This window comes from Carcharhinus amblyrhynchos, chromosome 34 (assembly GCF_965287045.1).
Source record: "Carcharhinus amblyrhynchos chromosome 34, sCarAmb.v2.hapA, whole genome shotgun sequence".
NCBI lineage: Eukaryota > Metazoa > Chordata > Chondrichthyes > Carcharhiniformes > Carcharhinidae > Carcharhinus > Carcharhinus amblyrhynchos.
This window is the reverse complement of record NC_137357.1, coordinates 8822665-8966843: the sequence shown is the minus strand read 5'-3', so window position 1 is coordinate 8966843 and position 144179 is coordinate 8822665. Positions and strand designations below refer to the sequence as shown.

General features: G+C 43.3%; 2 protein-coding genes and 1 long non-coding RNA gene across 3 annotated transcripts; 2 read left to right on the top strand and 1 right to left on the bottom strand.

Annotated features, from left to right (window-relative positions):
• Nucleotides 1–32079: 32079 nt before the first annotated feature.
• LOC145361381 (uncharacterized) lies at nt 32080–34390 on the bottom strand. Its single transcript, XR_013889825.1, has 2 exons — nt 34213–34390; nt 32080–33742 (listed from the first exon to the last, which is right to left on the bottom strand). It is a non-coding gene; the product is annotated as an uncharacterized LOC145361381 (long non-coding RNA).
• Nucleotides 34391–37531: 3141 nt separating this feature from the next.
• On the top strand, nt 37532–70775 carry LOC145361327 (golgin subfamily A member 7-like). Its single transcript, XM_080216986.1, has 6 exons — nt 37532–37604; nt 50327–50452; nt 52704–52856; nt 56420–56521; nt 63006–63070; nt 66438–70775. Exons 1-5 carry the CDS (start codon nt 37596–37598, stop codon nt 63051–63053), a joined length of 438 nt encoding a protein of 145 aa, XP_080073112.1. The 5' UTR covers nt 37532–37595; the 3' UTR covers nt 63054–63070; nt 66438–70775.
• Nucleotides 70776–132477: 61702 nt separating this feature from the next.
• Nucleotides 132478–135819, top strand: LOC145361395 (uncharacterized). The gene is made up of 2 exons (XM_080217103.1): nt 132478–132622; nt 134918–135819. Exons 1-2 carry the CDS (start codon nt 132478–132480, stop codon nt 135817–135819), a joined length of 1047 nt encoding a protein of 348 aa, XP_080073229.1.
• Nucleotides 135820–144179: the final 8360 nt, after the last annotated feature.

Below are 144179 nucleotides of genomic sequence, written 5' to 3'. Positions count from 1 at the left end.
CATCTTGCAGATCTTGGTTCTCTTGGCTCTCTCTCTCTCTTTCTCTGCATCCCTTCCCCCCGCCGTTCCTACCAAAGTCGACTCTTGTTGGATTGTAGCCTTTGGCTTTTCACCCAACCATCCTGGCACGGTGGCACGGGGAGCGGGGGAGGAGGGCGGGGGGATTGCCACGATAGCACAGTGGTTAGCACTGCTGGTTCACAACGCCAGGGGCCTGAATTCAATTCCTGGCCTAGGTCACTATCTGTGTGGAGTTTACACATTCTCCCCGGGTCTGTGGGTTTCCTCCAGGTGCTCGAGTTTCCTCCCACATTCTGAAAGGCGTGCTGGTTAGGCGGATTGGCAATGTTAAACTGTGTCAGAGGGACTCGCGAGGTTAAATATCTGGGGATAGAGAATAAGTTGATGGGCCATATGGCCTCCTTCTGCAGGATTCTGAGATTCAAAGTTGGTTGGCTTGCTCATTGATGATTTTCACTTTGGCATTGGGAGTTCATGTCATTTTCTGGGCTCCTCATATCCCTCTGTACTGCACCCAGAGTGTCAGCCTACACTTTGTGCTCAAGTCTCTGGAGTGGGATGAAGGCAGAACCTTGCAGGCTCAGGGGTGAATGCAATGGCTGACACTGGAGCATGAAGCTGGCGTTTTTGCCCTCAGCTTAATTATCTGAATTGTGATACCTGCATCAGACCCACTGTATTACGAGATGAGAAACGAGTGCAAAACAAAGACTCAGTCCCCTACTTTTCTTCTTCAATCGTCATTTCACCAAGGCATAGGCCACACGGCATTGTTTACTGCAGCTTGTAATGCAGCCGACTCAATTCACTCACCTGGTCTGCAGAATGCCAGAGTAATTAGGTGAGTGCTTATGAAAGGGCAAAGATGGATGAGGTTTGGAGTGGAGTGAACAGTAGTAACAACTGTCAATGAAAAATGTGTGCGTAATGGCTAAAGCCGGCCTGTCCGTCTAACCTCAATTGGCTGTAACAAAATACACTGACTTCTGTCTGCACTGCTCAGAAAATTGCGTGCAGGATCCTTAAACTAACAGCCTGACTGACAGCTCAAAAGAGCCTCTTTGCCTTTCAGTCACAATGAAGACAGTCAGGACTAGAGTTATGGATAGAGATACACAAAACACTGAATCTGCATTGAATCAACACTCAGATAACATAATAGCAGCCCAGATCAATCAGCGCTTATGGAATTGATACGTGTTACTTGGTTCAAATTGGCTTCCTTCCATTAGCACCATTCTTGCAAGCACTCCTTTGGCAATGTTAACAAAGTTCTGCAAAAATAAGAAAGTGGAGGACTCTCATATGTATAAATAAAATGTGTATGTATGTCTGCATATATAATATATACCTTTTCTCTTTTGCATTGTTAAAACAGCCAGATCCTTGTCTGTAACAGCAGAACCTGTATGTGTGAGAACATGTTGCAAATAAAGGACATGTGCTGAGATCCCTGTTGGATTCCATATTCCAATCGGCCAACTCTGCAGAATAACACGCAGCAGCACTGAATCACCAAGGGTTTTATGAATTGGTATCCACTTGGAGCAGTTCATTTCTGATGTACCCCTGAAGGTTTCTGTGGAAAAAGTAATGGAGAGGTACCTTGTGCTCCAAGTTTGTTAGGTCACTTAAATTATACTTGCAATGGAATGCTCATACTTTATTGAAGTAAGATTTATGGCAGTGACACTCATATCCAGTCAGTCAGGAGACCCAGAGAACAGTCTTATTCTCTTTGGAGTCTGCTTATGATTTAACATTCCTAGATTGTGAGATTTTCAGTAAAAATTGGCTTTATTTCAACCAGTGGGTATTGCAAGTCAGCCTGGAATACTGTCATTTACTATTACCATATTACTTTGTAACTCTGTTCTTGGACTGGTTCATCCAACTTGTTAAGGCTCAGTTTGACTCAGTCATTTTTTTAAAAAATTCATTCGTGGGACACGGGTGTCACTGGCTGGCCAGCATGTATTGGCCAACCTGAGTTGTCCTTGTACAGATGAGTGGCTTGCTAAGCCATTTCAGTGGACCGTTGAGAGTCAACCACATTGCTGTAGCCCTGGAGTCACATGTAGGCCAAACCAGGTAAGGACGGTAGATTTCCTTCCCTAAAGGACATTAGTGAACCAGATGGGTTTTTCCTACAATCCACAATGGTTTCATGGTCATCAGTAGATCCTTAACTTATTATTGAATTCAAGTTCCAACATCTGCTGTGGTAAGATTCAAACCCAGGTCGCCAGAGCATTAGCTGAATTGCTTGCTGGATTAATAGTCTAGTAGTATTATCGCTAGACTATCACGTCCTCCTATTGTGTTGGGAAGACTTCTTTCTCCACTTTTGGAACTGGGAGCCCAAAGGCAGTGTATTTGGAATGTGGTTTTAAGGTGGATTCGGCAGAATAGTCACTGATGACCGTACACAGTTCATCATTTCGAGTTCTAAATTTATCTCAAATCCTGGAAGCTTTTATGTCCAGAGCACCTGTTCTGATTTCCTCTGCGTGTGGCTTGCTTTAAGAAGAGGAGAGAGAGTCGTAAAATTTAAAGTTAAAGTACTTATGTCACAAGTATGCTTACATCAACACTGCAGTGAAGTTACTGTGAAAATCCCCGAGTCGCCACACTCTGGCGCATGTTCAGGTACACTGAGGGGGAATTTAGCATGGCAAATTAACCTAACCTGCATGTCTTTCGAACTGTGGGAGGAAACTGGAGCACGGGAGGAAACCCACACAGACATGGGGAGAATGTGCAAAGTCACGCAGGCAGTGACCGAACTGGGAATCGAACCCGAGTCCCTGGCATTGTGAGGCAGCAATGCTAACCACTGTGTCACAGTGCAACTCAGACCTGCTTACCCTTTCCTGGATTGATCACATTGCCATATCTTTACATTGCCAGACTCAGCTTGCAAGCTGCTGAAGGGCAGTCACTGAACATAATGTCACAGAGAAACAACTGAATCTGCACAAAGGTGGGAAGTTTACCTTTGGTGTTGTTGTCAGAAGATCAACCATTAATTTCAATGGGACAAAACACGAGTTCATTCCGCTCACAGGATATCTGCAAGATTCTACCACTCTGAGTTCAAGTCCCATTACTGATTTCACATCAATGCAAGGCTGCAGGAGTGTTGTGCTGTCAAAGCAGTTGTTGCCTTTCCGATGATACCTCAAACTACCTGGCTAATCAGGTTAGGGTAGAAGACCCTGTGGCACTTCTCAAAGAGGTTAAGTATTTGTCTGAGCTTCAAAAAAATCCTCTTCAATCGCAGGCAACGAAAACAGTCAAACTACAGGCGTTCATCTCATGTGTTATTTGTTATACCTTGCTGTGTGAAAACTGGCTCTAATATTAAAAAAAATCATAGAATCTCTACAGTGCAGAAGAAGGCCAAGTCTGCGCTGACCACAATCCCACCCCGGTCTCACTGCCACAACCCCATGTATTTTACTTCAGGCTCGTCCCCCTGACACTAAGAGGCAATTTAGCATAGCCAATCCACCTAACCCACACATCTTTTGATTGTGGGAGGAAACTGGAGCACCTGGAGGAAACCCACGCAGACACACGGTAAACATGCAGACTCTGCAAACTTCACACAGACGGTGATCCAAGCCGGAAATTGAACCCAGGTCCCTGGCACTGTGAGGCAGCAGTACTAACCACTGTGCCACCGTGCCTGACTTTAATGATGTGGACGTCTTAGAATACGAGCTCCTAGATTAAGGCAGGAATAGCCTGTCCAATCAGGGAACCCTGTATGTGTACGTAATGTGGAGTGTCAGTGTTACTGGGTCTCTGGGTTTGTACTCTGTACGAGGAAGTGCCTGTCTGAATGTGGCTTACCATGTAAACAAATCTAAATTTGCTGAAGGGATATCGGCCCCGGAGGAGTTACTTCATTGGTGATGAGGTAAGGACGATCCAGAAGGAACTCACTCACAACAGTTGACTTAAATTGGGGTAAGGCATTCTTGTGCATCATGCCTTTGTCTGGAAGACTAGGCTCATTCAACCCTGCTGCCGAGGACCTGGCCCAACATGTGGAATGCATGCGTCACTTTTTTCAGGCAAATGATAATATTAGCAGACAACAAACAATTGGTGATTCCCCTGACTGCCTGTGGCACTACAGCATTTGGAGTTTAACTTCCCCTGAGGCATCGGATGCTAAAACCTTTCAAGAATTGACTGAACCACTTAGAGAAGACTACGACCCCCAAGCCACCTCTAATTCTGAGATGTTATCATTTTTACTCAGCAGTCTGAGGGAATCTATTACGGGTTTCCTAACCAGGTTAAGACAACTGGCAGAAGCATGTGAATCTGGTTCAACCCTTGATGAGATACTTAGAGACCATCTGGTATGTGGGATTAATAATGTAACTACTCAAAAAACACCTATTAGCTGAAGCTCAACTGGAAGCCCCTTCAGAATTCTGCCCAGTAGTGCATTGTGGTTGATATCTATATGCAGAGTTGAAACAGCAAAGGAGCCTGACAAGACCTTGGTATCCAGGAGAGTTCACACCCTGGAAGGTCCACCTACATCAGATTTAAAACAGTTAAATTGTTTAGCAATGTCCAAATCAGATGCAATCAAGGAAAATCTACGGTTAAGTGGGCATCCAGCATGAATGGAGCTCAACACCAGTGTGGCCATATCAATGGTCAGAGAATCAGTGTTCCATAAAATTCATTCTGGATACCAACCCTTAACTTTACCCAAGGCTGAGGGCGGCATGGCGGCACAGTAGTTAGCACTGCTACCTCACAGCGTCAGGGACCCAGGTTTAATTCTGGCCTCGGGTCTCTATTTGTGTGGAGTTGGCACTTTCTCCCCGTGGCTGCAAGGGTTTCCTCTGGATGCTTGGGTTTCATCCACAATCCAAAGATGTGTAAGTTAGGTCAATTGGCCATGCTAATGCTCATATCAGGGGGATAGCAAGGTAAATGTGTGGAGTTATGGGAAGAGGGCTTGGGTGGGATTGTGGTTGGGGTAGACTTGATGGGCCGCATGGCCTCTTTCTGTACTGGAGGGATTCTACAATTCTAAGGCCGAGAACCTATAAAGGGGAATCTATGTGAATTCTGGGTACAACCTCTTGTCCCTGGCAGCTGTTTTAGTTACCAATGATTGAAGTGGAGGTCTCAGGGCCAAGTGTAATGGGACAAAATTGACTGTGAGAGATCCACCCAGATTGGCTCAACATTTTTCAGCGAGAGAATGGCCATCTGAGTGAAGTCCTGCTTAAATGCCCTGACATTTTCCAGGAACGTCTAGGGAGCCAAGGCGACATTACATGTTGACCAGGAAGCAATTGCGCAATTTTGCAAGGCCGGCCCAGTACCATTTGCTTTATGGGAAAAAGTTGAAGCAGAAATCCGAAGACTGGAACATGAAAGGATCAGCAAACTAGTCCAATTTGTGGAATGGGCAGTTTTGTTACATGCAGTCAGTTTGTCTGTTAGGAATACAGATGCTGGAAAGAAGTATAATTACTCATATTAGCCATTGTTAATTTAGCAGAATGCTTAATAAAATTTGTTCACATCTTTGGGGTATTTTGTTGAATAGTGATGAAATAGATAGATATACAGGGTCATATGGTCATGTGATACCAGAAATTGGAGGAGCTAGGTTTGTAGCTGAGAAAAAGAGCTTTCTGAGTTCAATTGTTAGAGGAGGCTGATTAAATATAGAAGTTGACAAGCAGTTCCCTCCACAAAATCTCTTTAGAAGCTCCAAAGCTGTTAACAAAGGTTAAAGCAAGTATGCCTGGATTTGCCTATTTTAATGTGGGTTTAATTCTATAAGAGAAATATTGCTTAATTGGAACTGAATAGTAATAAGTTAGAAGCTGCGAGTTAACTATTTTAAAGTGGGGTTTAAATCCATAAGAGAAATATTGCTTAGTTGGCACTGACTAGTAATAAATTAGAAGTTAAGAGTAGTTCTTTTTCATGTCTAAAGCTTGCTCAACGATTAAGAGTTAAACTGTTTCATTTTGTTAGAGGTATATGTAAACTCTGTTATGAATAAAGCTTGTTTTGATTAAAGAGAAATTCCTAATTTGTCGGTGGAATCACTCCTGAGGTGAAGTGCCCTTTCCTTGTGTTCATGCCAAAACAAAAAAAACTGTTGGAGGTCTTGTCTGGCTTCACCGAACACTAAGCATGTGCCAAAGTGCTATGTAAACACAGGTTCTTTCTCATATAAAAACTATAGAGTAATTCTTGTCCAACTTTCCCGAAATTTCATTACATTAGGGTTAATTCTGCTGACAATGCAGAACAGACCATATTGCTTTGAATACTAATTATGAACCTCTTCCAATCTCTACTTTCTCAGGAGGCTGAGGAAATTCAACATATCTGCCGTGACTCACACAAGATCCACCACAGAAAGCATCCTTTCCAGATGTATCACACCTTGGTATGCCTCCTGCGCTGACCAAGACCGCATGAAACCACAAAGGGTCATGGATGTAGCCCATGTCCATCACTCAAACCATCCTCCTATCCAATGATTCTGTCTACACTTCCCGCTGCCTCACCTAAGAAAAGCAGCCAGCATAATCGAGGACCCCATGTACCCTGGACATTCTCTCTTCCACCTTCTTCTGTCAGGAAAAAGATACAAAAGTCTAAGAACATGTACCAACTGCAGTTTCTTCCCTGCTGCCATCAGACTTTTGGATGGACCTACCTTGCACTAAATTCATCTTTCTCTCCACCCTATCTGTAAGTTGATGAGCGGTCATACAACACCAGGTTATAGTCCAACAGGTTTATTTGAAATCACAATCTTTTGGAGCACCGCTCCTTTGTCAGGTAAAGTGTATCTGTAACTGCAGCACTATATTCTGCACCCTCAATATTCCTCCTCCCCTGGGTACTCTATGAACGGGAGAGTGGGGGTCAATGGGTGCTATTCGGATTGGCGGTTGGTGACTAGTGGGGTGCCCCAGGGGTCGGTGCTGGGGCCTCAGCTATTTACCATTTATTTAGATGATCTGGAGGAGGGAACCGAGTGCAGGGTGTCGAAATTTGCTGATGACACCAAGATTGGGGGAAAGGCAAATTGTGCGGAGGGTGTGGAGAGTCTGCAGAAGGATCTAGATAGGCTGGGCGAATGGGCCAGGAAATGGCAAATGGAATTTAATGTTGGCAAGTGTGAGGTGGTCCACTTTGGTAGGAAGAATGGTAGGAAGGACTATTACTTACGTGGCGAAAAACTGCAGCAGGCGACGGTGCAGACGGACCTCGGGGTCCTTGTGCATGAGTCGCAAAAACCCAGCTTGCAGGTGCAGCAGGTGGTCAGGAAGGCGAATGGGATGCTGGCCTTCATAGCGAGGGGGATTGAATATAAAAGTAGGGAGGTCTTGCTGCAGCTGTATAGGGCATTGGTGAGGCCGCAGCTGGAGTACTGTGTGCAGTTTTGGGCGCCGCACCTGCGCAAAGATATTTTGGCCCTGGAGGGAGTGCAGAGGAGGTTTACTAGGCTGATACCGGAGTTGAGGGGATTGAGCTATGAGGAGAGGCTGAATAAACTAGGCTTGTACTCGTTAGAGTTTAGAAGAATGAGGGGAGATCTCATTGAGACGTATAAGATGATGAATGGGATGGATAGGATAGAGGTGGAGAGACTCTTCCCGCTCAAAAAAGACAGTAGGACTAGGGGGCACAGCCTCAAGATAAAGGGGAGGCGGTTTAGAACGGAGTTGAGGAGGAACTTCTTCACTCAAAGGGTGGTGAATCTCTGGAATTCTCTGCCCGTTGAAGTGGTGGAGGCTGCCTCGCTAAATATTTTAAGAAGCGGGTTGATGGGTTCTTGATAAGAGAGGGGATTAAGGGTTATGGGGAGAGGGCGGGAAAGTGGAACTGAGCCACAACAGATCAGCCATGATCTTATTGAATGGCGGGGCAGGCTCGAAGGGCTAGATGGCCTACTCCTGCTCCTATTTCTTATGTTCTTATATTCTTATGTATGCTTTGTGCAGCACGCAAGAAACAATACTTTTCATTGTATCCCTTTACATGAGACAATAATAAATCAAATCAAAACAAACTGTCTCCGTTTTGGCCAATCAGAATAAAAATAGGGCTCAACAGACTGGCGTCTTAAACTAGAATTGTCACCATGGATTTAAGGGAATGAAAAGGTTATAATTTGGGATGGGGAGGAAGGCATTCTTTATACACGCTATTATATTGCAGCATTAAAACGTTGATACTGAACACAATGAAACGTCAAGGGCCACTGGATTATTATAAGATTTGGGAGGGAAGGACCTCTTTGACACCTCTCCCCTAGGGATTGAAATTCTTGTTCAACGCTTAACATGGGGGCATCAGATTCCTGTCTGTGCTACTTTAATGAAGTTGTTAGCCCATTTAAAATAAACTTTGCCATAACGGGGCACAGAGGAATTGGACTCAAGCAAGTCAGCCAGTGAAGTGAAAGGAGTATGAAAAGAATTCCGACTGCCAGATGGAATGACAATAGGGGTGAAATGTTTTAATGAAAACCAGGGAGAATGAGCGTATTTCTTTGTAATTAAAACCTGCTAACCAAACGACAGTCTCAGAAATCGCATTTCCACTTGGTACATTCCTGCGATTTCACCAGCGGCTCATTAATTAGAAGTCAGACAAACCCACATTTTCCCTTTGGTCGAAAGATGAATTTGCCCCCTGTGCCGCTGTGGAGGTTATTTGCCAAAAAGTGAGCAAAAGGGCTGAAACTTTAGAGAAAGTCACTCATGGATCTGACAGGCAGAAAGATGTTACAGTCATAAATTTAACTGGGGAACCCGTTGAAAAGAAAGTAGCTTTGAAAGACAAAATGTTACAAATCTTGTGGGAGACTCCAACACATTCCTGATTTGACCACGAATGATACATTTAGTTGTGTGCTCCATTTTTGCCAATAATCAGGGCCTGTGAATGATGTTTGTGATATATTTGGACAAGGTTGTACTTGTGTGAGATTTCACTATCTGTGAATTAAAGGTGACCCCTCTATTTGAAGCACATTTGCTTCAATGTTTCCAAGTCCACGTTGGTGGTGAAGAGGCTCACCCATAGTCAATGCCTGCAGTACAAGACTAGGGGCAGGTGGGAGGATAGGGGGTGGGGGGCGCGGGGAAGAGAAGGGGAAGTGGGGGAGGACGGCAGTGGTGATACACTGCTGGTGGCCTGAAACACCAAGGGGATAATCATCCCACTAACGCATTAGTGTATCAAAGTTGCAGGGTATTGCAGCATCATCTCAATCCTTTTCAACGTTTTCCTCACCTGCCTTCACTCCACTCTGAGGTCAAGAGTGGGGTCAATTAGTTGATGACTGCAGCATCTAGCTCCATTCACAATTCTCCTCAGAGCAGGATTAGGATAATGCTGGAGCTTGACAAGTGTCAAAACACAGTTGTGCCACGTACAGAGAATCACGTACAGTGCAGAAGGAGGCCATTTGGCCTATTGAGTCTGCACCGACCACAATCCCACTCAGGTTCTATCTCCCTAACCCTGACACAGAGGAAACAGTCAAACGTCCGTGCTGCCTGGAAACAGACCTGGACCCTCAATGTCCCACCAAGGTTGGCTCAGGCAAAAGGGCATGGACACGAGCAGGCCACCTCAGCTGTGGATCCTGGAGATGCACCTGGACATAGTGGGAGGGTCAGGAAGATAAAGAAATCGGAGATACTGAATGAGCATTGATGAATATAGGCACCAGTGTAAAGCAGTCACCATTTTGTTATTATAGTTCACTTTGTTCACCCACAGAGCCTCCACCCTGTCTGTTCATGGTACCAAGCTTGGGGGAACCACCGTGCTCACCCGATGCCTCATCCCTGTGAAGTGTGAGAATGGCAGTACCATGCGCCTCCAACCCCCTTGCCAGCCCCCACTAAGGAAGGGCACTCCCTCAGCTGGGGCCCAGGAAGGAGGACACAGGGAGCACTGCTTGCATACCAACATTCACAACTCCTTTAAAGCAAGGAGTGCCCCAACGTGAAGAGGAAGTAAGGCCTACAAGTGATCCCACGTGACCTCTGTCCCCAGAGTGGCGACTCTGGGGCCCTCGCTAACAGTGTCAGTGACCTATGTCCCCCACGTGCTCTCTTGTGCCCCCTGAGCAGTGCACACCACAGAGGGTTCTGGCTGCCTGCTCACCTCCAATATCCCCCTCAGAGGTGAAGGCAACTGGTTCACCCTGAGGCCGAGCTGTTGTATATAGTGCTGGCGTGACGAGGGGGAGTGCCAGATAGGACGCTCACTCATGACACGTTCATGAATTAAAATGAACTTCCTGGGGTCCCAAGGTTGTCTCACACCACTCCACCAGCGAGGTGTCAGAAAGACCAGAACTCGGGAGCACGACTCCCAATTTCTGGATTTTGAACGCACGCTGCTATTCCTGCAGATGGAGAGTGCGGGCTCAAAATCATCTCCTGGTTATTCTGTTATAATTGGCTGTCCTCTTGATGCCTCAGAGGCATTCATCCCCTGTCTATATGGTTGCAGCCACGGAACCAGTCAACATTCAGCACAGCAGGAGACAACAGTTTGTTCGATGGGGCCCTGTGCCACTGGGTGGAGAGTCCACCCCTCCAGCACATTGCAATCCACATCATCCACTGTGGTGATTCACTGAAGTTATTCTGTTGCGGGATTGTTCGAAAGTGTGCCCACTCCCCCAGTGGCTGAAGGCAGGGTGCAGATGAAAAGGATCAGGCTTTCTTAATGTAATCTTCACTGATTGCAGCCTCAGAACCACAGTGTTGGGCTTCCAATGGCCTCTTGTGCCTCTGGGTCAGCAAAATAAATTACTTGCGTCCAGCTACTTGTATCTAACCCTCATTGCTTCTGCTGGGAGGAAGGGTGAGACTGGGATGAGTCTCCACCATGGTGATCTGGGGCAGCACGGCGGCACAGTGGTTAGCACTGCTGCCTCACGGTGCCAGGGACCAGGGTTTGATTCCCGGCTCGGGTCACTGTCAGTGTGGAGTTTGCACGTTCTCCCTGTGTCTGTGTGGGTTTCCTCCGAGTGCTCCGGTTTCCTCCCACAGTCCGAAAGACGTGCTAGTTACTTGCTAAATTCTCCCTCGGTGAACCCAAACAGGCGCCAGAGTGTGGTGACTAGGGGGTTTTCACAATAATTTCATTGCAATGTTAATGTGAGCCCATATGAGACACAGATCAGTGACACAAATAAATAAACTTTAGTTTACTCTTCGACCATCACCGTCTGCTTCTCGGTGAAAAATAACCAGGTGTCAGAGAGTTTCTGGCATTGGTGCAGCCTGGCAAGAGTCAGACTAGGGGGGTGAGTAAAATTCAACATCTCGTGACTGGATGGCACTGAAGGGCAGTGACAGATCAGCCGTCCTTTACATACCCGGCCTGCTTTGCTTTTTGTTGCAGTGCAGCGAGTGAAAATTCCCACGAGGTACATCAGGGGGCAGAGGGGGATCCGAAATCAGCTACTGGCAATTTTATAGCTCTCAGTCAGAGCCAGATTTTAATTCCAGTCAGTAAAACAAATAGAAGTTCTCCACTCTGGAATGTGCACAGAATGCTGCATCCGAGAGAGGAAAAAAAGGTTAAGCATTTCCATATTAAAGTACTGTGGTGAGCAAAAAAATCTCTGGGAATAATTTAATAAGAGCATGCCATTTCCTTAATATGAGATCTGTGCTCCAGAAGAATTCCGGAGACTTTCACAACATATGCCATAATTATGCATTAAATGTGAAAATGTAGCCGATTCCAAGGAAAACATTAGAACCTTATGAAAATAATAGTAAATCCTCTGATTAATCCCAGAATAATATCTTAATACAATTATTATAATACTACGTTTAAGTTAATTCGTGGCCCATGGTGACATCAGTTCTGTGGAGCATATATATGTTCAGCCTTTGATTAATATCTTGTGGATTGCGGAAATTGCCGGAAATGTCATTGCTGTCATTATTATTTTTATTTTTCGTATCCCTGCATGTGGTGAAGTTGAGTAACACTGGTACGAAGCAGCTTGGCTAAGATATGTACCGTTTGATTCCTGACTTAGTTTGCTTCCCTCGAAAAAATACCGTAGCTTGTAGTATTTTTTTGTGAAAAAAAGCGTACATTTCAGTAAGAAAAGATTGCAATGGAATTCTCAGCACTGCTGCCTCACAGCGCCAGGGACCCGGGTTTGATTCCCAGCTTGGGTCACTGTCTGTGTGAGTCTGCACGTTCTCCCCGTGTCTGCGTGTGTTTCCTCTGGGTGCTTCGGTTTTCTCCCACAGTCTGAAAGACGTGCTGGTTGGGTGCACTGGCCGTGCTAAATTCTCCCTCGGTGTACCCGAACAGGCGCCGGAGTGTGGCGACGTGGGGATTTTCACAACAACTTCATTGCAGTGTTAATGTAAGCCAACTGATAATGTCTCAACCATTATGGTTTGAAATGAGTGCCATTCATGTTGAGGTTGTGGTATCTGGGTAGCCTCAGTAGACCCAGTGACTCTGCTAGCAAAGTCGGTTTATCAAATGCAAATGGCAAACCTGAGACTCAATTTGAAATTGGCCAAACAGTCCCGGGTTGTCTTTTAGAAGCTCCCTACGCATAACGAGAGGTGACATTCCAAAAACTGCGAGGATTATCTCATTCTTGAGAAAAAGCCCAGTTTAAAAATAAAAAAAATGCTTAATGATAATGTTTTAAAAATATATACGGTGGTGAGGTTTTTCAATGCCAGAGGAACTTCACAAGGCGCATTCCAGAAGGAGCAGTGAGGTGGCTTCTTGGTCCACCACAGTTGCTTCAAGGGCAGCATGTGGTTAGGCTGAGACTCAAGGTGTACATGATGGATACAATAGGAAAGGCCCTTCTCATCACCAGTCAAAGTATGTCTTGGTGCTTGTTTGAGAGTTCTGGCACCAAGCTAAATGATTGATGCTTTTAATGGTTCTCTACTGTCTCACCCAAGGGGTTATTCTTCTTGTGAGAGCCTTGATTGTGAGTCTTTCTCCCTGCACAGGCATTTGTGTAGATTGCCAGCAAGAATTCTGGGACAGAAAGAAAGAACTTACTTTCTTGTAGCGCCTATCCAAACCTCAGGCTATCTCTAATTGCTTCACAGGCAAAGTACTTTTGAAGTGTAATAATTCTTCTAATCACAAACTCCTTGGGGGAATCTTACACAGGACTGTATCTTGAGTTGGACTTTGCCAAGAACATTCACATCTTGTCCAGTAAATACAAAATCTGGCAACCACTGTTGATTACAGTTCAACTTGCAATTCCTTGGATAATGGAACAGTTCAAGGCCACAAGCAAGAAAACTGAGGTCATCGTTAGGCTTGAGCAGATGAGTAGCAAGTAAGATTTGTGCCACACGAACGAAGCAGCAGTAACTATCTCCAATAAAAGGGAGTGCTAATCTCCTCCCCTTTGCACTCAATGGCAGTTCTGTCACCAAATCCACCCTTCACCAATCTCCCAGTGGTCACCATTAACCATAATCTAAATTAAATAAGTCACATAAAAGTTGTGACAACTGCAAGTCAGAGGCTGGGTAATCTGTACCATATGACTCAACTCCTGACTCCCCAGAGAGCCCCACCATCTCTGAGACACAAGTCAGGAGCGTGTTGGATTACTCATCACTTGCCTGGGGGAGCGCAGCTGCAACAACTTAAAAAGCTCGACACCAACCAGGACAAGCAGGCCGCTTGATTGGCGGCCAAACCACCGTCATTAAACTTCGACAGCGACCGCGAAGGAAACACAGTGACTGTGGTGTATGGTATCTACAGGATGCATTGCAACAATTCGGCAAGGCCCCTTCAGCATTACCTTCACAAACCATGGGGCGGGATTCTACGGCCTTGCTCGTTCCAAGATCGTAAACCTCCGCCTGAGATCAACGGACCTTCCCGTAGCCCATCCCTCGCCCACTCCAATTCCCGTGGCGGGTAGGGAGGTAAAATTTCCAGCATGGTCTCTACTACCTGATTTGACTTGATTTGATTTATTATTGTCACGTGTATTAGTAAACAGTGAAAAGTATTGTTTCTTGCATGCGATACAGACAGGGCATATTGTTCATTGAAAAGGGAAGAAGAGAGTGCAGAATGCAATGTTATAGTCATAGCTAGGGTGGAGAGAAAGATCAACTTAATGCGAGGTCAGTCCATTCAGAAGTCTGATGGCAGCAGAGAAATTGTTCTTGAGTCGTTGGGTACGTGACATCAGATTTTTGTATCTTTTTCCGATGGGAGAAGGTGGATGAGAGAAAGTCCAGGGTGTGTGGAGTCCTTAATTATGCTGGCTGCTTTTCTGAGGCAGCAGGAAATATAGACAGAGTAGGATGGGAGTATGGCTTGTGTGATGGACTGGACTTTATTCACGACGTTTTGTAGTGTCTTGTAGTCTTGGACAGAGCAGGACATCAAGCTGTGATACAACCAATAGAATCCTTTCTATGGTGCGTCTGTAAAAGTTGATGAAGTCATAGTTGACATGCCAAATTTCCCTAATCTTCTAAGAAAGTAATTGTGTTGGTGGGCTTTCTTACCTCTAGTTATTGGTGATCTGGACATCTAAAAACCTGAAGCTCTTGACTATTTCTACTTCATCCCCATTGATGTAGACAGGGGTATGTTCTCCATAGACCTTTCTGTCTATGTAAACCGGGAGTTAATGGATTCACTTTTAGTCATCCCTTTGTGGAAGGGACATAAAGTTTGTCAACATGGAGATTAATGTCAAGAAGCTGCATCTGATTCAACACATCTTATTTTGCATTATTTCTGCAACTTCGTATCTCAAAATGGGGGCTTACAATATCTCTATGGGGAGAGGCATGGGGGTAGAGTGACAGCAATCCCTCAAAGGCCTGAGTTCTCCATCTCTCATTCTTCATTCTGACACAGAGCTCTCATAGCAACCGCAGAACAAATTTTTCTCAAGTGACATTTGTCGGAGAGCAAAATTATGACCTACTAAATACATTTGGAGGAGCACTTTTCTGTGAATCTCACATCGGTGCATCACAATGGATTTTAGGAAAGTTTGACGGGCTGGATGAATTCCAGCAGTGTCTGTGGAATATGAGAGGCAAGATTTACCTGATAATTCTGTCACCCGAATTTCTAAATTCAGTTTCATGTTGCTTGTGTCAGCTCATTACTGAAACATTAGAACCACTTCGTTGTGCATTATCATCAGAAGAGATTAGCTTTTATCTGCTATTTGATTATATCTCTCTTGTACATCCAAAGACACCTCAGACACAATGAGTTGCTTTGAAGTGCAGAGATGATTATATGAGCATATCATTATATGATTATATGGAATAGCAAACAGCAATGTCATGAGTGATTAATTCTATGTTTGTGGTGTTGCTTGTTCGGGGGAGGAATGTTGTCCGGGAGAACTTTGCATTTTCTTGAGTAGCACCAAGATCTTTATCAATTGCAGTAATGTAGATTTAACCTTTTCAGCACGATTCCGTGTCTCGACAATCAACGTGAACATTACAGGTTTATGCTGAAGGTCTTCAGTATTTCCAGTTTATCAATTCCAAAATACACTTTATTCATAAGATATGCAACAGTACATTGTGGGTATTAGCTATGAGGAGAGATTGAATAAACTGGGACTGTTCTCCTTGGAAAGATGGAGGCTGAGGGGGCAATGTGACAGAAGTTAATAAAATTATGAGGGGCACAGAAAAGCTGAATAGTTGGAAGCTTTTTACCTGGGCAGAAATGACAATCACAAGGGGCTACAAGTTCAAGGTAAGGGAAGATGGTGGGGGCCTGGAATGCACTGTCAAGTGAGGTGGTTGAGGCAGATACATTAATGACATTTAGGACTTAACTGGATAGACACATGAACAGGCAGATAGAGGGATACAAGAGGTTGGACTCGGTCGGACAACATGATCAACGCAGGATTGGTGGGCTGAAGGGCCTGTTCCTGTGCTTTACTGTTCTTTGTTCTTTGTTCCTTTATTACAACAGATAAACATAAATACTAGGACAAACCAGGGCAGGACTTACACAGTTAACAGTATGGCCCTGGGGACTGCTCTTGAACAGAGAGATCTCGGGGTGCAGGGACATAGTTCCTTGAAAGTGGCGTCACAGGTAGACAGGGTGGTGAAAAAGGCATTTGGCACACATGCCTTCATCAGTCAGAGCATTGAGTACAGAAGTTGCGACATTATGCCACAACTGTATAAGACATTGGTAAAGCCACATTTAGAGTACTGTGTACAATTCTGGTCACCCTGTTATAGGAAGGATTTTATTAAACTTGAGATGGTGCAAAAAGATGTACAAGGATGTTATTAGGACTGGATGTTTCGAATTGTAAGGAGAGGTTGGATAGGCTGGGACTTTCTTCCCCAGTGCGTAGAAAAATGAGGGGTGATTTTGTAGAAGCTTAGAAAATCACCAGGGGCATAGATAAGGTAAATAGTCAAGGTCTTTTCCCCAGGGTAGGGGAATCAAAAACTAGAGGGTATAGGTTTAAGGTGAGAGAGGAAAGATTTAAAAGGAACCTGAGGGGCAACTTTTTCACACAGAGGGCAGTGCATATATGGAGTGAACTGCTAGAGCAGTGTAGTGATGGGTACAACTACAACATTTAACAGACAGGTACATGGATGGGAAAGGTTCAGAGGGATATGGGCCAAGCGTAGACCAATGGGATGAGTTCAGTTCAGGAAACCTGGTTGGGCATGGATGAATTGGGCCGAAGGGCCTGTTTCCGTGCTGCATATCTCTATGACTCTATGATCTGATGCAGGTGGATGGGGCCCCATGTTGAACAGTTCAGGCAGCGATTCAACCTCACTCAGGCAATGCAGTACTGGTCCAGCTCCCATGCTGAAGTTATGGAGCATGGGTAACTCCCTCAGCTTTCAGACTTGAGACAAAAATATTTTCAACTCAGTTGTTAGAAGGGAAGTGAAATAGCTGAGGGAGAGGTGAGGGGGATACTGAGGCATGTTTCCCTGGGTTTTTAGGGAGATGTCTTTGGTCACTAATGGATCTGAAGATTCGGCATGGTCCTCCTTGAGCCCAGGTCCTCAGGCACCTTGTCGCAGTGGCCAATTTATTCATTTCAATAGGTTTGTATCTGTCTCTGTCAACCATGTTGCTCAGATATCTAATCTGCATGCCCGAATACTCCAACTTGGGTCACTCTTGTTATTCATCCCTTCAGTAAAACCACTCATGGTTTTGGAAGAACTTATACTGCGGTTAAAAGTTAGAATTAATCTTAGGGAATAGGGTCAGCTTATTCCAGGGCCAACTGAATTATGCTTGAAGATAAGTGTTTATGTTGAGGTGGGGCAGTGCCTAATTGAGACAAAGAAAGAGAATGAAGGAACTATCTGAAAGGCCATAAGTTAGGAGAGGAGAATGTGCAACGAGACCTGGGTGTCCTTGTGCCACAGTCATTGAAGGTAAGCACGCAGGTGCAGCAGGCAGTGAAAAAGCAAATGTTATGTTGGCCTTCATAATGAGAGGATTCGGCTACAGGAATAGGGACATCATGATGCAATTTTACAGGACCTCAGTGAGGCTACACCTGGAATATTGTGTGCCCTTTTGGTCTCTTTATCTGAGGAAGGATGTTCTTGTTCTAGAGGGCCTGCAGTGAAGGTTCCCCATATGGCAGGACTAATATATGAGCAGAGATTGAGTTGGTTAGGACTGTATTCACACTGGAGTTCAGAAGAATGAGAGGGGATCTCATAGAAAAAGAAACTCATAAAATTCTAACAGGACTCGACAGAGTAGATGCAAGAAGGATGTTCTAGATGGTGGGGGTGTCCAGAACCAGGGATCACGGTCTGAAGTTACAGGCTCGACTGTTTAGGACAAAGATGAGCAGAAATGTCTTCACCCAGAGAGTGGTCAGCCCATGGAATTCACTCCCACCAGAAAGCAATTGTGACCAAAACATTGTTTGTTTCCAAGAAGCAATTAGATATTGCACTTGAGGTGAAGGCTATCAAAGGATATGGGAGAGGTGGGATCAGGTTATTGATCTGGATGATCAGCTCTGATCGTGATGAATGGCAGAGCTGTCTTGAAGGGTCAAGTGGTCTCCTCCTGCTCCTATTTTCTTTGTTTTTTCTGTTAACCTGTTGTGCATGAATTGCAAATCTGCAGTCAAAATACTTCAGAAGTAATCTATTGGCCACAGAGGATTTTTGGATGTGCTGAGATGCTGCATGAATTCAGATTGTTCCTTTCAGAACAAATTCTTTGTTAACTACTCTGTCTGTGTGTGTGGCTCTGGGCAGAGAGGTCTACTTGTGATGAAATTTGCAAGTTGCTTGTCGGCAGATAGCTGGTGAGGAGATTGTTTCTCTGTAGCTGCATAATATAGATTAATCGAGCTGTCAACCACATATCATGGATACTGATTAATCTTTCCTTTCTCCTTCTGAGAGAAAAATGAGCTACAACTTTCTTCAATTTGGTCATGGCTGATCAACAAATTCAATATCCTGATTTCCCCGCTTCCCCCCATATCCCTTGATCCCTTTAGCCCCACTAGCTATATCTAATTCCTTCTTGAAATAAGACAACATTTTAGCCTCAACTATGGTTGTGAATTCCACACATTCACTGCCCTCTGTGTGAAGAAATTTCTCCTTACTTCATTTCTGAAATGTTTATCCATTATGATCCTTACTTCTGGACTTCCCCACCATTGGAAACACTCTTTCACCATTTAAGATCATGAGAATCCCTCCAGTGTAGAAGGAGGCCATTCAGCTCATCGAGTCTGCACGGATTCTCTGACAGAGCATCTTACCCAAGCCCAACCCACTCGCCCTATCCCTATAACCCCACTCATGCACCCCACTAACCCTCCACATCTTGGGATACGAAGGGGAAATTGAGCATGGCCAATCCATCTAACCTGCACATCTTTAGACACTAAAGAGCAATTTAGCATGGCCAATCTAAATGGCACCTAACCTGCATATCTTTGGACTGTGAGAGGAAATCCATGCAGACGTAGGGAAGAATGTGCAAACTCCACACAGATAAGCTGGAATCCAACAAGTGTCCTTGGCACTGTGTGACAGCAGTGCTAACCACTGTGCCCCCGTGCCACCTCTGAACAATTTAACTGAACAATTATTTGGAGGGAGGGGATTTCTGGGGAGAATTTGTCTTGTTTTGCCAGAAAATGGGCTGATAGTGAGGTCAAAGAAAGATGGTGGATTGAACACTTGACTCGCTGCTGGTTCTCCATACATTCCAGAGGTTCGGCAGATCTCAACATAGGTGACCAAATTGTCCACCAGAAGCAGATAAATGATTAAAAAATACAAATCGAGGTCCCATCACACAGTTAGAAGCTCACCGCCATTTTCACCTCCACTTACATTGTTGTAGCCAGTTTCGTAACCTGTCCACAAATTAGGGTGAAAAGAAATGGTCTTCTGCCAAGCTTCCTTGCATTGGTCATTTCAGAAACTCCTTCAAACACCATTCAACATGCAAAGAAAAATAGTGTAAAAACCCAGTAATTTCAGGTGTCAAAATTAATGTTCTTTGCCCCAATTTAATAGCTAACAGTGTTCACAATGAGGAATTAATTGTAAGTTAATAAATGACTAACACCAAGTTGCAGGACCACAGTTCAACCTGTGCTTGTGCAACATTATAAACCAAGAAATGATGAATATTATTAACTTTACAGATTGTATTGTCAGTTTGTTTACCTTTGTAAATGAAACTTACTGGTTTGTATTTTGTTTTATTGGTAGGCACTCTGACTGCAATGGGTACCCTGTGGCCTCAAAGGAAGGGGAAGAGAGGTTGTAGCTGGCTGATTTGAAACAGACAGGTTTCTTCAGTGTTCCGCACCGGGTAAACTTGTGTCAACCTCAACCTTCTCCAACCAAGAGGAGGAAAGATCAGGCTGAGTAGCCACTCCGATTCCGATCCAGGGAAGGCACTTGGTAGGAACTATGTACACTTGGAAATAAAGGTAAGGAAGAGCTTACTCTTGTAGAATCACAATTTAAAGTTTATTTATTAACACTGCAATGAAGTTGCTGTGAAAATCCCCCATTGGCCACACTCTGGCACCTGTTCGGCTATACTGAGGCAGAATTTAGCATGGCCAATACACCTAACCCACACATCCTTTGGACAGTGGGAGGAAACCGCAGCAGCCGGAGGAAACCCACGCAGACTTGGGGAGAACGTGCAAACTCCGCACAGTCACCCAAACCGGGAATCGAACCCAGGTCCTTGGGGTTGAGGCGGCAGTGCTAACCATTGTGCCACCACACTTCCCCCATTCACATTATCAGTGCGTGCTGAAGCGGTCACACCCAGTGATTTGCTTTCAGAATTTTGTTGCGAAGACAACTGCAGCGAACAATTTTCACACAGCAAGATCCCAGAAACAGTAAACAGATGTTATATCAAACAAAGGAGAGATGCTGGTCTCAAAATCTATCTTTCTAAGATTCCTGACCTGGAATGAGATAGAGAAGAGCCTTCTCTTGGTAAGAGGGGTTCAGGGCAGGGCGGTTCTTCATGTCTGTGGGGCACAGGGGAGGTTGAGGGGGGAGACAGTGCTTTGAATGCATTGTGCTTTCAGATACAGAATTGTTTGTTTTATTCTTTTTATAACCCCTGGCCTCATCTGCTAATTTACTGATAGATTTGTATTCTCAATCCCTTCCTCTCCCTGTCTATTGTTCATTTCCCATAATCTTGCCTTTTATTTGCCTTGTCTCTGCTCTTTGATCTGTCATATCTTCCCAAATTAGACCTCTTTCCCCCACTATTTAGTTTAAAACCTTTTCTACTTCCCTAGGCTCACAAGAATACCAGTACCAGCATGGTTCCAGTGTAGACCATCCCAACTGTACAGATCCTACTTTCCCCAGGACTGGTTCCAGATCCCCACGAACCACCTCTCCCACAGCAGTCTTCGAACCACATCTTCACCTCCCTAATCTGATTTGTCCTGTGCCAATTTGCACATGGCTCAGGTGACAATCCAGACCTTTGAAATTCTGCTTCATAATTTGGTGCCAAGTTTCTCATTACTGATTACTCCTCTGAGATTTGATTTGCTCAGCCAATAACATCTGCTGTGGCCATGACAGAGGTCTTTTGGATGTGATGTTAACCAATGCCCATGTCGACCTGTTTCAGTGGGTGTAAATGATCTAGCCCACGGCACTATTTTAAATTGAATTGATTTATTATTGTCACATGTATTGGGATACAGTGAAAAATATTGTTTCTTGCGAGCTGTTAGAGACAAAGCATGCCATTCATCAAGTACATAGGGGAGGTAAAGGATAGGGTGCATAATGTTACAGTTACCAATAGGCAGAAGTGAAAGATCAGCTTAATGTTGATTGGACCATTCTAAAGTCTGATGGCAAGAATGGGACAGAACTGTTCTTGCGTCAGTTGGCACATGTTTTCACAGCTTTGTATCTTTTTCCCGATGAAAGAAGGTGGGGGAGAATATGTCAGGGGTGTGTGGGGTCCTTGATTATGCTGGCTGCTTTTCCAAGGAAAGGCAGTGGGAAGTGTAGACAGAATCAATGGATGGGAGGCTGATTTGTGTAATGGACTGGGATACATTCACAACCCTTTGTAGTTTCTTGTGGTGTTGGATGGAGCAGGAGTCATATCAAGCTGTGATACATCCGGAAAGGATGCTTTCTATGGTGCGTCTGTAAAAATTGATGAGAGTCTTTGTGGACATGCTAAAATTCTTTCCAAAGTAAAGAACAGGAGAGTTATCATCTGTATTCTGGAAAGTACTTGTCCCTCACACAACCGCAGAAAAACAGGTCCTCTTGCCATTAGCATGTTGCTGATTGTGGAAGTTGTCTATTCATAAATTAGTTATCACATTTCCTACATTAGAGCAGTGACCATTCAAAAAAAACAGTACTTTATTGACTTTGAGGTCCATTTGGTTCTGAAAACTGTTAAATAAATGAACATCTTTCTTTCTTTCTTTATAAATGGCTAACAATAGCAACGCTGTGGGTGCAGGGAGCTGTAGCATTTTTTTGAAAGGTGCCTCACCACCACCTTCTCAAGGGTAACTACAGATGGGCAATAAACATTGGCCTTGCCAGCCAGGCTTGCATCGCATGAGAGAATGTAAAGACAAGCAGCAGAAGCATCAGCAAACATCATTCATTTGAAATTCCAAGCATTGCCAATGTTAGTAATTCCAGAGAAGTGATCTCATTCTGATGCCCAGGTGATAAACTGCAAAGATTTATCATCCATCAAAACCCTAAAGTCAGATTACTACCTCAGCAGCAGTTGTTTGCAGTGACCTGCATTAAGAAGCTTCAGGGTGGTTTTGCTGTGTTTTCATTTTCGGAGCCGGTGGCAGTTGTCAGGAGATGTATCCAATTGATGTACATGACACCCACACACATGTTTAACAATCACTACAGTGATAATCTGCTGTTGATTACGGGGACAATCCACGCTGAAGTCTCCCCAGACAGATACCTACAGAAAGCATATAAATTTGTAATCCAAATGTCTTCCTTTTTACTCTAATATTCATAAATTACAGGGGTTTGTAGTCATCACTTGTCAATCTTTGACAGAAATGCAATCCTATAAGAAAAAGCTGTCTTCACAACTCTTGAAACAGGATCTAGAAATGCTTTTGAGCAGTGGGAGAGATGTTGCAATTCATCCCTGTGGTCCTGGGGAAGGACAGATAATTATCAAGGGTTGCTGTCCATTGAGCCTTGCTGAACGTTGGGAGATCATAGAATCCCTATGATGTAGAAGGAGGCCATTCAGCCCATAGAGCTTGCATCAATCCCACCCAGGCCCTATCCTCATAATCCCCTTGTAATTACCCTGCTAATCCCCTTGACACTGAGGGGCAATTTTGCTTGGCCTATCCATCTTTCTGACTGTGGGAGGAAACTGGAGCACCTGGATGAAACCCACGCAGACATGGGGAGTGCGTGCAAACTCTGCACAGACACAGTCCGAGGCCAGAATTGAAACTATGTCCCTGGCGCTGTGAGCAATGCTAACCACTGTGCCACCGTGGTGCCTAATAGGATGGAATAGGATTTAGTTGTAATGTGTCCTGTGGTTGAATAGCCTCCGACTTTCGTCATACCCTTAATTGATTCTCCATTGCAGAACATTTTCATAGATGATGGACACCCTCAAGTGCCTCATTTGTAATGTTATAGTATGCTACAGTATGCAAAAAGGCTATTAAGCCCGATCTTAAGTTGGCTGCTTTTCCAAAGCAGCAGGAAGAGTAGACAGAGTCATTGCATGGGAGACTGGTTTGTGTGATGGATTGGGCTATACTTATGACCTTTTGTAGTTTTTTGTGGTCTTGGAAAGAGCAGGAGCCATGCCAAGCTGTGATCCAACCAGAAAGAATGCTTTCTATAATGCATCTGTAAAAGTTGGTGAGAGTCGTAGCTGACATGCCAAATTTCCTTCCAACATTTCCTGAGAAAGTCGAGGTGTTGGTGGGCTTTCTAAACTATAATGTTGGCATGGGGGGATCAGGACAAGTTGTTGGTGATCTGGACACCTAAAAGTTTGAAGCTCTCGACCATTTCTACATGGTCCATGTTGATGTAGACAGGGCCATGTTCTCCACTACGCTTTTGAAGTTGATGACAATCTCCTTCATTCTGTTGACTTGGAGAGTGAGATTATTGTTGCTGCACCAGTTCACCGGATTCTCTATCTCATCCCTGTATTCTGTCTCATCATTGTTTGAGATCCGACCCACTATAGTGGTGTCAACAGCAAGCTTGAAAATCGAGTTGGAGGGGAATTTGGCCGCACAGTCATGGGTGTATAAGGAGTACAGTAGGGGACTGAGGACGCAGCTTTGTGGGGCACTGGTGTTGAGAATGATTGTGGAGGAGGTGTTGTTACCTCAACTTACTGGTTGTGGTCTGTGAGTTAGGAAGTTCAGGATCCAATAGCAGAGGAGGATCACAGAGATCCTCGAAGTTCAGGATCCAGTAGCAGAGGAGGATCACAGCCCAGGCCATGGAGTTTGGAGATGTATAATGGTGTTGAAGGCACACTGTACAGATTCTACTCTATTATATTCTAAGTGTCTTGCTGCACTTCTGATCAATGGTGATTAAATTGACACAAATATTGTGCACAGATGGGCAGGAAAGCACACACCTACTTGTTTCCCTCATGTGTTTCCAAAGTGTCAACAGAACAGTGTTATCCCAAACTGTTTACTCCCACTGACGCACTTCCTAGGCAGCTTGATCTTTGACCCCTCTCGATATCCTTGGCACCAACAGAAATCACAAGGTCAGGAAGTTCAAGAGTGAGCTACGATGATTTGTTGATTATCAAAATAAATCGTTGGCAAAATACCTGACAAGGGTCAACCCATATTCACGGAATCAGATTCCTGAATTTAAAGGAAGTTTCCAGAGACCATGTGAAAGAGACAAAAGAGGAAGGATGAAGATAAAAAGCACCCAGATATCCTGGATTATTTTACACTCACAATCAAAGAACATATCAAAGAGCTGGGAGATTACAGGTTAACAGTTAGAAAATGACCTAAGATCATTTTGAAGTTAAGATCAGATATTAGTGGTGATTATGTTCAAAGATTTCTAACCTCACCGTCCATGAGTCAGGGGATATGCTGCTTTATAAAAGGACCGTTACATCCATTATTAAGGCTTGCCTTTGTGAAAGAAGAGGTATTGATATTTCACATTGTTCTGGTTTTTATTTCCACTGACATTTTCCGACATAATTCAATTGGTAGCACTCTCACCTCTGAATCAAAGGTCAATGATGCACAGGGATGGCAGCGTCATTGTAATCCAGAAACCCAGGGCGATGCTCTGGGGTCCCAGGTTCAAATCCCACCACTGCAGATGGACAAAAGTGAATTCGATAAAAATCTGAAATTATAAGTCTACTGATGACCATGAAACCATTGAGAATTATTGTGAAAACCCTTCTGGTTCACTATGGTTCTTTAGGGAAGGAAATCTGCTGTCCTTATCAGGTGTTGCCTACATGTGATTCCAGATCCACAGCAATGTGTTTTATTCATTCATGGGACATGAGTGATGCTGGCTGGCCAGCATTTATTGTCTATCCCTAGTTGACCGAGGGAGCTTGAGAGTCAACCACGTTGCTGAGGCTCTGGAGTCTCATGCAGGCCTGACCAGGGAAGGACAGGAGATTTTCTTCCTTGTAGGACATTGGAGAACCAGATGGGTTTTCCCTTACAATCGAGAACGGTTTCATGGTCATCAGTAGATTCTCGATTCCAGATTTTTTTCATTGAATTCAAATTCCGCCATCTACCATGGCAGGATTCAAACCTGGGTCCCCAGAACATTAGCTGAGTTTCTGCTTGAGTAGTCCCACAATAATACCACTATGCCATCACCTCCCCTCTAATGTGGCTGACTCTTAACTGCCCCTTGGAGGGCAATGAGGGATAGGCAATTAATGCTGGCCCAGTCAATAATACCCATGCCCCATGAACGAATTAAAAAACAAATTTCAAAAAATTGCACACATAATCCAGGTTGATTCTCCAGTGATGTCCTGAGTACAGCCCAGTCATAAGTACAGCTTTTGGAAAACTTAAACCGAGGCCATATCCTCTCATGTATTGTAAAAGATCCCCTGGCACTACTTTGAAGTAGAACAGTGGAGTTATTCCTGGTGTCCTTGACAATATTTGTCCCTCCCTTCATGAAAACAGATGATTTGATTATTATCATATTGCTGTTTTGAAGGAGCTTGCTGTGTGCAAACTGACTGTTGTACTTCCTGCATTGCAACAATGGCTGCATTTCAGAACTATCTCATTGGCTGTAAAGTTTGGGATGTCCTGAGGTCATTCCTTTCAGTCAATGCAAGTAAAAGGCAAGAGAGATATAAAATTGGTTGCTGATTCACTAGTACCCACTTTACATGGTTGCACGGAGTTAAAATCTACTCCACAGTGGGACAGTTTCATCTTTTTAAGATATATATATGGTCATCTACCCTAAATGATTTTTGATGTGGCTTTATGTTAAAATGTTTCTTGGATTGAACTGATTGATTTATTATTGTCACATGTATTGGGATGAAGTGAAAAGTACAGTTTCTTGCAAGCTATACAGACAAAACATACGGCACATAAAGTAAATAGGGAAGAAGGAAGGGAGAGGGTACAGGATATAGTGTTGCAATTACCAATAGGGTGAGGAAAAAGATCAGCTTAATACGTGATAGAACCAGTCTGATGGCAGCAGGGAAGAAGCTATATTTGAGTCAGTTGGCACATGACCTCAGACTTTTGCGTCTTTTTCAAATGTTGTTTAGATAATTGCTCCTGCAAAGTGCTTTGCATTGCATTGTTATAGGTGCTATGTAATTGTCACTTGTTGTTGCCTCAAAGAAGAAATTCTGTTCCCTCCCATGCCCCCCACTCCCCAGTTACTGTTTATATGCTAGCCCCACTGATAAGTGAACCGTTTTGACTGTGCAGATGTGAGTAACAGATTTAAATGATCAGATGCGAAGCATAATTTTTTTTTGGTTAAACTGAGATGTGTGGCAACCTCAACTCTTTTTTGAAAAAGATCTAAAAATATAGATAGGCACAGAAAAGCAGACAGTGAGACACATGTTTTCCAGCTATGGTCTCACGGGAGCCGTGGGAACTGTTGAGTCCTGACTACCAGGGTCAGTCAAGCCCTTAGTCACTTGGTGAATAGACAGTGGGGGCATGGGTCAGCGAGGCTTTTTTCTCTGCCGTGAGGATGGCTTCTCTGAATTGTACAAGTGCAAGAAGTCCTTAGTGCTGCTGGAAAAGTGGGTTGATTCTTTACAGCGGAGAATAATAATTATAAATAACCCAAAGGCCGATGGGAGAGTTTTCACAATGAATTATGATGCTATTTGAAACCATCAATGCTCCTTTGTCAGCTCTGACAACTATCAGTCAATGAGCTCTTTATTTTCACAGTGTCTAACCAACAACTTCTCCCATTTATAAGTCTCTTCAGAAGGGGGCGGCACGGTGGCACAGCGGTTAGCAATGCTGCCTCACGGCACTGGGGACCTGGGTTCAATTCCTGGTTTGGGTCACTGTCTGCGTGGAGTCTGCACGTTCTCCTTGTGTCTGCATGGGTTTCCACCAGGGTGCTCCGGTTTCCTCCCACAGTCCAAAAGACATGCTGTTTAGGTGCCTTGGCTGTGCTAAATTCTCCCTCCATGTACCCAAGCAGGTGCCTGGAACGCACTGCCAGAGAAGGTGGTGTATGCAGGCACATTAGTAACATTTAAGAGGCATCTGAATGGGTACATGAATCGTGAAGGGATAGAGGGATACAGAGCAAAAAAGGGCAGAAGTTTTTTTTTAGTTAGGGCATCATGATCGACACAGGCTTGGAGGGGTCTAAGGCTTGTATCTGTGCTGGATTTTTCTTTGTTGTTTGTTCTTTGTCATTATGGGCAGCACAGCACTGCTGCCTCACAGTGCCAGAGACCCAGGTTTGATTCTGGCCTTGGGTGACTGTCTGCACATTCTCACCTTGCCTGCATATGTTGCCTCTGCGTGCTCCAGCTTCTTCCCACACTCGAAAGATATCCAGGGTGGGTGGATTAGCCATGGTAAATGTGCGGGGTTACGGGGATGGGGGGTGGTGGTGGGCCTGAGTAGGATGCTCTGTCAGAGAATCAGTACAGCCTCGATGAGCTGACAGGCCTGCTTCTGCACCGTAGAAATTCTACAATGAGTTCCTCTGCATGTTGTTTTCTTGTTTGTTCTTTTATGGAATGTGGGCACCTCTGGCAAGACCAGCATTTTTTTGCCCATCCCTATTAGTCCTTGAACTGATCGGCTTAACAGAGACAACCACATTCCCGTGGGTCCGGTAAAGGCTGTGTATTTCCTTCCCTGAAAGACCAGATGGGCTTTTTCTGGCACTCGATGATGGTTTCATAGTCACTATCAGTGACACCAGCTTTTAATTCCAGATTTACTCATTGAATTTAAACTCCACCAGATTCCAGTGCACAGATCATAGAGAGTCATCGAGGTTTCCAGCATGGAAACAGGTCCTTTTGCCTAACTTGTCCATACAGCCCATTTTTTTAACCACTAAACTAGTCCCAGTTGTTCGCATTTGGCCCATCTTATCCATGCAATCATCTGAATGCTTTTTAAAGACAAAATTCCACTACCACATCTGGCAGCTTGTTCCAAACACTCACCACCTTCTGTGTGAAAAAATTGCCCCTCTGGACACTTTTGTATCTCTCCCCTCTCATCTTAAACCCATGTCCTCTTTGGGAAAAGATCTATCTTTGGGAAATGATGTTGACTGTCTAACTGATCTTTGACCCTCATTATTTTATAGACCTCTATAAGATCACCCCTCAGTCTCTACGCTCCAAAGAAAAAAGTCACAGTCTATCCAGCCTTTCCTTCTAACTCAAACCATCAAGTCCCCCTGGTTCTGGATTAAGGCCACTGCACCACCATCTTCCTGTGGGTTTATAGAGGACCACACAGGACTACAAGGAGTAAGTGTCCTTACTGCCTTAAACTTGAAATTGCAGATTGTACCCACCCCCACCATGCCAGCACCATCCTCCAATAGGCTCGGGAAGTTGAAATTAAGGCCACAAAATCTTAATTTAAATGTATTTTTTGCACATTTTAATTCATAGAGGGTTTTGTTGAAATAAATAAAGAGGAACCGTTTCCAATTGGTGAATATTCTCTGATCAGCAGGTACAGATTGTTGGAGATTTAAGATGGCACAGTGGTTAGCATTGCTGCGTCATAGTGCAGGGGACCCAGGTTCAATCCAGCTTCGGGTCACTGACTGTGGGGGTCTGCATGTTCTCCCCATATCTGCGTAGGTTTCCTCCGGTGCTCCGGTTTCCTTCCAAGCTCCAAAGGTGTGAGGGTCAGGTTGATTGAGCGTGCTGAATTGTCCCTTCGTGTCGCGGAATTAGTAGGGTGGAGCTATGGGGCTAGGGCCTGGGTAGGATTGTTGTCGTTGCAGTCTTGATGGACCAAAAGGACTCCTTCTGCATTGCATGTGTAGTAGGGAATAAGTTAATGAACTTAGTAATACTTGAGGGAATGAAAAAAAAATCCAGTAGTCTAGATGCAGCCTGTTTATAGTCTAGATGCATATATTTCATATATTTCAGATAAATGTAACTTTGTTTTTGTGTGCCCAGGCTGCTCAGTGCCCTTGCTGTTGTACACAAGTTTCAGGTGAGCCAGACAGGGAGATAGCAGCTGCTCTTGCTATTGTACACAAGTTTTATGATAAGCCTGCTTAGAAATGTAGTTGACCCAGCTTGTAGTTATGTTGTGTCTTTAATTTTGTGGACTTTCGCCTAATATAGTAGAGCCTGCATGTCCTAAATATATTTTAGATATATATTCATTATATATTGCTTATGTGTCATGTATTAACATATTATACATATACATATGTTGTACAACTTATGAGCATAGGTTGTTATACCGGCCCGTTAATTTTAACTTGGCTTGTCAGCCTGTACGTTAGCTAAGGGCTAATCACACACGGCAATTGCAGCCTTGAGATAACCATGAAGAAATGCCGAGGCACCAAGTTCCCATTGATGGAGGACAACCTGCAGCCTGGGAACCTGCTGAGAATGAGAAGATGCGTACTTGACTTGGGGGATATAAATATATGCTCTCAACTTGTGTTCGGGGAGATGCCTGGGGAACTGCTGTTAGGTGCCAGGTGCAATTCATCTCAGAGGTATCTTTACCTACAACACATGGATTCTATGATTCTATGAGGTTGGCAAAAGAACCAGAGGCATCGTGATGAAAAGTTGAAGGGCCAAATAATCTCGTTCTGTGCTGTACTATTCTATAACTCCATGATTTTAAAGTTTGTAGATTTACCCCGGACTGAAGGAGAGCCCCTTCCAAATTCCATGAAATTCAAGCAGGATAAAGAAGTGTTTAAAAAGACAGAGCCACAAACAGGACTTGAGTTGTGTCAGAGCAGGGCTCAAAGGTCACATCCTGAACATCCCTGATTTATCTTCCATGTCATGTTGGAAATGCTACATGTTTTGGAGTCCAGAATTGTGAAATAGCCCTGTTATCCCATGCAGTATCAGAACGACTTACCCTTTCCATGAGCACAAATGAACTATCTGTTATTATTTATCTATGAGAATCTAGTGGGACTGCCTCCCATCCATCATCGGTGTCTGCTCCCACCAGGAGTGAAAGCCTCCCTGGAGGATATGCTGCTTTCTAACAATAGGGTTATTATGTCAGGTCACATGCAATGCATTATCAGAAGTACTGGTTCATGGTGACTGAACAAGACATTTGTAGTTTTGTTACATCCACCCAGGAATTTGTATTCGTGGCTCGGGATCAAATACCATGAATTTTAAGTTGTCCCACAAAAGCTTTAATCTGATGTAAGTGAATACTCATATAGGCTTCTTTATGTATTTAGAAAAATGTAGATTTGTGTAACGCCTGTTATGAGCTGAGGACATCCAAAAGAGCTTTACAGTCAAAGAGGTTATTTTTTTCCAGTGTTGTTGTTGAATCATTACAGCACAAAATGAGGCCATTCAGCCCATTGTGCCTGTGCCAGCTTTTGATTAATTAGTCCCACTCCCTTGCTTCTTCCCCATGGCAAGTGTAAGAATTCATCCGACACCAGTTTCACATCGCCAACACCCTTTACTCTATGCCGCAGGAAAGGGCTACAAAAGGGAGGTGGGGGGGGGGTGGGGAACGGGGAGAGAGACATGGTGGCGCAATGGTTAGCACTGCTGTCTGACAGCGCTAGGGACCCGGGTTCAATTCCAGCCTCGAGTTGCTGTCTGTTTGGAGTTTGCACTTTCTCCCAGTGTCTATGTGGGTTTCCCCCAGGTGCTCCAGTTTCCTCCCACAGTCCAACGATCTGTGTGTTCGGTTGATTGGCCAAGCTAAATTGACCTTTCATGTCGGGGGGGTTAGCAGGGTAAATAAATGGGGGTTACAGGAATAGGTGGGTGGGATTGTGGTTGGTACGGACTCAGTGGGCCGAATGGCCTCTTTCTGTACTGTAGGGACTCTATGATTTTATTACTATGGCTTACAGTTAGATAGTCTTCATCTTGGCGCCTATAGCCACAGGCCAGCTAGAGGAACAGGTTTAAATACTCCTGCTGACCGCTTCCCATTGGGTGAGTCTCTGCTTGCTCAGTAAGGCAGCTCATACTCTGCAAAGCCATGCGGAGATCTATTGGTGATCTGTGGTGGCTTTCAGGGCCACCATAACAGTAAGTATGATTCTGTTGTAATGCAAGAACAATATTCGGGATTCTCCCAAAGTCAAACTAAGCACCCAGCGGGCAGGAAAACAGGACAATTTCCTGCCAGTTTTTTTGGGTGTACTTACCTGAATGAATCTCCGACACTCTGTGCAATGCGGGCTGTCTGAGAGAGATTTGCGCTGAAAAGTGGCGGGCGGTGCCTCACTCCACCCGAGAGGCCAGCAGCATAGTGCTGAGCAGGCCACTGGGCATGCACCAATCTGTCAGTGCAGAGATCGGGGCATGTGCATGGCCCCCCCCACCAGAGCCGGCCTCCTGATCACTGGCCTCCCCAGTGCTCCCGAAACACCCCAGTTGCTGGCCTACTGGACCGCTCCCGCTGATCGTTGGCCTCCCCCCACACCCCCACCACCCACTTTCACCTAACCCAGCCTCCATCTCCCCCAGTGTTCAAGGTTAGGAATGAGAGAGACAAATGTTGAACATCGGTTGTGGTTTAGAACAGATAAAACGCAAAGTGGAAGAAAGTCTTGAGTAGCAGAGACAAGAAAGAATGGAACACTTGAATTGGGTGATCAACAGAAGTGAGAAGAAATATGTTCCTCAAAAAACCAAAACCAGGAAGGTAATAATGTGACACCAGCGATGGATCATGAATGAGAGCGAAAGGAAACAACAAATAAGTTAAAGTTTATTTATTTGTGTTACAAGAAGGTTGACATTAACACTGCAGTGAAGTTACTGTGAAAATCCCCCAGTCACCACACTCCTGTTCAGGTACTCTGAGGGAGAATTTAACATGGCCAATGCACCTAACCAGCGCATCTTTCGGACTGTCGGAGGAATCCAGAGCACCCGGAGGAAACCCATGCAGACACGGGGAGAATGTGCAGACTCCACACAGATAGTGACCCAAGCCAGGAATAGAAGCCGGGTCTCTGGAGCTGTGAGGCAGCAGTGCTAACCACTGTGCCACCGTAAAGTGGTTGGATACTAAACCAGCAGGAGACAAAAAGGAGTAAAAAGAATCCAGGAGAACATAAAGAAAAATATCAAAAAGGCAAAAAGAAATTACAAAGCAAAATTATCAAAGAAGGAAAAAGAAATATGTTGAACAGATGCATAAATAAAAAGATGAAAAGTAACAGAGGGATGAGTGAGATAAACTCATGAGTAATGACAGAAATTTGAAGAACTACTTCAGTTTTTATTGAAGTCAATCGAATGGATGTTTAATTAAAGGACAGGCTTGAAAGTATACAATTGGGATAGAAAGGGAAATGATTGACAAATCAGTAAGATGAAGATAGTTAGATAAGAAAGATTAGGGTGTGCAATGTTAGGGAACAAATTGTTATTGGATTGTACATTGGTTAAAAGCTGAAGTAGAGAGTCAGGGTAAATAGCAGTTGTTTGGGGTACAATTCTCCCATCCCACCCATGGTGGGGCATGGTGGTGGGCAGAAGCAGAGAATCTGGTGCGAACCAGAAAGACGGAAACCCACTGACATAAAGTCGCATTGCAGTCCTCCCAGTGATGGGTCGGACTGCCCATGGCTGGTGGGGTGAGTGTCTCTTAACATTCAGTTGCATCACATGAATGCTCACTTCAGCAGCTGTCCTTCAATATCCCATCAGGTCATCCAATCGTGGACCAGTCCAGCGGGAAATTATGTCGCTTTGAAACCCAATTGATAAATATTGGCCTGCACAAGGAGGCCTTCAGTTCTCAAGAGACTTTGAGCCAAGTGCAACAAAAGCCATCAAACCCACCAGCTGATGGGTGGTTGGAGGAATCAGCTGCTGGCCTGCCAGGAGATTTGGAGGGTAACTTGCTTGGGAATAATTAAAGAGGTTCCAAGAGCAGAATCTGGCCTGCCAAATCCCACCATTACAGCCAGCAGGAAAGGCGTTTCTGGAATCACCCACCATTTGGTTGCAAAGATGGAGAATTCACCTTTGGATTGGAGGAAGGGAGAAATCAGTATCAGTGCCGGGAACACTGTTGTTCATTACTAATCTGGATTTAGGAGCAAGTAACTCAAATTAAATGTTGCAGATAATTCTGAACAGGAGGATATAGCCGTTGCCGAGGAAGAGTGCAGCAACTCATAGGGAGATATCAGAGAACTTGCAGACTGAGAAATTAAATGACAAATCAACTTTAACATAGATAAACGTGAGGTGATGCACTTTGGTAGGAGAACAGAAACAGTGGCCGGGTTTCTCCGACATTGTCCGTGCTGGGGTTTTCCAATCCCGCTGCTGTGAATGGAGATTTGGCTGAGTGCCAAATTCTCAGTTCTTGCTGGCAGTTGTGGCTTCTGTCCACCATCTGCACCTTAGAAAATAGAAAACTGAATGTTGGGGTAAAAGCAAAGACATACAGGTGAACAGACCATTAAAAGTGGCTTTTCGGGTCAGCAGAGCCATAAAAACAACACTGGGATGTATTTCCAGTGAGAGAGAATTCAAAAGTAGTGTAATTATGTTAAACTTGGATTAGAGCATGGGATTATGTGTGGTTTTAGTGCCCAGACATGATGTTAAGGTACAAGATTAGAAATCCCAAGGTACATTACAGAGTCAGAGTTGACCCCAACAATTTGTTATTTTTCACATTAATATGATGTTTTACTCCGGGCATGATTATACAGATATACTGGGAATCTTTTACCAAAACAAACTTTATTTAACAACAGAGTTAACTATATCAAATGAAATACCTTAACACTTGAAAAATTAGGCATACAATTTTTAACTGTCAATCTATCTCTATATAAGTTCCAAATCAAGTAACATTCCGCTTACAGATTTAAACCCATCTTCAAAATCACTTAGCAAAACACTGGCTTATGTGCTTGTACTTAGATTAACAGTCCGAGAGCTCTGAGAGGTGTTTTCAGACAGAGAGAACCAGAGCTGCCTCCTAGCAGTCCAGGCTTGTTTTTTTAAAAGTGAAAGAGAAACTGGATAACTTCCCTGCATGCTTACCTCCTCCCATTAGCACATGACTCGGTCCTTGTCAATTGACTCTACCCTGTAACGCCAAGGGGAAAAACCAAATGCATTAACTCATTGGCTAAAATAAGTTATTATCCTACAATCTCAGCATGGATCTGCATGTTCTTCAGACAAATTGATTCCTTGCAATAAAACACTGCCTGTCACAAGAAATATGATGTAAACATATTTCTTAAAAGCACAGTATCATCACAATCGAAAGGATGCAAAAACATTGCAAAAAACAGATGAGCAATTTCCAAGGATTATACCCAGAGATGGAAGCCATCAGGAAAATTGAAAAGCCTGTTGTTTTTTCGATTAGAAAAAAATAGAAGGTTTAGAGGAGACTTGACAGAGGTCTTTGAAATCATGAATGTGTTTAATGGGACATGTGGAGAGAAAATGTCCACTTGTGGGAGACGTGGGGGCCATAAATAGATAAAGTTTAAAGCTTATTTTTTGCTGTCACAAGTCAGCTTACATTAACACTGCAATGAAGTTCCTGTGAAAATCCCCTCGTTGCCACAGTCCGACACCTGTTTGGGCACACTGAGAGAGAATTTAGCATGGCCATTGCACCTAACCATCATGTCTTTCGGACTCTGGGAGGAAATCGGAGCACCAGGAGGAAACCGACGCAGACAAGGGGAGAATGTGCAGATTCTGCTCAGACAACGACGCAAGCTAGGAATTGAACCCCTGTTCCTGGCCATGTTGTGGGTATGCCGGCGTTGGACTGGCGTAAACACAGTAAAAAGTCTGACAACACCAGGTTTTAGTCCAACCTATTTATTTGATAATATACTCGCAAGCTTTCGAGGGGTTACCCTCTTCGTCAGGTGAATGGAGAGTTCTGGCCTCAGACAGAGCATATAAAGCACAGACAGTTTAGAGATTACTGATTAAAATGCGAATCCTTACACCTAACCTGCTGTTCAAGACCTGAAGTGGCTGATAATGTGAGTGGTAGGAGCACTGATCACAGTTTAAAGAGATGTGTATTGTCTCCAGACAGTACAGTAAGTGAGGTTTTGCAAACCCAGGCAAGTCACGGGGGTTACAGATAGTGCGACATGAACCCAAGAGGCAGCAGTGCTAACCACTGTATCACTACTAATAAATTCAGCAAGGAAATATGGAGATCTTTATTTACTCAAAGAGCAATTGGAATGTGGAACTCGCTATCATATGGAGCAATGGAACAGAAAGATATGCTGAAAAGTTGAGATGAAGTAGATGGAGTAGCACTAGGTTTGTGTGGGCTAGAAGCACCAGCTTGACTAGTTGAGCCAAATGGCCTGGTTCTGGCTGCATTTCTAATAGGCAAAAATAAAACAGCTTGGACCAGTGTTCTTATTTCCCTGTTTTTTTTTATTCTGGGAAATCCTGTGTTTCAAAGTTTATTTATTCATGTCGGCCTACATTAACACTGCAATGAAGTTACTGTTAAAATCCCTGAGTCACCACACTCTGGCACCTGTTTGGGTACACTGAGGGAGAATTGAGCATCTAACCAGCACGTCTTTCGGACTGTGGGAGGAAATCGGAGCACCCGGAGGGAACCAACGCAGACTATGACCAAAGCTGGGAATTGAAATCGGTTCCCTGCCACTGTGAGGCAGCAGTGCTTATTACTGTGTCACTGTGAAGGCTGAACATCTTGAAACAATTCATGTTCATAAATAATAAACATTTACAATAGCACAAATTATATCTGTGACAAGATGCTAAAAAGTTTGTAATGTTTTAAATTATACGATCAAATTAAATACTAAATTAAATGATATACATTTTCTAAATTACTATTTCCTGGGTTGAGATAAGAGGTTTCTTTGTTTCCACTCCAAACTACTTTCCTGATGTAATAAATACAGAAACATAGAACTAAAATAACTTTAAATCTAAACTGTGGTTAGCACTGCTACTTCACAGCGCCAGGGACCCGGGTTTGATTCCCGGCTTGGGTGTCTGTCTGTGTGGTGTCTGCACATTCTCCCCGTGTCTGTGTGAGTTTCCTCTGGGTGCTCCGGTTTCCTCCCACAGTCCAAAAGACACACTGGTTAGGTGCATTGGCTGCGCTAAATTCTCCCTCAGTGTAGCTAAAAGGTGCCAGAGTGTGGCGACAAGTCGATTTTCACAGTAACTTCATTGCAGTGTTAATGTAAGCCGACTTGTGACAGCCATAAATAAACTTTAAACTTTGAAAAAAAGTGTAACAAAATAGGTTGTATAACAATTTAAATGCATATGTAAATTCTGAATAATGTAAAGAAACACGACATGGTGGCGCAGTGCTTAGCACTGCTGCCTCACAGCTTTAGGGATCAGGGTTTGATTCCCGGCTTGGGTCACTGTCCCATGTGGAATCTGCATCTTCTCCCCATGTCTGTGTTGGTTTCCTCCAGGTGCTCCGGTTTGCTCCCACAGTCTGAAAGACGTGGTGGTTAGGTGCATTGTCGATGTTAAGTTCTCCCTTAATGTACCAGAACAGGTGTCAGAGTGTGGCGACGAGGGGATTTTCACAGTAACGTTACAGCAGTGTTAATGTAAGCCTACTTGTCACACTAATAAATATGCTTAATATTTTTTAAAAAAACACAGGTTATATAACAATTTAAGGGTGTATATTAATCTGAACAATGTAAAGAAACACACTGGGCACAGTACCAGGGACCTGGAGTTAATTCTGGCCATGGCTCACTGCGTGGGTTTTTTCCCATAGTCCAAAGATCTGCGGGTTAGGTGGATTGGCTGTGCTAAATTGACCCTAATGTCAGTGGGATTAGCAGAGTAAATGAGAGTTACGGGAATTGTAGTCGGTATAGACTCGATGAGCTGAATGCCTTTCTTCTGCACTGTAGGATTCTGATATGGGATGTATAACAAGGTGAAGGTGGATATAAATTTGAACAATGTAAAAAAATAGGATATATAACAATTTAAAGGTGTATATAAATCTGAACAATGTCAAGAAACAAGATCTTTAACAATCTAAAGGTGTATGTAATCCTGAAAAATGCAAAGAAACAGGGTATGTAACAATTTAAAGGTGTATGCAATGTTAATTGTGAAAGACTATTTGAGGTGGCAATGCTGTTCTGGGAGACACTTTGGAGGGCGGCCCTTTTGTTCCAGGCGGAACCTTGAGCCTGGGATCCAGCAACCCGGAAGCAAGGCGGCGGCTCAAGATGGCGGAGGTAAGGGAAGAGGAGAGTGGGGCCATGGCAGCTCGGCGGCTGTGGGGAGAGCGGAAAGGGAATGCGGGTGTTGGCGGTTCGGCGAGGGGGGACGGGCGGGTTGCGGAGGGTTCCGCAGTTGCTCGAGGGCCAAGGATATAGGCTGTCCACCCTGGCTTCCCTCTCCTTCCCCGGGGCAGGAGTAGCTGGGTGTCCCCGGGAAACCGCTCCGCCCTTCGCTCCCAGACCCTGATGGTGAATTTCAGCCGCCCTCTGAAACGCTAATCACGAAAAAAAACCACGAAATAATCAGACTCCTTTGGATGAGACTTTAAACACAAAAAAAACCTAACGTTATTTCGACTAAGAACAGCCATCTCAAGAACAACTTCTCTGCTGCCATCAGACTTTTTGATTTGATTTATTACTGCTACATGTACTGAGATACAGTGAAAAGTATTGTCGTGTGCTAAACAGACAAGGTATGCTGTAAGTAGGGGAGGAGAAACGGAGAGTATGCAGGATGTAGTGTGACAGACATAGCTCAGGTGTAGAGAAAGATCAGCTTAATATAAGGCAGGTCCGTTCAGAAGTCTGATAGTGGTGGTACAGTGGTTAGCACAGCTGCCTCATCGGACCAGGGTTCAATTCCTGGCTTGGGTCGCTGCCTGTACGGAGTCAGCGTGTTCTCCTTGAGTCTGCATGGGTTTCCTCTGGGTGCTCTGGTTTCCTCCCACAGTCTGCAAGATGTGCTGGTTAGGTACATTGGCCATGCTAAGTTCTCCCTCAGTGTATCTAAACAGGTGCCGAGTGGTGACTGGGGGATTTTCACTAACTTCATTGCATTGATCATGTAAGCCTACTTGTGACATTAATATTTAAAATCTTTAAGAAGCTGTTCTTGAGCATGACCACACATTAAGCAGAACTTTCTCTGTATTTTAGCTATAACTAAGACTACATTCTGCACCCTCTCCTTTCCTTCTCTGTGCTCTGAATGATACGTTTTGTCTGTATAGCTTGCAAGAAACAATACTTTTCACTGCATCCCAATACATGTGACAAATCAATTTAGTTTATTCCCCACTGCACCCTGAGTCCTAGACTATATTCATCCCTCTCTCAACCAACATTACTTTGAAAAGAAATGATCACAAAGCTGGCTGCTTGTGTTTCCTGAAATACCCCCATGGCTGTCCTTTTGACAGCACTTTATGGGCTGTGAGCTCTTCTTTTGCAAGTGCCCTGGGGCTGTGAAAGTTGCCACATAAATGCAAATCTCCCTTCTCTTTTTTTAAAATCATTGACTTCCCCCTTGTTTGCAGTCATTTTACAAGGTTTAAGTTCAAAACAAATAGGTGTAGTAGAAGGAAGAGGAGACGAGGAAGTTTCACTGTATTGATCAGTGTTATGATCTTTCACCTGATTTTACATAAAACTGTGTTCACTGTCAGAGGGGGGGGGTCTCGTGTTGCTAATATTGAATTCAGCACTTATATGTGGGAAGGAGATTTTTTTCCCTCTCTTCCACTTTTATGTGTGATATATTTGGCAAATGAAATGATGTGTGTCACAATGTTTTACATCTGAGGATACTGGACTTCATGTTGGAAGTTGTACTTTTAAAAATGGTGATTGTTCTTTTAATTAATTGGACTTGTGTACTGTTAGCACAACTGCTCTCTGAGCTCCTCCTTTGAGTGATGCATTAATTGTTCCTTGATCCTTGAGTACAAATCTGATACACCCCGTTTTGAAGAGTGCCTGTTATAACTGGCAGTTGAAGCCCACATTGCAATCTGCCTACGGAATGTGAGATTGCAACTGTCCTGCCCAATAATTTTGTTCCCTTTTCCCTCCTCAGCCTCCAGTCACTGCCAAACCGACAACACCCAATCTCTTAAGGAAGAGATTTGCACTTGGACATGCTTTAATTGTGCTGGCAGCATATACATCTTACGATATTGTTTTTGGACAAAAATTGAAAAGCTTTTTAATTGTGTTGCTGATTCGTTGCATTTGTTGAAGATGTGGTTGTCAGCAAATATATGGCTATTCTCAGAAGTTGCCATGATGCTAAAGCTTCTGTGACAGAGGATTGATTGTTTTCTTTATGTGGGAGACAGTTACATCTTGGAAGATAAATGAGTGGTTTAGCTGATCTCCTGTTTCTTATCATCTGAAAATATGATTTTACAATCGTGCCAATGCTTCTAAATTCCCCTACCCTTCACATTGCTCTTAAGACTCTTTATGTATGCTGTTTGCACCTTCAGACGTGTGGACTTTTTCTGTATTATGTTCACCTCACCATGTTTTTTGGTGCTGTGAATGTCAGCAGTTTGTTGTTTTGCAAGACTCTTGCAAAATGATGCTTGTAAAAATATTTTGTCAGATTTGCAAGATGTTACAGCGTGTAACTGTTGGGCCATTGTTTAGTTATGGAACAGTTGATTGCATTCTGCCTTACAGTGCCTGCGACTGTTGAACAGGGTAAATTCTGAACTTTCACTGTGGATTTATTTTTGTTGTCCACTAAGTTCTGTGACATGATGATGGAAATGAGTTGTTTCACCCTCCAACCGTCTGAGCTCACTGCATCCCTCCATGTTGTCCACTTGCACAATCTCTTTTTCATCACTTGATTCACTCTTGGTGCCTGTGATTTCAGCTCGCTCCAGTTTCATCCTACACCCCAAAAACATGCTCTTAGGCTGATTGTGTTAACAACTTGTCCCTGATTTCGACCTCCTTTAATCTGGCACACTTAAAATTCTGTAAATTTGCACCCCTTTATTGTGGACTCCAAGAGGCGTAGGTGAAAGAAAGATTGGAATGAGGTGCTCACTGAATGTTAAAATGGGCGGTGTGGGCTTGTAGGACTGAAGGGCCTGTTTCCTGTGCTGTTTTGTTGTTCTTTGTCCTTCAGCTCTGCAATTGCCTGGTTAGGTGTATTGACGCGAACAGGCACCAGAATGTGGCAACTTGGGGAATTTCACAGTAACTTCACTGCAGTGTTAATGTAGGCCTTACTTGTAATCAATAAATAAACTTCATCTCTTCCTTTAGGGCAACCCCTAAAATCCACTGTCTCCATCAAGCTTTTGGTCATCTGTCCTAATATCTCGTTCTGTGGCTTGCTCTCAAAGTTGGTTTGACATTTTTGTGGAGCATCAGGTGCTCTGACGGAGAGTCATCTAGACTCAACATTGGGCTGTATTCTCCACAGATCCTGTCAGACCTTCTGAGATTTTCCAGCATTTTCTGTTGTTGTGTGTGTGTGTTTTACTATGCTCAAATCGGTATAAAAGCTATTATTGATTTTGTATAAGCTCTGTTGTCTCTCCTTCAATACATCATGAAAATCTGGTACTACCTCAAAACATCTGATATAATTTCAGTTTATTTCAACAGAAGATTTAATCAAGAGCTCTTGAAATGAAGTCTCGGTTCCACCCCCAAATTCCATTCAGTTGAATAAAGGAGGAAATGTGCTTTGAAGTCGCAACGTTTTGTTGAAGTTATCCTGATAAATGGCCTGTTTAACTTTCCATCATCTGATGTCATTTTGAACCACTGTCAGTCCATGATGCTTTGGTGCTTACACTTGTGTGCTGCATGAGATGTCAAGTGCCCTTTCTCTCAACTTATGCCACAGCCACATTTCCTTCCTTGTACTTCACAGTTGGTGCAGTAAGAAAAACCTGGTTCAAAGCCTCGTTTGTTTCATAAAGCTTGCTTTTTGGTAGATTTTAGGAAGTGAGTCAGTCTCTTGTGTTCCGTGGACAATGACAAATTGTTTCAAATTTCATTGTGAAATGGAGTGATGTCATCTGACAGGCTTGATGGCCTATCAGCCTTCTCTTATTAAAATTAAACACCTGAAGAGCGAGCTTTGGACCAATTTAATCTGCTGAGTCACCAAGCGTTCTGATACAAGTTCAGTTTCAGCCTTCGTGACTGTGGAGTCTGTACATTCTCCCGGTGTCTGTGAGGGTTTCCGCCGCCTGCTCTGGTTTCCTACCATAGTCCAAAGATATGTGGGTTAAGTTGCTGGGTCATGCTGAATTAGCCCTTAGTGTCAGGGGATTGCCAGGGTAAGTATGTGGGGTTAAGGGGATACGGCCTGGGTGGGATTGTTGTTGGTGCAGGCTCGATGAGCTGAATGGCCTCATTCTGTACTGTAGAAATTCTAGGTGCACCTTGAACCACTTTTTATTGCATATTGAGATGCAGTTGAGTGCCAAGATAAAGCAAGATGTCTCAAAATAGTTTGGAACATACAATCACTTTTTTTTGTCGGAACTAAAGCAGCCATTTTGTGCCCAGTTTTACAGAGTGAAGGAGAAAAATGACCTTGTTCAGAAATACATGTTGGCTAGGGGACATTGAGCTCTCCTTTGTTCCTCTTTGGGTAGTGCCAAGGGATCTTATTCGGTTTACTGAACAGGCAGGCAATATCTTGATTCAAGGTGAGGAGAAATTTCTTCACTCAGGCTGGTGAATGTGTGGAATTCACTATCCCAGAATGTAGTTGAGGCCAAAACATTGTCTGATTTCAAGAAGAAATTAGATTTCGCCCTTGGGGCTAAAAGGATCAAAGGATATGTTGGGGGAAGGGATCAGGATATTGAAATCGATCCGTCGTGATCAAATGAATGGAGCCGAATGGCCTACTCCTGCTTCTAGTTTCAATGTTTCTCATAATTCACTTGCAGGATTGGAATTCCAATAATGCCAAATTCACTTAATATTGCACTGGAGTGTTCACTAGATTGTGTTGAAGTTGGTAGTGGGGTTTGAACCCACAAGCTTTGGATCGGAGTGCAGATATTTTTGACTGGTCTTTCTGGAGGTTTGCTGTGGTTTAAGGTGCTGCTGCTTGTTGGGATCTCGTTGGGGATACTTTCTTCTCCTTGATAGCAGGAATCCACCTCGGATTACGATAGCAGCTGCTGGCTAAAGCTTGGTTGTAGGTTGACTTGACTTTTAGTGGGGTACTTGATGGAGCAAGGAGGAAATACAATGGCTTGAAGTTTGTAAGGAGGGGAGGGATTGGAAAAGGTGGGGGGGGCGGCGGCAATGTATTGTCAAGAGCGAACCGGTTGGAGGAAGTTCTGCAGAAGGATTTGTCATCAGTGTGAACCACTATTGTGAAAAGCAAATAGAAAAACCCAGGCATGCAGTTGCTAAAAGGTTACATGATTTTAAGTTGTGGTTTTTTGACTTCAGTATGTTTGAAGAAGAGTGCTTTTTCCCTGTCTCCTGATTCCTTTGCTGCATGATCACCACGGACAGTGACGGTTCGGAAGAAAACACTGTTGATGAAAGTGAAATTATTCTTCACAGTTGTCTGGTATCTTTCTGTTGAGGAAATACCACAATATGTCCACAGAATGCATGACCATGTATAAAGCACTCTCCACCACTCATCCCAACCCCCTTTCCCTTTCAGCATTCCCAAGAACCTATTCCTTCTGCAACATCCACACCAATCCCTTCTCTTCCTACGCACCTTCATGCAAGCACAGGAGATGCAACACGTACCATTTTATCTCTGATCTTGCCACCCTTCGGGGCCCCAAAATGTTCCTTCAGGTAAAACAGCGACTTAGCTGGTGTTTCTGTTTACTATATTAGCTGCTCACACTACAGTCAGCTCGACATGAGGGAGACACATTCAGATTTGTAGTACGCCTCTGTTCATTCCACCAATGTGACCTTGAATTTCTGGCTACTTGCCATTTAAATTTGCTGCCCCACTCCTTCGCTGACCTCTACCTCCTACACTGTTCATTGTTTGATGTAAGCTGCAGCAGCGCCTCACCTTTCTGGATGCACTTCTGGCCTTCTGATTCATTGAGTTCAGCAATTCAGGTCATAACTCGTGCTCCCGTTTGTCTGGACAACACCCTTTGCTTTGATTTGATTTATTGTCACATGTATTGGGATAAAGTGAAAAGTATTGTTTCTTGCGCGCGATGCAGCCAAAACACGTTGTTCATAGAGTACATAGAGGAGAAGAAAAGGAGAAAGGGTGCAGAAGAGATTTAAAAAGCGCATTATTAGGGAGAAAAGAGTTAGAGTTCAGTTTTAGGAGCATAGAACGAGATTACAAAGTCGAATTAGACGGCATGCTAGGGACAGCTTGCAAGAAGTTGCCTCACTCCAGTGCCATCTCAAAGTCATTGATTCTGTAGTTCCGGTTTAAAGATTTGTTTTTCTTTGCTTGCCTCAGCGCTGTCTCATTTGGCCTTGTGGTATTGTTTCCTTTGTCATTCAATTTCCTCGGATTGATGGATGGGTGGCATGGTGGCACAGTAGTTAGTACTGCTGCTTCACAGTGCCAAGGACCCAGGTTCGATTCATGGCTTAGGTCACTGTCGGTGTGGAGTTTGCACATTTTCCCTGTGCCTGCGTGGCTTTCTTCCACATGCTTTGGTTGCCTCCAAAGATATGCGGGTTCGGTGGATTGGCCATGCTAAGTTTCCCCTTAGTGTCAGGGGGACAAGCTTGAGTCAATGCGTAGGGTTATGAGGATTGTGGTTGGTGTGGACTTGATGGACTGAATGTCCTCTTACTACGTTGTAGGATTCTATGATTGTAGATGTAGTCTTCTGTACTTTGCATCCCCACCCATTTTCCCTGCTTCTGAAATTGCTTAAATCCTGATTTATTTCCTGTTCTGGTGCAAAGTCATCTGTTTGTCTTCCAATAGATGCTGCCCGATCTGCTGAGCATTTTCTGTTTATATTTCAAGATAAAGTATCTATGACACTATAGTATGAAAATGGGTACAACAAGAATACCCCCCTCCCCCGCCCGCCACTAATCTCTCTTGATGGTGGAGCGCTTGTTTTGGCGCTGAGGTAAGATAGTCACGCTGGTCGATTCAGTGCTCCTGCCTTTTCGGAAAAATAAAGCAAAGAAATATTTGTATTGGCTTGAACTCTCAGGATGTTGAATTTGCCAAAAGGCAATGTGTGATCAAGCTGCACAGAATGGAAGGCCCCAGGCGTGATTCTTATCTTGAGCTAAAGCAGGGCAACATATGGAATGGAACAGTCAAGAGTTCAAAGAGCAAGCTAGGAGTAACCAGGCTGCAGATGTCAAATGGGCGCACCATTGTCTGAGATGCCATTCCCATTCCATTATATTTCAACGGTCTGCTCTCACATTCCTGTGGTTGCCAGAGTGCACATCTGGCTTTGGACTCTCATCGTGGCAAGAAGCACAAAAATTATCTGGAAGAGTGATGATGTTGTTTTCATGCTAACATTGTGCAACCTGTATAATGTGGGTGTCTCATCCAAAGTCTGCATATAGCTGCACAAAGCAGGCCAGTTGAAACTGGAGTTGTTCAATTGGCTGTGCAACAGAGCCAGCCTAGCCTCACCCTGCTGCGTTCTTTCTTCTTGCCTGGTCATTTCTATCAGTTGAAACTGATTATCAGTTGAGGGTTTTGTACTTGAAAGCCCAGGCAACATAATATTTTTAAAAAATCAGTACATGTATTTAATTTTCATTCTCTTGTTCGAGTACTTAGTGTTTTTGGAGGGGGTTGAGGAGGCTGGTGGATATTGTCAGGGTATCACCAGTGCTCAGATATTAATTTAATGGCAGAGATTGGCTGTGATTGTAAAATTGAGCCAATAAGATTGGCTGGGAATGCCTGAGGCTGCAGGCCGCAGCCAGGAGGGGGGATTGTGTATCCGGGTCTGAGGAATGGGGTTGAAGGGCTAGGTTATTGGGAGATTGTGACCGGACGTGTCGTCGTTTGATTATTGGATGTGGGAGATGGGTGGAGAAGCAGATACGCTGATCCAGCAGGTAAAAACAAAAATAGTTAGATTAAAGATGCTCGCTTTCCTTGCGCTGTCAGGTTTACTGAGGACCATGGAACCTGATCGGCTTGGATGAAATTTAAAATGGAGGCCCAACCCAAGGCATGCAGCCTCATTAAGTTTGAAGTTCATTTATCAGTGTCACAAGTAGGCTTACATTCACAGTAACTTCATTGCACTGTCGAAGTCCCCTGGTTGCCACACTCCGGCGCCTGTTCAGGTACACTGAGGGAGAATTTAGCATGGCCAATGCACCTAACAAGCCCGTGTTTCAGACTGGGAGGAAACTGGAGCACCTGGATGAAACGCACGCAGACACGGGGAGAATGTGCAGACTCCACGCAAACAGTGACCCGAGGCTGGGAATCGAACATGAGACCCTGACACTGTGAGGCAGCAGTGCTAACCCACTGTGCCACCATGCCACCCCATCATAATATTTTGATGACCAAAATGCTCTACCCTTCTATTAAACTGGAAGTGGGTAGGTTAGGATCGAATTGAAATTTTCTTGAGCATTTCACATCTGCCTGACAACATACCCTTTTTTGTTTGAGGATTAAAATCCTCTCCAACCCACTGCCCCTAAAAGTGTCAACAGGTGACTCCATTGTATTTCTCCATGTGAAGATTTGATTGAATGTGGCTTTGTTTAAGGAAGTGTCAAAGAAATCAGGCTGCATTATGCAATTCACACAAGCATTTAGTTTTATTTACTGAGAAACGAATAGAATTGCTGGAGGATATATGACTTCATGGTTCTTTCCTAATGCATCGTTGTGCTGATAAGGAATGAGCTTGTAGTGTGTCAGGTCATGCTGCTGGTTTCTATTTCATATGCTTTCGATATACTCAACTTACACCAGCCAATATCTGGTGACTTTCAGCTCTTGTGACGTTCATATCATATTCCTGTGATAGGAAATTAATTTTCCTTTGATTTGATTGTGATTTATTGTTGTCACGTGTATTAACACACAGTGAAAAGTATTGTTTCTTGAGCACCAAACAGACAAAGCATACCGTTCATAGAGAAAGAAGGGAGAGAGTGCAGAATGTATGTTACAGTCATAGCTAGGTTGTAGAGAAACATCAAGGTAAGTCCATTCAAGTCTGACAGCAGCAGGGAAGAAGCTCTTCTTGAGGCAGTTGGTATGTGATCTGACTTTTGCATCTTTTCCTGAAGGAAGAAGTTGGAAGAGACAATGTCTGGGGTGCATGGGGCCCTTAATGCTGGCTGCTTTGCCAAGTCAGTGGGAAGTGTAGACAGAGTGAATAGATGGGAGGCTGGTTCGCGTGATGGATTGGGCTACATTCACGACCTTGTGGGCATTTGTTAGAGAATAGTTGACCACATCACACGATACTCGCCTTTATTAGCACTTTATTGCAACAGCAGCAATTAGACTGGATTGAATGGTGAACTCTCTGGTGTATGTTTCGGTCCTTGCCCCTGGGGTATTCCTGTTGGGTTATGGTCTCACAGGAATAGTCAACCTGGTGATACTTTGCCAGGTGAGTTATTTGTCTTCTAACCAATTCTGCTGTTGGCGATCTATCTTTCCATAAACTCTTTGCAACTAAATGTGCTTTTTCTTTCACTTGTGTCGACTTAAGTGTTTAACAACCTTCTAATTGATTGTTTTTCTTTAAGATTAGGCTCTTGGGATTTCTGTTTTTCTGAAACTTCACATTCAGTTCTCTCAGCCAGTGTTCCAATTTGATTAACTTTCACACAGTATGCAATTGTATTCAGGGCAGAACTCCCTATTTAATATATGTAAGGGAAACATTGCGCACTATTTTCTGTCTGGGGCGAGAGCCCTATAGCAGGGAGCCAGCCTCTCGGAAGCCTTTTGTATCTTCACAAATCAAATGGTCCCAAAGGGACAGAAGATACACAATTGTTGCTAGACCTGCATGTTCAATTTCCATGTGCTCAATCTTTCTCTCTCAGATCACTGACTGCATTGACTTTGTCTTTGAGAACTCAAGACTGCCATGCATCTGGGATTTTATTTTGCAAGGTGCAGCATTTGGCAGTAAACTTATAAAACTAAAATGTTGCAAAGGTGGCAGAGTGGTTAGCACTGCTGACTCACAGCTTCAAGGACCCGGGTTTGATTCCTGGCTTGGGACACTGTCTGTGCGGAGTCTGCATGCTCCTTCTATATCTGTGTGGGTTTCCTCTCGATGCTCTAGTTTCCTACCACAGTCCTGAAGATGTGCTGATTAGATGCGTTGGCCATGCTAAATTCTCCCCCAGTGTACCCAAACAGGTGCCGGAGTGTGGCGACTAGGGGATTTTCACAGTATGTTTGTTGCAGCATTAATGTCAGCCAACTTGTGACAATAATATAAACTTTAAAAAAAATTATGAAATGAGTCGTTCTTGTGGTTCAAATGTTGTTTCAACTCACTCTACGTTTGAGTGAATTGATGGGCTGAAAATCTTGTCCCTTTGGCTGTAAGAATCTATTGTGTGACAATAGACGCAAAACAATTTCAAGTGGGTGCAAGTTGACCTCACAGCTGGTGATGATTTCACGCAAAGTATGGATGTACTTAAAATACTGCGGTTGTGAAGTGGTCAGTTAAAACATTTTGGTTTTGGACCATAATGGCAATGTGCTTGCTGTTAAATCTGCACGTGAAAACTGGACATGAGTTCTGTATTCACAGTATGAAGTTGTTCATGAAGGCCCTGCCTCCTCAACCATGCCCCTCGCCTGAGGTGAAGTGATCATAGAAACCCTACAGTGCAGAAGGAGGCCATTCAGTCCATTGAATCTGCACCGAGCACAATCCCACCCAGGTTCTATCCCCGTAACCCCACGTATTTATTTCGCTAATCCCCTGACACTAGGGTCAATTTATCATGGCCAATTAACATCTTTGGACTGTGGGAGGAAACCAGAACACCCGGAGGAAACCCACGATTTAACATAGAACATAGAACACTACAGCACAAACAGGCCCTTCGGCCCACGAGTTGCGCCGATCACATCAATACCTACCAACCTACAGACCTATCTATAACCCTCAATCTCATTAAACCCCATATACTCATCCAGAAGTCTTTTAAAAGACCCCAGCGAGTTTGCCTCCACCACCACTGACGGCAGCTGATTCCATTCACTCACCACCCTCTGAGTGAAAAACTTACCCCTAACATCACTTCTGAACTTCCCTCCTTGCACCTTAAATCTGTGTCCTCTCGTAGCAACCATTTCAACCCGGGGAAATAGCCTCTGAGAGTCCACCCTATCTATTCCTCTCAACATTTTGTAAACTTCTATCAGGTCGCCTCTCAACCTTCGTCTCTCCAGGGAAAAGAGTCCCAGCTCCCTCAACCTAACTTCATAAGGCATGTCTCCCAGTCCAGGCAACATCCTTGTAAATCTCCTCTGTACCCTCTCAATAGCTTCTACATCTTTCCTATAGTGAGGCGACCAGAACTGCGCACAATACTCCAAATGAGGCCTGACAAGGGTCTTATAAAGTTGCAGCATTACCTCCCGACTCCTAAACTCAATCCCTCGATTAATGAAGGCCAGTACACCATACGCCTTCTTGACCACCTCCTCCACCTGCGAGGCCGATTTAAGAGTCCTGTGGACCCGGACCCCAAGATCCTTCTGCTCCTCAACACTACTCAGACTTCTGCCCTTGATAGTGTACTCTGGTTAAAATCATTGCCAGTCAAAGGAGAGACCTGGAACTATGACGACTTTAACTTTAAACCTTGTACTTGGTGACCACAGACATTCAGCCCCTTTGTCCTGCCTATTTGAAGAAAAACACTGAAATTTACCCCATCTTTACACTAAATTCTGTATGTCTGAATGCAGTTTGGCAGATGATTGTGATCACCAACACCTGAAAATTTCAATGTTTTGTACAAATGATAATTTAGATGTAAACTGTGAATACAAAATATTCAAGTATACAAATATTTCTTACAAGCGTTGCATGTGTGTACTTTGTGCTATCGTATATGTTACATCTTCTTGGAAGTTCATCTTTTAGTCATAATATCTTTTGGCCCATTCAGCCTGTACTGACAACAATCCCACCTAGGCCCTAGCCACATAACCCCATATATTTACCCTACTCACACTCTTTTTGCAAGTGGCAATTTGTCGTGGTCAATTCGCACATCTTTGGACTATGGGAGGAAACCGGAGCACCTGGAGGAAACCCACGCTGACATGGGGAGAATCTGCAGACTCCACACAGTCATCTGAGGCTGGAATTCAATCGGGTCCTTGAGGCTGTGAGGTCGTGGTGCTACCAAACATGCCACCTTTAGTCGCAAAATGTACTGATGGAATTACCTTCCATTTGGTTTGCCTTTTTCTCGTCCATCCACTTCCACCAACTGGAGAAAAAGCTGTTTATTTCATGTTTCTTCCTTTTTTAGGCGGCACAATATGTGCTTGTGACCATCTTAGTCATCATTAGGTTACCAAGCCTGCCATACTTCACTGCCATCCCCAACTCCAGTCACTTGCAAAGTTCTGGGTATCTATTTGGTGCTGGGGAAAGATCATCCTTATCTCTGTTTCCGAAATATGTTATCGAGAACGATACCTGGCATTATACCTGGGTTTTACCTGGGTTTTATACCTGGGTTTTTGATAAGAGAAGGGATTAAGGGTTATGGGGAGAGGGCGGGAAAGTGGAACTGAGCCACGACAGATCAGCCATGATCTTATTGAATGGCGGGGCAGGCTCGAAGGGCCAGATGGCCTACTCCTGCTCCTATTTCTTATGTTCTTATGTTCTTATTATAATCACTTCTTTTGCTGAAGCGCTGTAAAATTGTTGTCAGTAACTTCTAATATTTTAGATGTGACTAATATTTGGAGTTTTCTTTTGATGTTTCCTGCTTTGTAGACACATTGCTTGCAAGACCTGAGGCAGAACACAGCATTGGCATCTAAAGTCTTCATACAGAGAGACTACTCGAGTGGGACTGTGTGCCAGTTTCAGACGAAATTCCCTTCTGAGTTGGAGACCAGGGTAAGATGGAATGACACTATTGTTTGATAACAGAACAATGTTTAGGAATAGGTTAAAGCCAATTGCCACATTAAATCCTGCACCTGTTAATGTATCAACCCCACACCTTTGCTTTCATCGTATTGCTTCTCTGCCCGTTTTTTTTTACATTGTGCGTCGTAGCTGTGTTTCCTGCCAACTTGTCCTGCAAGCTCATGTTCTTGATTCTGCCTCAATATTTCTCTCTTAGTCAGTCTTCGCTGGCAAATCAATTGTGAGTGAGATGTCTATTTCAAGTTCCTCACTTTTTACTTTGGACTAAATATTTTGCTCCTTCATGCCTGCCGAGTGCACAGGCTGAAAACCATCTTAATTTAGCAGAAAGATGGATAGTAGAAAGTGCTGAATCACCAGGAGTGGACACTTTTTGGTATTTTAATCTGCTATGTATGGTTTGCCCTGTGTGGCTCCAAACATGTTTGCTTTTCCCCTCAAATGCACAGTTACAACGGATTTGGCTTTGAAATGTCTTAGTATCACTGCTCAGTATGAGCTTTGGCAGGGTCCATGCAACCAGTCTTTAATGAGTGACAATGTAACTGTAAATGTGGTATAGCTGACAAATGCAACAGATTATTTGTTTAAAGGGCCATTGTCTTTCAGTTGATTGGTCCTTGATTACTGGAAATTTACTACAGTAATAAGCCATTTAAGCTGACAATATCTGTTATGGGAAATTTTCCTGTAGATCGACCCTGCTTGTTTAAGGTGACTGAATCTTGTCCATCCATTCGAGAGGCGGGTTGCTGACTCTTCAATCTTATGCGTAACTTGACTTTGATGTTAACAGCTAAGACTCATGGTTGACAGCTTTGCTTGCACTGCCCCACTCATCTCCACAGTTCCATGGGTGGCACGGGGGTTAGCACTGTTGCCTCACAGTGCCAGTGAACCCAGGTTCGATTCCTGGCTTGGGTCACTTTCTGTGTGGAGTTTATGTTCTCCCTGTGCCTGTGTGGGTTTGTTCTGGTTTCTCCTATACTCTGAAAGATGTGCTGGTTAGGTGGATTGACCCGAACAGGTGCTGGAGTGTGGCAACTTGGGGAATTTCACAGTAACTTCATTGCGGTATTAATGTAAGCCTTACTTGCGACTAATAAACTTTCAACTTTTCGCTTACCTTCTGAGTCAGTTGTAAAAGCAAAAGACTGCAAAAAAACTCAGCAGGTCTGGCAGCAGCTGTGGAGAGAGTTAGTGTTTCAGGTCTTTGATCAGAACTCCTGCTGAGTATTTGCAGCATTTACTGTTTTTAATTTGGATTTCCAGCATCTCCAGTAGTTTGACTTTGTTTTTTCAGTCAGTCCTTGGACCTGGGTGTGAATGGAGATGTTTCTCGCAAGCTGGCTGAAGTGTCATTTGGGGGGGAATTCAAGTCAGCTGATCTCTGCTACAGAAGAGAAAATGCTGGAAAATCTCAACAGGCCTGTCAAAGGGTCATCAGGACTTAACGTCAGCTCTTTTCTCACCTCTCAGATGCTGCCAGATGTGCTAAGATTTTCCAGCATATTTTCTTTTGGTTTCAGATTCCAGCATCTGCAGTAATTTGCTTTTGTCCTCTCTGCTAGGTGGGGGGAGATCATTTTAGCTTATTGTGAGCTGCTTTCGACTGATGATGAAGCCAAATGGCAGCATTTGGTGCTGTGGCAAACCTTTTATTCACCAGCCGCAACATGATGGTTCTACCACAATCTTTAGTAGTGACTATTTCTAAGCACAGGTTTTGATGATGTGGAAGCACGATCTGTTGGCAATTCTGTTCACACATCTGTAGGTTGTCTTTTGTGTGTTTCTGGCTCCTTCTGTGGCTGCCTAATCTTGGCTCCCTGGTTACAGTTATGGAACATTCTGCAATGTGAACTTTTGCCCAGGCTGGTGACTGCAAATTGTTGAAATAGTTAGGTATTTTTTTCCCCCTCTATGAAGCTTCCCGGACTAGATTTCAAAAATAAAAGCCAGGGAGGTAATCGGACAACATGACTGGTTTTGATTTTCTTGGTTATTTTCTGCATCAGGACCTTAGTGGATATCTACCCCCCACGGCCACTCATAGTTGTGTTTATACTTGGGAGGTAAGTTTGAGGTAAAAATCTGTGAGCTTAAGTTCAGCTAGTTCCCAGTGAACAATAGCCTGTTTGTTTGGAAGTGGAACTTGAATGAAAGGTGCACTTTTGTATTCCTCATGATCCCTGTGTGAATACTGTACTCTCCACAGATTGACAGGCAGCAGTTCGAAGAAACCATCAGGGTACTAAACAACCTTTATGCGGAGGCTGAGAAGGTTGGGGGACAGTCCTATGTGGAGGGCTGCTTGGCATGCTTGACTGCCTACACCATTTTCTTGTGCATGGAGACCCATTATGAGAAGGTGAGTAGGATTTCAGAGCAGCTATCAAATTACATCAATGGATAAGACTGCTCCAAGCCAAGTACTGTACTTCTGTGCTCCTGCAATTGGAATGGCAATAGGATCGTTGTAACCCTAAACCTTTCCCACCTAACCATCCAGAATGTTTGTAAATCATATTAAGGGTTGTTGACATTTTCAATACACAGTGTGAAGGTAGGAGAGTGAGTTTAATCATTCTGGAAATTGGAATCTAATTCTTTGATTTGTTAAGATTGTTACACACGTAATTGCTCTTGCAGCATGCAAGTTAATTTCTGTTTAATACATTCATCAAAATGTTCTAAAATTAGGCTAAAGCACGTGTTTGTCAAGTCTATTGCCATATGGCATTGGTTGTGCAGGGTGTCGGGTCAGATTATAAATTATTGATCATGGCCAGACTCATTGCAGCAGTATTTGTTTCTGGAAATGTTATGTTAAAAATGTTAAATGATGTCTATGGTTTCTTTGAGTAAGCAGTGAGTCAGAGCACAGTGTGAAATCTGATCCAAGAACATAAGAACTAGGAGCAGGAGTCGGCCAGCTGGCCCCTCAAACTTGCTCCGCCATTCAGTAAGATCATGGCTGATCTTTTTGTGGACTCAGCTCTACTTATCTGCCCGCTCACTTTAATTCCTTTCCTGTTCAAAAATTTATCTATCTTTGCCTTAAAAACATTCAACGAGGTAGCTTCAGCTGCTTCACTGGGCTGGGAATTCCACAGATTCTCAACCCTTTGGGTGAAGAAGTTCTTCCTTAACTTTGCCCTAAATCTGCTCCCCTTTTATTTTGAAGACATACCCCCAAGTTCTAATTTCACCTGCCTGTGGAAACAACCTCTGGATCTACCTTATTTATTTATTTCATAATCTTTTATGTTTCTATAAGACCACCATCCCCCTCATTCTTCAGAATTCCAATGAATATAGTCCCAGTCTATTCAGTCTCTCCTCAAAAGCTGATCCTCTCAACTCCAATCTATCAGGTTTGTTTTCTTCAAAACCGAGTGGCTTTCTTGCAGGTTGTTCTGTAATATTGCTCATTCATATCCTTCATAAAATTGGACGACTGGAAACTGAGCTCCATTTTGTTTTGAAAATAAAACTGAAAAGTCTTGAAATATGAATGAGCTCATAAGCAAGAGGCGAGGAAAGCAGTTTGTGTTTGCGGGTGGAGGAGAGCCATCAGCCAATCTCGTCTCTGCAGATTGTGACTAACCTGCTGAATGTTTTCTCGTTTTATACCACATTGAGGCGGCACAGTGGTTAGCACAGCTGCCTCACAGTGCCAGGGATCCAGGTTCAATTCCCGGCTCGGGTAATTGTCTGCATGTTCTCCCTGTGTCTGCGTGGGTTTCCTCCAGGTGTTTGGTTTGGTTTTCTTCCACAGACTGAAAGACATGCTGTTTCGCTGCACTGGCCACGCTAAATTCGCCCTCAGTGTAGCCAAACAAGCACCGAGTGTGGCGACTAGGGGATTTTCACAGTAACTTCAATGCAGTGTTAATGTGACACTAATAAATCAACTTATTTTCAGCATTTGTGTTTTCTGTCATTTCTTGTTTGCAGAGCCTTGTGATGCAGTATTCTGCAATGTTAACTTTGTCTTGTGTAGATGTTAGGGTGGGTGGGCAACAGGTTCCCAAACTTTTGTCCCCGCTTCTGTGCAAAGCCCATGCTCCATGGCCTGAATTAAGTCATTGCATGTTGCTGTTCTCAAGTAAGCAAAGAAGAAAAGAATCAGCCATTTTTTTTAAGCTGTGAAAATTGCTTCACATACTGGCAGCCTTGCTGCTCATCTGCCTATAATGTAGGTTTTGGATGTCTCCCAGATATCGTTTTCTTACATTACTCACTTGAAGCCTTTCTGACACTTAGCCTTTGTAATGGAAGCTCTTTTGAAAAAAAATAAATTCCCTTGCTAAAAATGTGGAAATTGTCCATCGTCCACAGATGATGTGATGGAAACTTGAATTCGTACTGCGGGGACTGACTGACCAGGATCAAATCTAAGTGACTGTGATTGTTTTGTGACCTGAAATAGTATGCATGAGCTAATTAGGCTATGAAGGCTCCCTTTTATAAAGAGTATGAGAGTACTGGCCACATTATCTACCCGGTGAGAATATCTGCCACAAAGTATCGATTTTGAAAAATGATCTGGCTTCTACCATTTCAGTTTTGGCCTGTCGTTGATATGGAGAATAGTGGGGTTGAAGTCACTCGAGACTGCAATTTGGCTGCCTCTCTGTCATTCATTGCCAGAGTAACCTACAGCAGCATTGAAGAGTAGATAATACGTGTTACATGCTGGCAGAAGCATGCTCAGTCCTTGCGTTTAAAGAAAACGACTTCTGCACACCTCACATTCGCAAACAAACCCCCCACCATCTGTAAGAATAAATGCAGGTTGAGTTGTGTTTTGTACTTGAAGAGCAAACTGGACCACTGAAGAAAATACAACTTTTTTAAAGCAAATGATTGGACAAGAATTTGTCCTGGATTTAAATTCGGTATTTTACTTTCTCCCACAATCTTCTATTCCACTCCCCTAAATGTGATACTCTACTGCGTTAGAGAGAATGGGCCAATAACCTGATCACAGCTCTTTATTTCTCCCGATTGCGAAGAATGCGAGATCTGATTTGATTTATTATTGTCACGTATTGGGATACAGAGAAAAATATTGTTTCATACTTAGAAACTAGAAGCAGGAGTAGGCCATTCGGCTCTTCGAGCCTGCTCCACCATTTATTTTGATCATGGCTGATCATCGAATTCAGTTCCCTCATCTTGCCTCCCTCTTCCCCAGTCCCTTGATCACTTTGGCCCAAAAAGCTATATCTAATTTATTCTTGAAATCGCACAACGTTTTGGCCCCAACTGCTTTCTGTGGCAGTGAATTCCACAAACTCACCACTGTCTGGGTAAAGAAATTTCTCCTCGCCTCGGTCCTGAAAGGTTTACCCCTTCAAACTGTGACCCCTAGTTCTGGACACTCCCACCATTAGGAACATTCTTTCTGAATCTACCCTGTTTAACCCTGTTAGAATTTTGAGTTTCGATGAGATAATCCCCTCTCAGTTTTTTAAGCTCCAATGAATAAATATAATCCTAACCGACTTGGTATCTCTTCATGTGACAAACTATTATACAGGCAAAACTGTCATACAGACATACTGTTCATAGAGAACATAAGGGAGAAGGAAGGAGAGGGTGTAGAATATAGTGTTACAGTCATAGCTAGGATGCAGAGAAAGATCAGCTTAATATATGGCAGGTTCATTCAGAAGTCTGTTGGCAGCACGGAAGAAGCTGTTCTTGAGTTGGTTGGTACCTGACCTCAGACTTTTGTATCTAGCATACCTATCCTGATATTTATCTTAAACCCACAACATGCTCACTACCACTAAAAAGTGTAGGTGGTTGCAAAATGATACACTGGCAGTCTTCTGCAGTAAGTGATATTTAAACAGATCCACATCAAATTGCTTTTTAAAATTTATTTCCTGTGTTATTGAAGCTTTTTATTTTTGGCTACAGGTGTTGAAAAAGATCGCAAAATATATCCAGGAACAGAATGAGAAGATGTATGCACCTCGAGGCCTCATCATAGTTGATCCAATTGAAAGGGGATTGAGAGTTGTATCCTTTGCTGATTTTTACTGTTCCACACCACCTGTTTCTTAATCCATCTCCTCACTTATTCTGAATACTAATCTTTCTTACATAGCTATATTATAAGGCGGCCTCCTAATGCTATGATGGTGTATTCAGCATCTTTTAAGTACAAAAATATTGCATTTCCTATCCTGATTTAAACTTCGACAAAAACACTCCCTCTTTTACACGTAATCAATAATGTTTTAGTTTATTTTTAGAAATAATCTCTAGATTTAGGGGTGGCATACTGGCACAGTAGTTAGCACTGCTGCCTCACAATGCCAGGGACTTTCAGTGACTGTGTAGAGTGTGTGCATTCTTCCCATGTCTGCGTGGGTTTCCTCCAGGTTCTCTGGTTTCATCCCACAGTCCAACAATGTGCAAGTTCGGTGGATTGGCCATGCTAAATTTCCCCTAATTGTTGAAAGATGTGTTGGTTAGGGGAATTAGCCTTGATAAATGTGTGGGATTATGGATGCAGGTATGCCTGAGTCTGGGTAAGATGTTCTTTTGGGGAGTTGGTGCAGACTTGAAAGGCCGGATAACCTCCTTCTACGCTGAATGGATCCGATGATTCTATGAATCTCCTGAAATAATGCAAGGAGCCTCTGTTTTTGGAATGAGAAACTAGATTTGAGAAGTTACTCACATTTTGGCCATCCGGTATAAATTTATCTGCTGTTCTTTTACACATCCTCATGCATCACCTATTTCATCAGCTGCAGCGGACAGTAGGCAGCCTCCTGGATCTACAGCCTTGTCATTTCCTCTTAGTGAGCTGTTTCCCTCTGGCGTAGGAGGACCTAAAACAAGTGATCTTCCTCTTAGGGTAAGAGTTTGAATTTTGGCTTGAGATAAGGAGAAATTTCCTCATTGGGAGGGTTGAGAAGTTTTGGAATTCTCTACTACAGAGCTCTGAGTATTTCCAAGACTGAGGTTGATAAATTTTTGGGCACTGATGGGTTAGAATGGGAAAGGTGGAAGTTTCGCTAGAGTCGCATTGAATGGTGGAGCAGATTTGAGGAGTTGTATTGCCTCCTTTTTTTGAAGGTACTTTCTTCTTTCCCTGTCCTGGCCCTCCTGTGCCTATTAACTGCAGTTTAAAGGTTTTGGAGAATTCTTAATTAACTCTCAATGCATCCATTATGTAAAGTGATCTAAAAATGACTGCAGTGCCTTTCATGTGTTAAACATAATGAGGTGCTTTGCAAGGTATCTGAGGACAATAAGCAGGAAATGAGTGAAGTTAATTTGCACTGTTGTCGATAAAAGATCAAGTAGAAGATCATGAGAATTGTTAGATGGAAGTTGCAATGTGAACAGATTCTCAAGTGCTGGGTTGTGACAGCTAAATGTCCTGCCAGTGATAATTAAACAGAAATAAGGAAAAGTTGAATGTAAGTCGTGTCCAAATTGAAGAAGACATGGGTGGCACGGTGGTTAGCACTGCTGCCTCACAGCTCCAGGGCTTGGGTCACTGTCTCTGTGGAGTTCATACATTCTCCCCATGTCTGCGTGGTTTCCTCCAGGTGCTCCAGCTTCCTCCCACAGTCCAAAAATGTGCGGGTTCGGTTGATTGGCCATGCTAAATTGCCCCTTTCTGTCCTGGGATGCGTACATCAGAAGGGTTAGTGGGATAAGTATATGGGGTCATAGGGATAGGGTGTACTTGGGATAATTGCCAGTGCAGACTTGATGGACTGAATGGCTTCCTTCTGCACTGTAGGTATTCTCTGATCCGAACAAATATGGAAATGTTTCGGGGTGTAGATGGTAGGCACAAAGTCATGGAAAAAAGGCTTTTTGAGCAAGTGGCTGGATAGAGGGCAGGCAGTGAATTGGAGAAGAATTATGGTGTATGGCCAAGGGTTCAAGAGGCTTGTGAGTATGGGACTTAAATACAGATTAGGATAGCCCCTGCGTTCTTGATGACTTTGGGAGACTGGGTATCGAGGGATGTGGGCCAAACATGGGCAATTGGTCCAAGCTTAGTGGTTAAATAGAAAGGGCGGCATGGACAAGTTGGTCCAAAGGCCTGTTTTCATGCTGTAAACCTCTGACCCTTTGAATGCTGATTGGGATGTTGAAAATATCAAGCCTTTCTTTGAGATAGGATTGCAGTAGGATGAGAATGAGGTTGAGTTTGGCAGTTGCAGGCATCATCTTTGATTATATTTGCTTTCAGTCACTGTATCTGCTCAAATCCCTTGTGTTGATCTGTTCTGTTTGTATTATCCTATACCTCCTTTCAAGAAAATACTTCAGACTTTGCTTTATTTCTACTCAGTAAGCTCACCCTGCAAAAAACTCTTCGTCTTGATATCAAGCAGGAATGTGCAGCTCTGAAAAGAAGCTGCTTCATCTTGTATTCGGGAAGTTCACTGAAGTGATAAAGCACTGCTGTAAAAACTTCGGCATCTCCTGAAGGAATTGTCTGAAACTTTCAGGCTGCTCCATTTTTAACTTTTCTCGAAGTCCTGTGTAATGTTAATTGGAGAATCAAAAGTAGATTACTTCCTTGGCAACCTTTTAAAAAATTATCAAATTCCTTTCAATATGCCTGAACATAATGACCCATTTATAAGCTCAAACTCAGTCCGAGGCCAACTGCTTGACTGGCGAGTAACCTTGCTTTGATAAGTGGTCAGAAAATGCTGTCTAGCTCTCGGTTGGTTTGGTCACTGGAGTGGTGAAATTCCTTTTGGTCAGTTGGGTGGGAAAAAAGATATGCCTTCCTTTTAAAAAAAAGTGTGTAATATTTACACTGGATTTATTTTTACTTAATGTAATGACAGGTGGAATTTATCCAATTGTGTGGTGTTGTAACTATTGGCTCCCTGTCTGGGTTCAACCCTAGGTGGCATTGGGAGTTACGTAGAAACATAGGGTCAAATGGCCTTTGATTTTGTATGAACCTGCTGCGCCATTCACTTTGATCATGGTTGATCATCGAATTCAGTATCCTGATCCCCGTCCTTCCTCTCATAACCCTTGATCCCTTTCGCCCCCAAAAGTATATCTAATTTCTTCTTGAAATCAGACAATGTTTTGGCCTCAATTACTTTCTGTGGTAGTGAATTCCACACATTCACCAGTCTGGGTGAAGAAATTTCTCTTCATTTCAGTGCTAAAAGGTTTACCCCTATCCTCAAACTATGATCTACAAGTTCTGGACTCCCCCACCATTGGGAACATTGTTTCTGAATCTATCCTGTTAGATTTTTATAAGTTTCAATGAGATCCCCTCTCGCTCTTCTAAACTCTAATGAATATAATCCTAACCGACTTAGTTTCTCCTCATATGACGGACCTGCCATTCCAGGAATCAGCCTGCTAAACCTTCGCTGCACTCCCTCCTATCATTCTACGTTGCCCTGCTTTTATAAGTTAATTCCAATTTATAAGTTAATTTGATTATGATGACTCCACTTAGCAGAATGTAAGCCTACATCTACATGATAGGTTTTCGAATCCATCTTTTGACATAGTCATGTGATAATTTAATGTCAAAGATCTCAGCTGGTCTCCTGTATTTGATATCAACAGGTAGTCATTGTTGATTAAAATGGAAGTTTTGCAGTAAACTCTCCCATGGTGCTTGATTTGCCATGGATATGTATTGCTTCTCTGAAGAAGCTGTCAGCGTGGTTGATGGTTGCTCATGGAAAGAGTACCCACTCGTGATATTTCACGGATGGTGGTGCATCCTTGGATCCCTGGCTATCTGGGCTCTTGGACTGTGTATAGATTACAATGTTGTACAGTGACAGGATGGCCTTTAAATTATTTGGAAGAAATTAAGACCCTCCACACTCACCCAGGATTTGGGAATAGTTGTGCAATCACTCACCATAAATTTTAATATATTTTTTAAAATTTTGCTAAAACATCTACCACTCCAGTGAAGGCAGTAAAACATTATATAGTTCGGGTTTTTTTGATGATCATGATTAAAACGTCATTCTGCCTCAAGTGCATTGCGCCATTCACTTGGTATCAAGAACAAGCAACAGGATGAAAATACTCATCTTTTGTGACTTTTTTTAAAAAAAAAATTACTGAGTTCTTTTGGGGACCGGCAGTGTGATTTCTGCCCTTTTGAAAAAAATTGTAACCCTTGGATTTATTAACATCCTGAAGTTACTTGACCTGAGAATATTACAGAAAATAAGCTTTTTTAAAAGAATTCTTTAGTTGGAAGGTATTTGCTTTTTGTATTTGCACAAGCAAATCCTGAGAGAGACATTGAGGTGACCCGCCCACCTCTTCCTTCTTCCCTACAGAAGCATTTATCCTTCCTCGTTTTTCCATATGGAGTATTGAATGGAAATTAGGAGAGACCAATGCAATGATTCAAGAAATGTATTATGTTTTCAAGTGAGAGTATGGTGACGGTGGCAGACAGCAAACTACAGCACGTTCATTTGGCTGAATTGTCTTATTCTTCACCTATATCTTACGGGAAAGAGCTTCAGGGTCTGGATGGCCGATGGCTCTACTGACTGATTTCTTGAGCTGCAAGTTCTTTTGCGTGCTAAAACTTCCCCGTTGCTTTTCAGAGAAACGTCTTGGTACATCTCACTTTGCCGCCTTTCTCAGAACCTCGCTCTCCTCCCCACTTCAATCAACTTCCTTTTCTGAAGATAGTGACTTAAGCTCTGGTACTTCTCGGCATTGATCCAGCAGTGCTCCAGGGATTCTGCCAAGTAACCATTTTCATTTAGTCATGTGTGCATCAGCTTTGATTGTTTCTAAATGCAGGTATAGAAATGGAGCTTTGGAGGGCATTGCTGCCAAGCCTGATCCTGTCTTCAGAATGTCCATGTGCATTCACTTGGAATCCCAACTCCCTGTTGTTGTGAAGCCTGTTTTACGATCGGCCATCTAAATGGCTTGTTGAACCTTTCCAAATCTCCCTAGTTCAGGAATGTGCGAATCGTGCAATGCGCTTACCCCCTGAGAATACAGATTAATTGTTTTAATAAATGGCAGATTTTTGCAAATGGTTTCAAATGTTGCCAGTTGAATTGACTTGCCACATTTAGTATGGTTAGTTACCTCTGCAACCCCTGCTGATCTTGGCGCGATATTCCAATTACTTGTGGCAATGTGCCTGCAACTACAAGGATCTTAATTTTAATTTTCTTGGACCGTGAATTCAGCATGGTTGGGGAAGTGACTGAAGCAATTGGATCATCTTGTGGTTCAGATTCACATGGCTGACTTTGCTGACGGAAAGTGAAAGGGTGTTGTGTTTGTGTGCGTGTCACACAGATGTTCACATGGGCTGATTGATGCTTGGGACACATTCAACACATTGTACTTATTTAATATTTGACAAAAATACCACAGCAATTTCATGGTTTCTTTCACGTAGTGTGTTTTGAGTTATGGGCGTGTATGGCAAGGAATACAAGAGGAATATGAGGAGACCAGAAGAAAAACTGCATAACTGGAAAGAAGAGCACAATAGTCTGATTTTATTGATGATGGCAATTGGTGTACCTCATATAAAAGGGGAGAATTCTGCACCCCAGGTATCCGGTTCCCAACTTTCCTTGAATCATAACAGCTGTTGGAGATTATGCAAAAAGTACAGCTCCTTCTGATTGACTTTTTGAACCTGAAACGTTTGTTTCTTGCTCCAGTTATTTGTTTGTTTCATTGCAATTACTTTAATGGAAAAGAACTGGTTTAAAGGCAAAGACTAGTGATTTACTGGAAATCACTTGACAGAGGATCTTTAAGTTTTGAACCTGTTTTGAATTGCAATTTGGGGAAGAAGCTGAGAAGGAAGGCTTGCTTAACTTGCTCTCTCGCTGCCTTGCCCAAAATCCTGTATGTGGTTATAAAACTCCAGCCAGAGAATCCTCATCTGAATATTCCTTTTCTTTTCCACTGCTCCATTTCTATGTCGTATTTGGAAATCTGCAAAGCTGAGACAAGAATTGGTTCAGCTCTGTTGGTGAAAATCTCAGACATCTACTGGGACTAGCCCCAGATCTACAGTATCAAAACCCTGCACGCTTTATCCTTTATTTTACAAAGCCTATCCTCCAAAGCCCATCTCTTTGAGACCCAATCTGTCCTTTGTGTGTGTGCATATGTCTGCTCGTGTATTTTTTTTAAAAAAGGGATAAATAGTTACACTTCCTGAGTATAATTATGTTAGCTAGTTCTTGCAACTTATGAAAAAATAGTTTTGTTGTTATTAAATTATTCTGTTTATGGAAAGAAACCTGGTTCAAGTTTCTTGAGTCGCGAAGGAAAATAATTAGCGATTTTGGTGAGTGAATTAAACTTTTAACCTCAGTGTAATCTGTAGAGTAGTGGGACTAGATAAACTGTGCACACCTCTCAAACCAGTGAATGTATCCCGTTATTTACAAATGACTTCAAAGCAAATTCTAGTAATTCAAAGGTGCTTTCAAAACTGCAGTTGTTTCCTTAACTCTTGCTGCTGCAGATTGAGATCTCCATTTATGAAGATAGAAGTTTCAATAGTGGAAGATGAAGTACGGAAAAACTAAGGTATGAACTTAGAGGATTGGTCACAGTTCTGTCTTAAGCAGCGATACAAAGTGAAGTTCTTATTCACTGAAGATCTTAATGTGCCATCACCTTTTGAATGGCAGGTTGGCATTGGCAATGTGAAGTATGGAGTGATTCTGCAGCAGGATTCCCATGGAGTGAATCAAAAGGGCTTTACTTGTTTTGATTCTGGTGGTTTAACATTGTTCTGTTTGGTGTCTGGCAGCTGTGAAATAACCTTAGGAATCTGCAGTGTACAGTTGTGCAAAAGAAACTCCCACCCCCAGCCTTCTGAAGAAATGTTTTGTGTCTCAATGTAATAGGTGGTTTGACACCACTGTAGATCTGCAGTGAAATCTCTTCACAAGTTGCTGAATTGGCGACCAATCTTTTTTTTACAAAACTGATTTCATTTCATTCAGTTTTTAATGAGGATTTTGTTTAAGGGTTGCATGAATCTGGCCCCGGTATGAAGTCTGTACAACGGGAGATTTAGGTGTTTGCACCCAGAGCACATTTATGTCAATCATCCTGTTTGGGCCAGGTCGGCAGTATTTACATAGTTTCTCTAACTTGGGTTTTAAATGGGCTCAAAGCCAATAATGCTTGGCTATCCGCATCTATTTTTTCATTCTTGCTCACTCTGTTTCTGCTTTCTTTTTCCCAGTAGCGATATTGTCATTGAAATAGTGACCCAGAGCAATGGTCTTGGGATGCGGGTGTGAATCCAACTGTGGTTGATGGCGAAATTTGAATTCCATTTTTAAAAAAAAAATCTGGAATTAAGAACCTGATGACCATGAAATCAGTGTGGCTCATTTTAAAAATCCATCTGTTTCACTAATGGCCTCTAGGGAAGATCATTTGTCATTCTGCATGTGATTCCAGACCCACAGCAATGTGGTCGACTCTGAAATGGCCCTATAGCAAAGCACTTAGTTCAAGGGTAGTTAGGGATAGGCAACACACACTGGCCCAACCAAAAATGCCCACATCCCATGAACAAGTAAGTAAAAAACAATCTTGCTGCATCTCCTGATGTTTTCCCTTCCTCAGCTTGTGCTTTCCCTGCCAGAGGGACTCGCTCTCCTCTGCTGGGATTGAGTGAGGGTCAGTGAGGGCTCCAGATTGAAGATAAAGCTTTGAAGGTTTGTACTCACCGCTCCCAGTAGGAGCTCCGAAGACGGACAGAGAGAATATGAGGATGAAAAACAATGCTTTTGTTGAGATCCATCAAATGTGCTTTTGGCCTCCTGTTAATACATGGACAGGAAATACAATTAGAAGTAATTAGAACACCTGCAGAACATTAATTTGTTTGCGTGCCGCTTTTGGATTTTGTTTCACTTACAACCAAACATTGTAGATCCAGCTGTAATATGTGGCACTAATTCCACCCAGTCTGTTTTCTTGATGATTATGGTTGCTGACTTGGATTTAAAAAAGAAACAAATCTCACTAATGTTTCATTTGTTTGATATAGAATTAAAATCACATGAACTTTTCCCAGCTTTAACAAGTGCCAATATATACTTGAGTTTTTTGTTTTGTTGTACCATGAAGTTGCCATGCCTGATAACTTTATTTTCGAAGTGCTGTCTTTTAACAAACAATTCCCGAGCACGACTATTTAAATATATGTCTCAGAAATCCTGCATTACATTTCGGACTGTGTCTGTGCAATTTTGCTTTATAGCTTCACTTTCACAGGATGATTTTAGACAAGGAATACCCTTCTTTTCACCTTACTTAGCCCATTTGTTCTGAGAAATCTTTCTGGTTCTTAACTTGAGTCCACGGTTTACTTGAAAAGTTTATTTGTGTCACAAGCAGGCTGACATTAAGGTGGCATCCAAATTCCTTCCATAGTCTGAAAGATGTGCTGGTTAGGTGTATTGGTCATGCTAAATTCTCCCTCCGTGTATCCGAACAGGCACTGGAAAGTACCGAATGGAGGATTTTCACAGTAACTTGACTGCAGTGTTTATGTGAGCCTATTCTGACAATAAATAAACTTTATCTCTGAGGCTGCAAGAACCGTTCATGTGTTGATTAGAATGATCACGTCTGGACCATGGAGCAGTGGTGTCCAAGCCTTTTCTTTGCTGATTAGATGTATTGCATCGTGACTTCAGTCTCATTTAAGATTCAAGTAAGCTTTTTTGTTGATTTGTACCTGCCTTAGATTGATGAAGCTTGTTGCTTTGTCTTAGAGTTTATTTATCAATGAGTCATTAGCTCTGCCCAAACCTACAAAGATCACAAAAGACAAAGCAGTTAATAGGGTCAAAGTGAGAATTACTTCAGGAGGCAGCATGGTGGCTCAGTGGTTAGCACTGCTGCCTTTCAGCGCCGTGGACCTGGGTTCAATTCCAGCCTCGGGTCACTGTCTGTGCATTCTCCCCGTGTCTGTATGGGTTTCCTCCGGGTGCTCTGGTTTCTTTCCTCAGTCCAAAGGTGTGTGGGTTAGGTTGATTGACCATGCTACATTGCCCCTTCGGGCAATTTAGTCAGGGGACTAGTGGGGTTATGAGGATAGGGCCGACATGGGATTGTTGTCACTCAGTGGGCCAAATGGACCTGTTCTGCACTGCAGGCGTGCTGTGATATGGATGAGAGAGCCCAGTGGGCCACAGACATGATGAAGCCGGTTGAATAATGTGGTTTGTGCAGGAACATGGCTGGATTGTACAGAAGAAATTGGGAGTTTCTTTGTGGCAGTGCTGACCTTGAGAGAAACCGTTTCAGAATCATAGAATTCCTACAGTACAAAAGAAGGCCATTCAGACCATCGAGTTTGCACCATCATAATGCCACCTAGGCCCTATCCTCACAACACAACACTTTTATCCCGCTAATCTCTCTAACCCACATATCTCGGGGCATGAAGAGGCAATTGAGCGTGGCCAATCAACCTAACCTGCACATTTTTTGACTGTGGGAGGAAAGCGGAGCAGCTGGAGGAAACCCATGCAGACAACAGTGTGCAAACTCCACACAGTCAGCGACCCAAACTGTGAATCGAACCCAGTTCCTGGAGCTGTGAGACAGCCGTGCTAACCACTGTGCCAGCGTGCTGCCCTGGTTTTAATGAAATATTTTTAAAATATAGGAAGCTCATAAGTGACTCCCCTGTCACCCCCACTGTGATTGGAATTGGTGCATCTTAACAAGGCAAGAGTTGAGGTCACCTTAACTTTCTGGCCTGGATGAATGTGATGCCTACAATTGAGTGGTGGAGGTCGAGAAGTGGTAAATTTACTGCAATGGACGTCTCTTGCTTTCAGTACTAAAGATCATTTGATGAGGAGTTGGATTATATTGTGATTGACATACATTAATTTATTTCATTTACTTTGTTTACCAGTGGGACCAAGGCTGCAAAGGATACGGGCCACTTCTGCTGGGTATCAATTCTGTACCGAACACGTACCCTACCTCGTCTCTGGACTATCATTCCACAAACTCTTGAGGACCTTGGTGCCACTTTAAACATTGGATGTTTTTGCAATCTACTGTATCCTCAAATGATGTACACTATATGAGGGATAGGTGGGGGGAAGCAAATAACTATTGTGATCAAATTGTAATCTTTTCTGAATAGTTTTCTTCTTTTAACATCACTGGAAGACCCTAAGAAAGTGTCTAAGGAAGTGTTTGGTTGTACAGTGGTGATGCTCTCTGGTAGTGTAAGTTCATAGCTGTATGAAGCCTTGGCTAGTCATCCAAGACTAATTGAAGATGTTTTTCTTTCCCAGTGTGCTGGGACAAGTTGAGTGTGCCAGTGCAACACAATTAACCCTAAGAGTACTGGAGGTTTTTGACACCTCAGTCAAAGGTTTTAATGATTTTTTTTAAAATTCCAAGAAGGCTGCATCAAGTTGGCTTCGCAGGGGAGGCTGCTACTATCGAGCTAGGTGGTCCCAGGATAGCTGGCTAATCTAAGGTGAAGCAGCAGATCTAACGTCCTGACATCAAGAGGTGAGAATTAGTTTGGGTTCCTCCATTAACATCCCTGATAGAACTGGACGGACAGGATCACTCTGTGATTGGGTACTTTAACCCATCACTAGCGAACCTTACAGTGATCCTGTGGTCAAGCATGAATTAGAACCTGGGGAGAAGAATAATTGTGGACTGCTGCGAGTGCAGTGAGGACCCACGAGATTGGGTCAGGTGATACATTTGAGACAAAGGGAAACCTTGGGTGCTGCAGGAGCTTTGTCACAGTGCATCGTTGAGTGAGAAATGAAGGCTGCTCAGGAGCACGCTTAAAAGTTGTGGGGACAGTGGAGCTGTTTGAGAGACATCCAAACCATGAAAATATAATACTGATCAATATCTTTAGTCACCAAACTCAGTGATTTGGCACGGACCCCATTTGTGGTTTATTTTTGTTACTGACTCAGGCAATTCGGATTTTAAAATAATATTTCTGTGAACTTTCTCAATAAAAGTTTCACAGTCAGCGTTTCTGACTGCAACTGCCACACTTACCAAATATTGCAGATACAGCCACAAGGGGTGATTGCGTTACATCATTGAGATGGTAGATTATGGATAAAGGATGAGGAAAGGATGGATTTCGAGAAATAATTGCTTTACTGAAGTTTTTGCACTCGTGCGTGTGTATATGTAATTAAAGGTTGAATGTTTATGCAAGAAAGCTAATTCTTTTCCAGTTTTGTATATCTACATAAAAGCTTGGATTGTACTTGTACAGTGCTGAACCAGATTTTTGAGTAGTACTATACTGGCCTTGTGTGCTACTTTTCTCTCTATGTGTGAAGCATAGCCCATTGACCATATACAAGCCAGAACCAGCTAGGGATTCCATCCTCAAAAAAAAATGGGGTTTTGAAATCCAAGAGCTAAAACACTTTTGCACAACCCCATAGACCCATTTTACAAGCCTTGAGAAGGAGCATTCAGTACTCTTAGTGGTTAATAACATATCAGTGCTCCGTTTGGCTCCTTGGGTTTCTTCCCCTGGGAGCTGTGTGGTGAAGCAAGATTAGCTCATTTAAAATGTTTGCTTATTTGCGTTTTCTCCTGTAACTTGCAATGCTGAACAATATAGTTTATGACAACTTTTGACAGCAATTTCTAAATCTGCAAAGTTTATAAATGCTTTTGATATAATTGATTTTTTTTTAAATAGTCTTTCAGGTTTACAAAGAAGTAAAATGTGAGAAAATGCTGGCTGTACTTTGTCACAAACCAAACTGTGTTTCAGTGTTGTGCGGACAGTTCTTAGCAGTTTTGCTGCTTGTTAGTGCATCTAAAGAAAAATACAAAGCCTGACCTTGATCCCCGGAAAATAATTTGAACAGAGTCCGAGACAATTGGCTGTCAATCATGTCTGACACTAAATCTAACCTTGTGTGACCTCGGGAGCACAAAAGTGAAGGGGCTTGAGTTGTGCATTGGAGTAGAACGAACAGAACATTGACCTTTTCAGTTCCACAAACCTGAGTTTCAATCCAGCTCAGACTGGCAGACTGAAGGGTGATTGTGAAGAGGGGGGTGCTGAGTTGGGTGCAGGAGGTGGGGACAGGGGGGATGGTGTCAAGCCAGTTCCCAGTGGACACATGTCCCTAGCACAAAACTGCCTGTAATTTGACTGGCACTAATTGGGCAATCTCACTCTGAGAGGCCACGGGCAGGGTCAGGACAAATCAGCAGGAGATTTTTGTTTAAAAATCTGCAGAACTTTTCAATTTAACTCCACTGGTGTGTGCTGTTTCTCACATTCTCATTTATTTTTTAAAAAAACATGTTATATAACCTTTTAAAGGAACAAATGAGTCGACAATTGAAAAGTACCTTAAATTTTTCCATTCCAATCTCATTCAATTTAACAGATTGAGGTTCTGAATTCAGTTTTTCGATTTGGGTGAAGGTTTGTGCTGAGCTGGAGATAGAAATTTTCAAATATCTGTAAGGTGATCAGTGGATGCACAATCATAAAATATCCTCTTCTTGGAATAGGATATTTTTAAAACACCAGAAATGACACTGCGTTTTGTTATTTCAAAAATGATTTTAAGTTTTTAAGCAAGCAGTGTTGAAAGGGAAGAATTTGATTTGTGACACAAATCTATCTTGCTGCTGGCCCTGCAGGAATAAAGTGATGTGGGAAGTATGAATCTCTTCACTGCTGTCAAAGTAGTGGTAATTTGTTTGTGACAGGTGTGTTCCAAGTCTGTATCCCATGTCTTCACTGTGCATTACCTCACCTGGGAATGCTTGAAGATGTTTCTGGATGCCAGAATTTCAAATTTACTCTCCAAAACTGCTCTCCTTTATGCCTTCCTTATCACAGAAGGAAATTCTCCTTTTTAAAAAAAAAGCAAAGATTTGGCAGAACTTCTGTTACTGTTTGAGCCTGCTTATCTTGAGACGTCAGTTTTTAAAGTAAGGTATTCTTCACTAATTCCATTTGAGGAAGAGTCTTGACGCTGTTTTAAATCTTTGGACTTGAGAGGGAAAAATAAGTTAATAAGTGTAGAGTCAGATGATGTGAAACTTTTTTTTGCAGTTCTGACATGCCTGAATCTTGAAGTAAAAATTAAAAGACATACACTGATAACATGTGGACCATGAACCTTTACAAGTTATGGTGTGGGTATCCGTATTGGTTTTTCTGCCTTGGGTGATGAGAGAAGACAAACTGCCCCTCATATTAAACTGGCAAAAGAATCCAGGCCACTTCAAACTCATTTCACCACTGTGGGGTGAGGTACAAGTGGCATCGTGACTTTGTGAGTGGCCTCAATGCGTCTGAAGTTGCACTCGAACTTCGAATAGAATATGGATGACTTCACAATTATTTTCTGATCCAGCAGTGGGCATATCCAGCTCTAGACTCAGTTCTGACTTGTGTCTTCCTAACTTTTGAGAATAGTCGCGTCAAATCCATTGACGTGGCCTTATTGGGAAAGGGGACTAAGTTATTGCTTTCTGTTTGTTTTTAAGAAGTGGACTTTAAATCTTTCTGTCTTGAACTACTTATGGGGCACACTCCAAAGTACCCTTCCTTCAGTAGACCACACCACCTCGTTCATGTGCTTCAGTGCAAGTATGACCGTTAGGGATGTTGACATGGTGAGGACTTAGTTTTGAGTTATACAATCAAGCCAGGTGTGCTAGTTGCATATTTTTATATCCATTAAGTGTACCAGTTGTTGTGACTAGATTTCTAGGAGTTTTAAATGAAAACCAATGTGAAATAGGGGAGCAAATTTCTTGTGTGCAGGTGTCATTTTGAGGTTTTGGCGGAGGTACTGCCACGGAAGGCAAAGCATAGATGAAGCTTTGAAAAAAATAAATGAACGGCAGCCTATATTTTTGAAGTACAAAACCATACCTATTTATACAATGTTGTCTGGATGACTACAAGTCCAATAAGCATTATTTGATATTTAAGCAGAATTGTGAATGACAAGCACTTGTGTCAGATCTTTTGACAGTTGTTCTGTGATTTGGGTGAAATTAGTGCAGCACCTTCTGAAACCTACCTTAACTCAAAGAACCTCATTGTTTATAATGTGTACCTGTCTCCAAGATGTTTTGATTCTATTTTATTACCGTATGCTGTTTTTAAAAACCTGTCCTTTGATACAAGTTCACTTGCTTGTTAATATATTGGTTCTTGTTTTCTATCTTTACTGATTAAAGTAAATAAAATGCTTCTACAAAAGTACCTGAAGGTGTTTTGCAGTGAATGTCTCCCAGCATTTAGTAGAATTTGGAGGGGTTGGGGGAATCTGGAGGCACAAACAGTGGGTGGAGACCGGAGGGCACCCACGCAAGCATGAGGAAAAAGTGTAGACTCTGCACAGACAGTGACCCAAGCTGGGAATTGAACCTGGGTCCCTGATGTTGAGGCAGCATTGCTAACCACTGTGTGACACTCATGGCACGAAGAGAAAGACCTAGCCTTTTTGTGAGAATTGACCTGAATCCTGGTCGTGGGGTAAGGAATACACGTACCTTAGTACTGCTTTCTATTTCTTGTTATGCATGGCTATAGTGTGAGCTTCCCACCGACCTTGGATACCTCATGAATGAAACACCGAACGTGGACAAGAAGGTAGAAAGCCAAAATGGCACCTTATCAGAAGAAAAACCATGACCACAATGATTCGGTTTATGGCTGCATCTTGCAAGTCAAGATGGAATCTAGAGTTGGATGACATTTCTTTTGCACAACGGATTTCCCCTTCCTGAGAGCCCCAAATGAATAAGCATGCCCTGACCCCTCTCAATACATTTGACACGTGGAGTAACAGTATTTGTGAGCTATTAGTTACTTGATGCAGCAAAGTTCTGCCCTTAGTCTCAGAGTGCAAGCATTGGGTAATGAGTTACATTAGCTGATAGCTCTCACCTGGAACTTGTCTCTTTACAAAGTCCAGTCATTGAGAAAGCGTTCCTTTTGCAATGTACTGGAACTACACGAGTGCCAGCAGTAGGTAACTGTAGTGTTTTGACTTGACCAAGAGGGAGAAATATGAGACTTTTTTTGTGTTGCACTAAGAAATTCAATCTGCCTTTCTTGAGAGCTAATATTTGATGGAAGGTTTTACTTTTCCCTGTGGAAATAACAGTGCAGTGTTTTGCAGTGCAAGCTAATCTCTCTTCAGCAAGACTCAACTACGCTGCTCATGAAATGTTTGCAACAAGTGAATTGGAGTGAACTTGGTATCACCAGTTCGAACAATCAAAGGTAATATTCGATTCACGTTTTATTATGGGTTTTGGTGTTTTATTTTCCCAATTGATCTGAGGAATGTTTTGATTTATTATTGTCACATTTATTGGGCTGTAGTGAAAAGTATTGTTTCTTGCACACCACACAAAACATACCATTCATAGAATACGGGGGAAAAGGAAAGCAGAGGGTGCAGAAAGTAGTACTGCAGTGACAGGGAGGGTGAAGAGAAAGATTAGGTTAATAGAGGTCCATTCAAAAGTCTGATGGCATAGGGAAAAAGTTGCTTTTGAGTTGGTAGGTGATCTAAGACTTTTGTATCGTTTTCCTGATGGAAGAAAGTGGAAGAGAGTATGCCTGGGGTGTGCAGGGTCCTTCATTATGCTGGCCACTTTTCCAAGGCAGGGGAAAGTGTAGACAGAATCAGTGGCTGGGAGATTGATTTGTGTGACAGATGTGATGATGAATTGGCGTATCTTGAACTCAGAATCTTTTGTTGGAATTTCCTGCCTTAATAGCCCATTTTTTCAACAAAGAAAAACCTGCATTTGTATCACACCTTCTGTGACCTCCCCAAAGTACTTCAGAGCCTATGAAATGCTTGTGAAGTGAAATCACTTTGGAATGTGGGAGACAGCAATCAATTGGCACAAAACCAACTCTCTCAAACATCAATGTGGTCGCAACCAAGTGATCTGTTTTCTTTGTGCTATTGATTTAAGGAATAGGCATTGGCCAAGACACCAGCGATAACTAACTTCAAAATAGTGCCGTACATTACAGAAGGGGCCCTTCAACCCCTCAAATCTGCACTGACAGAAATGCACTAAATTCACTTTCCAGCACTTGGTTCATAGCCTCGAATCTATGACACTTAAATGCTCATCCACATACTTTTTAAAGGTTGTGAGGTATTCCAACTCTACTATCCTTCCAGGCAGTACATTCCAGACTCCCTTCATCCTCTGGATCAAACTTATTTTCCTCAAATCTCCCCCCTCATTCTCCTGCCCCTCACCTTAACATTATGCCTCCTTGTTATTGACCCTTCAATTCAGGGGAACAGCTGCCTCCTATCCACCTTCTCCATTCGCCTCATAACCTTGTATGCCTCATTTACGTCCCCCCTTAGCCTTCTCTGCTCTTAAAAAAACAACCCAAGCCTATCCTTCTCTTCGTAGCTCAGACCCTCCATCCCTAGCAACATCCTGGTGAATCCCCTCTGTACCCTTCCAGTGCAATCACATCCTTCCTATAGTGAGGTGACCAGAACTTCACGCAGTACTCTCTGTGGCCTCCCTGCTCTTTATGCCACGACTGATAAGGGCAAATGTCCCACGTGCTGCCTTAACTACCCTGTTAACCATTCCTGCGAGCTTCTGAGGACAAACATTCCCAGATCCCTCTGTTCCTTTGTGTTTCTCAGTATCCTGCCATTCATGGAGCACTCTCTTGTATTGTTACTCCTGTTAAAATGCAACACCTTGCATTTTTCATAGATTCATAGAACCCTACAGTGCAGAAAGAGGCCCTTTGAGTCTGCACTGAACAAAATCCCACCCAGGCCCTACCCCCCTATCCCTACACATTTTACCCACTAATCCCTCAAACCTATGCATCCCAGGACACTATGGGGCAATTTCTTAGCATGGCCAATCAACCTAACCCGCACATCTTTGGACTGTGGGAGGAAACCGGAGTACCCGGAGGAAACCCACGTAGACACGAGTAGAATGTGCAAACTCCACACAGACAGTGACCCGAGCCAGGAATCGAACTCAGGTTGCTGGGCTGTGAAGCAGCAGTGCTTACCATTGTGCCACCGTGCTGCCCGTCTGTCACTGCCCATTCAATACTATCTGTCACTGTTCTGTCCATCTGAACAATGCATCTGTATCTTCCTGCAACCTGAGACATTCTTTCTCACTAACTACCCTGCCAATCTTTGTGTCATCTGCAAACTTACTTATCATCCCTTCTCCTCCATTCTCATCTATATTTGTGTACGTGTATGTATATATCACAAACTATAAGGAGCTAGCATAGATCTGTATGATCCATCATTGGGCAATGGTCTCCAGTGACACAAGCAAACTTCTACCACTACTCTGTCTCCTCCCACTAAGCCAGTTTGGATCCAACTCACCAAGTTACCCTGGATTCCATATCATAGTCCGAGAATCATAGAGGTTTACACGTAGAAACAAGCCTTTAGCCCAACTTGTCATGATGCCGACTTTTTACCACTAAGCTAATCCCAATTGCCCATATCCCTCGATACCCATCTTGCCCACTAATTGTCTAAATGCTTTTTAAAAGATAAAATTATACCCATCTCCACTACTGTCTCTGGCGTCTTGTTCCAGACACTCACCACCCTCAATGAAAGAATTGCCCCTCTGAACCACTTTTTATCTCTCCCTTCTCACCTTAAACCTTTGCCCTCTAGTTTTAGATGCCCCTCCCTTTGGGAAAAGGTTTTTTTTACCTAGTCTATGCCGCTCATTATTCTATAGACCTCCATATGATTACCCCAAAACCTCTTCCACTCCAGGGAAAAGAATCCAAATCTATCCAGGTCTCCTTATAACTTAAACCATCAAGTCCCAGTAGCATGCTTGTAAATCTTCTCTGCACTCTTTCTAGTTTAATAATGTTCTTTCCATAATAGGGTGACCAGAACTGTACGTATTATTCCATATGTGGCCTTACTAATGCCTTGTGCAACTTCAACAAGACCTGCTTTTACCACCTTTATCAGTCTTCCACTTGGGACCTTGACAAAGTCTTTTGTTATCATCCAGGTTAGAAACTCTACAATATTTTGTGAAGACAACCAAGACCAGAAGTTTTGCACTTTGAATTTCGCTAGGGCAAGCATAAGATGCCTCACTGCAGGTATGATTCAAATGACCCACTAGGGAGCTTTTACCAAACAAAGTTTATTAAAGAATTGAGTTAACACACAGAAAATTAGCAATAATTTTTACCAATTACAAACAAGAGAAAAAATACATGATATTCTACAAACCGTAACAACTAAATGCACTGTTTCAATACAACAATCCTCCTTATAACCATACGTCTGCACAGGTTCAGCACAGAAAATAAGAATGTACACATGATTTTGCAGCTCAGCAATATCTGTTGTGAATTAGTCCTTTGGAATTGAAACTGACTTCTCCATTCTGGAAATCCCAACACCTCAAGATAACGATAATGCCACAGCCGGCCTCTAGCTTTTAGCCAGCAAACCATTTCCAGCGAAGTTTTTACTCCAAGAAGGCAAGTAAAACTGCTTCCAACAGAGCAGAATTTCTAATAACAGAGAAAGACACAAACACACTGTCTTCACCCAGGACTCCACATGGCACTTATGGAATTTCCAACACTAGGAAGAGAGGCACAGAAATACTGCTTTTCATTGTGGAGTCGAACAGCTTCTCAAAACACCAGAGAGAGAGAGAGAGAGACAAAAGTTGCTTGCGGCTTGAAAACCAGGGCAGCATCTGAAACTGAACCAAACTGTAAGTAAAACTTAAAAAATCTGTCCCACCTGACCTGTCAATCAATCTCCCCCAACCCTTCAAAAGTTTATAAACTCCCAGAATGTACATTAGGCCCAGAGTAAAAATAAACAAAACCCCATTTAAAGCATTTAAGCAGCAATAAAAGACATCTGATTGGGCAGCCTGGTTTATAACTGCAGAGAGCAGGATTAAAAACACATTTCTTAAAGGAACAGAACCGTCACACTTTGCTGAAATCCATATAAACAACACCAACTGCACTATCCTCATCTAGTCACTCAGTCACCTTGTAAAATACAATCTAATTTGTTAGACATGACCTCTCTCTGACAAAGCCATGCTGACTACCCCTGATCAAAATCTTGCCTCTCCCAAGTGGAGATTAATTTTTTTTTCAGAATTTTCTTCAGTCGTGTCTCTATCACTGAAAAAGCAACATCAGATTTTTGATGAGTGGCACAGTAGTTAGCACTGCTGCCTCACAGCGCCAGGAATCCGGGTTCGATTCCCTGCTGGTGTCACAGTCTTGCAGAGTCTGCACATTCTTCCTGTGTCTGCAAGGGTTTCCTCCAGGCGTTCTGGTTTCCTTCCACAGTCTGAAAGATATGTGCTGTTAGGTGTATTGGCCTGTGTTAATTTCTCCCTCAGTGCACCCGAACAGGCACTGGACTTGGGGCTCTTCACTGAAGCTTCATTGCGGTGTTAATGTAAGCCTACTTCTGACACTAATAAACTTACAAACTTTTATCCATTTTGGAGAGCACCCAGTCTTGGTTGAATACCTTGTCTGAAAGACAGCACTTCTGACAATGTGACAGTAGCTCAGGAATGCCAATTTAATTTTTATATTCAAATCCTTGGGTTGGAACTTGAACCCACAGCCTTCTGATGCAGAGACACTGAGCCGCAGAGACACTGAGCCACAGAGAGCAGCTGCCTAGTTTATCTATTTGATAATGAGAGAGACTATTCAGCCCACTAGTGCTACTGATTTTAATCTCAGTATCTTATCTCTCCACGTACTCTCCTATCTGGAGCGCTTGCTAAAGTTTCCACTTCATTTTAAAACTGGGGTACAATCCGATAGTGTTTCAGAAATAAATTAAAATCAGATCTAAGTTTTCAGGAGAGGGAATTTTCTGAAACAATTCGTACTTGCAACCTAATTAATCAAAGTATGCAAAAATGAGGCGATCTTTGTGTAGATGCATGATTAGGAGCAATGATACGTAAAATTACTTCAGTTTGTGTGGAGCACACTAAACATCTGGCCTACCAATTCCCTTATTAGCCATCAGTTGTTAATATAACCTCCTTGTTAACTCATCACTTTGTGCCTCTGTCGAACCACATCAGCAGTGCTGTTCCAACCCTGTGCTTGTGCCATTCGTTCATGATTCCCAGAAACCTGGGACTTCCTGCCAGACCCACTGTGAAGGCAAGTTCATCGATCACCGCGGACATCTTTTTTGGTTGTTTTACTTTTGGTTAAAAAAAAACTGCTCTTCCAGCCGTTCCTTGTGAATTTGCATAATGCTGAAATGTGCCCCTTTTTGCAGGGGGGAGCATCAGATAGCAACACCACTCTTTTCCAATTTTATTTGCTCTCTTGATGGAATCTTGTGTTTAAGAAATCTTCAACTGAGCCTGAGTTCTGACCCATATTTGGATTTAATCCACTGACAGTGATTTGGAACACAATTCCTTAAAGTTCTCTTGTCACGTGCAAAATTCCTCTGGAGATGCTGCTGATTTGATTTTGCTTTGATTTATTATTGTCATGTGTATTAGTATACAGTGAAAAGTATTGTTTCTTGCGTGCTATACAGACAAAGCATAGAGAAGGAAAGGAGTGCAGAATGTAGTGTTACAGTCATAGCTACAGTGCAGAGAAAGATCAACTTAGTGTGAGGGAAGTCTATTCAAAAGTCTGGCAGCAGGGAAGAAGCTGTTCTTGAGTCGGTTGGCATGTGACCTCAGACTTATGTATGTTTTTCCCAATGGAAGAAGGTGGAAGAGAGAATTTCCCCTTTGGGGTCCTTTAATTATGCTGGTTGCTTTTCTGAGCCAGTGGGAAGTGTAGACAGAGTCAATGGGTGGGAGGCTGGTTTGAGTGATGCACTGGCTATATTCATGACCCTTTTGTGGTTTCTTTTGATCTTGGTCAGAGCAGCAGCCGTACCAAGCTGTGATACAACCAGAAAGAATGCTTCTGTGGTGCATTTGTAAACTGCCAATACCATTGCTCTCTCATGTCCACAAAGCTTAAAGTTTATTTATTAATATTACAAATAGGTTTAATTTAAAACTGCAATGAAATTACTCTGAAAATTCCTGAGTCGCCACACTTGGCGCCCATTCAGTTACACTGAGGGAGAACTTAGTATGTCCAATGTACCTAGCCAGCACGTCTGTCAGACAAAGGGGAAACTGGAGCACCCGGAGGAAACCCATGCAAACATAGGAGACCGTGCAGACTCCGCACAGACAGTGACCCAAGCAGGGAATCAAAACTGAGTCCCTGGTGCTGTGAGGCAGCAGTGCCAACCACTGGACTGCTGTGCTATCCTGCCCTGCAAAAGTGCCATTTGAGGCCAAGGATAAAATTGATCAAAAGTCCTGGAGGATAACTGCCCTGTCTCCCCCTCATCCTGTCTCTGGGAATAATGATCATTATTGTCTTCTGGGGACAACTGTGAAGGATGTTGTCACACAGCATCAGCTCCAGTGTTATCGAGGGCTTTTACCAAGCTGAGGTGTATATTTAACTTCTCGATGTGATTTTCACAAAATAGAGATTAGTAGGTTAATTTAAGACATCCATTTCTTATCCCACAGCATGGTGCCACAGTGGTTAGCACTGCTGCCTCACGTTGAACATAAAAACATAAGAAATAGGAGCAGGAGTAGGCCATCCAGCCCTTCGAGCCTGCCCCGCCATTCAATAAGATCATGGCTGATCTGTCGTGTCTCAGTTCCACATTCCCGCCCTCTCCCCATAACCCTTAATCCCCTCGCTTATCAAAAACCCATCAACCCGCGTCTTAAAAATATTTAGCGAGGCAGCCTCCACCACTTCAACGGGCAGAGAATTCCAGACATTGCCTGGGCCTCAGATTCTGGGTGACTGTGTGGAGTTTGCACATTCTCCCTGTGTCTGCGTGAGTTTCCTCCGGATGTTTCGGTTTGCCCCTTAGTGTTATGGGGACTAGCACAGCAGATACGTGGGGTTACGGGGATAGGGCCTGAGTGGGATTGTTGTTCATGTGGACTCAATGTGCCATGTGGCCTCCTTTTGCACTGTAGGATTCTATGATCCAATGTTTTTTTAATTCAGTCGTTGGCTGTCCAGCATTTATTGTCCATCCCTAGTTGACCCTGGAAGGCAGTTGAGAGCCAACACATTGCTGTGGCTCTGGAGTCACATGTAGGCCAGACAAGGTAAGGACAATAGATTTCCTTCCCGAAAGGGCTTTGTGAACCAGATGGGTTTTTCTGACAATCAACATGGTCATCAATAGTTTCTTAATTCCAGATATTTTGGTTTATTGAATTCAAATTTCATCTTCTGCCAAGGTGGGATTCGAACCCGGGTCCCCAAAACATAAGCCGTGTTTCTGGATTGATGGTCTCGCGTTAATACCACTAAGCCATCGCCTTCCTGAGGGTTCCCCCAGATCCTCAAACTGGATCATGGCACATCTGTGGTATCACGGTCCTCCTTTTCCTTTACACTCTGGAGGTTTCCACTTGCGCCCTTCATTTCCAGGCTTATCTTTCATCTGCTTTCTCCCTTGGTGTTATCTTGGACTTGTAGTTGGCCCGTTAACGTGGCTGATATATTAAAATAATGTCCCTCTGCTTGGGTTCATCAGCCGGGTCCCACTAATCAGTCCGTGGGACAGACCTGAAACCTGGCCAGCGATTTAAGAAATGTGAGAAACTGAAATCTAAACAACATCGATCTTGCAGCCACAGGGACATAGGAGCCTGGCCAATTCCAACAGAGTCCCCAAATCAGCACTTTGCCCTTAATTTCTGCAGAGCTCTGAGTCAAATTCCAAGATTGCACCAAGGACAAGAAATGTTCTTGTGATAACCACGTTTATCAATATCTGTTTTGTTGTAAACATTTGTAACAGCAAGGCACAGCCCAAGTCTTTATCTCAGGGCCCAACAGATGAATAAATTGTTGCTTGCTGTCACACCTTCTGACTAATTACCATGTACCATTTATTTTTCCTCCAAGGTTTTTTCCCTTAATAAAGCACAGATGACTTACATTTACCGCAGAAATGTGTAGAATTTGCTGTAGTTTCATTGTTTTTCTAAGGTTGTGTGTTTTATGTAAAGGTTAAACGTAGAGTCAGATCCATCAATGTTCTGTGTTTGCCAAGAGTGGGGAGGTCAAAGTTCCACATAAATATGCCTAACGCTAACAGTTAAGTAGCAAATGAGTATTTACTCTTAACTGGAGTACTTGCAACTGTACAGGAAACGACTGGGGCAGAATTTTAACCGTTTGGGTCCCTTTCTCAAAAAAATGTGTTCTCATTGAATTAGTTCTCATTTTATGCAAATGAATTCCTTTAATTGTAAATGCCCTGGAGTTTTGTAGGCTGCATTGCAACTGGCAGCTATCTCATTTAGATACTGGAGTAGCAATTTGTTGCCTAAGCCAACACCACCTCGGATGTTAATTTTCTAAAATAGGAAGACTCACTATCATGTTCCATTGATGTACCACCTCAGGTCATTGCAGTACCTCTGGCATTGGAAGAAGACAAATAAAGAAATAAAGAAAATTACAGCAGAGGAACAGACACTTTGGTGCTCCAAGCCTGCACTGACCATGCTGCCCAATTGAACTAAAATACTGTACCCTTCCAGGGACCATATCCCTCTATTCCCATCCTATAAATGTATTTGTCCAGATGCCCCTTAAAACTCACTATTTTATCTGCTTCCACTATTTCCCTTGGCAGCGAGTTCCAGGCACTCACCACCTTCTGTGTCATAAACCTGTCTTGTACATCTCCTTTAAACCTTGCCCCTCGCACCTTAAACCTCTGCCTCCTAGTAATTGACTTGTCCACCTTGGGGAAAAAACTTCTGACTATGCACTTTGTCCATGCCCCTCATAATCTTAGGTTGCCCCTCAACCTCCGTTGTTCCAGTGAGAACAAATCAAGTTTCTCCAACCTCTCCTCATAGCTAATGCAACATTCTGGTAAATCTTTTTTGTACCCTCTCCAAATCTGCCACATCTTGTGTGGCGACCAGAATTGACCACTATATTCCAAGTGCGGCCTAACAAGGTTCTATAAAGCTGCAACGTGACCTGCCAATTTTAAAACTCAATGCCCTGGCCAATGAAGGCAAGCTTGCGGCATGCCGCCTTGACTACTTTGTCCACCAGTGTTGCCACTTTCAGTGACCTGTGTACCTGTACAACAGACCCCTTTGCCTATCTTAAATACTCTTAAGGGTTCTGCCATTTACTGTATATTTCCTATCTGTATTAGACCTTCTAAAGCATATTACCTCACATTTGTCCAGATTAAACTCTCCACCCAAGCCTCCAATCAATCTATATCCTGCTGGATTCTCTGATGGTCCTCATCACCATCCGCAAATCCACCAACCTTTTGTGTCGTCTGCAAACTTACTCATCCAATCAGTTACGTTTTCCTCCGAATCATTTATATGTATTAAAAACAGCAAAGATCCCAGCACTGGTCCCTGAGAAATGCGACTTGTTACAGCCCTCCATGCTGAAAACACCCTTTCACAACTACCCTCTGTCTTCTGTGACCAAGCCAGTTTTGTATCCACCTTGCCAGCTCACCTCTGATCCCATGCTACTTCATCTTCTGCACCAGTCTGCCACGAGGGACCTTGTCAAAGGACTTAGTGAAGTCCATATAGACAATATCCATTGCCTTCATCAATCAGCTTTGTCACTTCCTCGAAAAACTCAATCAAGTTAGACGTGACCTCTCCTTCACAAAAGCATGTTGCCACATGGCGTGAACTCGCTGGTGTCTCAAGAGGCTGGATAACCGAGTGAATCCCTTCCCACGGGGACAGCAGGTGAATGGCTCCTCCCCAGTGCAAAATGTTGCCTTCTTAATTGTGAAGGTCTTTGTTGTTGGAGGTGGAATTAGTGCTTTATGGTGAGAGAAAAACCACATTAGTAACCAGTGCGCTTGAAAGCTGAGTAAATGATTTAAGTATTGCTCTTTGAAAACAGCACTGCGTTTTTGTGCATGATGAGTCTATGTCTTCATTGAACACCATTCCTCAAGACTTTGAAAAGTTATTTAAGTGTCTCTTGATGGTAGAATATCATAAACAGCAGCAATGAAGTTCTCCACAGAGTGAATTAAACATATCTCAGTGACTGCATTTGTCATGTCCTGTTGCTGGTAACTGATGGATTTTGCCTTTGCCGCATTTAAGAAAAGATATAAAGTTTATTAGTCACACGTATGGCTTGCATTAACACAGCAATGAAGTTACTGTGAAATTTCCCTAGTCACCACACTCTGGTGCCGATTCAGGTCAATGCACCTAACCAGCATGTCTTTCAGATTGTGGGAGGGAACCCATGCAGACATGGGGAGAACGTGCAGACTCCACATGGATAGTAGCCCAAGCCAGGGATCAAACCCAGGTCCTTGGTGCTGTGAGGCAACAGTGCTAACCGCTGTGCCATGTGTCGCCCCATTTCGTAGTACCGTTACGATAGTTCAGTTTGCTTCAAAATGTGTGCTAGATTATAATTTCCTCTTTATCTTTGACTGCAAAGAGTTTAAAAGAATTTTGGTCATGGGACATGGGTGTCGCTGGCTGGCCCAGCATTTATTGCCCATCCCTATTTGCTCTCATTCAGAGGGCAGTTGAGAGTCAACCACATTGTTGTAGCTCTGGTGTCACATGTAGGCCAGACCAGGTAAGGGCAGCAGATTTCCTTTCCTACCATTAGTGAACCAGATGGGTTTTTCTGACAATTGACAATGGTTTCACAGTCATCACTAGATTCTTAATTCCAGATTTTTTTCAATTGAATTCAAATTCCACCAGCTGCCATGGCAGGATTTGAACCCGGGTCCCCAGACCATTAGCTGAGCTTCTGGATTAGTAGTCTAGCGATAATACCACTAGGCCATCACCTCCCTGTGATGACTGTTGTTCAGTTTGATATTGGAATGGTACAGGTGTGAATGTGGGTATGATTGTGTCTCGACCTGCACGTTAACTAATTTGAATATCGGTTAGTGAAACCTGATTCATAAGCTTTGATGGTGCTGAAGAAAGACCCATTTTTGACTTTTCAGTGAGTATTTAATCTGCCCTGATGGTGATATTTCTAACAAGTGCAGGGAAGAGGATTGAGGAGGTGCAGTGGAGGAAATGTGCTCAATACAAATGGCAGTGTGTGTCCCTAAAAGAAACAACACAGTGGAAAGTGTCCTGGTCTGTCTTGAGTGTGTGTGTGCATGCATGTGCACATTTGGTCAAGTGAAGTTTGAGAAATCTTGACTTGTGGTGCAGGACAGCACCACAGTTCAAATGGGAAGGTACTCGGGCAAAACATAAAGCTTGTTTTATTTTAAATCAGTGAATCTCTGAGAATGGGAAGGCAGTGTAGAATAAGGAGTTGTAATTTGTTGATGTGCTGAGTTCTGATGATGAGACTTGATTTAACAAGCTCATCCTTTATTCGCACCCTTTTATTCTCTATGGACTGCCATTAGCAGCCTTTTCCCCTGACTGCTGTGGATATGACTCACCTTTCATTTCCTCACCCTGCAGTATAAGTATCTCCCACTTTGTATGCCTTTTAGCTTTGACAAAGGGTCATCTGGACTCAATGTTAGCTCTTTTCTCTCCTTACAGATGCTGTCAGATGTGCTGAGATTTTCCAGTGTTTTCTCTCTTTGGTTTCAGGTTCCAGCTTCTGCGGTCGTCTGCTTTTATCCTCGATTTGAAAATGGTGGTAATCCAGAGAGGCACAATAAGGTGAGGAATAATACGCTGTCCAAACATGTGCAGGTTCGGTGGATTAGCAGTGGAAATGTAGCAGTGGAGCTACAGGGATAGGGTAAGATGATGAATGGGATGGATAGGATAGAGGTGGAGAGACTCTTCCCGCTCAAAAAAGACAGTAGGACTAGGGGGCACAGCCTCAAGATAAAGGGGAGGCGGTTTAGAACGGAGTTGAGGAGGAACTTCTTCACTCAAAGGATGGTGAATCTCTGGAATTCTCTGCCCGTTGAAGTGGTGGAGGCTGCCTCGCTAAATATTTTTAAGACGTGGGTTGATGGGTTTTTGATAAGCGAGGGGATTAAGGGTTATGGGGAGAGGGCGGGAATGTGGAACTGAGACACGACAGATCAGCCATGATCTTATTGAATGGCGGGGCAGGCTTGAAGGGCTAGATGGCCTACTCCTGCTCCTATTTCTTATGTTCTTAAGATTCTCTGTCAGAGATTTGGTGCAGACTCGATGGGCTGAATAGCCTTTTCTGCTCTGTAGAGATTCTATTTTTGCACCAAGGACACTGCACAACCTGTGCATGAAGATTGGTCACTCTTGTCACAAAGAATTTGCACTCAACAATGTCTCGAGCGGCAAAACTTAACCAGATCGTCTCACTTTGGTGGTATTTATGAGGGAAGAACATTGGCCAGGATATTTGATTTGATTATTGTCACATGTATTGGTATACAGTGAAAAGCATTGTTTCTTGCGAGCCATACAGACAAGATTCCAGGATGTCCACCTCTGCTCTTCTTTCAGTGCTGCTCTTAACATTTTTTTTTGACCAGCTCAGCAAGCAGGGATGTCGATTTAACAGCACTGGCTTACGTACGCCACCTCCTCCAGTTTGGCACACTCTCAATCTGAAATGGCAGGCCAGATCATGAGGAGTGAGGTCTTATCCCATGACCTTCTGATTGAGAATAGGACAGGTTACTTGGGGTTTAATGGGAACCGTTTTGCTGATTAAAATATCAGAGAAAGGGTGAGCACTGAGACAGGTATTTATCCTCAGTTATCACTCAATTAACAGTGCAAATACAATTAATGTCATGTCAAGGAGGAGGAAGCTTTGATTACTCAATGTTACTGCAACCTAATACTGATTAGAAACCTTAACATTGTTATTGTCTGTCTGTAATGAAGTCATCCTGATACAAGAGCACCCTTATGAATCATCTTATTGTCTAAGATTTGACACATTGAGCCAAAAGCAAAATGACAAGGCCACCAGCAGTTAATTTTAATCACACGTGGAGAACTTTGAACAGTAACAGTGCCTTGAATGTCGCCCCTTCAGATAAAAGGAAGCCAGACACTGCACTTGATGTTCAAGCATGATGAATAACTGCGATATGCAGCAGTGAATAGCTGCTGGAAACACCTGAAAAAGAGATGACAGAAAGTGCCATTGTTGGAAGAATATTTGGTGGGATCCTGGATCTGGGAAACAAAACCTGCTTTTGACCCTCTCTGCTCTTGAGCTATAGGTTCCTTTTGCATGACGGGAGCTCAGAACTCTCCTCCATAGCCTCCCTACAGTGCAGAATGAGGCCATTCAGCCCATTGAGTCTGCACCGACCACAATCCCATCCAGGCCCTAGCCCCATGCATTTACCCTGGCTAGTTCCCCTGACACTAAGGGGCAGTTTGGCATGGTCAATCCACCTAGCCCGCCCATCTTTTGGGCTGTGGGAGGAAACCGGAGCGTCCGGAGGAAACCCATGCAAACACAGACAGACTCTGCACAGACAGTGACCCAAGCTGGGAATCGAATCAGGGTCTGTGGTGCTGTGAGACAGTACTGCTAACCACTGTGCCACCTGATGAAGGAAGGGGAGAGAGAGAGCGCTTGTTTCAGGGAGAGGAGACCTCATCACTTTGCCTCTGCTTGGATGTTGGTTAACCCTAATTCCATGTTACTGGTGACATGGATGTAAAATATATGTTGGCACCGGTGCATGAAGAGGGAGAGCTTCTCTTGATCACTGGCCAATGTTTAATCAGTCTAGCAACACAAATTAACTGGTCTTTTAACATGTCATTCATGACACCTTGTCATGTATAAATTTGTTATTGAGACTTTGCTAATAATGAATGCATTTCAAATAAATGTTAAGAAATATCGTGGGAATCAGTCAAGCAGCCTTGGGGAGACAAGCTATTTAACTAAAATAATGCTTAGAAACATTTTTGAGGAGAGGGAGGTGAGGCTTGATTCTCAGTTTAAGAGTAAGGACCAGGATTCTTTTGCTGATCTTCAGTTAACATTGTGCCTTAAGAAAGAGGCAGGTGAAGTAATCCAAGGGAGAAGTGCAAAGCAGAACAGGCAGAGCTTTATTTGAACTGTTGTTGCTGTCATTGCAACAGTGTTAGCTATCTGTGGGAGGGCAGCTCCTGTAACTGGCTCTATCGCTTCATGATGTGGGTATGCCGGCGTTGGACTGGCGTAAACACAGTAAAAAGTCTGACAACACCAGATTTGAGTCCCTCTTCAAGAGGGAAACCTCGAAAGCTTGTGAGTCTATTATCAAATAAATCGGTTGGACTAATACCTGGTGCTGTCAGACTTTTTACTGTGTCTATCGCTTCAACCAGAAAGCAGCAAAGTATTTCACTGAAGCGTCAGCTGAGACTTTGTACTCAGAAGTCTGGAGTGAAGTGGGTTTGGATCCGGAGCAGCTCCTGTGGTGATGGTTTTCCCACAATGGAGGGATTTCAGGATATTTGATCTGATTTCTGATTCGATTGATTATCATCATATGTATTGGGATACAGTAGTGTTTCTTGCACGTTATACAGACAATAGAGTACGGACGGGAGAAGGAAAGGAGAGGGTGCAGAATGTAGTGTTACAGTCATAGCTAGGGTGTAGAGAAAGATCAGCTTTGTATAAGTTAGGTCCGTTCACTGGTTAGGTTGATTGGCCATGCTAAAATTGCCCCTTAGTGTCCTGAGATGCATAGGTTAGAGAGATTAGTGGGTAAAATGTGTTGGGATTTGGGGGTAGGGCCTGGGTGACATAGTGGTGGGTGCAGACTTGATGGGCCGAAGGGCGCCTCTCTGCACTGTAGGATTCTATGAAAAGCCTGACGGCAGCAAAGGAGAAACTGTTCTTGATTTGGTTTGTTTTGTGATCTCAGACTTTTTGTATTTTTTCCTCGACAGAAGAAAGAGTGTATGCCTGAGTGTGTGGGGTCCCTGATTATTGCTGACTGCTTTTCTGAGGCAGCGGGAAGTGTAGATGGAGTTAATGGGTGGGAGGCTGGTTTGCATCATGGACTAGGCTACGTTCACTATCCTTTGTAGTTTCTTGCAGTCTTGGTCAGAGCAGGATCCACTCCAAGCTGTATTACATCCAGAAAGGATACTTTCTGTGATGCATCTTCAAGCAGACTTGCTGCTTTTCCTTAGCCTCCTGAGAAAGTGAAGGCACTGGGGGGTTTTCGTAGCTATAGCATTGGTGTGGAGGGACTCGGACAGGTTGCTGATGATCTGGACATCTAGAAACTTGAAACTCTGGACCATTTCCACTTCACTCCCATTGATTTAGTCAGGGCATGACCTCCACTGCACTTCCTTTAATTAGGTGACTATCTCCTTCATTTTACTGACATCAAGGGCGAGATTACTGTCGTCGCACCAGTTCACCAGATTCTTCATCTCCTTCCTGTACTCTGTCTCGTCATTGTTTGAGATCCGACCCACTGTGGGTGGTGACATCAGCAAACTTGAAAATCGAGTTGGAGGGGAATCTGGCCGCACGGTCATAGGTGTATAAGGAGTTTAGTAGGGGCTGAGAACTCAGCCTTGTGGCGCGCTGGTTTTGAGGATGATTGTGGAGGTGTCGTTGTCTATCCTTACTGATTGTGGTCTGTCGATTAGGAGGTATAGGATCCAATCACAGAGGGAGAAGCCGAGCCCCAGGCCACGAGTTTGGAGATGAGTTTCATCGGAATAATGGTGTTGAAGGCTGAGCTATGGTCTATATATAAGAATCTGATATAAGTGTCCTTGTTATCCATATTGATCCAACGACAGTGATATATGTCCACTTGAGGATGTTTTGAAAATAGAAGCTGTTCTGGTGCTCTTGGCTTCAATACTTTGAAAGCTTGGATAATGTTCATGAAAGTATTCATGAAAAGCCAGGCAGTGTGCCTTTCCGACTATCATCGGGTTGGTCTGACATCTATCATTGTGAAGTGCTTCGAAAAATTAATCATGGCACAAATCAATTTCGGCCTGCCTGGATCCATTACAGTTCCCCAGTAGATGCCATCTCCCTGGCCCTACACTCAGCCCTGGAATACCTAGATAACAAAGACATCTGTGTCAGACTCCTATTCATAAATTACAGCTCACCCTTCAACGCCATTATTCCTATGAGACTCATATCCAAAAACTTCGTAGGACCTCAAAGGTGGCAATCTCAGGATTGCGACCAGTGCCATGTGCTGGTCACAGTAAGAAGAGTAAGAAGTCTGACAACACCAGGTTTAAGTCCAACCAATTTATTTGATAGTAAACTCACAAATAATATAAAATAAATCGGTTGGACTTAAATCTGGTGTTGTCAGACTTCTTACTGCGTTTACCCCAGCCCAACGCCAGCATCTCCACATCAGAGTAAGAATGTCAGGACAGCTAAGATAAAAAGGGATGGTGCAAGAGGGAGGAATCCAAATTCCTGGAACATTGGAACCAGTTCTGGGGGAGTTGGGACCAGTACAAAGCGGACAGCATGCGCCTGGGCAGGACTGGAACCAATGCCCTTGGAGTGTTTGCTTGTGCTGTTGGGGAGGGTTTATACCAATGTGGCAAGGGAATGGGAAGTGGGGTCAGAAGCAAAAAGCTGTAAGGGGAAAAGTGGAAGGCAGAGAAACCAAAGACAAAAATAAATAAAGGGCCACAGTACAGACTCTGTGGAGAACTCAGTGAATGGGTCCAGTGCGGCTTAGAGAAATAAAACACAGGGAAAGTGTGCAAAACATGACTGGACAGATGGTTAGAGATGTCTTTGCTCCAAAGCAAGGAATATGACAAGTAAGGCGGATGAACTTTAAGCTTGGATCACTACATGGAACTATGATATTGTGGCAATTATGGAGACTTGGATGAAAAAAGGGCAGGACTGACAGTTGAGCATTCCAGGATTTAGATACTTTAGGCAAGATGAAAAGGTGACTAAAGAGGTGTGGGTGTTGCTTTCCTGATTAGGGAGAGGGAGGATACCTTGGTGGGATCATGTAGTGAGGCCATTTGGGTAGAACTCAGGAACAGCCGCAGTGCAAACACACTGTTGGGATTGGACTACAGACTTCCCAACATCTGGTGTGAAGTAGAGGAACTGATATGTCAGCAGATTATGGGAAGATGTAAAAATAACAGGACTGTTGTGATGGGTGATTTTTACTCCCCCAGTGTAGACTGGGATTCTGTTCGGGTCGGGGCAGAGTTTGTTTTGTGTGTCCAAGACTGCTTCTTGAAGCAATATGTAGATAGTCCAATTCGCGAAGACACACTCTCAGACCTGGTTCTGGGAAATGAGCCTGGATAGGTGATGGATGTCTCAGTGGGGACCATTTTGGGAACAGTAATCACAATTTTATAATTTCAAGACACTTGTAGAAAAGGATAGAAGTAGTCCCAGAGTGAAAGTACGAAACTGGGGGAAGGCTAACTACGATGGTATTAGGTAGGAACTAGGGAATGTAGACTAAAGGCAGCTGTTTGAGAGTAAATCCACATCCAAAATGTGGGAGTCTTTTAAAAGTCAGTTGTTAACAATTCAGGACAATTATGTCCCTGTAAAAATGAAGGATGAAGATGGCAAGATTTGGGAACCCTGGATGAAAAGAGTTTGTGAGCTCTGGAGCTCACCAATGTTTTCCAGATGCACCAGAGAAAGCATCCATTCTGTTTGAATCACAGTTTGGTCTGGCTCCTGCTCTGTCCAAGACCACAATAAAGGGTTGTGATGGAAGCCCAGGACATCACTCAAACCAGCCTCCCACGCACTGATACTTTCCACACTTCCCACTCTCTCAGCAAAGCAGCCAACATAATCAAGAACCCCACGCAGCCAAGACATACTCTTTCCCACCACCTTCTGTTGGGAAAAAAATACAGAAGTCCAAGGGCACGTACCAGCCAACTCAAGGGCAGCTTCTTCTCTGCTGCTTATCTTGCACTAAGTTGATCTTCCTCGACACCCAAGCTGTGACTGTAACACTACATTCTGCACTCTCTTTCCTTCTCTGTGAACGGTATGCTTTGTATAGCGCACAAGAAGCAATACTTTTCAATATATGTTAATACATGTGACAATAATAAATCAAATCAATCTAAATATTTAGGAAGGAAATGTCCATGGCAGCACAGCTAGCCTTGGTTCAATGTTATTTATTGCTACCGAAATTTTGAATTGAAGAGATTGTAGAATCATAGGAGCTATGAAGAAACCTTTCAGCCCACTCATCAATGGGGCTCTGCAGCCAATCCCACTGCCCTTTTCCTCTATATATTCTCCACAAATACTTATCCAGTTCACCTTCTGAAAGTCACTGCTTTCAGGAAACCTGTTCTAAGTCAAAACAATTCACCATGTCAGGGAAATATTCTTCATCGTCCCCTTCGTAAGCAATTTTGGAAAACCAACCAATGTGTATCTGCTCGTTACCAAACCCTCTCGCCAAGAGAAACATTTCTTTCCTGCTTTTTAGTCTATCAAAAGGTGGGCGGCAGGGTGACACAGTGGTTAGCACTGCTGCCTCACAGCACCAGGGACCAGGGTTCGATTCCTGGCCTTGGGTCACTGTCTGTATGGAGTCTGCACATTCTCCCCATGTCTGCATGGGCTTCTTCCAGGCTTCTTCCCGCAGTCCAAAGACTTGTAGGTTAGGTTGATTGCCCATGCTAAATTGTTCCTCAGCGTCAGGGGGACTAGCAGGGTTGTGGGGATAGGGCCTGGGTGGGATTGTTGTCAATGCAGGCTCGATGGGCCGCATGGCCTCTTTTTTGCATTGTAGGGATTCTATGAAAACCCTTCAGAATTTTGAACATCGCTATTAAATCTCCCTTAATCAGAAATCAATCCAACCTATTTAGTAACAACTCCCTCATGCACACACATACACACTTTAACAATGACAGATAACATTCACTCGCTGTGTACATTATTTGCAAGCAAGTTGGATTCAATCTTCAGACGCTGTGCCTCTCTTCACTGTGGATTAGTATTGCAGTAACGTAGCACCTAAGTTTCCTAATTCCTACGAGAAGAATCATGAGGTCCCACTCATTTAAAAAATATTTAGTCACTGGGAAATGGGAATCCTAACTGGTGCTGCTGATGGGTTGTGTGTGCCACCTGCTGTTGATATCAGTCATTTCGCTTGGGACCAGCGAAGCTTCTCTGGACCATGTCAATATTTCCAAGGCTGTGTTCAGATGGTGTAGGTAATGATCCAGAGTGGATGAGGCAACAATGGGACACTGAATGTCAAGGGCATGGTGAAGCCTGAGTGTTCCTTCGAGCCAGAAGCCCGCTGTAGGGTTTCCCAAGGTGTGGAGGTGGGGAACGGAGAGTAAGAACCCATGGCTTTGGGCGGCGCTGGCATTGCAGATAAACAACGGGTACTGTGCCAGGCATGTGATGGGATCACTTTTTCTTTTCAGTGGGGTCTCTGATACAGCAGGTTGTCTTATGTGTCGGGTGGCACCATGGAATAGTTAGCACTGCTGTCTCAGAGCACCAGAGACCCGCGTTCAAATCCTGGCTTAGGTCACTGTCTAGGCAGAGTCTGCATATTCTCCCCATGTCTACGTTGGTTTTCTCCTGGTTTTCCAGTTTCCTCCCACAGTCCAAAGATATGCAGGTTTGGTGGATTGGCCTTCTAAATTGCCCCTTTTGTTCAAAGATGTGCCAGTTAGGTGGATTGGCCACGCTAAATTGCCCTTTAGTGTCTAAAGGTGTGCTGGTTAGGTGGATTGGCCATGTTAAATTGAGCCTTAGTGACCAAAGATGTGCTGGTTAGGGGGATTGACCATGCCAAGTTGCCCCATAGTGTCCAACGATGTGTGGGTTAGATGGATTGGCCATGCCCCTTCGTGTCAGGGGGACCAGATAGGAGAAATGCATGGGGATCGGCCTGGGTGGGATTGTGGTTGGTGCAGACTCCATGGGCCAAGTGGCCTCCTGCTGCACTGTAGGGATTCTATGATCTATGAGGAAAGTTTGCAGATGGTGGTTTATATCCTTTGAAGTTTAGTAGATTGAGAGCTGCTTGAAACCTTTTAATATCCTAAGAGCTCGTGACCGGGTGGGTGTGGATATTTCCTCTTATCAGAGAATCTAAAAGTAGGGATCATGATTTCAAAATAAGGGGTGACTCATTTAAGACGGAGATGAGGGGAATTTCTTTCTCTCAGATATTTGTGAACTTTTGCAACTCTCTTCCTCAAAAGGCAGTGGAGCAGGACTTTTTGAATATTTTTAAGGCAGAACAGGATTGATTCTTGGTCAGTGCACATTCTCCCTGTGTCTGCATGAGTTTCCTCCCGCAGTCAAAAAGATGTGCTGGTTAGGTGCAACAGCCATGCTAAATTCTCCCTCGGTGCACTTGAACAGGTACTGGTTTGTGGTGACGAGGGGATTTTCACTGTAACTTCATTGTAGTGTTAATGTAAGTCTACTTGTGATGTTAATAAATCTATCATAAAATGTTATCAGGGGTCGGCAGGAATGTGGGGTTGAGGTTACAATCAGATCAGTCATGAACGCTGGAGCAGGCTCGAGGGGCTGAATGGCCTACTCCTGCTCCTAATTCCTGTGTTTGCATGTACATAATTCAGGTGAATGCAATGCTGTTTGTTCAAGTGCTGAAAATGTTTTATCTTTTATGAAATTAAAGAAAATAAAATATATCCAAAATATACATATATTTCTTTTTTGGATAGAGAACTTTGAGGCCAGATGGATATCCCAGTTGCAAATTAACTGCAAATTGGTAAATTCAGCAGCGTCATTGAATTCATCAGAACCTCTCGTCGGTACTTTCTGGGTATTCAGTGCAAGAACTGGCTGAACCTTTAGGCAATTGAATCTATTTTGCAGAACTGTGAAGACTATTGTCAATTAATAACTCCGATCACTTAGTTTTGTGCACGGAGTTCTGAAGCAGATTTGGAGACAGACACCTTGGACCACTTGTCTGGTCACTCTCCTCGCATGGAGAGGTGTTTCCATTTCCAGCCTTTGCCAGTCGTTCCACAAGGAGGGTGATGGAACCTGCCATCTTTCACAAGAAGGATTGCAGTCAGAATTTCAACTGGTGTCTTTTCTTATTGTTTCCTGACTGAACAGATGACCCGGGGCAGATGGAAAATCTTTTAAAATATCAGGACCCTGGCACTATCTGTGTTTCACCGTGACCCCATCAGTTGTTTATTCAATGGCTCTGATGTTAGTTTGTTGTGATTTGGATTTTTTTTGATTACTTGGAATGTATTTGTCCTCCCTGCCTACAACAAACTGCTTCTCAAGATAGTAAAGCATGAGAGTGGCAAAAGTTACTATCTGAGGAACAATCAGACCAATTCCTGCTCTGGGCACGGACGTTGCAGTATAATGGATAAAATAGAAGGCTGACAGCCATATCAATTTATAAAGTAAATTGGGTGAGGTGCCTTTTCTATAATATAAAAAACTGAAAATATTGGCGAAGCACTGCAGGGCTGGCAGCATCTCTGCAGAGACAAAATGATTTTGAATGATACACCAGTAGCATTTTCTTTTTAGTTTCAATTTTTAAAAGAAATGTTTGTGGGATGTGGGCATTTGGCTACTCGTGTCTGCTGCCGTTGCTCTTTTAGGTAACAGCGGTCACAGGTTTGATAGGTGCTGCTGAAGGACCTGAGCCTAAGATAACTACATACCTTCTGGTGAAAAAGATAGGTTAGCAAAATTTGTGGTCAGATGAAGTGTAATATAAAGAAATGGGAACTGATATGTTTCAGGAACATGAATGAGACGGCATATGCATTGTATGTGTCCAGCTAGCATGAAAATGGGAGAGTTACAGATCCATCTTGACTCCTAATCCTCTGCAAAAAGTGCATTAAAAAAAATGGGCTAAACTGTTTCTAGCAGTGGGCAAGGCTTAATTTTCCAGCCAGCTTGCTCTTGTAGCAGAGGGAGCCATTGTGCATATGTAGACTTCTGCAGGAGGGCAAGCCAGTCAGATCATTTGGGGGGGGGGGGGGGGGGGGTTTCAAATCTTTAAACCTAGGTATAGACAATGGCTGGAAGATCAAGGCTCATGATAGCTCATTACTCCTTGTTTGGATGCGGAAGTTGCATTTTGATTCCAAGTTAATGGTCACAGTCAATGTGAAATGAATTCAAGAGGACAGAAGGTAGCTTTTTTTTTAAACTTGACAATGTTCTAACATATAAGTATACCTGAAAAGCTTTCTCTGTAGGCATGTGTCTGGTGGCTCTGCAGTTAGAGAGTTTGGATAGGACCTGAAAGGTGCTGAGTTCAAGTCCCAGTTAGGGTCTTAGATTGTAGCCTGAGATAGCATAGGATAGATTAATTTAATTGTGGGGTTAGTGAACTTAGTGCTGAGTAAAGTCAAGTGCAAACTCAATGATAACTGCAGGGATGCCACCAGAGGCTGCTGGGTTTTACTGAAATTCACAACAAAAATATTCCAAAACAAATCACTAAATCCCATTCAGCAGCAACTGTGGGATTTGAACCCAAGCTCATCGGCTTTGTAGGTCATTGGTCTACCACTTTGCCACCAAAGCTTTTACGCTCAAATGTTTCTGGAGCTTATACTTAACACTTAGTAGCACAAGTGGTTTATCACGAGATGTATATACTCAGAGAGACACAAAATGCTATAGAACCCAATGGTCAAATGGGTAGAGCACTTGTTAAAATGGAGTCATAACCCCAAAGTCAATGGTTCAATTCTTTGCTTTACTTGTTGCAAATAATATTTTGTACTTTTTAATCAATTATAATATTAATCATTTCAATTACAAACCATTATAATTAAATTGGCAGTTAAAATAATGAGTTATTCCCTTGTAAAATTATGCCGGTTGGAAAATTCAATGCTGCAGTCTTTATGCACGGACATTATCATTGAGTGAAGCATGGACATCAGCAGAAGCTTTAGACTCATGGGATCAAGATAAAACATTAACGGAGACCTTGACTTGCATTGAAGTGAGCTGAAAGGTTCCCATTTCGCCAGATACAATGGGCAAGTGTCCATACAATGCTTGCAATGGGCTGTCATCGTTTTGGGTTATACCTCTCTCTTTCTGTAGCCATGGCTCAGTGTGGCTATAATTGGGGACTAGAATGTCTCAATGTTCTGTGCTATTGCCTTTCATTGTGGTCAGATGAAGTTTAATATAAAGAAATGGGAACTGATGTGTTTCAGGAGCAAAACAACGCTGGCCACATGACGATCGATGCCGGAGAACTTGAGAGGCGGCATCAACCCTGTTTGCTCTATTTAAAGTCCAAGGAGTCTATGACATGGAGGAGGCCATTCTACCCTTTGTTCACCTGCTTGAATAAAATGATCAGGTCAATTCCAACAAGGAGCCAAGACTGTAGCTTGGGGGCCAAGGTAAAATCAGTGTGGGATTGGCAGAATGCAAAAGGATAAGACCATTTCAACCATTCTGCCTGTGCTGGTTCTGTCAAAGTTGGCCTTGTTAGACCCACACAATCTTGAAGTTCAGGTAACTTGATGATTTGGCCTACACACCACCCAAGGCTAACATATAGGCAATATTCATCCCATTTTCTGTTTTTTCCCTCCATCCTTACAAGTCACTCCTCCTTTTACTTAACCAATTTCCCTTTGAAAGAGATGATGGAATCTAGATCCATTCCCCTGTTGGGGAATTGAAATCCTGAGCCCATGTTGTAAAGATTTAGAGGGAGCAGGATATTCTCTATAATCGACTTCTGGGTACCTGCTTTGACACAAACATCACAATAAATTCCATGCAAGATGGAACAAAATAAGAGAAAGGAAATCTACAACAGCCTGGGACATGATATTCTGCCAATATTAATTGCCAAGACATCTACTGGTCAGACAGGCCCAACCGTGCACCATGAATGTAAGAAAACAATCATCTGTCCTCCTGACTGCTGTGGATTGATGAGGAATATGTAGGACTTCCCAAACTCCGTTCCTATTTCACACGCACCCTGGGCATATTCTCTTCCATCAGGAAAAAGATACACAAGTCTGAGATCATGTCCCAACAGACTCAAGAATAGCTTCTTCCCTGCTGCCATCAGATCTTTGAATGGACCTACCTTATATTAAGTTGATCTTTACACCCTGTGACTGTAATACTATATCCTACACCCTCTCCTTCCTTCCACCTTATATACTCTATGAACGGTATGTTTGTCTCCATGGCACGCAAGAAACAATACTTTTCACTTCATCCCAATACACGTGACAATAATAAATCAAAGCAAAATACTAAGTTAGAATGGTTAACCCACTCCGACATGGTGAGATGAACTCAAATGGGAGGAGGTTCATTCAGAGCATATTCACAAGTAGGGGTCATTTGCCCTGAATATGAACTCCCCCACGGATGACATATTATTGGCCAACATATTATTGGTAGTTTTTCCAAAAGGGTTGAGTCCTCCCATAGGCATGGCTAATATCTCTTCAACTAATATTTGCTTCTTTGTGGGACCTTTCTTTGGATAGACGCCATGTCTGCAAACAAAACAACAGTGATCATATTTTCCAAAGACTTCACCAAAAGGCTGACTTTGTATTTCCTGGTGACAGTGATAACTAAAAGGATGCAGGTTCACTGATCGACAATAGTATTCCTGTTTGGCTGGATACACAGTCAACATTAGTTTAGATATCATCCAATTTATTTTATTCTTACATACACATTTGTAACATCTTGAAGCCTAGCAATCATGCAAACTAGTATATGATATTCTCATTCAGCAATTTTTCAGATCTATCTCGCCTTTTGGCTAAGATGAAACTTGAGATCAAGCTCGGGATGGGATGCAGTGCCTCATCCTGAGAGCTTGGATCTTGTTTGTTTCTGATGTGGGGGACCAGGACTCAATTTGAATTGGTTTTTCGATTAGAATTAAAACATAAGTACATTGCATTTTAGTATCAATCTGGAAAGTATGCATCCAACAAATCAATTTTCCATTTCTGAGAAAATACTTTGAACATCTGTGTGACAGGAAATAAAGGAGAAAAGAGCTTGGTGGGATTTGAAAACAAGGGTAACAATCTTAAAGTTGAGGTGTTACTTAATGGGGAATTTCCATAGGTCAAGAAGGTGTTGGGTGAAATAGACTAAGAGACGTGATACAAGTAAAATTTACTTTGATCTGATTGAGGTATTGAACATTATGAGGGGTCCAGACAGAGTGCATAGTGAAAAGCTCTTCCCATTATTGAAAGGATGGAGACTGAGAAGGCATAGATTTCTGACAACTAAACCAGATAACAGCAGTCGAAAACTAACACCAAACATGTTACTTTCTAGAGATATCATAGAATCCCTACACTTTTGAAAGAGACCATTCAGCCCATCGAGTCTGTAGTGACCACAATCCCATCCAGGCCCTATACCCATAACCCATGCATTTACCCTGCTAATCCCCTGACACTAACGTCAATTTAGCATGGCCAATCCACCTAACCGGCACATCCTTGGAGTATATTGAAATATTCTGAGGCATCTGCATTATTTGCACAAGACTCTCACACTTCACAACAGGGAAAGAGGAAAGGCAAAGCTATTAAAACAATTCTAATCATTCCATCTCTTCATTGCAATGTGAAGTAAGACTCTTTTCTTCCTTACTTTCCGCATTGTCCCTGCATATAACCTGATACAAGAGCAGACCAAGTGTTGTAGCACAGGAACAAAGTTTCCAATAAACCGCCTCTTTGAGCATGCCTTGGTTAGATTCACCACAGGAAAAAACTCAGTCAAGTGTCATGTTGTCTCCACCCCAATATTGCATCTTTCCTAGCAGGGGTAAAACCATGATCAGGCAGGGAATGAGGCTGGCTCATTGCACTTGGAGTGTGCCATTGGCTGCTGTGGTGCTTTGCCCAGGCTAGAGTAGAGCAAAGGATCAGGGTAACCAATGAGGTTAAACCGAGACTTTACCTGATACAATTTTTCAAATCTATCTCTCCTTTTGGCTAAGATGGAAAGTTAGATCAAGTTCAGGATGGGTTGCAGTGCCTCATCCTGAGAGCTTGGATCTTGTTTGTTCCTCTCGTGGGGAACCAGGATTCAATTTGAATTGGCTTTTTGATTAGATTTAAAACATAAGTACGTTGCATTTTAGTATCAATCTGGAAAGTATGCATCCAACAAAACAATTTTCCATTTATGAGAAAATACTTTGAACATCTGTGTGACAGGAACTAAAGAGGACAAGACCTTGGTGGGATTTGAAAACAAGGATGACAATCTTAAAGTTAGGTCATTACTTAATGGGGAATTTGCATAGGTCAAGGTGTTGGGTGAAGTCGACAAAGAGACGTGATACAAGTAAAATTTACTTTGATGTGATCGAGGTATTCAGCATCACGAGAGATCCAGACAGAGTACATGGTGAAAAGCTCTTCCCATTATTGGAAGGATGAAGACTGAGAAGGCACAAATTTCAGATAATTGATAAAAGAATCAATGGAGACACAAGTATTAACTTTCTCAAATCGTGAATGGTTAAGAGCTGTTATGCACTGCCCCAGAGTGCAGTGGAGGCAGGTTCAATCGAGGCAATTGGATTATTTTCTCAAAAGGGAAAATGTGCAGGGTTCTGGGCAGAAGGTCAGAAGCAGGCGCACGATTGGCATAAAGTGAATTGTTCATTCAGAGAGACAATGCAGACATGGTGGACAGAATAGCCTCCTGTGCTATACCAATTTTGATTCTGCAACTACCACACAAGCTAGTTGAGTGGTATGATTAATGATCCATTTGTTATACTTGTCTTTGATGTTTGAGGTTGTTTATTTTTCAGATAACTGCTTATTAATTCTTGTAGATATCAATGTCTCCTGCACCCATTGCAAAATGAGTACTGACATGGAGATTGTCAAAGTTGGCTATTGTATGCCTGAGGGGGATTAATATTCATACTAATAATTATGGAGGAAAATAAGTCATATTAGTGACTGTGTCCAGTGAAAGGGTGAACTGAGACAAATCGCAAAAGCCGACATAATGTTTAACTGCAGGATAGTATGCAGCCAGTTCCAGCCACCTGACTTCCAGACAAGGAAAAAAGAAAAATACTATGCTAGGAAAAGGCCTTAAAATCATGCATTAAACAAAGGAATGATCCATGTTTCAAAGTGCAGTTGGAATGCCTAAAAGACAGGGGAAAACAATACTATAATATTCAATTGAAGCAAGCGAAAACCTTACATCAATTGGATGTTATAATTAAGCAAATGTATGTTGATTGTGATTGGTTTTAAAAATGGTACTTTTAATGATGTAACCTTTTATGATTGGATGGAAATAACTCCTTTTATTGGTATATGCTAATTACTTGTAATCGAAGCTGAGATTTCAATCGCCTCTGTATTTCTAAATTTTTCACTCTGAATGACTTCATTCATAGCTATAGTAAATCATCTTAATCCCCGTTGTGACTTTGTCTGGCTACTTGGGGGGAACAATATAAATGTAACTAAAAAAAACCCATAATAACAGTCCCATAACGATGTCTATACTTGCACCAAGTGACTTAGATTCAATGAGGCTCAAAGCCAAGAAGAGACCCATGTCTTTCTCCCCCTCTCCCTGATAATTTTCCCCCAAAATCACCAATACAGGAGGATGTGATGACTGCGCATGGACAATGAAGTAGGAGACCTTGAAATGAGATACGCACACCTCGAGAATTGCTTGTCTTTTGACATAGCTTTGTGAATTGGGGCATCATCGTGTGGATTGTGTCAGATATTGTCTGATTTGCTAACCTACCAATTCAAAAATTACTTTCCTTCAGAAAACTCCCAATGCTGCGTAGAATAGGAAATTTCCTTCTTGGAAGACAGGTGGGAGAGGATGGAGAAAGGGACCAGAAGAATGGATCAGTATTTGCATGGGATCATTTTGAGAAGAAAAGACATACCTCCCCCCCCCAGCCTGTTAGGAGAGAGTTCCTAATTCCTACATCTGTTTCATACAATGTAACGCTGTGTCTGTTAATAGGTCAACAGGTTTCCCAAAATGAGAATGATCAAATGATTGCAAACACCATGCACGTGTCAACTGCTGTTGCTCTTAACATAATGATAGATATTGTATTTTAGAAAATGTATCTGGAATTAAGATTCTACTGATGATCCTGAAACCATTGTTGATTGTCAGAAGAACCCATCTGGTTCACTAATGTCCTTTAGGGAATGAAAGCTCCTGTCCTTAATTGGTCTGGCCTACATGTGATTCCAGAGTCACAGCAATGTGGTTGACTCTCAAGTTCCCTGTGGTGACAGGAGATGGGCAATAATTGCTGGCCAGCCAGTGACACCCATCTCCCACAGATGAATTTAAAAAAAGAATGGTGGAAAAAGCTACAAGGGGGCTCACTTGCCTATTTTACTGATCCTATTTATTATGTTCTTGTTTGCAATATTATTAACTTGCTAGTGATGTTTTCTGAACTTCAAACAACCATTCCATCCTGTAAAGAATTCCATAAAACCTCTCCAATTTGACATGTAACTTTCGAGCTACAATTTTCCAGTTTAGAATCTGGTTTCACTCCTCACATTGGCTCTCGATTCTACAAGCACTCGCAATTAAAAACCATAGCCAATGAGATTTTCCATCCCTCATCTCATGATCAAATATTCCAAGATTTGAAAGGATAAAAATTCTGCATGTGGTTTTAAAAAAAAAGCCATTGTGTTAAATTTGAACAAATTTGTAGGACAAATATGAATGCGGATTACAGGGTTCTGAGGAATGTGGAGGAACTGAGAGATCCTGGAGCTCATATCCACAGATCTCTGAAGGTTGCCACCCAAGTGGATAGAGACATGAAGAAAGCCGATCGCGTTTATTAACAGGGGGTTTGAACTTAAGAGCCGTGGGGTTATGCTGCAACTATACTGGACCTTGGTGAGACATTTGGAATATTGTGTACAGTTCTGGTCACCTCACTATAAGAAGGATGTGGAAACATTGAAGAGAGTGCAGAGGAGATTTACCAGGATGCTGTCAGGAGGGTAGGCCTTATGAGGAAAGGTTGAGGGAGGAGGGCTTCTCTTTAGAGCAGAGGAGGATGAGAGGCAACTTAATAGAGGTTTATCAGATGATGAGGGGAATAGATAGAGTGGACGTTCAGATACTATTTCCTCGGGTGGATGTAGCTGTTACTAGGGGACATAACTTTAAGGTTCATGGTGGGAGATGTAGGAGGGATGTCCGAGGTAGGTTCTTTACTCAGGGTGTGGAATGGACTGCCTGCTGTGATAGTGGAGTGGACACCTTAGGAACTTTCAAGTGGTTATTGGATAGGCACATGGAGCACACCAGAATGATAGGGAGTAGGATAGCTTGATCTTGAATTTGGACATAGCTCGGCACAACATCGAGGGCCAGAAGGCCTGTACTGTGTTGTATTGTTGTATGTTCTATGTTCTTTAAATATGAGGGCAAGTGAGTAGAAATATCATGGCTAAATGGGTTAAATAATAAGGATGGGTTTCAGGTGTTTAAGATGATCAATGTAAACAAGACCTGCTGCTGTTTACGTACATGACAAACGTCACAGAATTTCCCGCCTAATTTGTTTTAAATAAAAAGGCTTAGCCCAGAATTGGACAGTCATTAAAAACTTACAGGTTACAACTACAACCATAGCATCAATGACTTTTGCCAGTTTATTTCCAATTGCCAGTCAGCAGTGGACTGGCCACACTGACCACGAGACCAGAAGACCATAAGACATAGGAGCAGGATTTGGCCACTTGGCCCATCGAGTCTTTTCTGCCATTGAATCGTGGCTGATATTTTTCTCATCCCCATAACCCTTGATCCCCTCATTAATCAAGAACCTATCTATCTCTGTCTTAAAGACACTCAATGATCTGACTTCACAGATTCACCACTCTCTGGCTGAAGAATTTCCTCCTCATTTCTGTTTTAAAGGATCGTCCCTTTAGCCTGAGGTTGTGCCCTCTGGTTCTAGTTTTTCCTACTGGTGGAAACATTCTCTCCATGTCCACTCTATCCAGGCCTCGCAGTATCCTCTAAGTTTCAATAAGATCCCCCCTCATCCTTCTAAACTCCAACGAGTGCAGACCTAGAGTCCTCTATCATTCCTCATACGACAAGTTCTTCATTCCAGGGATCATTCTTGTGAACTTCCTCTGGACCTTTTCCAAGGCCAGCACATCCTTCCTTAGATACAGGGCCCAAAACTGCTCACAATATTCCAAATGGGGTCTGACCAGAGTACATCACTGCTCTTGATTTCTAGCCCTCTCCACATGAATGCTGACACTGCATTTGCCTTCCTAACTACCGAGTGAACCTGAACGTTAACCTTATACACTGCGCAAAGTTGCATCTCTTCAAGCAGCACAATAACACAGTGGCTAGCACTGCTGCTTCACAGTGCCAATGACCTGCGTTTGATTCCTGGCTTGGGTCATTGTCTGTGTGGAGTTTGCACATTCTCCCCATGTCTGTGTGGGTTTCCTCCAGTTTCCTCCCACAGTCTGAAAGATGTGCTGGTTAGGGGAATTTCTCAGTAACTTCATTACATTCTTAATGTAAGACTTACTTGTGACTAATATACAAACTTTACCTTATTACAAACAGAGGACAGAAATTAGAAGGAAGCACCCAATAAAATAAAGACAGTCTTACATGCAACTTGTGACTCAATTGAGACACAATTATTAAATTCTGGGAGCATACAGGATCCATTCCAAGCCCTGTTACAGTGACAAGAAGTGCAAAGCAATTGTGGAATCTTTGGAAACACTTCCAGTTGTCAAAGCTACCAATATTGTGGCCAAGAACAAGGTGAGATGAATTGCCACTATCTGTGCTGGAAGATTTTGAGCAGGATTCTGGCACAGTGAAATTGCAGTGAGTCACTGATACAGGTTTTTGTAATCCTTGGGTCACATCCATGTGTTTAGAAAACACAGCTGCAAAGAAATCCACTGAGGAACTGCTTAGAATTCACATGCCAATCTCAAACATGCACTTTTTGTGAAACAGAAACTGCAACAGGCCTCAAGAGAGCATGTTGAACTGTAACACAGTGTATTCATCAGAGGATGGAACTCATCAGCTACAATCTGCTCAATGGGCCACTTTCATTATTTCTTGATCTATTGACATTCCAATATTATGGTTTCTCATCCGAACCTACGACCTCCCTCGATTGAAAGGCAGGTCAATGACCATCCCTCCCAAAGCAGCGGCTGCTGTAATCTGTCCCATGTTGGAAATCCCCTTCTTGGGCTGGTGCCCTGGAATGGATTGAGATTTCCCTTGTTTCTGGGACTTGGACTTTCTTTCACAAGGATGAGATCCCTCAAGCGACCAACAAGGAGGTTCACTGACTAGTTCTGTCTCATGATGGAACACCTGGTCAAACATGAGAGAAAATTAAAAAGGTCCTCATCAGTTTGAATTTCAATTAAAACATTCATTTTTCAGTTCATTTTGATGTTCTGTTTCCTTTCCAATTTATGTTCCACCAAGAGATACACCAGAGACATTGCTATCGAAAAGTATCCTGTGTCATTACCAATAATATCTTTTCCCAGGGTCACAGAATCCCTACAGTACTGAAGGAGGCCATTTAGCCCAGTGAATCTGTACCGACCACAATTCCACAAAGGCCTCATTCCTGTAACCCCACACATTTACCCTGCTGCCTAACCCACACATCTTTGGACTGTGGGAGGAAACCGGAGCACCCGGAGGAAACTCACGCAGAAATGAGGAGAACATGCAACCTCCACACAGACTGTGACTGAGGCTGGAATTGAACCTAGGTCCCCTGTGCTGTGAGGCAGCAGTGCTAACCACTGTGCTAGTAATGTTTCCCCAATTCACCCCCACAAAGAAAACCAATACTTCATTTTTTTTGTACCTTGAACCTAGCCTTAGTGCAATAGTAGGGCGGCAGGGTGACTCACAGCTCCAGGGACCTGCTTTCAATTCCTGTCTTGGGTCATTGTCTATGCACAGTCGTATCGACATGCTGCACTTGGTTGAAGTCATTAGGTTACATTTCAGCTTCATTTGAAGCAATTTTTTAAAGCGGCATCTCGGCCATTTGGCTAAGATGCAAATAAGATCAAGCCCTGGAGGAGGAGCTACACCTACTCCAGTCAGCTTGGATCATGTAGATCAAGCCCAAGACAGGAGGTGAGAGCCCTGTCTTGTCAGCTTGGATCGGGAATGTCCAACTTGTTGGGACTCTGAATTGGGTTTAATTTGACTTGATTGGATTGGAATAAAGTTTTAAAAAAATATTTCTCAGTGTCTGTGTGGGTTTCCTCTGGGTTCCCTCCCACAGTCTGAAAGATGTGCTGGTTAGATGCATTGGCCATGCTAAATTCTCCCTCAGTGTCCCTGAACAGGTGCTGGAGTGTGGTGACTGGGGGATTTTCACAGTAACTTCATTGCACTGTTAATATAAGCCTGCTTTTGACATGAACAAATAAACTGAAACTTACTAAGCTCAGTGTATCAGCCTAGCATCTTAAAATTGGGTTCAAATTCTGACGTGGAAGATAGCATCTCAGTGTGTGCTGGGTTGATTGACTGTTATTACCATGGTTTAATCCTATTTTACATGGAGGACTTTATCTGTTAAAGCATTTCCAGCCTTTCCTTTGTTTCCAATGAGGACAGTGACTACACCGATCAGGTTCATCAACATGCCGAGCTTTCAGCCAGAATTTGGGCTGTATCCTGTATCTAAATGTTGATCTGATAGTTTGAATGGGACTTTCATTGTGTGATATCTGCCTTCACTGCTCAACTGACAATGTGGAGAAGGGAGGGAGGGATTCTGTACCTCTAATGGCTACCACTGCACCAACATGTCAACTGAACTCTCCCACCTCAATTCATATTTTTGCAGAATAATCCAGATTGGCGCAGAGTTCACGTGGCATCTGAGTTCAATGTTCTAAGGTTGTCGTCAGACAAGACCCCGTCTTCAGCAAGGCTGAATCCAGCATCCATCATCAGTTTGAGACGGTCTGTGCTCACGGCCGCCCTCCTGTGGCTACCGACGGTATTTGCAGGTTGATTCACCTGAAACTCGAGTTCTGCTTCATCATTTCAAAAACACTTGCTGTCAATTTCCGAACATCCCTTTCTATAAACTTAGAACATGATTTCCCTTTTAGCACTCTAGGGATTTTCTGTTTCAGGAAACTGACGGCGAGTGTTTGTAAAATAGTGAATCAGAACAAATTTTGTCCATCAACCCGCGGTTACCATTACTGTCCACTGGAGGGAAACGGTGAGCACAAACCGCCTTTGGCGACGGAGGTTCTGACAATGAAGTCAGCCTTGTCGACTCATCATAGAACCCTAGAACCCTACAATGCAGAAAGACACCATTCGGCCCATCGAGTCTGCACCGACCACAATCTCACCCAGGCCCGACCCCCATATCCCTACATATTTTACCCACTACTCCCTCTAATCTACGCACCTCAGGATACGAAGGGGCAATTTTAGCATGGCCAATCAACCTAACCCAAACATCTTTGGACTGTGGGAGGAAACCGGAGCACCAGGAGAAAACCCACGCAGACACGGGGAGAACGTGCAAACTCCACACAGAGTGACCTGAGCCAGGAATCGAACCCATGTCCCTGGAGCTGTGAACCACTGTGCTATCGTGCCACCCCCAATGGCTAATTGTCAATTGACTAATCATAGAATCTCTACAATGCAGAAAGAGAAGCTTTGGCCCATCGAGTCTGTACCGACCACAATTTCACCCAAGCCTATTTCTGTAATCCCATGCATTTACTCTGCTAATCCCCCTGACACTAGGGTCAATTTAGCATGGCCAAATCAACCTAACCTGCACATCTTTAGAGTGTGGTAGGAAACTGCAGCACCTGGAGGAAACCCACGCAGACACAGGGAGAGAACGTGCAAACTCCAAACAGACAGTGACCCAAGGCTGGAATTGAATCTGGGACCCTGGCGCTGTAACTACTGTGCCACTATGCCATCCCTGTTATTTGATTATAAATTTATTACACTTTATTAAAAATGACATTAATCCTGCATGAATCATGGCAATAATACAAATATGTTAGAAATGAATTTATTTGGGAGATGCCAAAAGACAGTATCGGACCAAGCTAGAGTCCCAGGCTAGCCACACAGACACCCACTGACTATGGCAAAGCCTGCACGGCATAACAGGCTATCCCTGCCTGATGAGCTCTGTGCCTGTTTTAAGCAAGAGGATGTGTTCGGTGCCGGAAGCCTCAACCAAACTGGTATCTGAGGTCATTATCACAGATGTCAGATCAACCTCCTTCAAAGTTAACCCACGTGACGTGACTGACCTGGATGGGGTGCCCAGACAAGCACTCAGATCCCGTGTGAACTAGCTAGTGGTAATATTCACACACATCTTTAACCTCTTTTTACATTGAGGGTGGCATGGTGGCACAATGGTTAGCACTGCTGCCTCACAGTGCCAAGTTCAATTCCTGGTTTCGGTCACTGTGTGGAGTTTGCACATTCTTTCCATGTCTGCGTGGGTTTCCTCCCACAGTCCAAAGATGTGTGGGTTCGGTGGATTGGCCATGCTGAACTGCCCTTTAGTGTCAGGGGGACTAGCTAGGGTAAATGCACGGAGTTATGGGGATAGGGGCTGGGTGAGATTGTGGTCAGTGCAGATTTGATGGGCAGAATGGCCTCCTCCTGCACTGTAGGATTCCATAATACATTGATCAGAAGTCCCTACATGCTTCAAGACGACAATAATCATCCCTGTACCACAGAAAAACTCAGCAACATGCCTTAATGACTATCGTCCAGTGGCTCTGACATCCATCATTGTGAAGTGCTTTGAAAGGTTAGTCATGGCACAAATCAATTCTGGCCAGCCTGATTGCCAGGATCAATTACAGTTCGCCTACTGCTGCAACAGGTCCACAGCAGATGCCATCTCCCTGGCCCTACATTCAACCCCAGAACAACAGCTCAGCCTTGAACACTATTCTTCTGACAAAACTCTTCTCCAACTTTGTAGCCTGAGGGTTGGCTCCTCCCTCTGACTGGACCCTAAACTTCCTAACTCAGAGGCCACAATCAAGAAGGATAGGCAACAATACCTTCCGCCACAACTATCTCAATTCTGGTGCCATACAAGGCTGTGTTCTCAGCCCCCTACTATACTCCTTATAAACTTAAGACTGTGTAGCCAATTTCTATTGAACGCCATTTTCAAGTTTGCTGATGACACCACTGTAGTGGGTAGCATCTTAAATAATGAGGTCAAGTATAGGAAAGAGATACAGAATCTGGTGAAATGGTTTGACAACAATAATCTCTTCCTCAATATCAGTAAAATGAAGGAGACAGTCATCAATTTCAGGAAGCCTAGTGGAGGACATGCCCCTGTCTACATTGTAAGAAGTCTCACAACACCAGGTTAAAGTCCTACAGGTTTATTTGGCAGCAAAATCCACTTGCTTTCGGAGTGCTGCCCCTTTGCCAGGTGAGTGGGAGTTCTATTCACAAACAGGGCATATTAAGACACGAACTCAATTTCCAAAATAATGATTTTGTCAATGCTACCACAACGGATGAATGAACACCACTTGACAATCACCAGGCAAGATGCTTTCTTCCCCTTGGCGAACACTTCAGTGGTCATGGGCATTCAGCCTCTGATTTTGGGGTTAGCATTCTCCAAGGCGGCCTTCACAACATACGACAGCGCAGAGTCACTGAGACTGATTGCCAAGTTCTGCACACATGAGGACGGCCTCAACAAAGATCTTGGGTTCATGTCACTCTATCTGTAACCCCCCCGACTTGCCTGGCTTGCAAAATCTCACTAACTGTCCTATCTGGAGACAATACACATCTCTTTAACCTGTGCTTAATGTTCTCTCTGCTCACATTGTCTTTACCTTTAAGACTTGATTATCTGTAAAGATTTGCATTCCAATCATTATTTTGTAAATTGAGTTTGAGTCTTTATATGCCCTGTTTGTGAATAGAACTCCTACTCACCTGATGAAGGGGCAGTGTTCCAAAAGCTAGTGGATTTTGCTGCAGTGACGCGGGCCATCTTCAAGTTTATCTGGAGATCAAAGATGGATCGCGTCCGGAGGGAAGCGATGTACAAATCTCCAGAGAACGGAGGGAAAAACGTTCCCAACGCCGCCCTCATCCTGATGGCTACCTTTGTGTGCGGCTGCATCAAGCTGTGCGTAGATCCTCGGCACACTAACAGCAAGTGCCATTTTGTTTTGAGGTTCTACCTGTCCCCAGTGTTGCGAAGGATGGGTCTGGCCACAGTGCCGCGGAACGCTCCGAGTAGTTGGACCGTCCCGCAGCACCTGTCCTTCGTGGAGGAATTTTTCCGGGAACACTCCCTTGACCACACGGCGATTAAGCAGTGGTCAGCGCGTGACGTCCTTGGGGCCCTGAGAGAAAAGGAGACGGCGGATCCTGTCGGAAGGTTCCCTGAGCGGACTGTCAGTGTCACCTGGCAGATCACCTCATCACCAGAACTGACAAACAAGCACCAAGATCTGGCTTGGCTGGTGGTGAGAAGGGCACTCCCCGTCAGATCCTTTATGCACGCTCGAGGTCTCAACATCACCGCACGCTGCCCTCGAAGCGGCTGCAGGGCTGACGAGACGGTCGCACACCTCCTTATGGAATGCGCCTTTGCAAAGAAGGTCTGGAGTGAGATGCAGTGGTATTTGTCGAGGTTCGTCCCCAACAGTTCGGTGACGCAGGACTCTGTGCTCAACGGGCTGTTTCCGGGGACGCACACCGAGACAAATATCAACTGCTGCTGGAAGGTCATCAACTCGGTGAAGGACGCACTTTGGTCCGCCCGAACCTTGCTGACCTTCCAGCAGAAAGAACTGTCCTCGACCGAGTGTTGCACGCTGGCACATTCCAAGGTCCAGGACTACGTGCTGAGGGATGGGCTGAAGCTTGGGGCAGCCGCCGCAAAGGCACAGTGGGGAAAGGCCACACTGTAAGGCCCTTTAACGGAGGCAGACCGAGGGCCCGGGAACTGCAGAATACCCTCGACCTGCGGAGCTGTGTGCCAATCTGAGCACTAACGGCACACAGTAATTAATTGAGGCATGTAGAAAGGTTTAGGTATTGAAATGTAATCATTGTAATCAGAACAAATCTGTAAATATTGAGGCATGGATATAGTTTTTTAAGTTTTGAAATGTAGTCATTGTAGTTTGTACGGATCTGTAAAAGTGTTTTGATTCCACGTTGTGTTTGCTGCTCAAAGCCCTGTATATTTGAAATAGACTAATAGAGTTTTTTTTTATGAATAAAGTATATTTTTGGTTAATAAAAAAAACTTGTTGAGATTTTGAATTGGACTTTAATTGGATTGAATTGGGTATAAACAAAAAAAGTTCTGATTCGCTATTTCACAAATGCTCGCCATCAATTTCCTGAAACACACAATCCCTTTCATCTTAAAAGGAAAATATTGCAGAAGCTCAAAGCTTATAAAAGGGTCGTGGGATATTGTCTGTAATTGTTTCTAAAATGATGAAGCAGAATTCAAGTCTTATGTTAATCAAACAGCTTTTGCCATCAATGTCCACAGGAGGGCAGACATGAGCTATTATTTCCGAATGCTGGCACAACCCTAAGCCCAAGACTCCGTGCTGAGTTTGGGGCAACTGCCCCAGAGGCACAGTGGAGAAGGTTGTTATGTAAGATCTTTCAAGCACAATGAACCAAGAGAAGCAGAACCTCCTCTTGCCAAATAACTCGTGAATACAGTAAATATTACATGTAATTCATTTTTGGCAGGAATAATAGTTGGAACATAAGAAATAGGAGCAGGACTAGGCCATCAAGCCCCTCGAGCCTGCCCCGCCATTCAATAAGATCATGGCTGATCTGTAGTGGCTCAGTTCCACATTCCCGCCCTCTCCCCATAACCCTTAATCCCCTCTCCTATCAAAAACTATTTTACTATTTAAAGGGTGAAAAGCTGCAGCATGCTACGGTGCAGAGGGACCTGGGGGTCCTTGTACATGAGTCGCAAAAACCCAGTCTGCAGGTGATCAGGAAGGCGAATGGGATGCTGGCCTTGAGAGCGAGGGGGATAGAATATAAAAGTAGGGAGGTCTTGCTGCAACCTTACAGGGTACTGGTGAGGCCGCAGCTGGAGTACTGTGTGCAGTTTTGGTCACTGCACTTGCGCAAGGATATTTTGGCCTTGGAGGGAGTGCCAAGGAGGTTCACTAGGCTGAGACCGGAGATGAGGGGGTTGGACTATGAAGAGAGACTAAATAAACTGGGTCTGTACTCATTGGGAGTTTAGAAGGATGAGGGGAGATCTTATAGAGACGTATAAGATAACGAAGGGGATGGATAGGGTAGAGGTAGAGAGATTCTTCCCGCTCAGAAAGGACAGCAGGATTAGAGGGCACAGGGTCAAGAGGAGGGGAGGAGAGGAGGGGAGAGGAGAGGAGGGGAGAGGAGAGGAGGGGAGAGGAGAGGAGGGGAGAGGAGAGGAGGGGAGAGGAGAGGAGGGGAGGGGGGGCGAGAGGAGGAGGGAGGGGGGGCGAGAGGAGGAGGGAGGGGGGTCGAGAGGAGGAGGGAGGGGGGTCGAGAGGAGGAGGGAGGGGGGGCGAGAGGAGGAGGGAGGGGGGCGAGAGGAGGAGGGGGGGGGCGAGAGGAGGAGGGAGGGGGGCGAGAGGAGGAGGGAGGGGGGGCGAGAGGAGGAGGGAGGGGGGGCGAGAGGAGGAGGGAGGGGGGGCGAGAGGAGGAGGGAGGGGGGGCGAGAGGAGGAGGGAGGGGGGGCGAGAGGAGGAGGGAGGGGGGGCGAGAGGAGGAGGGAGGGGGGGCGAGAGGAGGAGGGAGGGGGGGCGAGAGGAGGAGGGAGGGGGGGCGAGAGGAGGAGGGAGGGGGGGCGAGAGGAGGAGGGAGGGGGGGCGAGAGGAGGAGGGAGGGGGGGGCGAGAGGAGGAGGGAGGGGGGGCGAGAGGAGGAGGGAGGGGGGGCGAGAGGAGGAGGGAGGGGGGGCGAGAGGAGGAGGGAGGGGGGGCGAGAGGAGGAGGGAGGGGGGGCGAGAGGAGGAGGGAGGGGGGGCGAGAGGAGGAGGGAGGGGGGGCGAGAGGAGGAGGGAGGGGGGGCGAGAGGAGGAGGGAGGGGGGGCGAGAGGAGGAGGGAGGGGGGGGCGAGAGGAGGAGGGAGGGGGGGCGAGAGGAGGAGGGAGGGGGGGCGAGAGGAGGAGGGAGGGGGGGAGAGAGGAGGAGGGAGGGGGGGAGAGAGGAGGAGGGAGGGGGGGAGAGAGGAGGAGGGAGGGGGGGAGAGAGGAGGAGGGAGGGGGGGAGAGAGGAGGAGGGAGGGGGGGAGAGAGGAGGAGGGAGGGGGGGAGAGAGGAGGAGGGAGGGGGGGAGAGAGGAGGAGGGAGGGGGGGAGAGAGGAGGAGGGAGGGGGGGAGAGAGGAGGAGGGAGGGGGGGAGAGAGGAGGAGGGAGGGGGGGAGAGAGGAGGAGGGAGGGGGGGCGAGAGGAGGAGGGAGGGGGGGCGAGAGGAGGAGGGAGGGGGGGCGAGAGGAGGAGGGAGGGGGGGCGAGAGGAGGAGGGAGGGGGGGCGAGAGGAGGAGGGAGGGGGGGCGAGAGGAGGAGGGAGGGGGGGCGAGAGGAGGAGGGAGGGGGGGCGAGAGGAGGAGGGAGGGGGGGCGAGAGGAGGAGGGAGGGGGGGAGAGAGGAGGAGGGAGGGGGGGAGAGAGGAGGAGGGAGGGGGGGAGAGAGGAGGAGGGAGGGGGGAGAGAGGAGGAGGGAGGGGGGGAGAGAGGAGGAGGGAGGGGGGGAGAGAGGAGGAGGGAGGGGGGGAGAGAGGAGGAGGGAGGGGGGAGAGAGGAGGAGGGAGGGGGGGAGAGAGGAGGAGGGAGGGGGGGAGAGAGGAGGAGGGAGGGGGGAGAGAGGAGGAGGGAGGGGGGGAGAGAGGAGGAGGGAGGGGGGGAGAGAGGAGGAGGGAGGGGGGGAGAGAGGAGGAGGGAGGGGGGGAGAGAGGAGGAGGGAGGGGGGGAGAGAGGAGGAGGGAGGGGGGGAGAGAGGAGGAGGGAGGGGGGGAGAGAGGAGGAGGGAGGGGGGAGAGAGGAGGAGGGAGGGGGGGAGAGAGGAGGAGGGAGGGGGGGCGAGGGGGGGGCGAGGGGGGGTGAGGGGGGCGAGGGGGGGGCGAGGGGGGAGGAGGGGGGAGGAGGGGGGGAGGGGGGGGGAGGGGGGCGAGGGGGGGGAGGGGGGGGAGGGGGGGAGGGGGGGGAGGGGGGGAGGAGGGGGCGAGGGGGGGGGAGGAGGGGGCGAGGGGGGGGAGGAGGGGGCGAGGGGGGGGAGGAGGGGGCGAGGGGGGGGAGGAGGGGGCGAGGGGGGGGAGGAGGGGGCGAGGGGGGGGAGGAGGGGGCGAGGGGGGGGCGAGGGGGGGCGGAGGGGGCGAGGGGGGGCGGAGGGGGCGAGGGGGGGGGCGGAGGGGGCGAGAGGAAGGGGGGACGGGGAGGAAGGGGGGAAGGGGAGAAGGGGGGAAGGGGAGAAGGGGGGGGAAGGGGGGAAGGGGAGATGGGGGGGGAAGGGGGAAGGGGGAAGGGGGGATGAGGGGGTGAGGGGGGATGAGGGGGTGAGGGGGGATGAGGGGGTGAGGGGGAAGGGGGGGAAGAGGGGGGAGGGAGGGAAGGGGCGGGAAGGGGGGAAGGGGGGAGGGGGAGGGGCGGTTTAGAACGGAGTTGAGGAGGAACTTCTTCACTCAAAGGGTGGCGAATATCTGGCATTCTCTGCCCGTTGAAGTGGTGAAGGCTGCCTCGCTAAATATATTTAAGATACGGGTAGATAGGTTTTTGCTAGGCAAGGGGATTAAGGGTTATGGGGAGAGGGCGGGAATGTGGAACTGAGCCACTTCAGATCAGCCATGATCTTATTGAATGGCGGGGAAGGCTCGAGGGGCTAGATGGCCTACTCCTGCTCTTATTTCTTATGTTCTTTTGTACTGAAGCAACTCGGAGTGCAACTTTAAAATCACATGCAACATTTGTAAAACCCATTGTAAAATGTCTAAAATGTTTCCTTTACTGTATTGAAGTATCTCTCACAATGTTACTTGATGTGTGTACAGAACCTGAATATTATTGAATTTTGTGGGTTGGTTGCAATTTTGGAATGATTGCAATGTTCTCACAGATTTTTGGATAACGTGTATGTTTAAGGAACAAGAAACATTCTTTCTGGGTGTATCAGAGTTTGGTTTGGCTCTTGCTTTGACCAAGACCGCAAAAAACTAAGATTTGTGAATGTAGCTCAGTTCATCATACAAACTAGCTGCCCATCCACTGACTCCATCTGTACTTCCCGCCGCCTAAGGAAGGCAGCCAGCATAACCAAGAACCCCACGCATCCTAGACATATTGTCTTCCACCTTCTTCCATCAGGAAAAAGATACAAAAGTCTGAAAACATGAACCAACCAACTCAAGAATAGCTTCTTCCTTGCTGCCATCAGACTTTTGAATGGACCTACCTTATACTATACAGATCTTTCTCTGCATGCCAGCTATTTATCTTTTTATTTTATGAGTAAGAAAAGTAGGCTTACATTAATGCTGCCGTGAAGTTACTGTGATTAAACCCCTAGTCTCCACACTCCGTTCAAGTGTACTGGCGGAGAATTAAGCGTGGCCATTGCACCTAACCAGTACATCTTTGGATGGTGGGAACACCCGGATGAAAACCATGCAAACATGGAAAGCTCATGCAGACTCCACACAAACAGTGACCCAAGCTGCTAACCACCATGCCACCGCTCGGACTGCAACACCACATTCTGCACTTTCTCCTTTTCTCTCCCCTATTTACTCTATGAATGGCATATTTTGTCTGTTTCGCTTGCAAGAAACAATACTTTTCACTGTATCCCAATACATGTGACAATAATAAATTAATTCAATTCAATTATTTAGCAAGTATCAGTTTTGAGATGGTCTAAGCTCATAGCCGCCCTCCTGTGGACATTGATGGTACTTGCCGTTTGATTCACGTAAAACTTGAGTACTGCTTCACCATTTTAAAAGCACTTGCTGTCAATATCCCAACATCCTATTTTAGAAACTTGGAGCATATATAATATTTTCTTTTTAGCACTTTAAGGATTTTTAGTTTCGAAAATTGATGGCGAGTGTTTGTGAAATAGCGAATCAAAGCAAATGTGTATATCAAACCACTATTACCAATGATGTCCACAGGAGGGCAACCCTGATCACAGAGCGCCACCGATGTCCTGACAAATACATGTTTGATTATGAATTTATTACACTGAATTAAAAATGGCACTTTTGTGAACAGAGAACATCTGAAATATTTTCTTTTAACTGAAGAAAATTTGAAATTGTTATTAAAGAGACGGGGGAGGGGGGAAGGGCAGACGGGGAGGGGAAGGGGAGAGGGGGGAAAGGGCAGTAATTCATAGGACTGGCATAGACAAAAACACAAAGGGAATGTTGCCCACCAGCTCCTTTATTTCTCAGGAGGCTAAGGAAATTTGGCATGTCCGTTACAACTCTCACTAAATTTTTTACAGATACGCATCCGGGAGCAGCCTTGCCTGATGTATCACAGCTTTGTATGGCTCCTGCTCTGATCAAGACCGCAAGCAACAACAAGGGTTGTGTACACAGCCTCGTCCATCACGCAATCAGTCTCATGTCCAATGATTCTGTCTCCACTTCCCACTGCCTGGGGACAGTAGCCAGAATAATCAGGGATCCCATGTTCCCTGGATATTCTTTCTTCCACCTTCTTCCATTGGGAAAAAAGGTACAAAAGTCTGAGGACACATCCTAACCGACTCAAAAACAGCTTTTTCCTTGCTGCCATCAGTCTTTTGAATGGACCTACCTTATATAAAGTTGATCTTTCTCTATCCCCTGGCTATGACTGCAATGCTATATTCTGCACTTCTTTCCTTCTCCTTTATATACTCAATGAATGGTATGTAAGAAACACTATTTTTCATTGTAACCCAATACATGTGACTAATAATAAATCAAATCAAATAAATGGCGATGATAAAGGTAAGAATGGTGCTAAGAGTGTCCATTAAAAGACCAGAATGCGTAAATGGCAGAACAAGGTACACAGAGTGTAGGAATGCAACAGATGACCCCAGTTTGGTTGTGGTTGGTGGTGAGTGGTGGGTCGGGGGAATGGAAAGCGAGATTTTTAAAAGTGGAAAATAAAAATAAGAATATAAAGTTGAAAAAAGCTTGAATAAGATGTAAAATAAAAATGAAGTAAAATAAATGGAGCTGAAGGAGGGAGTTCGTGCTCTGAAGTTGTTGAACCCAATGTTCAGCATGGAAGGCTGTTATGAGCCTAATCAGAAGATGAGTTTATGTTGGGCTTCACTGGAACATTGCAAGAGACCAAGGTCGGACACGTGGACAGGAGAACAGGGTGGTGTGCTGAAATAACCAATGACATAACCTATTTGCGGATGGTCCAGAGTATTCTGCAAAGCAGTTCCCCAGCTGCTATTGAAAAGCTATTCTCTGCACAGACCAGAAACTGAAAGTAAAACAGTAGCCTGTGAAACACCCTATGATATCGCCATCAAATCATGTGAACAGCTCTTAAAGGGATCATTTCAACACATAACATTCCTCTCCCTTTACTTCAGTGATGAGGATAACATTACTATGATGTAATGCATTGGATCAATAATACTCTAGACGAAATACTAAGCACAATTAATCATTATACACCATCAGTAAGAGTTGATCAGGAGGACATCTATTCCTTTTTGGTTATATACAATATTCTGGAATTTGGGTGTTCTTGACCCTAGAAGTATGATTTGGAAATTCAGTGGACACTTCTCCCTTGGAATTAATCCTGCATAATTCTCACGTGTTATAGTAGTCATTAGACAACTTAAATTCAATCAAAATTTCATAATAGCATTCACAAGGCTAAAGTAGCTGGTTCTTCTGTAAATGATTCTGGGAAGATCATTTTGAGATGACAACAACTGGTCAGAATGTTATCTCCGAACTCGTTCATCTTTGGATTGAACTATGAAAAAAATTGGACCTGTTTTGCAAAAACTATGGCTGGCACCCATTTCTCATTCTTCGCTTGATTATGTGTGAACACAAACTCCTTGTTGAAATGAGCATTATTTTGCCCTCACTTTTCATTTAACAACTTGAGATTGTTGTTGGTCTTCACCATCTCCGAGGTTTTTGGAAGCAATAAAAAAATCAAACAGAGCTCTCAACTTTTTCTTTAAAGTTCATTTACGAAGGAAATTTGGTTTGTCCACAAAGACTCTCACTAACTTTTATAGATGGACTATAGAAAACATTCTGTCTGGTTCTTTAACAGCTGGTATGGTTCCTGCCCTGCCCAAGACTGCAAGAAGCTACAAAATGTCATGAGCGAAGCCCAGTCCATCATTCAAACTAGCCTCGCATCCACTGACACTGTCTATACTTGCCGCTGCCTTGGAAAAACAGCCAGCACAATTAAGGACTCCATGCACCTCAGAGATTTTCTCTTCCACCTTCTTCCATCAGGAAAAAGATACAAAAGTCTGATGACACGTACCAACAGACTCAAGAACAGCTTCTTCCCTGCTGCCATCAGAATTCTGAATGGACCTACCCTGCCTTAAGTTGATCTTTCTCTACACTCTAGCTATGACTGTAACACACTGTTCTTCACTCTCTCCTTTCCTTCTCTATGAATGGAATGCTTTGTCTTTATAGTACACAAGAAACAATATTTTTCACTGTATACTAATACATGTGACAATAAGAAACCAAATCGATAAACAAGTGAGCCTACATTAACACAGCAATGATGTTATTGTGAAAAGCTTCCAGTTGCCACACACCAGGGCCTTTTCAGGTCCACTGTGGGAGAATTTGGGAAGAGCCAATACTCCTCACCAGCATGCCTTTCGAACTGCAGGAAGAAACCAGAACACCCAGAGGAAACCCATGGAGACACAGGAGAATGTATAGATTTCCCACAGACAGTAACCCAAGCTGGGACTGTTGGGAAAGGAAGATTGATTTGTATTCTAACATTCAGACACAGCTTTAATATTTAAATATAGCTGGAGCAAAACCTGACTGATGTAATTAAAAACCTCATGCTGATTGGGTATTTTAATTAAACAAGCATAAGATGATTGTGATTGATCTTAATATCTATACCTTCTAAATGATGTAACCTCAATCAATAAATGGATAGAAATAACGCCTGTGTTTTGATTGGGAAATGCTAATTACTTTTAATTGAACGTGAGACTATTACTGCTTGTGTATTTCTGTACTCCCACTGGCCTAAATGACCTAAGTCAGAGTCCCACAGCTCTCATCTTCAATAAATCATTTTTGAACCATTCTGTGACTTTATCTGACGACTTGAGGGTAACAGTAAATTTAACTATTGCCATGCCTGTAACAAGGTGAATGAATTTAAATGCTGAATACTATTTACCTAAAGGTTATCTTCAAGTTTTTGTGAAGTAAGCTATGAACGATTATTTCTAACAATCTGTCCGGTTGACCAAATGTTTCAAAAAATTTCTTTCAGTAGTTAGTTTAGTCGTAATGGTACCTCCATGCTGTACCACTACAACAAAACAAACTACTGAAAGATTTTTTTGCAAGATTTGGGAGAACAACTCCAACTTCTCCAACCTAACCTCGTGTAGACTTTCACTACCTCCCGATTAAATGTTTCTCATTGTTGGAACATCGTGCTGCTAATTAATTTTCAAGTCCACTTTACATGGTGACATTCCTGTAACTTCATTGAAATTGACTTTTACTTTACTAAGTGCTTTTATCTTGAGGATTCACTCTCCCTTTCAAACCAAACATTATTCTGAAATATTTCCCGGGGGTGGGGGTGGGGGAACTGCATAGTTAAAAAGGAAAGGAAAGGAAAGATGCATTCAAACAGCACCATTCATGACTTCAGAAAATTTGGCAGATGCTTTTTGCCAATAAAATATTTTTTTGAAGTGCAGTTAGTTGCAAGAAATGCAGCAGTGAATTTGTAGACAGTAGGGTCTTGCAGACAGCAAATTGGTAAGGAACATCGATGTTGAAGCTCTTCGTTAAGGGATAATCTGCACTCCTTATCCCCTTCGTCAAACATGAAACATTTCACAAGGTCCGTGGGGTGTCAACAAATGCCTCATCCACGAGATGGCAGCAGAGAGCATGCAACACACTCCCAGCGACAGCTTGGCTGTCATCGTCAATCCTCTGGGTAGAACTTGAAGACACAGCCTTTAACCTTGAAAGATAAGAACGGGGACACTTAACTGTCTTGGGCTCGAAACTGTGTTCATTATTTCTCTATCATTTTGCCTGAAACTAGTGATACTGATGCACGGGATATTCCATTGTTTGAACACGAATCACAGGATCCCCACAGTGCAGTAGGAGGCCATTCGGCCCACCAAGCTTGTACCGACAACAATCCCACCTACACCCCATCCCCGTTACCCAAGGGATTTACCCTACTAATCCCCCTAACATACACATCTGGGGACACTAGGGGCAATTTATCATGGCCAATCAACCCAACCCGCACATCTTTGGGCTGTGGGAGGAAACTAGAGCACCTGGAGGAAACCCACTCTGACACAGGGAAAACGTGTAAACCACACAGACGGTCACCCGAGTCTGAAATTGAACCCGGGTCCCTGGTGTTGTGAGACAGCAGTGTTTACCACTGGGCCACCGTGCCATCCCACTGAGATTGTATTTTTTTTCCAAAAACACTAGCTGTCCTGTTTCTAAAGTGAAGCTTCTGTGGCTGGCATTAATCAGAGCTGTATGGCGTGTACACTGACGTTCAGAGAGACTTTTCAGATTTTGGAGAGGGCGAAAGACTTAGGTTTGTCAATAGATGGTAGTCATGCTGTGATGCACGCCAAGACCTGAATGAAAAAAAAACCAGAGCAAAATCTAAAATATTTTAAGTATTGGACTTTGTTCTATTTGAACATAAAGCGAATACCTTCCATTAACAACATGGTTGACTGAAGATTATTTTCCTCAGATAATGTGATGAAATGCAGGACTAAAACCTGCTAATCTTCCTTTGTGTACTTATAGTGCAGTGGAGTAAATTGATAAACTCACAAAGACAACACTTGGATCCCTGCAGGCAGCAAATTCTGTCAAATCTCACATTCCATTAAATGGTGATTGAATATTCCAACTCACGTATGTGCCTTGGACTGGACTCTGACAGTAACCTATTCCTATGCCATTTGGGAGATTCAAGCAAGCTGAATATATAGACAGTTGTTTACATATTTCTCTTTATATTCGCAAGGCAGATGAGGCCTGATTGGGCACGGCTGAGCTCCCATGATGATGTTTCTTGCAATTGAAAATAGTCAATAGGTTCCAATGGACCTTGGAAATAAGGTTAACAAATTCAGCTCAAGGTCCAATCAGCGGTTCATGCAACAGACAGCACTATGGTTGCAGTCGTGCTGTTCGCCATGGTTACGTTCCTGACAATGACAACACCGACCTCTCTCTCTTTTCCGTCACTGAACAGAACCTTTTCTTCAGATGCCTGTTCCTTGGCTTTACAGTCCTCCTAGAACTTTTTTCTGTCCCATTTCCCGGTTTCTGGGACTTCTGTTCTTTAGCTTTGGTTTTGTTCTGTGCAGTCTGACTTCATGTCCTTGTCCCAGCAGACTCTGTACAAAGCTCTTTACTTCTTAGTTACTTTCTTTCAACTGAACTCAAACTGCTGTCGTCTCCCCGTTTGACCTCTCTGTTACTAAGCAACAGCTCAATTCTTTTATACCCGTGTTTGTTTTAGAGTTGTAAAACCTCATTAAAATTTAGGTGTCTAAATCACCCCACTTACAGGTAACTTTTTAAAAGTGAAACCACAACTGAATTGTTCTTCACACACAGCTGTAGAAATATAAATTAAGCTGAAATTTCAAGCTATAGGTTATGCCCAATACACATGAATGCAAATAAAAATTACCTAAAACTATTTCTATTTCCTAACAATAATTAGAATAGCCACATGATTAGCCTGTAGGCTAGAATAAGTAAGCTTGCACAATAATACAAATTGAGTTTTAACCTGTGATAGCAATTTCAAAAGGCAATATTATATGTACTTGAAAAGAAGGGGAATTGCAGGAATCAAAAGAGAAAATTCTGGACTATCTCAGCAGGTCTGGTAGCAATTGTAAGGAGAGAAAAGAACTGATGTTTCGAGATCACATGACCCTTTGTCAAAGCTAAAAGGCATAGAAAGTGGGAGATATCTACACTGCAGGGCGAGGGAATGAAAGATGAGTCATAGCCACAAAAACAAGGAGAAAGGGTGCAAATGGCAGTCCAAGTTTCATTCTCTTACCCTGCAGTATAGGTATCTCCCATTTTCAATGCCTTTTAGCTTTGACAAAGTGTCATCTGGACTCAAAACATAAGCTCTTTTCTCTCCTTACAGATGCTGCCAGACCTGCTGAGACTTTACAGTATTTTCTCTTTTGGTTTCGGATTTCAGCATCTGCAGTAATTTGCTTTTATCCAGGAATTGCAGGACAATGGGAAAAGAGAAGGGAAGAAGAATAAAAATGACGCAGCCATGACCAACCTATTGGCTTCCTCTTATGTTGTAAGATTTTATCATAATTGTACCCATATCCCATTCACTCGTTAAATAGGTTGTGCTTATTCAATTAAGCTGAATCAGTGCCATAAATACACAAAGTAGTCATAGGTACTGTGGTTCTGAATGAGTATTGACCACTACACATAAAAACTGGAAAAGCTCAATGGTGCGACTGGCAAATTTCCATTTTTCTGCTCTAACAGTACAACTGGCACTCAGATCCTGTACTAATACTGATTGTGGGGAGGGCGAGATGACATACATTAAACAGAGTGAAGAAGCCCTGAACAAATCCACCTCCATTCTTCAAGGTGCAAGTAGATCAATAGGATCAAAGTAGAAAGGATCAAGAGCTTCAACTTTTTAGGTGTCCAGATCACCAACCACCTGTCCTGGTCCCCCCATGCTGACCCTATAGTGAAGAAAGCCCACCAATGCCTCTACTTTCTCAGAGCAATAAAGAAATTTGGCATGTCAGCTACAAATCTCACCAACTTTGGTACATATCAAGCTGTGATACAACCCAAAGCATTCTTTCTGGTTGTATCACAGCTTGGTATGGCTTTTGCACTGTCCAAGACGGCAAGGAACTACAAAAGGATGTGATTGTACCCAATCCCTCATGCAAACCAGCCTTCCATCCATTGACTCTGTCTACACTTCGCAATGTCTCGGCAAAGTAGCCAGCATAATTAAGGACCCCATGCACCCTGGATATCCGCCATCTTCTTCCTTCGGGAAGGAGAAACAAAAGTCTGAGGTCATGTACCAACCGATTCAACAACAGCTTCTTCCCTGCTGCTGTCAGGCTTTTGAATGGACTTACCTTGCATTAAACTATCTTTCTCTACACCCTAGCTATGACTGTAACACTACATTCTGCACTCTCTCGTTTCCTTCTCTCTGAGTGGTATGTTTTGTCTGTATAGCGTGCAAGAAACAATACTATTCACTGTATGTTAACACATTTGACAATAAATCATTTCAAAAAAAAGGAAGATAGAGAATGAAACAGTTTTTTTGGTCATATTTCCATTCAGCCAAAAGTTTAGTTTTAGAGAAAGACAACACATGTTAGCTGAGATACAGTTCACTGAAACTGGTGAAGTTATTACAAATTGAGGCTGCTTGTTTGCAATGGAAAGAATTGAGAAGAAATATAAAACGTAATGGCAAAATGGTAAAGATTCCAATAAACAGACTTAACTTGTTCATGGTCTATTTCTGTGCTGTGAATGCAACATAATTGGATACAATAGCAAGTCCACTTATTTAGTGAGGAGGACTCAATGAGGCCCCCGCCTCTAAGCCAACACCACCAAATCAAGTCCCATTCCAGGACTGGCCAACCCATGGAAAGAGTGTTCATGACGAGGACCAAGCAGCTTCATATTCAGCTGGCTAACATTTCCTCATGATTCCCCTGTGGGAAGTAAGTGTGTGAAGGTACCAAGTAAACATGCTATATCGTTGCCTCTTCGAATCCCGAAATCACAGAAGAAATAAACAAGAGACATGAAGAGCTATGTAGCTACCTAGGTACATGAGATCCAAAATTCATTGTCAGTTTGACTTTATATAATACCAGTTGCACACACAGCAACAGGAGGCCATGAAATGATTACTGCTGTCATGATGAATGCTGAAATCTGAGTACATATCTTTTCTTTTTCAAACAAAGTTGTGATCTGGAACTTTCTCACTCAAAAGATTCTGTTTTGTGAAGCAGTGCAATTATTGGGCAAACTCAACGATTGCCCAGAACAGCAAGATCTGAGTGGAGTGGGGAGTTGGGATCATAAAATAGAATTAACTATATACAAAGCTTCATAAATAAACATACAGCAATGGAAATGAAAGGCTTCGATCTACTGATATATATTGATATGCCGACACACAGATTTTCATGTATTTACATTGCAGTCTTTCCCAACATGTCATAATAAAATCCTCCTCATTCAGTTTCTACAATAGTTTTACAATTTTTTATGATTACTTGACTATTCCAAAACTATGAACCAGTAAATGATATCAAAGAATGTAATTTAATTAACACAACCCACACTATGTTAATGATTATGTAAACTGGACACTAAACGATCTAGTAACTGTTGCAGGAATAAAGAACAAAGAAAATTACAGCACAGGAACAAGCCCTTCAGCCCCTCAAGTCTGTACTCACCACACTGTCCATCTGAACTAAAACCTCCTACCCTTCTGGGCAGCGTATCCCTCCATTCCCGTCCTTTTCTTGTATTTGTCAAGGCGCCCTTGAAAGTCACTATCGTACCTGCCTCCACTATCTCCTCTGGCAGCGAGTTCCAGGCACCCACCACCCTGTTTAAAAAACTTACCTTGTACTTCTCCTTTAAACCATCCCCCTCGCACCTTAAACCTATGCCTTCTAGTAATTGACTCTCCCATCCTGGGAAAAAGCTTCTGACTATCCAGTCAGTCCATGCCTCGCAGAATCAAGTAGAATTCTATCAGGTCACCCCGCAACCTCTGTTGTTTCAGTGAGAATAAATCAAGTTTCTCCAATCTCTCCTCATCGCTCATGTCCTCCATACCAGTCAATACCCTGGTAAATCTTTTCTGTACTTTCTCCAAAGCCTCCACATCCTTCTGGTAGTGTGACAACTAGTATTGAACACTACATTCCAAGTGCAGCCCAACTAACGTCTAGAACGCTACAACATGACTTATCAATTTTTAAAGTCAATGTCTCGGCTGATGAAGGCAAGCATGCCATATGCCTACTTGACTACCTTCTCCACCTGCATTGCCACTTTCAGTGACCTGTGTACCTGTACACCTCGATCCCTCTGCCTATCAATACTCTTAAAGGTTCTGCCATTTATATTTCCTATCTGTATTAGACCTTCCAAAATGAGATGGCACATACTTGTCTGGATTAAACTCCATCTGTCATCTCCTTGCCCAAGTCTCCCAGAAATCTGTACCCTGCTGTATCCTCCAAAGGTCCTCATCGCTATCTGCAATTCCACCAACCTTTGTGTCATCACCAAACACAATAATCAAACGAGTTACCTTTTTCTCCAAATTGTTTACATATATTACAAACAGTAAAGGTCCCTGAGGAACGCCACTATTCCATTCAGAAATGTACCCTTCCACTGCTACCCTCTATCTTCTGTGACCGATCCAGTTCTGTATCCACCTTGCCAGCTCACCTCTGATCCAGTGTGACTTCATCTTCGAGACCACACTGCCATGAGGGATCTTGTCAAAGGCCTTTACTGAAGTCAATGTAGATGACATCCACTGTCCTACTATCATCAATCACCTCAGAGACTTCCTCAAAAAATTCAATCAAGTTAGGGAGAGATGATCTTCCCTTTAAAAAACCCTGTTTTTTTAAAACTTTATTCCAATCCAATCAAGTCAAATTAAAGCCAATTCAGAGTCCCAACAAGTTGGGACATTCCCAATTCAAGCTGACAAGACAGGGCTCTCACCTCCTGTCTTGGGCCTGACCAACATGATCCAAGCTGTTTGGAGTAGGTGTAGCTCTACCTCCAAGGCTTGATCTAATTTGCATCTTAGCCCAAAGGCCCAGATGCCGCTTTAAAAAATTGCTTCAAATGAAGCTGAAACGTAACCTAATGACTTCAACCAAGTGCAGCATGTCAATACAACACTTGATCTTAGCCCATGGTGATTCTGGGACCTCCAGCCCGAAGTTGAGCTCCCCTTTAAAAAATCCTGTTGCCTCACACGAATATGACCACTTACTTACAAGTGGGAGTAAATCCTGTCTCAAAGAATCATCTCCAATAATTGCACGACCACTGACATAAGGCTCACCAGTCTGTAATCACATGGATTATCCTTGCTACCCTTCGTAAACAAAGGAACAACATTGGCTATTCTCCAAAACTCTGGGACTTCCCCTGCAGCCAGTGAGGGTACAAAGATTTCTCTCAAGGCCCCAATAATTTCCTCCCTTGCCTCTCTCAGTATTCTGGAGTATATAGCATCAAGCCCTGGGGTCTTGCCCACCTTAATGTTCTTCAAGCCTCCCAGTACCTCCTCCATTTGATTTCAACATGAACTAAAGTAACTGCACACCCTTTCCCAGACTCATTGCCGACCAACTCACTCTTTTTGATGAATACTGAAGCAAATTATTTAATTAATACTTCACTCATTCCCCACTGGCTTCACACAATGATTCCCTTCCCTGTCTTTGAGTGTACCAAGCCTCTTCCTGGCTATCCTCTTGTTCTTTATGTATGTATAAAAAGCCTTGGGATTTTCCTTAGCCCTGCCATTGACTTTTCGTGACTCCTTTTAGTCCTCCTGAGTCTTTGCTTAAGTTTCTTTTGCCTTTCTTTGTATTCCACACTTGCTTCATGTGTCCCCAAACTCCTAGCCTTTACAAATGCTTCCTTTTTCTCTTTAACCAGGCTCACAATATTTGTCGCTATTCTAGGTTCCAGAAACATGCCATACTTACATTCATCCTTACAGGAATATGTGGTCCCGAATTCCTATCAACATACACTTGAAAGCCTCAGTATTACACCATGTGAGCCGTATTACTCACTATTAAATGCATTTCTTCCAGTGTGCATTCAGTAAAAGTGTAGGACAATGAGAATACTTCATGTAAAATCATTCTGGAATTATCAATGCAGAACTTTTATTCACACTAAATGGACAATATTCGTTTCCAAAATTTAATAGTAAGTGTATATGTATGGGGGGCTGGTGAGGAAGGATGGGCTGGAGGTTCACCTGGGGTGCCCCATGCTCATGTATGAAGGATATGAGACAGGCAAATAGAAGAGAAAAATCAGGATGTAAATCAATGGCAGAGCAAGCTCTGGGGCTTAATGACCTCTCCTTATTCCTATGCTCTTAACTGAATGAGAAATTTAACATCTTAAATTAAGAACAAGCCAATGCCATTTGTCTTCACCAACCTGCTAACTCTCCAACGCCATCTTATTCCAAGTTAGTCCACCTCCGAACCCGCAATGCGCATGCTCCGACAGGCGCCCAATCTACGCAAGCGCCTACAAAGGGCCACACGGCGCATGCTCTAACAGGAACCCACATTGCGCATGCTCCGACCAGAGCCCACACTGGGCATGCTCCTTCAGGAGCCCACAATGCGCATGCTCCAACAGGAATGCACACTGCGCATGCACCGACAGAAGCGCGCAATGTGTATGCTTCGACAAGAGTACATACTGGGCATGCTCTGACAGGAACACACACTGCTCATGCTCCAACAAGAGCTCATACTGGGCATGCTCCGACAGGAGCCCACACCGCGCACGCTCAAAACAGAGCCCATTTTCGATCCTTCAGCTGCGCCGAGCGCGGGGATGAGCCTTTCCGATGGATAGGGTATATTCTGCCCCTTTATGGATGCTGGGTAACCGCACCTCCATTAATGGCGCTGTTGTTGAAAATATACTCATATTTTTGGTCCACTTTAAGATCCCAAAGATGCATGTCAGACCTAGTGCATGGAACCTGCAGCTTATTCTATTCTGGATGTGATTAGTAGCAGAAAAAGCTCAAAGTCAGATGCTAAATAATGATCTGTAAAAAGTGTGCTGAGCTCGAGACAAGCCGTCAGATCTACTTTGCAGTGACATAAATGTCAAGATCGAACAAATCATGAAGATTTGTTTCGATATCTACCTTACACAAACTTAACAGCACAAATATCTAACATCATAACTTATTACATCATATAAGTACAGCTTTCTTAGTTCACAATTGCATATTATATAATTACAATGATTTAACCAAAACAAAGTCTATAACTTTAACCAGAATATATACATGGTAACATTAGTATACTCAATTATTGTGTTTCTTTTTCTTCTGATTTCCAGTTTCGAATTCAGGAAATAATTTTTAAGTGTACAGGGGGATTGTCCTTTTTGTCAATTGTAGGCACAGTTCCATTCTTAAACCCACTTTACAAACTCACATAAAGTAAATATGGACTTCGATTTACCTGTCAAAATGTGATTTTTGTGCATTAACATCTCTTTCCTTCTCTCGTCAAAATGTATTTTAGTTGTTTCAAGAACTAAGATGTTAAGGTGTTTCCATGTTCACTTAAAATAATACCATACTCTTGCATTTCTTGTTCTTTGAATTTTTGTGATCTTGTTGTTTCTCCTAACCCATTTCAAACGAGTTTCCTCAATTACTTCCACTCTCTGAGCTTCCATAGTTCGTTCTAATTCTTCAACTTTTTTCACACAAGTTCAAAACCATCGCAGTCCATTTCTCAGTAGAGTTTAAATGGTCTTTGGCAAACTCTTCACTTCTTTTTCTTCCAACGACTACACCTTGTATAGTTTCACCGACAAGCATTTTTAAATGTCTCTGGTCATTGACTCTGAAGAATCACTTTGCAAAGTCGGTGGTAATGGTTGACAAATAGTAATTTTCAATTTAGCAAATGCTTCAATTGTGTCTTCGTTATCCATTAGGGACTTTGATGCATTAGTAATATTGCTTGGACCAGTTCCTTGCTCAACTGTATCCGTACTCTGCAATGAGTATTTTATTCACCGGAACAACTTTCAAATAGCAAAGAAAAGTACAGCACATGAACAAGAGCTTGGCCCTGCAAGCCTTTGCCGATCATGATGCCCTAACTAAATTATAAAAGAACCTCTGCCCTTACTTGGTCCATATCCTTCTCTTCCCTCCCAATTCAAGTGCCTAACCAAATGCCTCTTAAATGTTGCAAATATGTTTGCTTCCACTACCTCCTCTGGCAGCGCATTCCAGGCATCCACCTTGTGTGAAAAACTTCCCCCGCACATCTTCCAAATTGTGACAGTCTGGACCATCCGTCTTCTTCATTTTCCCAAGTTTGTTTTGAAGTTCACAAATCTCATTGCTCTTCTCGCAACAAAATGCTAACAGTTCATTAGTTTTGCTTTTTAATTCTGCATTCAACCAATTATTCTGGTTCATTACAACCTCCTTTTCTTGTTCAAGGTATTTTCAATGACATTTCGTAGATATTCTGATACTTGAAATTCACCATGTTTTAATTAAAGATCAACACTCAATTTGCTTTTCAAGGTTTATCCTTTAGACAGTTGAAATCCTCAGTCAATCAATAGTTTCACTTTTCCTGAATGATTTTCAATTGTTCTCATTAGTTCTCTTTTTTGAAAAACTCCTCTTTCATAAGTAAGAATTAATTTTCTGTGCTAAGCTGGTTTTCTTTCAATTGGGCGTTACCTGCAATAAGTGTCTAATTTCCTCCATAGTTGTTTTCAAAAGTTTAAGATCATCATGATCAACTGCCTGTTGCAATACAGTTGTAATCGTATTACTGTTTCCACCAAACCAGATAATTATCTAGGATGAAATCTATTTCTCCAATGACGAGTTTTGGAATATTTCCCACTGTAACAATTCTTCTCAGGTTTCAAGGAATTATGGGGAAAGGGCTTGTTTCTATGGATAACTCTGCTGCCTGTCTTGCAGTTTTATCTTGGTTCCTCATCTTGCATCCGAGCAATCAATGGAAGAGAATCTTTAAATTATTTTAGAAGAATCAGCTCTCTACGGGTTTCATATACTTTTTCTATCTTGAACGCCTGTATCCAATGGTGAAAATTATTTTGCTTCACCCCTGAAATTCAATATGAGTTTGTCGTGGCTGCTTTCTTGCGTTACACAATTCTATCAGTATGCCTTGGGATAGATTTCATTACTGCATCAAAATCTACACATACCTCTTCCAACAATGATGCACACACCACACGAGCGCTACCTATCAGTCTACTTTGGCCATTTCATCTGTTTAGCCAACTTTTCAAAAAAAAACGAATATTTCCACATCCTTTCCATCACATTTTGGAAGAACTTGTATACATTTAAATACTTCCCCACCTCGTTCACATATGGAACTATTTCCTTCATCTACTTGTCCGGGTGTCTCTTTAACTGCCAGCATTTTTAAGCCAAAATTCTCTCTTTTTCCCATTCCCTTTCTTTCATTGCTAATTCTCCGTTTCCAATTCCCTCTGAAAAGCTCTCAGTGGCTCTCTTTGCTCTCTTTCCCTTTTTTTTGCTTTTCTGGCATCCCAACTTCAAGATTTTTTGTTTCTATTTATTTTGCTTTTTCTTTTCCCTGCATTTGTAATTATTTTATTCATAATTGAATTTTAGCTCATTCAATTTCCTCGCTTTTCGAAGTACTCTCTCTATCTGGCATCTCTAGTATTTTTTAAAAATGTTTCGAATATAAGAAATGTTTTGAATATGAAAGTAGGGAGGTCTTGCTGCGGCTGTATAGGGCGTTGGTGAGGCCGCAGCTGGAGTACTGTGTGCAGTTTTGGGCGCCGTACTTGCGCAAGGATATTTTAGCCTTGGAGGGAGTGCAGAGGAGGTTTACCAGGCTGATTCCGGAGTTGAGGGGGTTGAGCTATGAGGAGAGGCTGAATAGATTAGGCTTGTACTCGTTAGAGTTTAGAAGAATGAGGGGAGATCTCATTGAGAGGTATAAGATGATGAATGGGATGGATAGGATAGAGGTGGAGAGACTCTTGCCGCTCAGAAAGGATAGTAGGACTAGGGGGCATAGCCTCAAGATAAAGGGGGGACGGTTTAGAACAGAGTTGAGGAGGAACTTCTTCACTCACAGGGTGGTGAATCTCTGGAATTCTCTGCCCGTTGAAGTGGTGGAGGCTACCTCGCTAAATATTTTTAAGACGCGGGTTGATGGGTTTTTGATGAGAGAGGGGATTAAGGGTTATGGGGAGAGGGCGGGAATGTGGAACTGAGCCATGACAGATCAGCCATGATCTTATTGAATGGCGGGGCAGGCTCGAAGGGCTAGTTGGCCTACTCCTGCTCCTATTTCTTATGTTCTTATGTTTTGCTACGCTTCCAGTAATTCACCTTTCCTTAACTCTGCATGTAATCCCAACTCCAATTAATGTGCCAATTCATCTCACTTATTTATTTCCTGCAACCCAGTCAAAGTTGCATCTTCCATCTTTAGGAAACTCCTCACAATTTCCACTGGCATTTTGTATGATAACCTGTGCAATAGACCTCACAGTAACTCCAATGCCTTTGTCCAATACCTCAGTACCCACTTACTCTTTTTTAATGATTCACAGATACCACCGTTTAACAATAAATCTGTGAACAATCCCAGTTGATATTGCAACTGGACAGGAAGGTCAAAGAGTGGAACCACGGTTCAAAAGACTGTAATGCTTAACGTGGAGTCACAGGACTGCAAATTAGTTTTAACAACAACGAGAAAAGCAATTATTAAACGTGAAAAGTGTTTTATTATATAATGAGAGAGGGGGAACAGAATATTGAATTCAATGATCAGCCATGATCAAGATGAATGGCGGAGCAGGATCGCAGGGCCAAAGGCCTACTCCTGCTTTTAGTTTCTATGCATCTATATTTAATGTTATTGTACAATACTACTTTACTCCCACTTAGCCATTCTGTGGAAAAGGAGTCAAAATCTCTTTAGGTATCTCTATCAAGGAATGTCCATCTGGGTGTCTACAAAAAGCATGGGAAAGAAATAAAGGAAGATTTGGCAATGAACACACAAATATATGAAGCTATGAATTAGGAGCAGGAGTAGGCCACTCGGCCCCTTGAGTCTCCACCACCATTCAATAAGACTATGGTTAATCTGGTTATAACTTTAATCCCAGAGTCCTGGATACCCCTGAAGTTTTCAGCCTTAGTTAATCAAGAATCTATCTTAACTCTGCCTTAAAAATATTTAAAAACTCTGTTTCCACTGCCTTTTAAGGAAGAGTTCCAGACAGTCATAACCTCTGAGAGAAAAAATAATTCTCTTCATCCCTACCTTAAATGAGCAACTCCTTATTTTTAAACAGTGACCACTAATCTAGATTCTCTGACAAGAGGAAACATCCTGTCCACATTCACTTTGTCAGTACCCTTCAGGATATTAAATGTTTTGATCAAGTCACCTCTTTTAAACTCCAATGGGTAAAATTCTAACCTCTCCAACCCTTCCTCAGAAGATAACCCAACAATTCTTGGCATTAGTCTAGTAAACCTTCACTGAAATGAGTCACCTTGCCTTCAAATAAGGAGATGAATAATATATACAGGGCTCCAAATGTGGCCTTACCAGTGCCCCAACAACTGAAGCACAATTCCCTGGTATTCAATTCCTCTCACAATAAATGAAAACATTATATCAGCTCTCCTAAATACTTGCAGTAGCTGTGTACTAGTCTTCTGTGATTCACGTGCTAGAATACCCAAATCCCTCTGCACATCAGAGCTTTGTAATTTCTCACCATTTATAAAATAAACTTTTTCATTCTTCCTGTCAAAACACATAATTTCACATTTGCCCACATTATACTCCATTTGCCAGAGTTTTGCTCAGTCACTTTTCTGTGTCCTCTTCACAACTTATTTTTCTACCTATCTTGTCTCATCAGCAAATTTAGCAACCATACCTTCAGGTCCTTCATCCAAGCCATTTGTAGAAGATTGAGATCCCAGCACTGATCCTGTGACACACCACTCATCAAATCGTGTAAACCAGAACAATATCCATTTATGCCAACTCTCTGTTATCTGATAGCTAGCCAATCTTCAATTCATGCCAATATGTTACATAAGAACATAAGAAATAGGAGCAGGAGTAGGCCATCCAGCCCTTCGCGCCTGCCCCACCATTCAATAATATCATGGCTGATCTGAAGTGGATCAGTTCCACTTTCCCGCTTTCTCCCCATAACCCTTAATTCCCTTGTCTGTCAAAAACCTATCTACCCGTGACTTAAATATATTTAGTGAGGTAGCCTCCACCACTTCAACGGGCAGAGAATTCCAGAGATTCACCATCCTTTGAGTGAAGAAGTTCCTCCTCAACTCCGTTCTAAACTGACCGCCCCCCCCCCCCCCCCCCCGCCTTATCTTGAGTCTGTGCCCTCCAGTCCTGCTGTCGTTTCTAAGCGGGAAGAATCTCTCTACCTCTATCCTATCCATCTCTTTCACCATGAGCACTCCCTACACCATGAGCACGTATGTGTGTGTATTTGTGTGCATGTTTGTGTGTGTGTGAGAGAGATTGTTTTTGTGTGCACGTGAGTGTGTGATTGTATATGTTCTGTGTGTGTGTGTGTGTGTGAGAAGGAGAGAGAGAGAGAGAGTATTTTACAGACAGTCCCTGGACTAAAAATGCACTTTATTATTCATTCCAGAGGCATGGTCTTCGCTGGCTGGCCATCATTTATTGCATCAAAGGATGACTACCATGTTCACAGCGTTCATAGAGTGTCACAGTATTTATGACTTTTGCCAATACTTATAGGTGTACCATGGGATTCCATTAAGGTTGGAAGGACGATTGTGATGTACAAATGGTGACGAATAATTCTGGAGTCTGTCAGTTTCTCAAAAGCATTTTCTGAATAAGACAATGAACTTAGAGGGACTCTCAGAATTATTATATTTATAGAATGATTTTGGGAATGTGTATCTAGCTGGAAACAAATGGAATGAACCAAGGTTTGCAATTAGCCTTGGGAACTGTTTCATGGCTTACAACAGGTCCCTGGGAGGTTACTATTATTTCAAAATGTTACTGCATGATTTTCAGTAAATACTGAATGTTCCAACGTCAGTATCAGTATGTATAGAAAGTTTGTTTAGTGACTCACCATTATTACAGAACGTACATAATTGGGATTCAGTATTGCTATGGGTTTCTGAGTGAATTTTTTTAACGTGGGTTCTGCAAGAAATTCTGAGGACTCCCCGAGTATGTGCTAATATTCTGTAATGTTCCTGAGGTAGTGAGAATGCAGAAATGTTCCTGATATCAGTCGTTACTTGTTTGCAAATTAACTGTTACATTTTATTGGACTAAATGAGTGTCCCAACATTACAGATTTCTCAGTCTGTCTTATAAAACATGATGTTCCTGGGGTGGGGTATCACAGAAAGGTTTCTTTTTGCTGTATATAAGAGACTCCTTCAATACGCCACATTTTCAGTTGGAGTATCTAGTACTAGCAGGGATTACCAGCTCCACAGTGAAATCAACACCGGATCAGACGCTGACATCACTTCATTGGAGGCTCCCAAAAATGGATCCGCAATTGGATGCAATAGAACAGAATTATACAGCAATGTACTTTCACAATCAACAATCAGCAGATTTTCGGATACTGACAGTGCTTCATAATATTCAAAGGATTTATTATCCGCTCCTTGCTGCCATTTGTGTCATTGGTATGTCTCGATATCCTGCTGTCAATTGCATAAACCTTGTTTAACCGCATTATTGTTTGTCTTTCATACTTACATCCATAAATCTATTGGGCTTTTGGGTAAATCTCAAGTGATGATACAATCTTTCCTTTACTGTAACATTGTTATTTGCTATCATTTGGATAGCTGGGATGGGACTTGCATGCAGTGGTCCTGAAAATGGATAATGTAGGATTAGCGATTCTGCTGAATGTGCACAATAGGAATACCCTGTGGAGTGAGATACATTGGCACAGAACACCAAAGAACATGAAAATATGTTCTCCAGTCTTCCTGGAGATAATCATTTAACAGACAGTCCTTGAAATCGGAAATGCATTGACAAGGCATGACTGGAAAGAAAGATATATTTACAGGTAGTCCTGTAAATGTGAAGAAAATATGAAGAGGAATCCATAAGATAGGTGATATGTGACTCAGATCAGGAGATGCATTGATTGTGATCGCTATCAAGGGGATGGGGTAACATGCGATGTTACATGGGGAAATCAGGAATATGCTGTAGATGCTGCAAATGTGACAGAAGCAGGAATTTCTCCTAAAACACAGGAGATCTTGCAGTCATCGGTTGACAGTGAGACATTCAATGGAACTGGAAAAAGCTGAAGAAGTCAACAAGGTTGAAGCAAGTACTTCGACAGGGAAAGAGGAGGGTGGATTAAATGAAAGGTGGTGTGCTGGTATGGAAGAAAGAAAGTTTCTGACAAAAGGTGCTGGTAGTAGGACATGTAAAGGGACAAAGATGGAGCCCAGAGGGGGCCTAAAGCGAAATCGTACCTGCAGTTACCTGCAGTTCTAAAATAATTTAAAAAATGGGAATTGTGGATAGGATCTGAAATTTTTGAAGTTGATGTTGAGTCCAAAAGACTGTACTGTTCTTGAGACAAAAGATAGAATGCTGAACCTTGACAGTCAGCCAAACTTCTGGAACAATTTAGAAGATCACGATCAGAGAATTTGTTGTAGGAGTGCAGTGGATAATGAAAATCTGGACGATCCACAGTTTAGGAAAACATCTGTGCACTGAATATACTCTTTCAGGTTGAATCTAAATTACATCTTTGAATATTCCAGCCCTTCAGGTAAGATCGATATTGCAATAACATTTAAATTGACTTTTGTAAGTACATCTTACTCATGAGTTCAGTATTTGATTTTCCAAGTCTCAAAGCTCATTCACTATTTTTGATTTGTCAGGAGAGAGAAAAATGTTTCAATCTATGTCTGGCTTCGAGCATAGAATTGTCTCTACTAGAGATTCAGATACTCCAAATGCTTAAGGCAGATTCAAACACAAATTCAATATATGCATTGGCAGCTACATGCTGCATCAAAAGTCATAGCAATCGCCTGACATGGACTGTATTTGCAAAGACCAAATCAATAACTATATTACATCTAAATAATGTATTAATGTTTGCAAGGGAATTCAGAGTTCTTGTCTAAAAAAATCCAAGAATCATACAAATATTTACAAAACGGTATGGAATACTGCACCAAAATCGATAGCATTGTGTTTAATACGGCTGCCTCACAGAGCCAGGGATCCAACTTCAATTCCTGCCTTGGGTAAGCTGTCTGTGTGGAGTTTGCATGTTCTCCACATGTCTATCTGGTTTTCTCTCTGGGCTCTGGTTTCCACCCACACTCCAAAGATGTGTTGATTGGCTCTGGTAAGTTTTCCCTTAGTGTTGGGGGATTAGCAGGATAAATATGTGGGATTACGGAGATAGAGCCTGGGTGGGATTGTTGTCAGTGCAGGTTTGATGGGCTAAATGACCTCCCTCTGTACTGTAGGGATTCTATCTAATAATGATGGTTGTGAAACCATTGTCAATTATTGTAAAACCTGTCTGGTGCACCGTGTCCTTTAGGGAAAGAAAACTGCCATCCTTGTCTGATCTGGCCAACATGTGACTTCAGATGCATAGCAATGTGGTTGACTCTCAAATGCCCACTGAAAAGGAGGGATGGGCAATAAACGCTGACCCAGCCAGTGATGTCTACATCCTATAAAATGAACTGAAAAATTACCTTCCCATTATTAGTGATGTTTAATTTCATCCTTTTCCAGATGATTGTTTTGGTTTTGACTTACATATTTTCTCAAACGTAAAAGCTCTGTCACAAGTATAATCATTGAATCCCAACATTGAATGTAGCAACTAAGCCAGAAATTTGAAAAGAAGCTATCAAACCACTTGCTTCTCTCCAAGGTTGATGTATATTTTCCCTGTTTATTTTCCTTCCAAACAGGTAATTTACTGGTGATTTTGATCCTGTATCGGGAAAAATGTGGTCTCTCCAAACATATCAATCGGTACCTGATGGCTATGACAGTGGCAGATTTACTGGTAATTTTCTCCGATCTGATATTAAGACACATTCCTACACATTATGAGAGTCAATTCAGTTTCATGTACTCCATCCCCTTGTGTAACAACCATGCTATACTGCTTAATGCAGCCACAGATTGTTCTGTCTGGTTCACAGTCGCTTTTATTTTTGATCAATTTGTGACCATTGGTTGGCAAAGTCTGAAAACTGAATATTGCACTGATAAAACAGCAGTTCTGGTTTTAGGAGCAATGGTTTCACTGTTTAGTTTGTTGAACACCATCTGGTACTTCATGTTGGCCGATACTTATCGGTTTCGGAATGTGCCTTTGTTTTGTGATGAAAGGAATGCAGCTTTGGATTCAACCGTGTGGGGTGTGATTGTAATTATTCATTATATTCTGTCACCCGGAATCCCATTTGTTCTGATCCTGTTGCTCAACGTTTTAACCATCAGACATATTATATTGACTAACAGAGAATTGCAGAATGCCAGCATTGAGGAGCATCCAAGTGATCAAGATATCGAAAGTCTAAGAAAAAGCATGAATTTTCTGTTTGCTTTGTCAGGGAATTTTATGCTGCTGTGGTTCATGTATATGTTCTATTCTATATGGAACCAGATTTCTTGGTTGGGAAATATGCCAAAATATCTCCCTTGGTTTGTAAGGGAAATAGGCTTCATGCTTCAGCTCCTGAGTTACTGCACAAAGATCTGCATTTATATTGTAATTCTGGATAAGTTCAGAGAAGACTTGATATATGTGACCAAATATCCATTTACTATAATTGTTCAGTTTTTTAATGGCCTGAAGAACTGAAGATTTATAGCATCGCACTTCAGTTCCAAATTATGTTCAATCAACTTAGTCTCTCTCCAGGGTTGGTCTACTTTTAAACTAAACTCCAAAGCATAAAACATGAAAAATATAAACAAACACCCACCCACCACCTATTTACAACCTACAACATATCAGAGTCAACACGATCTGTGAAATGTAGGGAGTTGAAGAAAACTACCACACAAAACACATTAGATATGACTTTCAAGTATTACGACATTCCTAAAGAGCTCTAATAAGAACCTTTATGTGCAATCTAATGTAAGTACAAACATAGTCCAAGGTAAACTCTTTCATTATTAAAAGTCTCACTGAGACCTTTGACAGTCAACTGTGTAAGCCACCATTATCTTTGTGCGACCAACAAAGGCCAATTTCACACCTATTTTTGGGACAATTTCAATAGAAAGGAAATCGACATGAACTGCTGGGCACTTAAGATTCCATCGGTGCTGAAGGCTGATAAATGAAAAAGAATCTGCCAGAGGAAACTCTGGCAGAACCAATCCTTCCATTAAATGTTACTGGACAATGAGATGTAAATACTTCAAACTAGCCTTTAAAATCAAACTCCTCTTGATTTAATGGCTGGGATGAGATGATGCAGTAGATTTTACAAGTTCTGTAATAATTAATAATGTGTGTGGCAACATTAAGTTCACCTGGCAGAATATGAAGCTGAGAATAGCTACAGGCCTTGGGGTTGTATATTTAATTTTTGTACCAAATATATTTGTAAACTGGCATTGTGACAATAACTGGTCCTGTGTTATATGGTTAAAGTAACAATTAATAATATTCCTTTTTGTCAATTCATTGATCAGCTTGTTTCATTTTGTTGTCATTATCCTTTCACAGCAAACTGTTGAGTTATTATTTCAGCAGAAACCCGTGTCTGAGAAATATCCCCTATCATACATATGCAGAAATTAGTATTTAGACTGGTGCATTCAGATTAATATTAAATTCATGCCTGCCTAGAACTGTTAGTTCTCTCACTCTAGCTCTTCCAGCTAAAAGAAAGGATCATTTCACAAACGATTTTCTGAAACCCCCAAATAGATGTAAGATTTCCAAAGGGTTCAACTATCTAAGTGTTCACTGCTCCACACTGAATGAGCATCCTAAATGACATCTTAGTTCACAAAAAGGCCTAATCTGAATCAGCAAACAGCAAGAGCAATTAACAATAATGCCATTGGCTCAAAGGGACTTGGGACCACGTCCACTTCAACATAGCAAATAAACAATCTCCAAAGAGAGGAAGCTGCAAAAAGCAATGTGCATCCTATGCACCTGACACTGGAAGAATTAAGAATCACATTCATTGATATACCAAATTAACCAAATACAAATCTGACGGTCTCCAGAGTCTTTCAAAACTAATGGTTTATTATTGAGCAGAGTTCATGGTTTTATTTATTTATGGGATGTGGGCATCACTGGCTGGGCCCACACTTATTGCCCATCCCTAACTGCCCTCCATTTCATAGAGCATTTGAGAGATAACCAACATGACTGTGACTCTGGAGTCACACATAGGCCTGACTAGGTAAGGACGGTAGATATCCTTCCTTCAAGAACATTGGGGAATCATATGGGTTTTTGTGACAATGGTTTCACGGTTATGATTAGACATTTAATTCCATATTTTTATTGTATTCAAGTATCACCATCTGCCATGCTGGGATTTGAACGCAGATCCCCAGATTTTCTCTGGGTGATAATACCATGATGCCACTGCTTTCCCTGACATAGCTCATGAAGAGACAAGGCAGTCGAGGGAGCACTTGACAACAAGTGGGTCAGAAAGCCAGAACTCAGCGACCATCCCCAAACTAAATTGACACTATCCACGGCCTCAAACTGATCTTCACTTCTGGGAATCATCACAGACTCATCCAATATAAGATCATCCAGAGATTGAACGGCAATAACTCAAACAGCATCATAAGCCAATGCAGAATCTGTAGTTGCTCAGTTCCTCATTGAAACAATTGGGGCGATTCTCCCATTCCAACAGGCACGATTTTCAGTGTGGGATGGGAAAATCATGTGCGTGCATTCCCAATGCATACATGTCTCCCACAGCCAGAAAATAGGCACAGTCAGGACCGCACTGGAAACTGATGAGAAGAGAAGTAAGTCATTTAAATCTTTTTAAAAATATGTTTTAAATGCCATGGAATTTTCCGGGCCAAATAGCATCTCCCACCCCACTTGGAGTATTTCACTCTGGTGGATCTCAGAGTAGCTCCCCACTTGTGGGGAACTAGTGCGAGACACTGCTGGAGTGAAGGGGTGGCAATACAAACTTCCCGGGGGCCGGGCAGCAAGTGAGGGTGGTGTTCCTAGGCATGGGCACCCTGGTAGTGCCAGCCTGTGCCCCCCACACTGCCCAAGGGGCAAATTGCCCATGCCCAGGGGCACCCAGGCACTGCCCACCAGGCATTGGGGAGTGCCAAAGGGGCGAGGCTAAGGGAGCGGGATGTAGGGGCAGGATCTGGGAAGGGGGCGTGTCCAAGAGGCCTAGGGGCCAAGGGGTGAGAGGTTCTGCTCCCACTCTGTATTGGGATAGGTCGGGGCTGGAGGGAGGCCAGCGATTGGGATGGGCTGGGCAGGTAGTCAGCCAAGTGAGGGATCTGTCTGCCGAGGTGGGTGGTCTGCCCGGGAGGGTATGTCTCTGGGGGGGAATCAGCAGGGGCATGAGCCCCCTGGGGGTGTGGGGATCGCTTCTGTAGGGGGCAGGCTGGAGATTGGGTGCTCCGGGGTGGAGAGAGCGTCGGGACTGGCCCGGGAATGCTTATGTGCCCTGAGCGGGCTGTGTGGGGGGAGGGCGAGGGCGGGGGCAGGGGGAGGAGGTTTAGGGACTGATTGGCCAGCAATGCGAGGGTCCTGGGCTGACCAGCGATCGAGTTGGCCAGCAAACGCCGAGACTGACAGATCAGGGCCATTGCTCATGCGCGAAGGCCCGGAACTGTCAGACTTCAGTGCGAACAGACGCCGCCGCCGCCGCCACCCCGCCCCCCGAGTTTTAATAATACTCATGATTGTCACCTCTGCATTGCAGAGTGGGGAGATTCGGGTCTGTTGTTGAACTGAAAAAACAGTCATGATGTACTCCAGTTTTCTCGCCAATTCTGCACATTTGGGAGAATCGCCTCCAACATTTCCAATTTATATAATTCTCCCTTACTCAAGGAGCATTCCCAAAACTGACTGTCCCGACCCAGCTGATCTTCAGTGTATCAAAGCACCTCATTATAAATCCAAGGAACATAACTCAACACTAATCCAGATTAGCATCCAGAAACTCGATCACAGAAGAAACTGGGATCAAAATTTCCAAATATCTTCTACATAAAACAAGACTGGTAAGTCAACCAATGTGCACACATTATCCAACACCCTGAAAGGAAACCTGACCTCCTCCCCTGTTCAGTGCTTGCAAAGTGACTCACTGTGCTTAAAGTTGTCCGAGATCCATAAACTGACTTCTTGTTAATAAAGCAATGCAGCACTTGCAAACGAGCTCTACACCCACGAACTGATCTCGACCATATGCAACATTCCAGAATCCTGAAGATAACCCTTGTAAAAGGGCAAGGTGACCATCAACTGATATAACGACTGAAAACCAATCAAGTATTTTCCAGTCGAGCCATCAGCCATGATAAGACTCCACAACTATTCATTGGCTCTACACTGAACTCAGGGTGTTAATTGCCAACCTTATTCACTGATTAAGCACTGAATTAGCTCCAACAAATAGTGCAGTGTGCCCGGTAAATGAACTTAAAATAAAAATTGGACTCAGTGTCCAACAACAACTTAAATTTGGATAGCATCTTTAATATACTTAAACATTCCATTGTGCTCCACACATGAATAATGAATGATATATTGACAGAAGGAGGCAGTGGGACAGGTTGTGAAAAACTTGGTCTGGTTTTAAGTAGCGCCCTGAGGAAGGAGACAAACGTGGAGGTGATGAGATCTGAGGATGGAATTTCAAATCTTCTGGCTTAACAAGTGAGGCGACTGGCGTCAAAGATTGCCCAAAGGAAGTCAGGGATGCAGTACACACCAGAATTGGAGGAATGTAGAGTCATAGGGTGTAATAGGACTATGAGAAGTCAGTGCATGGTCTGACCACCATGCTAATACATAGAGACGAATCGTCCAAATAGATTAAACATACAAGAAGAACAGTAAACTAATTGTCATTCATAATCTGAATCCAGAACTGCACAATGATTCTACTTCCATAACCTGCAGTATCCATCACCTACAAGCATCTATACTTACAGTCCAGCTCATTTCGCAGAAAATTTTCCACTATCTAATAATTGGTTACCTAATAGAAAACGCTCATACTAGGATTGCTGCTTCCCAGTCTTGGGGAGACATAATTCATGAATGGCTTGCAGACCACAATGTCCGGAAGATCAGAGGAAACACATCGGGCTATGGACATTTCTCTACATGTCTGCATGGGTTTCCTCTGGGTGCTCCGGTTTCCTCTCACACTCCAAAGATATGCAAGTTAGATTGATTGACCATTCGAAATTGCCTCTGAATGTTAGGGAATCTAACAGGGTATTGATGGGGTTAAGGAGTTAGGGCCTGGATGGAATTGTGGTGGATACAGACTTAAAGGACCATAGCTGTCCTTCTGTACTATAGGAATTCTATGATTCTAGGAGAAAGAGAAAAAAGGGCAGCGTAGTGGCACAGTTGTTAGTATTGCTGCCTCACAGCTCGAGGGAATTGGGTTGGATTCCCACTTGGGCCATTGTCTATGTGGAGTTTGCACATTCTCCCTGTGTCTACGTGGGTTTCATCTGAGTTCTGGTTTCCTTCCACACTTCGAAGATGTGCGGGATGGGTTGATTGACCATGCTAAATTACTCCTTAGTGTCCAGGGATGTGTAGGTTAGAGGGATTAGTGGGTTAAATATGTGGGGTTATGGGGATAGGGCCTGGGTGGAAGGGCCTGGGTGGAATTGTTGTTGGTGCAGACTCGATGGGCCAAATGGCTTCCTTCTACACTGTAGGGAATCTATGATTCTATGATTTGATAAGTGACAGAGGATTAAGTCTGTTTCATCCTTATCAAAAAAGTTTTGTGTCCTGCACACTATCACTCTGCACCCTATCACATGAACCAGCCAGGCTTGGTTCACACCTTCATCCTGTAAACGCCAGAAAACATGTTTTCTATAAAAAAAAGCTGAATTAACGTATATACAGATCAATTTGGATTCCAGTCGGAAAGTGTGAGGATGTGAATTGTAACTACTTTTTCTAGAAGTAAATTCAATTGGTGAAATGTACTTTAGTTTATGATGCTCCTGCCTTAAATAAATCAACATTGCTTCTGAGTGTACTACGCTACCGCAACGTTGAACCCTACTCCCATCCCACACACCAAATAAAAATCAAAGCTAAGAGTTGTGAAACCTTGACAATACTAGTCTCGCTCATCGAAATCGCCTTAAGAAAATTAACTGTCACAGGGACGATGCAGTAACACCTGATGCGAGAACTGACACCAGGATTACACACTAATGCAGTGACCATAAATTAATGGACCACTTCAAAACAAACTGATCAAATGATCCACAGCCTGAATCCCCACAGAAGTGAATTGGCCAAACTGAACAAAAATGCAGATGTTACCCAAATTGATTGAGCATACAAAAATTGTCACTCTGCTAATAAACTGTTCCAACGATGCATCCAACGATGTTAAAATGGTTGATTACCTCCAAACTGACACAGAGCCCATAAATTACCTTTAGCTAACCCACCAACCATAAATTACCTCACTTTCTTAAACTAACCCAATGACTATAAACTAACCCACTGCCTTTAAAATAACCTACCAATAATAAACAACTTCACTAGTGCGGGTTAGATGCATTTGCTGTGTCACGTTGCACCTTAGTGTCCTGGGATGTGTTGGTCAGAGGGGTTAGTGGGTTTATGGGGATAGGGTTTAGGTGGGATTGTTGTGGCTGCAGACTCAATGGGCCAAATAGCCTCCATCTGCACTGTAGGGTTTCTATGAATTACCCCTTAACTAACCAACCAACCATACAGTATCCCATTGCCTGAACCTAACCCAATGACCATAAACTAACACTCCCCTTAAGTTAATCTACCAACCATAAACTACCCTCCTCCCTTAAACTAACACACCAAAATCAACTACCTCACTACCCTGAAACTAACCCACTACCCACAAAATACCCCATTACCCTTAAATTAACCCAGTGACCATAAACTAACCTAGTACCCTTAAATTAACTTACCAACCATAAATTACCTGGTTACCCTGAAAATGCCAACCATATATAAACCTTTAATCCACCATCCATGCGTCTGCCAACTACCTTTAAACTACCCCACAATCCTTAAACTAATCCACCAACCCTTAATTATGTCACAACCTTAAACAACCTTCCAAACATACAGTAACCCATTTCCGTTAAACTCAGCTACCAGCCACAAACTAATCCAATACCATTCAATGAACCCATTACCCTAAAACTAATCCACCAACCATGCACGAACCCACTACGCTGAAGCGAAATCACAAACCATTAACTATCCCACGACATTTAAACCACTCCACTATCCTTGAACTAACCCACAACCTGTACACTCATCCACTATCATTAATCTAACCCACCACCTAGGCCCCATCCTCACTGAAATGTAATTGAATTATTTGAGATCCAGAAAGGGAGGCGAGTGTATCAAGTTGAGACAGCATTGGATATATCTGTAGAAACTAAGGGGTGGGTTGTCAGTGACCTGAAGGGCATTATCCTGTTCCCATCTATTTCCTGTCCGTTCACAATACATTTCATGGAATTCTTCAGTGAAAAGCGCATTTATTGCTCGTTTCGTAGCATTTTTGGTACCTTTCAGTACTTTAATTCTGAAGCCATTTCAAATTACGTCCAATCATTGTCCCCACATGAGGGACAAACTGGATCCAAAGCATTGCACCCCCTCTTGGACTTGATCAAACCAGACCCAAGAATGAGACACTTCACCCCTTCCCAGGCTTAATTCACTCCTCCATCTTGGCCAAAAGGCCCAGATCGCTTTAAAAAATTGAATTAGGTAAAGTCTCGGTTTAACCTCATTAATTTCCCTGACCCTTTACTTCATCCGAGCCTGGGCAGAAAAACCATAGCAGGTGTCAGCACACACCAAGTACAATGTACTGGCCTTGTCTCCTGCCTGATCATGGTTTCACGCTTGTCAGGTAACCAGGACATGAATCTTTTGTAGGCTTGAACTCCTGGTAACTTTATAGCAGCACTTCAGCAGTTTATTGATCTTTATCAAATCCTCAGTCTCATATATTTCTCCAGATTTACTTATACTGTGGGAAAAATCAGGCTGCCAGTAACATTTACTTGTTCAATGTATGGGGACAACAAGCTGTTTTCAGACCCTGGCTTCAGATGGAATGATGTGGGCTCACTCACCTGACGAAGGGGCAGAGCCCGAAAGCTAGTGGAGTTTGTTACCAAATAAACCTGTTGGACTTTAACCTGGCGTTGTGAGACTTCTTACTGTGTTCAGAGGGAATCACAGGAAGTTAACTGGCAAATTCAGGGTGTGTTTGATTAACAGCAAATTAGCCATTTATATTCAGACAGACTCATTAATTTTCTATCTGATTCCGTACCGACTGATTACATTAAGGGCAACACGATGACACAGTGGTTGGCACAGCTGTCTCACAGCGCCAGGGAGTCAAGTTCAATTCCGGCCTTGGGTCATCCTGTCTGCGTAGGTTTCCTCTGGGTGCTGGGATTTCACCCAAAGATGTGCAGATTTGGTGGATTGACCAAGCTAAATTGTCCCTCAATGTCCAAAAATGGGTAAATTAGGTGGATTAGCCATGGCAAGTGCAATGGGTTACGGTGACAGAGGGTTGGCCCTGGGTGGGATGATGTTTCGGACAGTCAATGCAGATTTCATGGGTGGGATTTTACATTCGCGCGCTGGTGAGAACAAAAATTCCAGCCCGAGGTCAACGGAGATTTCCGTTGTCGGATCCTCACCCGCGCCAATTCCTTGGCGGGTGCAGCGGTAGAGTTCCAACCCTTGGCCTCCTTCTGCACTGCAGGGATTCAGTTCCAGATACAGAAACGACTTGGCTTATTTCACTTCACTTTGAAAGGACAGGGAGAATTGATGTGTCATTAATTTTGCTAATTGGTTTGGACTCAGAGACTTGGGTTCCGACCTGTTGATAATTTTTGCTACACATGCAGGAAAGTATGTACAGATGATAGTAATTTTGTCCTGTC

Bases quoted from the DNA above. Each gene is read 5' to 3' on its own strand.
- LOC145361327 (XM_080216986.1), top strand. The intron at 50,453-52,703 runs GTAAGATGGAAT...TACTCTCCACAG, and splicing joins CTTCTGAGTTGGAGACCAGG to ATTGACAGGCAGCAGTTCGA. The intron at 52,857-56,419 runs GTGAGTAGGATT...TTTTGGCTACAG, and splicing joins TGGAGACCCATTATGAGAAG to GTGTTGAAAAAGATCGCAAA.
- LOC145361395 (XM_080217103.1), top strand. From the start codon at position 132,478: ATGGATCCGCAATTGGATGCAATAGAACAGAATTATACAGCAATGTAC. The intron at 132,623-134,917 runs GTATGTCTCGAT...CCTTCCAAACAG, and splicing joins TGCTGCCATTTGTGTCATTG to GTAATTTACTGGTGATTTTG.